This window comes from Amblyomma americanum, chromosome 1, assembly GCF_052857255.1.
Source record: "Amblyomma americanum isolate KBUSLIRL-KWMA chromosome 1, ASM5285725v1, whole genome shotgun sequence".
Classification (NCBI taxonomy): domain Eukaryota; kingdom Metazoa; phylum Arthropoda; class Arachnida; order Ixodida; family Ixodidae; genus Amblyomma; species Amblyomma americanum.
In genome coordinates, this window is record NC_135497.1 from 332,575,397 (window position 1) to 332,712,233 (window position 136,837).

The window sequence follows — 136,837 nt, forward strand, 5'->3', positions numbered from 1 at the left end:
AAATCAACCTCGCACAGATCACTCTGTGACGCAGTGGTTAAGCGTTCAGCTGCTGAGCTCGAGGTTGCCGGATCGAACGCTGGCCACAGAACATGTGTTTCGATGACGGTTATCCATGCAGAAACTTGTATGCAGTCACGCAAAATAACGTCGGGGAACAAAAATTAATCCAGAGACCCCCGCTACGGGGTCTCGTATGGGTGATGGCGCCGTCTCGGCACGTCAATAGCCACTGCCAATACGAATGCCCAAAAATGACAATGTCGGGCTTCATCGAAAGCAGAGTTGTCACGTATAATGCCACTAGCCGATAGCCTTCGCGAAAAATAAACGCATTTAAAATGTGCCGAAAGTGCGGTATCACACTTTTATTCTTGTCCCCTTGTGCAGCAAGCACATACTAACGTCCCTAGATAATTAGATGTACGAAAAGCTTGGCAAGTTGGTTACTACTATCCATGGTAAAACAGCACGTAAAAACACGAGGACGGAACAAACACGACGACACGAGCGCTGACTTTCAACTGGTGATTTATTACGCACGTGTGTACATATACTATTCCCGCCAAACACTAAACAGAACAAAAAATATTCAAGAAACACTGCGTCATCACTGAACGTCTTAAATCTACCTTGCTGCAAATGCATGCTCCAAACAGGTGATTTCGCGGTTAGCCAGTGGTAATGAGGGCTTGATAATGCATGCTGCATCCCCCTTGTCAATGTGATACGCCTCTACTAGTTCCCTTACTATGTGATCTTTATGTTTGAAGATGACGGAGGTCTGATGAAGCAATGGTGCGCACGTGTGCTTAGGCTGCCTGCAGTCCAGCGCCAAATTCGAACCGGCTGCCCTGTCCAAAGAATTGTGATGATTGCCTGCAGGTAACCTAAGCACACATGCGCCCCATTGCTTCATCAGACATTCGTCATCTTCAAGCATAAGAATCAGATAGTAAGGGAACTAGTAGAGGCATATCACATTGACAAGGGGAGTGCAGCATGCATTAGCAAGCCCCCATTATCACTGGCTAACCGCAAAATCACCCATTTGCAGCATGCATTTGCAGCAAGGTAGATTTAAGATGTTCAGTGATGACGCAGTGTTTCTTGAATATTTTTTGTTCTGTTTAGTGTTTGGCGGGAATAGTATATGTACACACGTGCGTAATAAATCACCAGTTGAAAGTCAGCGCTCGTGTCGTCGGGTTTGTTCCGTCCTCGTGTTTTTCCGTGCTGTTTTACCATGGTCCCTAGATAAGCTTGTCGATGTTTTTATAAAAGCCCGGCTATAGGATCTTCAGCCCCTACCAGCGAGAGCCGGAAAGCTGCATACCAATCGGTTCTCTCGTCATACTATCGGGTCGAAGCCAGATTCCCTCCTCGCCATGCATCTAGCAATAGATGGAGGCACCGTCATTCCATTAGAGCCAATCACTGTGGCGCCAATCATGGAGGAAAAAAATCCTCGAGTTTTTTTTCCTCCAAGGCGCCAATAGGTAGCTGGAGACGCGCTAGCGGCGAGATAGTCTGGCGGCGAAGGTGAGCTTCCAATGTTACTGCAAACTCCAGTATCAATAGCGTGCTCGATGCGATGAATGAATTATATACCGTTTATCTGTTGTATTTTTTTTTATTGGACGTCGTTCCACTTTTGGACGGAAAGCGCGGAGTGCTCATAGATCCGGATTGCACTGTGTTCGCGGGCTTGTTAATTTTCTCGTGTCATACTTACCTGCTGTCCCCTCGAGCACTGGGGGAAAGAGGAGCGTCTTCAAAATTACGGGGAAATTGTTGACCATCACAAATTGGGACGTAGGCTGGTGCCCCCACCAGACCCAAATATAGATAAGAGAGAAGCTTTCGCATGGAGGCGGCTACAAACCAATACATTTATGAACCTGGTATGGGCGTACCACGTGTACCCAGAGCTGATGTCGCATGACAGATGCACACACTATGGGTCGAGAGGGACCCTCGACCATAAAATTTAGGAGTGCCCAAATTCTCCCGGGGCGGGCAAAAATGTTGACAGTAGAGAAGCCTTGGAGACCCTAATAAGAAGCCCGGACCCTGAGCTCCAGCGCATCACCATCTAACCGGCGGAAGAGGCCGCTACCAGTGAAGGACTGCCAGCCGCCCTCTATCCGCGAACGTGCAGCTCCCCGCCTACCAGGCCTGCGTGCCGGGGGCGGGGACAAACGTCTTTTCTGATGAAAATAGAAGTTCTTAAATAAAAAAGGCACTTTCGTTTAAGGGCGACAGCTGTTTCCATTACCCTCGAAGCCTTGCCGTGGCACGGTGTCACCCTAATTAATTCATTGCATTGCTCGAGGCACGAGTGTCTTCGCTCTGACCATAGTCCTTCAATGTTTTTTCTATGCTCGGACGAAGGCACAAATTGTTCGCGCGAACGTAGAGGTTATAAGCAGTTATAATGAAAGGTAAAATGCTTTAGCAGTCTCACAGTGGGTGGACATTGGACCGTGATGTGAAGGAAAGTGTTAAATGATGGGTGGAAAGGGCAGAGGCTTGAAAAAACTTGGGGTCCTTCTGTGGTGTCTAGAATGATAGTATAATGTTCATCTTCTGATTTTCCCGCCAAAACTCTGGTTGGAACCACTTCCATCCCTTTTATATGGTATGGATGAGTCACAAGATTTTAGAATGTTCTAGTAGCTTCCACTGGAGTATAATATGAAGTTATACGAATAGGACTCACCAATTCACCTTAATCCACCCACTAATCCACTGTCACGCTCGATGCCTGCCGCAAGGTCGCCTGAGGACCGGAAATGAGCGGTTTCCTCGAGCCAGCCTTGGCACAATGTAAGAACGCCCGTAGTGAACGTTTCCCGTCGGGTACGGCCTGTCAGCAGAGGACGTGGTGGCGAGACGCGCTCGTGCGAGAGAAGCAGTAGCAGCGTTCGGAGGCAGTGACGAGAACGTGGTGGTGGCAAGTGCACAGTGGCGACCCGGCGAGTCGTCGCAGGAGTCTAAAGGAATTCGAGCTGGTGTCGCAGTTTGGTATCCCCCCAATGTGCCGGTCAGGGGTGCGGATCGAGTAGGGTGCCTCGATGGCCATGGAGGTGAGCGGGCATCAAGGCACCCTAGTCATGCGTGAAGACCGCTGGCTTGGCGGTCGCGCTATTCCCGGGTTGTGCCATGTGGCGGAAATTGGTGGACTTCAGCACTGACGTCCGTGCGCGGGAGCGATACGCGAAGGTTCGCGCCAGACCTTGGTGGAGACGGCAGCGGGGCCAGCGGCGGGGATGACAGCCGCGACGACAAGACAAACACTACCCAAAATTGCAGAACGCGCAGGTGAGGACCAGCTCTGCGACGGTGTCACCTGAGTGGCGAGGGTGTGTATCCGATGTTGATTTTTGGCCATCTCTGATGGAAAGAAGGAACATTGCCGGAGGGCGGGCGTATTTAGTTAAGGATATTTAACGACATAGCATGTAAATATGGGGAGAAACTGATTCGGATGATGATGTGCACGAATATCTTTCAACCCGTAACCCGACGCTTGCCTTCCACGTGACGACAGACAGAAAGAAAGTATGGAGCATTATACCTTCCACCTTAATACATTTTCGCGGGTGGGCCTGCTTCAAAATTCTGAGGGCCATCAGATTTTCAAACCTGGCGGTGCCAACGAGGCGTTGGCGGCGCCCTATCATTCTTCACTGGTGGTCACGTGGTGTTGATGACGTAATGACCCGCTCAATCGTATTCATAGATTGCTGTGGTGGTGGCGGTAAAAACTTATACTGACGCCAAAAGGGGAGCCAGGTGAGGAGGAGCGGTGGGTACATGGGAGAAGAAGTTAGGTGGGGGTCCCGGCGGCCTCGGTGGCCCAGCGCACCAGGCTGAGTGAGTTGAGCCTCCGGCTGTGCTCTGAGCAGAGCGATCTGCCACCGCTCCGCATGTTCGAGCCCTGCGTATGGTGGCGCGGGTTTGTTTGCGCTGGTTCGGTAGGTGTAAGTAAATGCGCCAGTTTGGCCGCATTTCACTGGAGTGAATAAGTTGAGGTAGTACGTAGGAAGGTTTTGGTTTGCAACTGATGGCAAGCGACGTGATGCTCTGCCTGATTTAGAGTGCGACGAGGGTATTGACGAGGGTAGTCCTGTCTTGTGTGTGCGTTGTCTCCGTCTTTTAGCGCCTGTACGCTTTTTGCGTAAACCATGTCACAAAAAGTTCTATTTAACCATGTAATTATCAGGCATAAACTTCAATGCTTGTCGGCCTCGTTTTGTTTACATTAATCGATGTTATTAGTTTAGATTAAGAGTGTAAATATTTAATCGCTTATATATAATTGATTAGAAAGCAGATAAAAGACAACGGCATGCCGCCGGTGTGGTTCGAACCCAATTTCGCGTCCGGTGCTCTACCAACTGAGATACTGCCACGGTTGTCCAATTTTTGCTTTCAGGAGTATTTATGTCGCATGTAACCTAACCTTGGGAGAGTCCACCAGCGCAACGCTCGTCCACAGCGGCGGACGTAGCACATCCTGGATTACCGCCAGTGTCACGTGAAACATGATAGAATGATGAGGGCAGAAGCTGTGCTTCTGCTTTCTAATCTGTTATCTTAAGCGAGCTTGTATTCTCACTTAATCTTCCATTGATAAACACCACAAATTGAAAAAATTACCATTCCCTATGCTTTTTGGTTTCAGCGACTGTTCGCTTCTTTCATGTATCTCCTAACAACCCCCTCTTTTCCTTTCCCCTGTCTCGTCAACAGCGTGGAAATATGAGGGGCGGGGGGACCAGCCTTCCGCCCCCCCCCCCCCCCCCGCACTCCAACTCTGCGGATGCAGCGTTCTGGCTCGCTAACCGCGGAGGGACTCAAGGGAACAAAGGGGAGGGACGACAAGGCGTGAACACTCATATGCTGGGCCCCCAACGCACTCCTACAATACCCGCAGCAAGCGAAAGCGCTGCTAAGGGGACACACTGGGCCCGGGCCGCGCCGAAGGCTAATTAGCGGACGAAAGGACGGAGGGAGCCCGGGAGATTGCACCCACCGGCGCAAAGGGGCGGCCGAAGTCGCAAGGAAGTCAATGGACTTCAGAAGTTTTAGGAGGGGACCACGCGATTACGTCGCCAACCCCTGCTCCTCGGACGAACCGTGACTTGACCAAATGAAATGACAAGTTACGACAGATTAGAATCAAAGGGAAGAGCCAATGGGGAGCGTGAATGCGTTCCCCAGAGGACACTGCGGGAGGACGGCCGTCAGCCCACAGTGACCGCGGCGCTCACTTCCCACGAAACCACCATGCAGGCACCGTCGCAGTTATCGCTGGAACGAGCACGGGGACCCGTTCACGAGTGTCCGGCTGACCACCGGCGGCAACGGGCTCGCGGGCAATGGTCAGGGAGAATACGCGGCCAGCCGGCGCCGCGGCCCCACGCAGGACCCCAGACGCGACAGCGGCAGCACGAAGGCCGCGGTACAACGAGACAGCAGCCGGCACCGCGGCCACACGCAGGACCACGGCCGCGACCGCAGCAGCACGAAGGCCGCGGTGCAACGAGACAGGAGCCGGCGCCGCGGCCACACGCAGGACCACGGCCGCGACCGCGGCAGCACTAAGGCCGCGGTGTAGCGAAGGCTGGCCGCAAGCACTTGGCTCCTGCCACCAACTTTCGGGGGCCGCGGCCGCACCACCTCCAGAGGACGACGAGATCGGGGACATGGGAGGGACTTCGATCTTGGGGGATTTATAAGCGGCAAATAATAAAGGTAAATAATTTAATGTGATCATTGCAGTCTACCGTCCGCTGAACTCAGGGGACGTTCGGTCTTTACGAATGAGGAGCGTGGAAATTTCGGAAAGCCGCATCCTTCCCTGGCCGGCGAGGCATGCCGCGGAGACGCAGGAAAGCGGACGCTTTCCTCCTCAAATCGGTCGCAAGCGCACACCGCCAGGCGTCGCAGGAGCGGTCGCTGATTGGTCGAAAGTGACAACTGGCAAGTGCGCCGAGAACGGCGGGTACCGGCGGTGGCCGGAGGGAGATGACAGCGAGCCGAACCATGGCATCGAGTGGACGTCAGGTAATTACCTCCCTTCTTCCCTCTTGGTTGTCGCCATCTTGCCCTGTCAGCCGCACGACCAAGCCAGGCGGCAAGGGTCGCAGATGAAGCATCCAGCAGCGAGCGATTTTGGAGAGCCTAATAAACTTTTAGCCCCGGGCAAAGCGTCCTGTTCCGTGTTGTGTTCTTATTTCGCATTACCGCGAGCTCGAGTTCACGGCCTAGACCTCAAAGGAGGGTCGACAGCCTAGTAAGAACACCCACAACAGCTTAACTAAGGCCTCGTATCTGGAAGTCTTGACGCCGTAGGTAGCATAAGAGGGTTCTCGCACAACATCCGCCTTCCCGTTCGATCACGTTTCACGTGATACTGGCACTAATACAGGACGTACTACGTCCGCCGCTATGGACGACGGTGGCACTTGTGAACACTCCCAAGGTTAAGCTACATGCAACATAAATAGCCCTGAAACCAGAAAACTGGACAGCTGTCACCGTCAGAGCTCTGTGAGATTAAAGAGCTCTGGTCGCCGTAGCTCATTTGGTAGAGCACCAGACGCGAAAATCGGTGGTCGGTGGTACGGATCCCACCGGAGGCATGTGGTTCTTTTTATTTCTCCTTTCTAATTAGCCATTCTTTATTTCGCCCAACAAAAGGCATAGGAAACAGAAGAAAGAGCTCCGATGAGCTTGACTGCCTTCTGGGCCCAATGCAAAAACGGTACAATAGCAGCGGCTCAAATAATACAAGGAGCAAAACCAAGGGACTTACACTCAAAGAGGGGAAATCATGGAGATGCACACAACCAATCGATGGTAACAGACTTGATAAAAAATAAAAACAACGGGGGCTACCTTGAAATACGCGACTTCACTGCTTTCTCTTCCTTTTTTTTTCGGTCGATGCTGTCGATGGCCTGCCTACAACTTATCTCAGATCACGCCGCGCGCTTTCCATGTTCAGGAAGAGTGCGCTTACGTACTTTCGAGACTATATTGAGAGCAGCGCAGGCCGCTCACTTCGGGACGATGACCGTTCACGCTTAGTTCACTCAGGATGCGCTTGGCGGCGCTACAATACAGCAGCACAAGACTGCAATATTGTGTGCGTGTTTTTTTTTTCATATTTCACGGGCTTTCATTATATTCTGGAAGAAAGGACCACGCAGAAGTTACTTCGCTACGAAAAATTGGATTGGCTCTTTCGTAACCCCTTCTACAACTCAACGAAGCGCACGTGACCCTGAAGTTCACATTAAAATTTTTGCACAATTATTTTAGCTAATTAACTAATTAAGCGGAGTTCTAAAAAAATTCTCTGAGGAGCGCCACAGGACAGGAAACAATATTTTGTTGGTTTCGTCTAGCTCCGATGCGCCAATTTTTTTTTAATCCTTGGTTCAAGTGACGTGAAACACCATGTAGATATAGTATGGGTGTGTGCAGATAAGGTCAGTAATCGAAGCCCCATCACCACTTTTTTGTTTTCGGTGAGTTTTTTTTTATATTTAATGGGCAAATGTGTCGACACACGGAACTTATACTTTGTTTTGCAAAAAAAACGCTGTGATTTTTTTTTTTGAAAAATATTGATATCACATAAGGTGGAAAACGTCGCTTTTGCGATTTCGCAAAATTGCTAGTTAGCATCCCGCAGAAAGTAAAGTAAAATTTTGTGGGACCTGCTTAATTATCAATAATTTTATGCAAACTCTTCTTTTGGAAGCAATAAAAAATTATTTTTTTGGCTCCTATAATTTCGCAGCAAAAATCACGAACATTGTTGAAAAGGTAAGTCATTTCAATAACGACAGTTTTCAGGACAATAATTGGACAAGATGCAATTAGAACCTGAGGCTGCAATCGTTTCTCAGAATTAAACTCTCCTTTTCAATATCGTCTAATAAAATTGGTACTGCTAGAACATAAAGATGATCTCTAATTAGGCGTTGAAATCGTGTCGAATTCGAAAAATTCGAAAAGGGCGAACTTCGACGAAGATTTAAAGGGAACAACCTCTCCGTTTTCGTTTAAAATTTGCCTTGCAGACTTTTACTACCTGGTAATTATAGACCAAGAAAAAAGTGTTGCATTGCATTGCTTTAAAGTATAAAATTGAAGGCCCAACATAGACCATATTTCGTTCAGTTACCATTACTGGATATTGTCTTTTAAAGAGAACAACGGTCACTAATTCGACTTAGAACTGAGTGCATGTTGCATTTAGTTAGCGTACTGGCATGATCTCAGGAAATACCTCATAAGCATTCTTTTGGTTGTCAGCGCAGTTTTATTTATGTTCAACGTTAATATAAGTCCTCTATTTCGCGTAATCTCTCCAGGTCTCGCTAATTCAAGCAAAGACAACGGTTCCTTCCTATGCTAATGCTAAGTTGAATCTAATGTCATTTTATTGTTCAGTTATCGTGAGCATTGTTCACTTATTATATTCCTTCATTTATTGTGTTTTAATAATTTTTATACGACCGCTAATTCCCCATAAAATTGTTATTTGTGCTTTTTAAGACGGGTGCTTTTTCAAACCTAAATATCAGTACCACGATGTCAAAAGGGCTTTTTAACTGGCCGGTTAATTTAGGCTGAGGTACTAGCCGTAGCGGGTTCAACTCCTCCATGTACTTTCTTTACACAAGACATTGGCAACGCGTATTAGCCAAATAACGCTCTCGTCTCCGTAGTATATAGTGTTCTAGTGTACTATATGCCAAAGTCTGTTGATAAAAGGTATCCTGCACTCAAGAAATCGTTTTTATTTGTGTCATAGACGAAGCGCGACTTTCTCCAAATAAAAAGTTTTTCCGGCCCATAACTTCGTTTCGCAAACCAAATGAAGTTCACCGCTCATGTCGCGATCTCCACAAGGAATGGTTCCGCACAAGACGGTGAATTAGCACAGAACTAATTCCACTCCGAAAGAGCGATGCAGGCCACCTAAGCACTGCCTAAATTGGATTCAACATCTTTACATTCGATATATGTGGTTATCGTGTACTTACCCAGCTCTCTTCCATACTGCCATAAAGGTCAATAAGCTTACTACGCCGAAGGTACTGAATGCTAATATCATTTAGCTTTCCTTGAAGTACGCCTACGGAGCCACTGGCTCTTTCTTTGCCCTCATTTTTAATCAAGGTCAAGATGCGTAGCGTTTGTTAACCCACCATCGCCGTTGCCCGTTTTGGTGCTCTCTGCGATCGTAAATATCAGCTTTGCTTTTTTATATTCATTGTGTGTGAGTTTATGGAACTAAACTTTGCTCTCACAGTAACTGAGAGTCCTCTCACTGGCAAAAATTGCCTTGGCATATAGATGGCCACGTTGTTTTGACGCATGTTGTGTCTTGGTTTCGATGAAGCCAGCCACGCGTGTGCGTGCTCGTCGGACATTTCGTCGGAAATAATGGCGAACCTCCGCATCCAGTTTTCAGAAGTGGAAACGTATGTGAAAAATTATTAATAATTTGTTTTTCCCAATCCTACGCCTTGACTGCATTTCGTAACCCAACTGTTTAGTACTAGGCATGTAGAATATGCAAAACTACAGGGATTCTAACTAGCGATTTTGCGAAATCGCAAAACGGACGTTTTTCACCTGGTGTGCCATGTTTTTTTTTTCAAACTAAATAAATCGTTTCTTGCAAAACTAAGCACTATTTGCTTGTGTTGACTCATTTACACATCACAAATAAAAATTTAACACCAAACAAAAAATGGTTACGGGACTTGGGTTACCGTTCTTATCTGGGCCCAGGCATACATATACAGGGTGTTTCGCCCAATATTTTACGCGATTTTTAAAAATAATTTTCTGAGTTAGAAAAGCGCTTTTTTCATCATAGTATTGTCAGCAGTGTAGTACATGAGAATAGGGCTGACACAATAACTAATAGGCTGGTTAAGTAATACTGAATAGTTAACTTTTAACTATTACTGTTAGGCTCCTTAATTCTTGAGAAAAGTAGCCCACCGCAAGCAATATTCATATGAGTCTTTAGAATTTTGAAAACGCCGCTACCCTCGGCGCTGTGGCCCAAAAAAGTTTGGCTAGTTCGACGAGTTATGTACTGTTAAGATCTTGCCGCGTTCTGGCCGCGTGGGCCGGAGCAAGCGACTACCGAGAATTGTCCACAAAGCTGACAACCTAGCGACAGCTACATACAGGATATGCCCTCTGTCTGGGGAAAAAAAAGGGGGTTCCCACTATCGCACCTGCTGGCCACTACGACGGGGCGCTGGAAGACTGAGGCCTGCGCGACTGCAGCAGACTCTCCCAAGGGCTACCAATGAGTACCTGGAAGCGATGGGTGGTCAAGCTCCGGCTTACCCTCAACAACAGCGCCGGTTGGCCTTCCCTGAAAGACGCCGGCGCAGCTCTGCCAGCGTAATTGACCGTCCCGAGAAGATCCAGGGGTCACCGGAGTCTAGTCATCATGTTTTGTCATCCGTATTCATCTCTAAAGGGCAAGCGTACACCGCGTAACTTTCCGCGTAGCCTTGCCCGTGCATCGATGAGAAACACGAGCGACTGCCTACAAACCGTGGGGACGTGAGTCGTGGAGATTCCTGTGTCCGCCCGACGTAGACGGCACCCTCCTCTTAAGCTCAACACGTGACGGGGGCGTGTTCCCTGGGGAGAGAGTGCGTTATCTGCCACAGTGAACTTTGACACGCCTTCCTCGGCGCACCCGGCCTCCATCTAGGAATTTCAGGGAAGAAAAACCCTATAAAACTCGACGCAGAGTGTGGCCAAGCTCCCTCACATCAAGGAGGCCCCTCACATCAGGAGCTTCCTGACATCGAGAGTCTCACTGAGAAGCACTCTCAGTTGGTGTACGTGTACATAGTGTAAATAGTTGTATAAAGTTTTCCTTACCTTCCTTGTAACCCTCTCTCCGATCATCCTCGTCCCATCTCCGGTCCGGCCATGCTACCCGAGTCGCAACAGTGCACTGGTGAGCTTGCTTTGCCTGAATAGGACAACTTGTCGGGCTAGTTGGTGGTGATCCATTCTTTTGTTGACAGCGCTTAAAAAACACGGACAGAAGACATAGAAGACGACGTCACAGGCGATTAACTTCAACTTTATTCAGGAACACCGAAACACTGCATATATACGAGTGCATAAAATTTTCGCCGCTCGTCGGCGCCTGTGTTCTTGGGTATATATGCAGTGTTACGGTGTTCCTGAATAAAGTTGGAAGTTCAGCGCCTGTGACGTCGTCTTCTACGTCTTCTGTCCGTGTTTCTTAAGCGCTGTCAACAAAAGAATAGCTTTGCCTGCAAGCTTCCCGAAAGTGCATGCATTTTGGCGTGCTGTAGCCAGAATTTGTTGCGCCACAACGCCGAGGGCAACCACGTTTTCGAAATTCTAAAAACTGATATCGGTATTACTTACGCTGGGCTACGCTTCTCTCAATAATTAAGGAAGGCAACAGTAATAGATAGAAAGTTAACTATTAAATATCAGCTAACTAGCCTACTAGTTAGAACGCTTGAGCTGTATTCTGATATACTACACCGCTGAGAAATCTATTGCGAAAAAAGTGCTCTTCTAAGTATATATATCTGAGATATCAAATTCTTCAAGGCAACTGATTAAAAATATAGTAAGTTGGGGCAGTTACATTGAAAAACTTAACGGATTTGTAGGACGTTTCGACCAGGGAGTGGCCTTGGTCAAGAATGATCAAACAGTGCTTGGGCGCGTCACTGAGGGCTGGAAAAAGAAAAAAAAAGAAAAAAGGGGAGAGAGGAAAACAGCAGAGACACCGACGCCAAGTTGGGGGAGAATACACAGACGCACAAACACACACACACACGTACACGCACACACACACACACGCACACACACACACACACACACACACACACACACACACACACACACACACACACACACACACACACACACACACACACACACACACACACACACACGCACACACACACGTACACGCACACACACACACGTACACGCACACACGCGCGCACACACACACACACACGTACACGCACACACACACACACACACGCACACACACACACACACACACACACACACACACACACACACACACACACACACACACACACACACACACACACACACACACACACACACACACACACACACACACACACACACACACACACACACAATCACACACACACGCACGCACACGCACACACACGCACGCGCACACACACACACACACGTGCACGCACACACACACCGAGGAGAAAGAGGGTGGCCGGGCTGGGCGGGCACGCGACTACCCGCAGCAGAAAAAATAAAGTGGGTCCACACGGTGACCCGTGAGCCGCTAAAACAAGAGGTTCCTGCACGAGGACCACGTGGAAAGGCTCGTTTACAGGAATGGAAAAAAAAGGAATAATAAATTGAGAAAATTTCACTACAATGGCCGAAAGAAAAACAGGAGTCACGAATACACAGGATACACACACAAATATGTCACTGTTGTAGCATCTTTGAGCAGAAGATATGCGGGAAAGGCATAGCAGCCCAGAAATCAAGCTAAAGACTGCGCCAACAACAATAATAGGATAAATACAGATGACAAGCGAAACCATAGAATGACACAAATGAATCCAGATGTAGCACAAGAGTGTGAAAAAAGTGTAATAAAAAAGGTTTACCCAAAAACACAGTGATAAACAACAACACAATTATAATAGGATGAATACACATTAGAGGCGCGCGCCACACGATGACACAGTGCTTAACCACAAGAAGAATTTCAATACCTCGACTAGAGATGAAAGTGTTAAGCATGGAAGAATACGTTACAAAACAGTCACTATAGTAGATTTAAGGAACAACCATTTGGGTGCAAAATAGTTCTAACAAAACATTGCAGGAAGATTTAGTCCGAAAGGCAGGAGAGTTTGCCAGCGCTCTCATTAATGCCAGCATAGAAATTGTTAAAAGTAAATATTAGGTATGATTCACAGCCTTCCCTCTCGTAATGTGTCTGGAAGCCAGACTGCAGTATGGTGGCCTTGAAGCTTCCAAATGGATGGCCTTTTGTGGTTACGTGTCTTGAAAGACGCAGACCTGGCAGTGATCGTATGTGAGCTCTGTGGTTATTTATTTTCAATCCGGAAAGAGATTCAGTTTGCTCAATTGCGCACGGCACACAACGCACTCGAGAAGGTAGACAACGTTGCTGGTGTCAGTTGAAGTCTCCTCGAATTTTGAATGAGAAAGACGACGCTGTGCTACGAACTTCTGTGGTCGTGTTAATCATTGGACTGAGCTTACGCCCTCTCCATTAGATGACGTTCCACGTCACGCTCGCGGTAATGCAGGATGTACTACGTCCGCCGCTATGGACGAAGGTGGCGCTGGTGAGCAGCAGATTGGACAATCGTCGCCGTAGCTCAGGTGGTAGAGCCCCGGAGGCGAAATTCGGAGGTTACGGGTTCGGATCCTACCGGCGGCATGGTTGTTTTTTCTTCTGCTTTATAATTAATTGTCTTTAAGCGACGAAATAACGCAACATTCTCCCATTGATCAGTGCTACAAATTAAAAAAAAACTGAAACATTGCCCTATGTTTCGGTGGCAGTTGGCTTCCTTAATATATTTCTCAAACGAGCCTCTAATTTCCGTTCCCTTGTCTGCTATACTGCCTATATATATATATATATATATATATATATATCCTGCTATGTTTCCTGTTATGTTTCTTCAATTTTTGTGTATGTATGTATATATATATATATATATATATATATATATATATATATATATATATATATATATATATATATATATATATATATATATATATATATATATTAAGGAAGCCAACAGTCACGGAAACCAAGGGGCATAGGGGAATGTTTTTAATCTTTTTTTTTATTTTTTTATTTGTAGTGCCAATCAATCGGTTTAAAGAAAATTACTTATAAAGCAGCAGAAAAAACAACCATGCCGCCGGTGGGATCCGAACCCACGACCTCCGAATATCGCGTCCGGTGCTCTTACCAACTGAGCTACGGCGACGGCTGTCCAATCTGCTGCTTTCGTGGGTATTTATGTTTACTGCGTGTAAGCGAACCTTGAGAGTGTTCACCAGCGCCACCCTCGACCATAGCGGTGGACGTAGCACGACCTGTTATACCGCGAGTGTGACGTAGAACGTCATCTAACGGCGAGGGCGGAAACTGTGCGAGAGCCCTGTTATACTACCTATGGCAACAAGACTGCCAGAACCGAGACCCCCGTTAAGCTATTAGCAGACAAGGTAAAGGAAATGAGGGGCTCGTTTGACAAACATATTAAGGAAGCCAACAGTCACGGAAACCAAGGGGCATAGGGGAATGTTTTTAATCTTTTTTTTTATTTGTAGTGCCAATCAATCGGTTTAAAGAAAATTACTTATAAAGCAGCAGAAAAAACAACCATGCCGCCGGTGGGATCCGAACCCACGACCTCCGAATATCGCGTCCGGTGCTCTTACCAACTGAGCTACGGCGACGGCTGTCCAATCTGCTGCTTTCGTGGGTATTTATGTTTACTGCGTGTAAGCGAACCTTGAGAGTGTTCACCAGCGCCACCCTCGACCATAGCGGTGGACGTAGCACGACCTGTTATACCGCGAGTGTGACGTAGAACGTCATCTAACGGCGAGGGCGGAAACTGTGCGAGAGCCCTGTTATACTACCTATGGCAACAAGACTGCCAGAACCGAGACCCCCGTTAAGCTATTAGCAGACAAGGTAAAGGAAATGAGGGGCTCGTTTGACAAACATATTAAGGAAGCCAACAGTCACGGAAACCAAGGGGCATAGGGGAATGTTTTTAATCCTTTTTTTATTTTTTTTTTATTTGTAGTGCCAATCAATCGGTTTAAAGAAAATTACTTATAAAGCAGCAGAAAAAACAACCATATATATATATATATATATATATATATATATATATATATATATAGTAAGGACACTCCTCTTGGCACAAGCTCTTCGTTAGGGAATATAACGCAGGAACTACTTTACTATAAACCGGACAGTTTTTCTTGTTATCACAGCGGCTAATCAGATGTTTTTGATATTCGTGTTAATTTTCAGCGCCGTCACAATCTATTGAACGGAGACAAAAACTAATAATGAAACACAGGAGACTCCTTATTCTCATCGAAACTACAAGACTGTTGATGGGAGTCAGATTAAAGCGACAGTTTCTATAGTCGGATAAAACTCAGTGCAGGGATGTTTCGAACACAATAAATACCGTCGAACATAATTCCTCCTTCATCAAAAGTAGACCACAATCAAGGCTCTTCTTATTACAGAAACCAGTAGCTTGTCCCGAGGACGAAACTATAAGCTCCCGAATTTTATTGACTCTACTCTGGCTTGTTTTATGCAGTCAAACATTAAAAAGCTGATTCTGTTCACTGCAGCGATTGGTCAGCAGAGTAATACGCCGCGGTACGTGCCGCGTTGTTACCAATTGCTGTTTATTTTTTTAAATTGTATCCTACTAAAGGGGCGAGATGCTATATACCGCGACGGCAGCGGAAAACTCCTCCAGACAGGTATCGCTGGCCAAAATGGGAATAGTGAGGATGGAAACAATGAACTGCATTTGCGAGAAGCATCGTAGCAGCCTCTCGCGCAAGCACAATGCCCTCAGGAAGCGGAGAACAACATGGTCTGCCTTGAAGGCTAACTGTCCCAGGAACTGCAATACAAAGATGTTGTCGAGTTGAGTTGAGTTGAGGTGTTGAATGCTACAGTTGGGGTTAGCCTTGCGTTATCTGACGGCAATCGCTCCACCGCAGCGTCCCTTCTATATTAACAATGCCGCATCTACCCCGCTATGCGCACAGTCTCTTATAATAGCACACATTCTCTCCCGCAGTAACCATCTATGCACAGAATCAATCCACACAGTCCACATCACAGTCCACTCCAAAAGTCACCATCTATGCACATATTCAGTCACAGTAGAACATAGGCCATTGTAGTGCCACAATACATACACACATTCACTCACAGTATAAAGTAGTCCACTCCGGAAGACACCATCTACGCACACATTCAATCACAGTAGGTCATAGCCCGTTCCTGCTGTCACCATTTAGAAACAAGATCCGTGTCCTGCAGAAATGTTAAAAGAAGGCGTGCAGCCTCCCTTCTGCATGTCTAGTTTCCACTCGGGTAGACAATGTCCTGCACTGTGCTGTGAACGGGTTCCTGTCTTCGTGAACGAAGCGAACATCACATACCTTTCCGCGTTGTACTTTGGGGCAGTACATAATATAATGTTCGATATCCCCGCACACACCACATAAAGAGCAGAGCGGAGACGATGCTATGCGGTCTTATGCATCCATGCAGGAGTGCGAGCAGAGGCCGTGCGAATTCGATGTAGAAGGGTCGCCTGAGATCTTCTCAGTCCCTTGGTCACACATGGCTTGTGGGACGCACTCCACAGGGTGCTGAAGTGATCGAGCATCGTTTTCCTGCAGAGACTTTTGCCATCTTGAGGTACTTTTTTTTATGGAATCCTTCAGAGAGCTTTATGGGCGAGACTGTCTGCTACCTCATTGTTGCCACCTCATGTTGTCCTCCGTAAGTGCGCGAGTACCAAGGCGGCTGAATGCACAGCACAGCGCTTGCCTTTCCGCTCTGAACACAAGACGCGCACGGACAGTGTGTGTGTGCTCGAATGTTCCGTCGCAGCCACAGGCTGCCACATGTAGTACTTTGTCATACGGCTGAGGAAGAAAAAAAATTGCTGGCTGTTTAGCATTGCTAAGCAGGAAATATTGTGCGATAGCACAGTTTGTTTGCAGGCGGACACCGCCTCCACGTACCTGAAAGCGCGATTGAGGTGTCCACTGACCCACGGAGCCAGTTATGCACGTCTTCAGATTTTTCATCGCCAGTGCTAATTTAACCAATGTACGCCGGACGGCTATTCTCCAGTGCCGCGTTTGTGCAGCAGTGTTGTCAACGCCAACGCGTGTTGCTCTAGTGCCGTGTTTCTGTCACAATGTTGTCCACGCCAGCGCATGCAGCGCACATCACTACAGCGACATAGCTCAAAACGCCAATATTAGTTTGATAGTATTATTAGGTGGTGAAGAAGACGACGTGCAGTGCACAGCGCCAGTGTGTGTTGCAGTTTAACACGAGGCGTGTTCTGCTGCGGCGATAGCACAGTGCTGTCATGCAGTGGCCAGCGAAGGTGATCTGTTCGCGCCCGCCACGGGTTCGAATCCCAGTCACGGATATTTAATTTTAATTTATTTAGCTTAGCACAAACGCACAAACACCGCAAGCATACAAGCACCTCAAGATCTTGCTCGGGGTTCACGTATCGGAACAGTGCTTCCGCACCAATATTGCCCCTTGCAACTCCCAGCCACGGACGACACAGCAAGGCCGCATTACATCACGGTAGGCTGCAGCCGGAATGGGCAGCGTTAGACCAGGGCCTACGGAGTGTAGACGCTAATTGTCGAACTCAAGAATCCAGCATCCGCAGCGGTGGCTCAGTAGCTTTGGCGTTCGGCTGCTTAGCGTGTTCGATCCCAGCCGCCGCGACCGTATTTCGATCGAGGTTAAATAAAAAAACGTCCGTGCACTTTGAGCGAGTATTAACACCAGGTGGTCTACGTTAAACTGGAAGCCTCCACTATTGTGTCCTTCACAGCCTGAGTCGCTTCAGGACATTAAAACACCACAGTCCACAATCAAGAACCCAGAATGAGATTACTGCCTGTCGTGTGAAGCCTGCTCGCTGCGTTCGTTCTCGAAATCGCGATGGATGCGTACAGACTGTCCTTGCAAGCAGGCGAATCCCCCCCCCCCCCCCCCCCCCGCCTTCCCGTGAAGACTTCGTTTCGGCTGACGAAGAGCAGAATAGAGCCGCATAACATGTTTTGTGAGCAGTTTTTGCGTGCTAACGTGGTGTCTCTAGTTCAAAAAGAGGGCGTAAAATCTTGGTAGCTCTTTCCGAGGGACAGGGCAAAACGCACAGCATGGAAAGTGGATAGACTGCTTAAACGATTCAAATACCTCTTTTTTTTTCCTGCAGCTTGGTCATGAAACATAAAACCTCACTACCATCAGCGATAACTCACCAACCGCTATACTACTCATTCGAATCGTCATATTGCCGAGCCTGCGCGTGATTGCTGCTCTTTGGTTGAGTATGGTGCGGAATGTGAGCTTTAACGCTCGCACGTGGGCTATGACACTGTAGTGGACGGCTGGCGATTAATTTTGGTCGCCTTGGCGCCTTTAGCGCCTCGCCTCCCTTATAGAAATGGTCTATCGACAGTCTATAGACTTCTTATAGACTCTATTGCCTTCCTACAGATATTTTTGGATATTCATGATCTATAGACAAAAGTCTACTAAAAGTATATGCCCATAAATCTATAGATTGCCTATAGACTGTCTATAGCATTTGTATTGCCTATAAACTGTTCTCTAGGGTTTGTCTAGAGAGAGTCCATAGAATTTATTTACAGAAGTCTATGGACAGTCTATAGACTGTCTAAATAACTTTTGTTAGGGGCTCCGTCGTAAATATACGGTTTATGGGTGTTAAACGTCGTAAAGAGACTCAGCGTTGTAAAGATTCGATCCCGCGACCTTCGGCCGCACCCCATAGCCATTAAGCCACCGCGGTGGGTGCTAGCTGCCACTGAGCCTAGCTGCATCCAATCGGCCCAGAAAGGATACGTTTTGATAAACGCTGTTCGCTAAATTAGCCCTATGTACCAGCAAGAAAAGTGGCCGCTGATAATCTATGACTGATTACAACTTTCTGCGCCTAAACAGAGAAGTTAGAAAGGAGTCTTGTACCGTCTGCTGTCATTCACTTGTGTTGTACAAAATCTACGACAGCCAACACACCAGGGTGCTTACTAAGGATAATGCTTTGGTGACTCTTTGCTGCCATAACATCCATTCATCTTAAATGGGCGAATTGGTTGATTGTTGGCGTCATTTTGAATAGCGATTTCAGAAGAAGGCAACTGAGAATGCAGACAGGGCAGTCGCTAGACTTGCAACTGATGGTTTACTACGAGGACAAAGTATTTATACACTTTTTTTTTCCTGCGCTGCTGATGCCACGTGATGATTATGGAAAAAAATTGAAAAAGTACAAAATCGGAGGAATAAGATTAGAGCGGATAAGCCGCTAAATGCGGAGACGTCTCGATATAGACGATCGCGCTAAGATAGAAATTATGGAGAGAAAACGGCGACAGCAGCTTGAACCTGATCTTTCATTGCGATTATAAGATCTGTGCCAAAAAACCGCGCATAAAAACTAAACTCTGCAAAAGCCCCCCCCCCCCCCCCCCTTTCCAAAAAAAAAAACGAAGGATGATACAGCGAACCCTGCACATGAAAACGGCAGAGTAAAACAAATCAACTACAAACAAAACAGCAATTAGGAAGTTGTCACATGGGCGAAATATGCACAATACGTGATTACGTGGAGCTACAAGCAAGGGAAAGGGCCTTCAGAAAACACATGCGCGCGTCTGAAAGAGCACGGCAAGCAAAGACGTATATAAACAAAAAATATAACGAGGAAAAAAGCCAGGAAACACGTCTAAAACCTGGCCAACAGACATACCCAAAAATAGACTGCAAAGAGAAAAAATAACTAAATCTAAAAAAGGAAGCTGTAATACCCGAAACCTGTGCAGTCTGCCGTGAAAAACCAGCCGTCAAACGCTGGTGCAAGCTGTGCGAGGCTTTGGACGCTTGCTGTATTTGTGAGTGTGACCGAAGTATTCCTCATGCACTTTTCTCCTCTATCCTTAAGGCTTCCGAAAGGGCCACGAAGATTTCCCTGCCATCTCTTGTAGGTCCCTTACCTAGTGCTGCCTCTGCCACCTTGACATCGTTATGGCGCAAAAAATTAAGCATCGGAGAGCTCTCGCATGACCATTGTGCTATTGTCGGCACTTTGAAAATTGCTCACTTCAGTGTCTGCTTCGCAGCAACAACAAATTATTGTCGCCCAAATCTTCGTAAGTTATCGCCGTTCAATGCGGTGTTTATATATTTCAGAAAGAAGAAACCGCAGCGCAAAAAGAATGTAAAGAAAAAAACGGCCGTCCAGATGGTTTGGGTGGAACCCAAATTATCGATACACGGCCGAATGTCTTTCTCTTTTCGTTCTTCATGATAAAATCTATTTCGTACGGTTATAGCGCACTTCCGATCGTCCGATATTTATGAAAAAAAATTGCATTAAGTCCGAGTTCATACCTGGCTGGCTTTGTTCAGTTTTGCAATTATCGTGCTGCGCGTCACGAACAGATCCAAGCAATATAAGGGAAACATCAAGGATCTAACATATTTATACTTCTATGGCTAACATGAATACGCATTAAAAGCTTCCGGGGGAACATTACTCAGCGCAGCCTAAAAAATGTAGCAGCTGTCGCAGCCTTCCAAAAATATGGCCAAGAACACTGCAGCAAGTGTCGGGGGAGATGGCGGGCCAGACTTCGTCCAGAATATGGGGTGAACACGCGAATATTCACGAAAATCGCACGCCCACATGGCTCAAGCCTGACAGAATCTTTTGATCACAAAAGGCACGTAATGATCAATTCCCACTGGTCAAAAAAGTTCAATTGATACCATGACGGCTCCTTGAACCTTGGAGAGCAGTATTTGTAATGCATAGCAGTATAAAAATACGGGCTACTACGTACTGATTGATGACATTCATAACAAAACAAATACAAAGGGACATAGATGAGAAGTGCAGCGTTTATGTGCGGCCCCCGCCGCGGTGGCTCAGTCGTTAGGGCGCTCGACTACTGATCCGGAGTTCCCGGGTTCGATCCCGACCGCGGCGGCTGCGTTTTTATGGAGGAAAAATGCTAAGGCGCCCGTGTGCTGTGCGATGTCAGTGCACGTTAAAGATCCCCAGGTGGTCGAAATTATTCCGGGGCCCTCCACTACGGCACCTCTTATTCTTTTCTTCTTTCACTCCCTCCTTTATCCCTTCGCTTACGGCGCGGTTCAGGTGTCCAACGATATATGAGACAGATACTGCGCCATTTCCTTTCCCCCAAAAAAACAATTATTATTATGTGCTGCTGATCTCTCCCATCTCCACGTGTGTCTGTTGCGCTATGAATGTTAACAATTGTAATACAGCTGATACAGCCATCCTCGTAAAAAGGTACTGCGCCTGAAATTTTGAGTGTGCTCCACTTAAATTGTTTTAAACAAGATGGAGCTACAGGCATCGTATAGTTGCCTATGTGTCCTTCAAATCCCAGCGGAATAATTAAATCTTTACTGTCCTATGAAAAGCATTGTATTTAGGGAAAGCTTGGATGCTCGTCACTGTGCGTGTACTGTCTATGCAGTATGTATACCGTCGTTTTCAAAAGTAACCAGACAACGGGGTTAGCTTTTCAGCCGTATAATGGAGAGTTTACGGCAGCCCTAAACACCAAATGCTCTCGAGAGGTTCGTACAAGGGTGCCCCTTACATTACACAGATTTAGAGCTTAAGGGATTTCCGAAGTGCTACACTACGCGGTCAAGAAACAAACCCCGTTGCCTGGTTAGTTTTGGCAAATAGGACATGCGTACGCCCGCATGCGGCACGTGTTTGTGTACGTGTGTTCGTGAGTATGCACGCAGCATGCACTTGGAGGTGCGTGTGCTACGCGTGACGGGTTGCGTCCCCTTTAGTGCGACCGCAGTGTCAAGCTTCAGTATTCTAGACGAATGCGATGAGCTGTACAGATATATTGGCTAACACAGGCCATAAAGGGGCACGATAGCATGAGCCAGCCTCTCCTTCCGCGTCTTTTTTTTTTTTGCTTCGCGCTGAGTGCCAAAAAACAAAAACTGTCCCTTCCAATTTATCATGCATATTCTTTATTTTTTCCTCAAATGCTTGATAGCTAGCCGTTAGCGCACAAGATGTCCTTTCTCAGTTACTGGGACACCGCGGCTGTGTAGTTAGCAGCATACAACTTCGTCACCATGAATTGGAGCCCACGGTAATAGCACCGGCCGTTGCTGTAATTCTCACGCAACAATGAGCCCATTTTCCAGCCTCGGTGGCATGCATTTGTTGTATGTGCACTGGGTCTCTTGATGTTTTTAACATTTAAGATTAGAGCCATTTTGAGAGAGCGCAGGGCAGGCGTAAGTGCTAATAGATGCCGATGAACGCAGCTGAAATCTTCCCATATTTTACGGGGAATTCAGTATTAGGATTCTTCACGGGTAGAAAAACGCAAGGGGGCAGGGACAAAAACGTGATTTCGCACGCGCCTGCCCTTCGAGCGCCTCGTGCGCAGCGCTCAGTGCCGGCACGGTTCACTGACTGCCCTTCGCACGCGTATTTCGCCAACGAGGAAAATTACCGGCTCGAAGATTGAGTTCTGCCCGATCAAGCTCGCCATGATGTGAGACGCCGATGCTAGACACGATGGCGATCTGAAAGAGTGGCGGGGACTCCTGCACGCAGGCGCGCACACGTGGGCCGCGGTCCTGACTTGCGACAGCAAGGTGAAATAATGCTGCGTACACTGCACAACTCGATCTCTATACCGTTCAAGAGCTCTTACAGAATTTCTCGAGACGTGCTTGTTCCTGGTGGTTCATTAACAATCTTGGGATCCCTTTTTGTTGACATGCACGAACTTTTTTCCCTCACATTCCTTTAAGCGACGGCTTATGATGTACAGAGGTTTAACGTCCCAAAGCAACTCAGCCTATGAGGGACGCCGTAGTGGACGCCTCCAGCTAAGTTCGACCACCTGGGGTTCTTTAACGTGCACTGACAGCACTGTACGCGGGTCTCTAGCATTTCGCCCCCATCGAAATGCGTCCACCGCGTCCGGTATCGAACACGCGTCTTTTGGGACAGCAGCCGAGCGCCATAACCACTGAGCCACCGTGGCGGCTCCCTTTAAGCTACATTAAGCTTAGTTAGGGCATTGTAGGAGTACAGAGGAGTGTGTAGTAAAGTAAGATACTCTACACTGAGAAATGGTAAGAAACAAATAGCAGTACGACACTGATCTAAACAATCAGGGAATGGTACTGTCTATCGGGTGCAAGCGGACCACAGAGTGCTGTCAAGTGTACTTCAAGCTGGAGCAAGTGAGGGAGTAAGTGCTCTAAGCTTTCAATCCTTGACACATCTGTCCTGTCATCGACTGGAGTGAGAAGTTCCCCGTTTAAGTTGTACACAGAACCAATTTTTACCAGATATTTAGATGTCTTGTCAGCTAGCTTACGAGATGTTAATGTTTATGGGGTGGGGGGGGGGGGGGGGGGGTAAAGTGGCTCACATTACAGGTACGCTGTAGTGGACGCCTCCAGAAAATTTTGACCCACCTGCGGTTCTTTAACGTGCACCGATATCACATAGTACACGGGTCTTCAGCATTTCCCAGTCACCGAATGAGACCGCCACAGCCGCGATCGAACCCACGTCCTTGGGGTCAGCAGCCGAGCACCATATAACCACTGAGCCACCGCGGTGGCTGTGGCTTGAGAGTTTTGGGGAAAGCATTAGGAACTGACACCCTTATAACTCTTCACATATTACCTTTATAACCCTTTACATATATAGACACCTTAGTATCATTTACACACTTTAGTAGTTTTAAACACTTATACATACCTTAGTAGCTTCTTCTATTCGAACAGATAACGCACACGTCGTTGCGTTTTGCTCGCATAACCTTCTGAGAGTCTATGGAGAACCGATTGCAGTCTCCCAAGCTGCTTGTCACAAGGTTGCAAAAATTATAACCGGTACTATAAGGCTGAAAAGAGCCTGGAGGGAATTATTTTAACCAAGTTTGTCAACGTGATACATCCAAGGCATTGTCCTTTCTTTTGTACTAAAGAAAAAAAGCTAAGCAGCCAGAACCGAAAGCAAGAGAATTTCACATCACTACTGTGTTTATTAAGCACTTTTTTTTTTCAGAAATTGGTACTAACAAAAACATTGGTTTTACTAAAGCGCGCTTAACTCCGCTTTTTTTTTTCAGGATCTGAAGCGGGCCCGGTCTACATGGCGGAGCGGCCAGGTCGGATAGGCCAGTATGCTTCCTCGGACCGTGCACAGCCTCAAAATGCAAAAACAGGGCCTGTATGGGTAGGTATAGGAAGAGTCAGCCGGACCTAGACCAGTAATATCGGCCAGTGCGGTGCTCAAGCTCAAACCGTCTGGTCACCGCTGTTAAATTCATGCGGGAGGAGATGCATGGGGCATACCGTATATTTTTGAAAGATAATTATGGCCCCTTTAACGGTCAAAACACAGCTAAGAAGCAAAACGACTATTGACTGCCTAATAATTTTTTTTAATGAGATGGCCTGAGTGGAATGTTTCCGTTCCACACACAAGAAAAAACGAAAGCTACCGAAACGTCTCCGTGGAGACTAAGTCCGCGGAGGCAGGAGTGCACGCCCAGCGGCCGTCAGTCATTGATATCGGCAGCTACGCTGCTGGGCTCGCCAACGCTGTCGTCGGACATGAAGGTCTCATGGAGGCGCGTGGACGAGGGCCGCTTGCGGCGCAGCGGCGACAGCGGCGCGATGGTGATCTGGATCTCGGGGCGCGCCTTGGCCAGGTTCTGGCGTAGCATCGAGTGGCTCATCTTGTCCGCGGGCTGGTCGTCCACGTGTGTGAGCACGTCCCCAGGGAACAGGTTCTGGCCCACTGTCTGCACACGCACGTCCTTGGCGCGCTGCGAAGGCCACACCCGAAAGTGAGCAACAGTGAGGGGCAGTCTACGTGACAGCATTCCTGCCTAATCGCAGCAAAATGAGGCAGCAGCACATGTGGTCGTATCACGTGAGTCTGCATCACGCGCAGTACCGAACAGACGACTAAGCTCTAGCACTCAAATATCAGTGTGGGCTAGATGCGGACGACATCTGGATGGTCACATGGTCGCCTCACTTGGTCGGTGATAATCTGGCCGCTATCATTGCGGAGTGCGCAGCAGAGGTAGCGGTAGGATGGTTCCACAGCATAACGGAAAGCTATCTCAGGGGACGAAAGATCTGATTAAGAAACGCCAAAAGCGTGAAAGCATCTAACTCTACAAACAAAATAAATCTGGCAGAGCAATGAAAAGTTAATAAATAAGCGCAAGGTAGCCGATACAAGAAAGTTAAATGTGGCAAGAATGGAGCATGCTCTAAAGAGCGGAGGTAGCCTAGAAGAGGTGAAGAGGATGCTAGGCGTAGGTAAAAACAAGATGTATGTGTTCAGAGACAAAGAGGGCAACGTCATTAGCAACACGGATAAGGTAGTTAAGGTAGCTGAAGAGTTGAACACAAATCTATACAGTTGCCAGTGTGAACAGAACGTTAATTAGAGCCAGCAGCGCACATAAACGGGACATCATCCCGCCGGTAACGAAAGAGGAAGTAAAGAAAGCCTTAGCAGCAACGCAAAGAGGGAAAGCAGCTTGTGAGGATAAGATAACAGTAGATCTTTTGAAGTACGTAGGAGAGATTGTGCTAGAAAAAATAGACAGAAAGGAGACGTCAAGGACTTGAAAAATTAGACCGATCAGCTTATTGTCCGTTGCCTACAAGGTATTTACCAAGGTAATCGCTAATAGAGTTAGGACGACCTTAGACTTCAATCAACCATATGATCAGGGAGACTTTCGTAAAGGATTCTCAACAATAGACCATATTCACACTATAAATATAAGCGCAGAATATAACCAATCCCTATATATAGCCTCCAATGACGACGAGAAAACAGTTGACTCAGTGGAAGCCTTGGCAGTCATGCAGGCATTGCGGAAATAAGCTGCAGAAGAGTCTTACATGAAAATACTGGAAGATATCTACATCTGATTGCACAGCTACCATAGTCCTCCGTAAAGTCAGAATAAAACTTCAATAAGGAAGGTTGTGAGGCAGGGAGACGCGATCTTGCCCAAAACCGGCTGTTTACAAGAGGTATTCCGAAGCCTGGCGGGAACAGTTGAGGCCAGGAATTATTGAAGAATACTTAATTGATCTGCGATTTGCTGTTGACATTGTCTTGTTAAGTCACTCAGGAGATTAACTGCAAGGCATGATTAATGAGCTAGACAGGGAGAGCACATGTGGGTCTAAAAATTACCATGCAGAAAAGCAAAGTAATGTTCAACAGGCTCGTAAGGAAACAGCAGTTCACGGTTGGTAGCGAGGTGCTGGAAGTGGTAAGGATATGTATCTACCTAGGGCTGGTAGTGACAGCTGATCCTGATCATGAGAGGGAAATACCTAGAAAAATAAGAATGGGGCGGAGCGCGTATGGCAGGTTCTCTCAGATCATGAATGGCAGTTTGCCAATATCCCTCAATAGAAAAGTGTAGAACAGCTGTATCTTACCGGTACTAACCTATTGGGCAGAAACGTGGAGGCTAACGAAAAGGATTAAACTTAAGTTAAGGACAACGCAGAGAGCTATGGAAAGAAAAGTGATAGGTGTAACATCAAGAGACCGAAAGCGGGCAGGGTGGGTGAGGAAACAAACGCGGGTAAACTACATCTCAGCCGAAATCAAGGGAAAGAAATTGGCTTGGGAAGGGCACGTAATGCGAAGTCAAGATAGCTGCTGGTGCTTAAGGGTTACGGAGTGTATTCCAAGAGAGAAGGCAAGCGTAGCAGGAGGCGGCAAAAGTTAGGTGGGCGGATGAGATTAAGAAGTTTGCGGGGATACGGTGGCCGCAGCTGGCAAAGGACAGGGTTAATTTTCCATGCAATGGGGGTAGTCAGGCTGATGATAATGATGATAGTCTGCTCACTGGCAGCCTAAGAAAGCGAAGTCGTCACGCCTTCGACGACGACCGCGATAACGACGATAGTCTGCCAATATCATGCGCTTGAGATAGCCAGCTACTAAGAGACATTCTACATTTTAACTTCGCTACAACGAAGTCGAATGGGACCCATGATTTCTTCGCGGTAGCCGGTGCTTCGTTATATCCATAGGTGATCTTGGCCGCGCCTGTCGCATGTCAACAAGCCTCTCGTCCCCGTGTAGACCATGGACAACATAGTTAACGTTTAGTCTGCAGCCGACCTGTGTTGAGAGTCGGCAACTCGCTCGCAAGTGCCCCCCATAAGGTCGAATATACCGGCAGATTTTTTTTACCGCTTATAGATTTTAACTATAAAACACATAGTGCAGCAAGGTGGCAATTACGTGCGTGATAGATGCGAACTAAAAGGCGAATAACTGACTAGTTAAGTTTCCAATTTTTGGTTTAGGGTTTTTGGTTTTAGGGCTTTTTGTCTTGGTTTTTTTGTTTTTGTTTTAACAGACTTTTTAACCTTTCGGCCACCTTTAAACTACAGAATTGTTGAATGTAATTTTCTTTTTACGTGTTTGGGCCTCTACACCGCAACGTTTTTATCGTTCTTTTACTATCGCTTCCATCAGTTTTAAACACTCATAACCCCCTTTTGCGCCATACTTTCCAATCCTGTTTAATCCTTCATCTGTTTCTTCTTAGATTGCGTGACCGTGCAGCTTTTATCGGTTTTATCGCCTTCACCCTTCGGTCCTTCTCAGCTTCAGGTTTTTATAAATTCATTATTTGGCGTGACTATCCACTGTTTCCATGTGACCGCGCATGCCTGAATGTACCGCCCCCCTTGCTGCCACCTGATATATGTTTGTACTCCGAAATAAAGATTCAGTTGATAGTCAGCGCCCGTCCTTGTGCTTCCATGTTTGTCTCCTGTCCCGTACTTAGCGCTGTTCCTTCACCATGCAATACCAACTAGCCCGTCAACTCGCTCTCGATATACATAGACACAGCGCGAGAAGGCCAGTCAAGTTCTCTTGCGGTTCGTTACATGCCATCCTCGGAAAATTTTACTTCGCCAAAATGGGATATGGAATGCATGGTCTTCTATGGGAGCGTCAAGAGGAACAGCTTTTCTTTTGTTATAAATTATATTTAATTATGTAATTACTAATCATTGCGTTATAACAAGGTACTAACATATTTGAAGCCTGCTACCTCTTGACGCGTACCACGGAGGCTCTGGTTTTGGGAGCCCTGCAGCCTAAACTACAAGAGTTTCATGGGAAGATGTGCAAATAATCTCCAAAATAACTGCTTCAAAGCAGGTTGGCTGACACAGGCTGGCTGCGTGACGTCATGGCCTTCTGTTGTTTTTTTTCTTGTCCACAATGTTTTACAATCGTTGAACAGTTTTCAGCTTACTAACATTGAAAAGTTTTCCGTGTTTTGCGTATTGGTTTTCCTGGAGATCTAACGGTGCTATCGAAATCTGCACCAGCAAAGCATCTTTATTATCAGACCTCGTGTTTTGGATAAGTGAAAGCACTTGGAAAATATCATTTTGCTCTATAACTAGAAGCAACAAGTACCAAGAATCAAATGCGAGCGATGCGAGCGGCGCCCCGGCGCGGGTTTGGTGACGTTTGTTTTCGCGATTAATTTTGCTTTTTTAAAGTCCCGCATACTATATGCCGAGGCCCGCGGCTGACACTGATCGTTCAGCACTCAGTCATGATGACGCAAGTAGCTACTACCAATGGCAGAAAAGCGTAAGAATACATCGAGAAAACGGTAGCAACAAACAGAGCCCTAGGGCACCCGAGCACGACAGTGCACTGAGGCCCGCTTATTCTTGTAAGGACTGGAAAGGAAGATAAAAACAAATATACCTCTGCGGAGCCCAACGCAAAAGCTGATTACACAACCCGGCTAGCGAGGAATGACAGATAAGGGCATTAAAGGAGGCGTCTTGTTTGAGAGCTTTTCTTTTGTGAATACTGCGGGAAAATGTAAGCTCAAATCAAACCAAAAAACGGGGAAATGATACAAAATGAAGTTTCCAGCAGTGTGGCAGATTGGCGCACGTGGTTTCCCTTTTGGCTGTAGTAACGTGATTGTGGTAACGTGATCTCAGGGCCCACGTCTCCTATATCTGAGCAACAAAGGCACTCCTGAAGCGCGAAAATTGGGAATAACTTAGAATTTCAGCATTAGCGCATACCATAACGTGCCGCAAATGGCTACGAAGTATAAAAGAAGGAAGATAACATAAAGTAAAGATAAAAAACACCGCGTCTGCTCTAGGCTTCAGCCCGTGTCGTTAGTCGTTCCCCTCAGGAAATACGGTTTTTTTTTTTAGTTTCCCTCTTGCTTGCAGCATCAAGCTTCGAAGTTGCTACTAGCCGACGCGAAATAGCTCTGGAAAGTTCCTCCGCCAAGTGCATGTAAATCGGTCACACATACGAAAAACGAACGAACTCCGTCGTTCTTTCTTCAGAAATTAGCAAGTACGTGGAAGCGCTGAGGTGCCACTTGAAATTCCATACATGCACCATTTCTTGTCTCCCCATCTAGGCAGCATAGCGGTGCCGACACCTATGTTTACTCATATTAATTTACACTCCGTCAGGCATCCTTCAAAGAATCCCTCAACAAGAGGCACTGACGCTGATGACACCGGCACTGACGTCGTTCTCAGGAAAGACCTCATAACCTACTACTGGATCTAGACGAGCTCGAGAAGGAATTTCGCGTTTTGCACGACTCGAAATGCAAACATGCAATCGATCTGCGCTGACGGAAGTCACGCAGTGTTGCTGGGAGGACGGAGAAAGAGAGAGAGAGAAGAACTTTAATGAAACAGGAGAGGTCTCTTGGAGGAAGGATCCGGACAGGTATTTACAGATACTTGAAAATGTAACGCTTTAAGGGCAACTTCTAAACATAGGAAGCTCTGCTGGAGAGTCTCCTTTCGATTCACGTTCTTAGGAGCATCGCCAAAACGCAACGGCGATTATCAGTGTACATAATTTACTAGGCAAGGAATAATTGCTGTCCTTTGCTAGCCTCGTGCGTTTCATCTGTCGGCTGTATTATGCTTTGAAGCCGCATCTAGGCAACATCGACTTGGCACATCGCACCCGCACGAAAGTCGCTCGAAAGTGCGCAACGGCTCTTCTACCTTCTCACATTTTTCCTTTTAATTGCTTCCCTACCACTCACTGTGCCGTGATCCTGGAATACTTGGACCGCTCTATCCGCCGACCTACAAGGGCGTAATTTTTCTCCTTGTTACTTTTGAACGTTTAGAAAATTCCAGAGCACATACGGTTTAGCCCAGCCACACTGGTCGTGGTAGAGGTCACGAATTTTTTACCTCTGGAGGCGAAAAATAAATCGACTTGGAATTTGGTCGCTTCAGAAAAGCCTCTCCACATGCCTCGAGGCAATCTCACTGGAGAATTCTGTGCTTAACAGTAGCTACCAGAAAATTTTGGGTTGCTCCTTAATTGCCTATTTCAATACCCCAGCTTGGGCCGGCTGTCCGAAACGACTGAATTATGCTTCTACTCACAGCTGGTATTTCTCAACCAAAAATGGAAGAATTTAATGCATGCTCAAACTTGTGGTTACGCAGAAGTTGAACTGGTGGATCATTTTTGCATCGAGCAATTTTTTTTCCAGACCTCATCGGTCTGACTAGGACAACAGTTTTTGTTTCTTCTTGTTATTTGCCAGCGGCTGCCGCGACTCATAGCGGTTCCTTCTGGCTTTTCGCTTCAGTAGTCCAATCACGAGGCGCAGTCATAGCACAATCAAGGCCGCAAGAGGCATTCACACGAAACTCAATCTTACAAATAGAAATTTTCCACAAAGACTATTTTTACGTATTTTGTGCCAAACGAAAGCGATGCCATTAAAGGAAGAATCGTTCATGATTTTAGTTCATATGGACCTTTTGTAAATGCGCCACGTTCCACCCTAAGGTACCCTACAAGCCGACAAACTTCCTTCACGATCGATTGCTTAGGTCTTGCTGGCCATGCAACTATTGCGCGTGGTGCAAGGATAACAGACTTTAAACTCTTTGAAAGGCATGTAACAAGTCGACGCAAGCTTCTGTCTCTTCTGGTGTAAAAGATACTGAGGAGGAGGTAGAGGCCTGCCACTTCATTTTTTTTAAATATATATAGAGGTATAAGAGCCAACTCCTACAGGTATGACAGTCACGTGGGGGTGCTTAGCCTCGCTCAGCGTTCGGCACATTCACACGCAGCGCAACCGGTGATTCATACGTCAGTGTTACAGCAGGCACAAGGCACAAGAGTAGTTACTTTACGGGGCACAATGTAGTACTAGCGGTCTTATTCAAAACTAAATGTGAAAACGAAAGAAAAATATGAGTGCCGGCCGCGGCAGCTGCTATCTGTTACCTTAGTATTAAGTCACAATGCATCAAACGCATTAAATCACCAATGCATTAAAATAATATCCTACCATTTTCAGCCCACATTGCAATGCAATATTTTTTTCCGCATGAGTCAGATTTTTTTTTTTCACATGCTTTATGAGTACCACGACGCTCTCTAGCTGCGCTTCCTCGAATGAAAGAAGCGAGGATAACTCCGGCGCCGTATTCTGCAAGTATTCTTTTGAAATAAGGCGCTTTTGGGTCTGCGTCATTGGCTAGCCCGCATTTAATGCCAGAGCTGACGAACGATATTGCTTAATAATTTTCAGCCCTAACATCGCAAACGGCAGCATGCAATGACAACGGGGCAAAATGATGAATCGAGGAATAAATCGCTAGAGAATATGGCCCCCGTGTTGGTTTCCGCTGCCGGCGGCGTTCTACGTTAAGGAAGGTTGGCACGCGCCCACACTGGGCAGGCAGTGCCCCTGTAAACAACGAGAGCTCCAGAGCAGGTTGCGATTGTCTGGATATCGGTGCTTACCTGTATGATGTGCACGCGGCTGAAAGCCTTCTGGCTCTGGTCCCAGGTTTTTGCCTCGAAGGTGGTAAAGCCATACCAGGCCCCTTTGCGGCAACCGGCTCGCACCAGAGACAATGTCAGCGTCTGGCGACCACAGGACTGAAGGATGTTGTTCATGTCCTGCCTGCAAAGGGAATTTCATCGCCTGCGGAGTTCTGTCTTTCGCGAATGGAGGTTTAAGGCCCGTTACTAATGTTTACTGTCGGCGCCTGCTGTAGAAGTTCGAGAGCCCCACGTTACGTCACTTCACGAGGTAAACCTGCAACAAATTTTCTGAAGCCTCCGCGACGCTGAGCGATCCGGTGGGACGCCATGCGACCAGCCCAAGCCGGGAGCAGGCAGGCTAGCGAGCGGAAAAAGAGAGGGACAAGAGAAGGCTTGATTCGACGTTTTATGGCTGATCGTAGAGGGCTTTGAAAAATTCAGGAAACGTAGCGCCAACATACGCTTGCGCTCTCGCTCCGACCACTAAAGCCGTGGCTTCGGATCTTTTAGATAGCTGTTACATTGACCTCTAAAATGAAAATAATTTTGCACTTAAAGAAAAAACATTATTGCTACAATATTCCAGCCAAAAATACTCAGTTCATAAAGTAGCTAAGACTGCTGAAGTTCGAGACATCGGTATGAAGATAATTCGCAACACTGGGCATTCAGTTCACCTTGCGCAAATATATCGAGTTATACATAAAAAGATACATAGAAAGTCAACTAGTAGGGCTGTCTTCCTAATTAAAACTGCACATAAAGCTATTATTTTCTGGACACAAGAGCAGATTCCATTTATAGCAATGACAGTCTATACGGACTTTGTGGTGCTGTTACTTGCTCCCTATAAGTTGGCACTGCGAGGTTTTCAAGTTGTTTTGGTCTCATTCATTTCACGCATTCTTTGAGTATAACAAACACAACTCAATATCTGCATGACATTTTTCATTGCCCTCCTTGTTGTCACTGCTGTGGCTCCTTACAAGAAATGACTATACTCGGCGACAGAGTTTCTTAGCAAAGAAGGCAAGCCTACAAGGGCGGAGCATCCCTAACTCTCATTCCGCCAAATAGCTCGGCCGCGTGACGGTGTGCGCCTCGCCGCCTGGCGCGTTGATCTCTTCGCTGTTGCTTCAGTACGCCGCTGGTGTATCTGTCGCCATCTATGGACGCTTCTTGTAACCAGACATGTCTAGCGAATCCGCTGTAATCAAGAAAATGGTGTTTTCCTTCAAACATTGAAAGCTGGTAAATACGCTTTAAGTACAGAATACTAACCAAACACTGTGTTTTAAGAGAGAACTGATTACTGTAAGCGGTGACAATATACGTATGTACATTCAGCTGCGTAGGAACACAGGGCTTGTTTCGGCTCCCTTACTTCTGCTCTACTGCCAGAAAAAGTTGTCGTCGCATATAACTCCGTTCTAAAACGCACGTGTAGTACTGTCCACCGTAATTGCTAGTACTCGTTCAGCCGCTCACGGTAGAACAAAGGGGGGAAAATTGTTCTCGGGAGGGCGGGTAGCCGCGACCGTCCGCTGACCGCCGTTTCGACAAGATGACTTTCCTTCGATCATCCCGCAGAGGTTGTTCCTGCCCTTGGCTCCAAAGGAAGAGACGGTGGGGTGAAGATGATGGCAAGAGAATAGAGCTTTGTGGGAGAGAACCTGGGAAACTATAGTGCATTTGACATGAAAAAGTTCCTGCCGCCGATGAGAGGCATTCGTTGGTCAGCGCACTGAGGCTTCCCATCCTCTGACATTGCTCAAGTCTGTCTGGTGAGTGCAGTTGTCAGCCTTTTTTTTTATGAAATACGCGTCTTTAGCGGACTGAACTCTTTACACTCTGTGGCACGCATTACGAAAATTTTCCGGTGCGGTGAGTTTCGTTATATTTTCTTAAACAGAGAGTAAAAGGTGCAGATTACCATTGCCGCGAATTCACAAGCCAGAAATCAACAAGTGTATTCACTAAAAACGGGCCTCTTAGTTGCATTGTATAACGACATTAGCAACCTTGAAATCCCCATGGAAGGCAAACGACCTTCAATGTCCTTTCATTCCGGAAACCACTCTCACGTAATGAGACACGCGGAGACCTGAAACAGCGGCTTTAGGATCCGTACATGCACACCACCTTTCCCTTTCGCATGCTTCCTTACATGAACTCCGCACATTTTCATCAGCAATTGTTAGCCATTGTACTGCAGAATATGTGTCTGCGTCCTACGTTAAAATGAGTACATCGCTTGCGTTTGGTACATCGCAAATTCACGACACTTGACGGCCAAGGGTTAATAGGAAAATAGTATTGTATGCAATCAAACATTGGCCGAAATAAAGTTTCTTATCGTTGAATTTTGCAGCGCACATGGCAGGTAGGCAAGTTTTAATTTAGCCTGTAGAGAGACAGCAGTGATATCAGCGCATTTGTAGATATCCGAAGCACCTTTGCACCTACAGCCACGAGAGTGAACGCGAAACACACTGATTTGCGTGTTGTTAAAAAAAACAAGTGTTGGCCACACGTGGACAACATTCGGCTGAGTTTATACAAGTTTGCGCGTGTAGTCACTTGGCGAGCTGCTTTCGCGCATGCGCACGCTCTTACTTGCAAGCTGCGTTAATCGCAGGTAAGCTGCGACCCGTGCAGTGGCTCACCTTGTGTTCATGATCCTGTACGGACTCGATGACAGCACAGTGAGCACGAGCTGGTCCCCTGAGGAGTTCATGATCTTCCGAACGATGTTGAGAGGGAGTCCAGCGAGTTTGGTTCCGTTGACGGCGACCACTACGTCCCCAATGAGAATCTGGGACCTTTGGGCAGGACTGCCTCGCTTCACACTCTGTAAAATCAGCGATGGCTGCGTTTCGGTGAGGGAGAAATGCAAAGCCAATCGTGCACTGGGGTGGTTGCAGTGCACGTTGAAAGTCCCCTACGAGATCGAGATCATTAAAGTCTCTACATTATACGGCCACGATCACCGTTTCGTCAGCTTGCAAAAGTCTTTCCCCCGTTATCACCCTCACACGATACGCAAGATGCTGCTCCTAACTTTAACCAAAGCTTTAAGCCAAAATGGTACATATAGAAAGAATAAGATTCAAAACGTGTATTGCAACCCGTCGCCTGCCTCATTTGGGAGTATTACTTTTTTACTTCATTACGAGCGCAGTTTGTAAAGATTTATGTAATTTTACCCTTTCAGGATAGGTAAAACCTTCCAGTTCGCAGAGAGAAACCCCCAGTGACGTCATTTTTATAAAGTCGGCTTTATTAAGGGCGTCAAAAAACGATCAGGACATAGAGTGCGGGAATGAAAATATGAGTTGCATGAGCGTCTGATTTGAAATTTCTCCATGTGGCAGCGCGCACATACACTGGCCGCTTCCATGCCGCGCCCAGGTGGGGACAGCCGGACACTCTACCAGCAGTTTAGGCAACCTCCGCAGTTTCGCGAATGTGATTCACTGCTTAAAAAGAAAAATATTCATATAAACGTGACTTTTTCTTCACTAACAGTGCTATTTTTCAGTTTCTATTACAATAAGAAAATTTCGGCGCAGACGACGCCTGCTAAACGTACTCCTGCCAAAATTTTCGCAGAATGCGCTGGCACATTCTTAAACTTTGATTCGTGATACATGATGCGAGTTCCCTGGCTTTGTGTTTGTACCAACGCTACGTTCTGTCCAAATTACTGAGCCAGCCACGCGACGCCATGTTTGACAGCTTCTTGTGAAACACATCACCATGGACAGTGCATTGCGTTGTGGCACACTGGCGGCGGCGGTGCTTGAAAAGCAGCCTCGACGCCCTGCTCTAAGACCATCATCCGCGGTAGTTTTCATCGAGGTGGTTTTTCTCGCTTGGGGTACAAATTACTGCCTGAAAACTGAGCTGGAAGTAGAAATCCGGAAATGAAGCGCTGTATTAGTAATTCGAGAGGCAATGCCCTTCTATTGAGGTTAGTACAGGTTGCCTTAGGACTAGGCAATACAGAAGTATGAGCAGGGAGACGATATTTGTTCACATGCGGCTGCAGTGCAGAAGGCATTGATCCTGTTCTGGTAGACAGCAAAGCTATACACCCGGATATCAAAGAGAAAATGGTGAGCCTTCCAGATGCTTTGGCTTTCAGGAATAGTGAAAGAAAAATTAACACATCAACAGAAGAGACGAGGAAGAGATGATCGGAGTACTCGCGGCATAAAATAAGAGTGGAAAAACTGCACGAACCGTCACGTAAGTATAAGTAACATAGCTCAGAACTTATAAAATAGCTTCAAATGGGGAAGAAAAACACAACAGGATTCAAAGTAAAAAAATGGGGGGGGGGGGGGTCGACAAACAATAAACAGAAACTTTAATGAGGAAAGGTGGCACTCGCACCACCATCCCGATTAAACGATGCTGCCAATATCATACGTATGTATATATGTATACACAGCTTGGTCCGGCATACTGTACCATTTAAGGTCAACCAAATTTCGTTTTGTGCATATACTCTGACTGCGTCAGCCTCTTTAGAGCTCGCTTGTGGACGGCATCAAGTTCACACACGCTGAAACTGTCAGTATAACGGCGGATGCACGAGCTTTGTTGCGTCAGATCCGCATTTCGGGTTTCGCTCTCACCTCGACAATGTAGAAATTGGCCCCTCCTTCACCCGTCACGGCTTCCAAGTTGACTCCGAAGCTCCAGAATCTCCCGAAACTTTTCTTCCGGAATAAGATCAGGTCGAGCTTCTCGGTCGCTCTGCGGTTTCGGCTGAACGTGTCCGCTGCGAGATAATTTTTTTACGCTTTCTCAGAGCTAAAGGTGTCGTCGTAGCTGAACACTCTTGCGCTCATCTGCTGCTAAAACAAAATGTTGCGCAGTTGGGTTAGAGTCAGAAGAGATGCACATAGGAAAACAGCGAATATTTTGCGCACCACCGTGAAGTGTAAGCTTCCGCTTAGTCTCACTAGTTAATTGCGAGGTTCACGTGATGACTGCCTTCTGGTGTAAACCAGGACACGAGGCCGGCACGGAAGACTCGCCATAGAAAGCGTTATATTGCAAGGACTCTCTGACAGCAAAACAGCACTACCTCCCCTCCCCCTCGGTATCCTGTATACTAAAGCGAGCACCGACATATTCCCTTGAGCCCCCCTCGCAGTCTACCGCTTCACCAGGCCCCCAGATCGCCCTACCTGGTCCCCACTGCGGGGACTTCCCATCTTTCACGCGCATTCTGTGTGAATGCCCCACAGCCCAAGAATCTCGCGCAAATGCACTCAGCGCAGCACATACAGCCCTTCATCCTACCATGCTACACCTTCATCAATGACTGGCTCGATCCCGAAACCAAACAATGCGTCACCATTATTCAGGCTCGTGTCCAGCACTTCCGTAGCGCGCTGGGCGAGAACTGGTAGACGGCAACTGTACTGAAAAGCTCCGGACTGAGGGATAATGTTCAATAAAATTTATTCCCTCTCTTTACAGCAAACAGGCTTTGAAAACTCCACACGAAAGCACGAAGCGCACGGCTGATTAGAGATTAGCTTTCACACCTTGGCTTTCGTATTGTTTGCTACACTGTCATTGGTCGGTGATAGTGCCGACATATCAGGAACCGGTCACGCACTTAGGGCTGTAGTCTTACAGTCTGAATCGTGGCTGCTCAAATGTACCCGCCTACCTTTATTATAGCCTTGCAGTGTAGCCATCGCGACTGAGGACACAGCGCACGGAGCAGTTAGGATAGTAGCCTCGGCTATCCTCTCGATCGCTATTGTAGTTTAACAGCGCACTAGGATTAGATATTGGGTCAAAAGATGAACGAACAGTTGTGCGATTTGCCCCTCTGTTGGCTCAGACGTAGGGCACTAAGCCAAAATGACGCATGCAGGCTACTCTACGGTGAGCATGCGCCCCGAGAATTGTTTGAAGGCAATACGCAACATTGCTACTCGAAAACGAGGTTTTCCATGATGGTTATTAGATGATGGCGATTAGCTGTGAGCGTACGCCTGCTGTCTTTTTGGTTATATTACTTTAAATCGTCCCACATTCAATGTTAACAACGTACTTACAGTATAATAATGTTAATGACATACATTATTCTTTATCTCAAAATGAAAGCGTCATCGAGTAGCATATGCTCACTTTTCGAAAAGCCGGTAAATCCGTAGTTTGACTCTGCGTCGGTCGTCTTCTGGTAGTCTATTTCCGACGATGACATGTTGGATTCTCCCATGAAGGACTCGTTCACAGACACAGGATCATCGCTCTCTTTCACCTGAAATTTGGCAGAGCGTTTTCTATAACGTAAAGGTTCTTACCGTCCATTCAAATACATTGCATAGCCTTGACCGCAAGTACGTAATTTCGAGCGCTTGTAAGGATGCATGCAGCATGCATCGGTTCCGTGTGTATGTGCACTAGAAATGAGATTTTAGTGACCAGTTTCAACTAGCCCAAATTTAAAGCATTCATTATTCAACTCAAGCGGCCCCGTCTCGCTCCTACGGCAAAATGGGCAGTTAATCTGGAAAGCACACATTACTTCTTTGTCATCACAAACGAGCCTCTTGAAAGCACAGACTCCTTAATGGCATGAAGGCGATATGTCGTACGCATTGCGTTAAAAAACTGGGCCCATTCGGGTATGTCGTCTGACTAGCGCTACCGTACGGTACGGCTTCATAACAATGTGCGCGCGCACAGGACTCTGGGGCTGCCGCGTGCATTAGGAGGTGGTCCAGAGGCTGTGACGGCCATTGTGCCAGGTGGAGACTTCTTAGCAGTGAAATTCTGCCAATTGACCGTCGTGGCGTTCTACGCTCACCATAGAGGAAAGTTTCCTGTATCCCGACGAAGCGTATGTGAAAAGCGGCCGATGTAGCGCGCTGTCCATGTCGGTGAGCTCCTCGATTTTGATCAACTTCCGCTTCTTGGTCGAAGTCGTCGCTCCGGGAGCTGCGATTGGGCGAGCAGTAATCAGTAGGCTTTTATTTCTCGTACTTGCATCGTAGCAATCCACAAAGAATATCGCTTCATCGTTTTCTCTCGCTCGATGTCAACTCTGCTGCAACGCCTTGAGCTAAAGCCATCGAATGGGGCCGAGTCTCACTTGTGCGACTTAATTTACGCTCTTGCCACTCCTTTTATGCGTGAGCAGTTTGAACAAAACTAAAACTATTCACGATTGATCTCAAGCAAGGTATTTCGGTTTCTCGCTCCTATTAATACAGCGGTGTTTTCAGAGGCTCTAAATGCGTGGCACACTTCGGCGTCATGTTAAAAGAAAAACATGTTGAACTGTACTTCTTACAGAGGTTCAGCGTGCTGCGTTCAACCGCGTTGGTGCTGGGGTCTGAGGGCGGCGATATTTGCATCAGCTCGTAAATGGCAGGAACGCTGCAAAGGCTGTTGGTTGTACGGAGCCGGTTCCAGTCGAAGTCGTCGAAGAAGGAATGCGACTGCATTCGAAGAGCGGGTTGCATTAACAGTAGCCAATTATTATGTCGGCAGCTTGCAGAAACGCTGCGCGGAGCGTGCGCTAATGTTCGACGTACTACAGCATATCTGAAAGAGTGACGGTGCCAGAGTCCGGGAGCGGTCGGCACCAGTCGCAACGTACCTTGATGTCGCGGTACTGCTTGGAGCCCAGCCGTTCGACTGGGTTCTTCTTGAGCAAGAGGTAGACCATGTCCTTGGCGGTGGTGGTCGCCGAATGCGGGTGTTCGCTCACCTTCGGCCATTTGAGCGGCGACGCGATGATGCGGTCACGAAGCAGCTTTTTGGTCTTGCCTCGGAACGGAACACGGCCAGTCATGAGCTTGTAGAACACCACACCCGTGGACCACCAGTCGCAAGCGCGGCCTGCGCTTAGAGCCGTGTTCCCTGAGGCACTGCCGGTGTTCAGCACGCAACTGTCGAGCACATATGCGAGTGAGACACAACCTTTTGACGTCTCCTGAGAGAGATAGCCTCATTCGTGTTTTGGCGCCGTACATTCAGGGTTATCTTTTTAACGTTTGAAGATTTTTATTTTAAAAACAGTGAGAGGTGTGTCGGTGTGGTCCGTGCCGGTTGATTATAGAGAAAGGCGGACATTATGTACGTGAGAGAGCTCAATATTTAGACGATTAACTCAAATTAACCGATCAACTTCTTTATTTAGCGTCACGAATAACGTTTGAAAGCTCGTTAAGTTCGATTCCTTGCAATGTATATTTATAAAATAGCGTCGCTCGAATTTATTATGCATTAAATACGGATGCCGTTTATGTATTGGATGAGGCCGAAGTACCTAGTTGCCTTTTCCGAGACGACCCTATGTGCAGTGGCGCCATGTTATAAACATGAAATATGGAAAAGCCTACTAAATGAGCTTTCAAATGCGTATTTATAACGCTTGTCGATTCAGAAAATTTTGAAACTGGGCTAACCTTCGATGTTGATGGCTTTCAATATCACAATATAACCTCGTGCCCTAAAATCTAAAATAGAAAGTTGTTTAATTAATTTTAGTTAATTATTGTGTAACATTGGGCTCTATCACGTACACAATGTCCGCCTTGATTTCACCTGCACAGACCGCATCAATGCATCTCAAGCAGTTCTTAAAATAAAAATCTGTAAACATAAAAAAAATCACCCGGTATGTTTTGGGGTTACAGCTTTTGCATGGTTTTGAGATTGTATATCATTTAGATAATTCAACATAGCTTTGTTAAAGCATTCCTATCCTAAGATCATTCTCCCTCCGTCCACAACAATTGTTTACTGTGAATCTAGGGCAGCATCAAATCAGCAACGGCTAGGAGAACGGAAGTTTTGAGATGCGTGCTCCGGCTAATAATTATTGCACTTCCCAATAGTGTATGTCATTCCATTGCTTCTCGTTAAAGCTCTGACAATGCATGATTTGATTTAAGCGCATAAACTGCACACGTTATTAGGCAGCGTGGTTCAGAGTTAAACCAAAAATATCAGCTTCGTCTCACCATAGGGTCTTCGCTTGAGTATTTCGGGAGCCATATAAGGAATGGTCCCGGCGGATTCTCCATCCCTGAATTCGAACGGGGTCCGCCGGAAGTAGCCCCGCATGACACGTTTCGTAACTGCAGAGGTAGAAATGAACGTGTCAGAGCTACAAAAGTAAACAAAGAAGATAAATACCTCTCGTCTCTGTTTCTGTACTCACAGTGTCCAAGGCAAACTTTATTGGTGTCGAAATCTATGAGTTTTACTCTTCCTCCAGGAATCATAAGCATGCTGGAAGAGATGCGAGGAATGAGCCGATTAAGAACGCAGTGAGCTGAGCGCGGAACTCACTTGGACACTTTGATGTCCCGGTGCAGGAAGCCCTTGAGATGCAGGTGCTCCACGGCTAGGACTAGCTGGGCCATGATGACGCGCACCTGGTCTATGGGCAGGAACACGGCGCGCTCCACCACGCGCATCAGGTCCACGCCACACACGTACTCCATCACTGTCACGTACGCGTCCTGCGTTCCAGTAACCACTCAGTGATACCGCCTGCGTGGCCTCAAGAACGTGGTGGAAGTGCTGCGGCGGGAATCTCTGCGCTAAAGTCGCCCGACGGGTACTCCCAGAATAGGCAATGAAAGATTACATGTAGGCAAGCCTGTTATGCTTAGCGGCACTGGCAAGGACAGATTTAATTTTTTTTGTCTTCCCACCTTTGTATTTGTCAGTACAACTCTATTGTGCCATTAGGCGGCATTATTTTCCTTTTTTTTGACCAACCCTTTGAATTCTATGAGCACTGAAAGGAGAGTGGCAATATGGAAAGTTTCGTTCCAAGAATATGTGCACTTGAACTGGGACTTGATTTATCGATAGCTTGAGAAACAAAGATCGGAAGACTTCTTCCGACAGCACGAATTCAATTCGCAGGAAAACCTAAGACAAAAGAAAGTGTTTTTTTTTTCTTTGACCTCAAGGCCACTTACAATTAGAAGGTTTCCGAACCTCAGCCGCTGTATCTACGCAGAGCTGCCCTCCCAATGCCTACTCAGTAAGTGAAATTGCGCGAATTAGCTCCACTGGCCGCTGTACGTCGGCCATGCACGTCGTCTAAAAACCACCAGCAAGTGAAGCCTGCGCTTGCAGTAGTTTGCATACCTTTGTGGCGAAGCAGACGTAATACTTGACAAGAAAAGGGCTTCGCACGACAGAAGCAACCACTTTGTCAATGCATGCTTGCTTGGGTCGGTTGAATCTGTCCGATGCAATCAGCTTCACAGTGCAGATCAAGTTGGCCGGCTTGTATCGTGCCTTGTAGACGGCCCTGGTTTACGAAAACCCCGAGTTCCCGAAGTCAGAAGTGACGGTCAACACCACATGTCCAAATCGGACATTTTGAGCCGTTAAACTGCCATCACTGCTTACAACCTCAGCGTAAGCTTCGCAGGCTTTGTGAAAACCAAGCTTATCAAATGCAGCACTCAATTTTACGACCTCTATCTTCCAATCTCGGGGGGGGGGGGGGGGGGGGGGTTCGTGAAATCAACAACCTATGGCTGAAGTGGATGACTGTATTACTTCAGTTCCCCTGTTTATTTCTGCTTGACTTCTCTTTACTCACCCAAAACCGCCTGCTCCGAGAAGCTTCACTGGCTCGATGTCTCGAGTCTTCGGTATATAGTCGGTGAACGGCGGCTGGTCATCAATTCTCATCTGTCGTAAAGTGAAAAGAGGGCACAGGTGAAATGTCATTGAAACAGGCCGTCTAAAATCAAATGCTGCATGACGTGGCTCAATGGTTAGGGCGCTCGACTACTGAGCCGGAGTTCCCGGGTTCGAACCCGACCGCGGCGGCTGCGTTTTTATAGAGGAAAAACGCTAAGGCGCCCGTGTGCTGTGCGATGTCAGTGCACGTTAAAGATCCCCAGGTGGTCGAAATTAATCCGGAGCCCTCCACTACGGCGCCTATTTCTTCCTTTCTTCTTTCACTCCCTCCCTTATCCCTTCCCATACGGCGCGGTTCAGGTGTCCAAAGATATATGAGACAGATACTGCGCCATTTCCTTTCCCCCAAAAAAACCAATTATAAAAAAAACCAATTATATGACGTCGGCCAATCAACTAAGCGCGCAGCCATCGAGAAATTGCTATGTGCACATGCTTTGGGCGAGACTCAATAGCGAGCAGGCTGCATTAGCAGTGCCGCAGATTCAATTTCGAAACTGTCAGGTGGCATCCCAAAACAACAGACACGCTATCGCGTTTCGATTGTTGACGGCAGCAAACATGCCTCCCGTGAATACTGCCGCGCTATGAAAGATTAAAGTCCCTAAACGACTGGCACCACAAAACGAAATGTAGACACCCTCGAGGCCTAGAAGCGGCGACAGACACTGAAACGCGCAGTCTAAACTAGGATGTTCGAATATCTCTGTGAGCAAGTGTTTAGGCAACACGCTAGAGGCAGCGATCAGCTATAAGTTCGTCTTCTTGGTGTCACCCACGATCCATAAACCGTCACCTGGCGAGCAGCATAATTTTAGCATGAGGCCACCACAGTTATCCACAATGTGTTCTACAGCAGAGATGCTCTACTTCTATAATGCAGCAGTGAATGTCCATTGACCGAGACATGTTCTAAACGGAACTGTCAATATGTCTAACCAACTATATCTAGAGGTTGGGCTATTTTCATGCTACCCTGCTAGTAAACTGCTGTCTTGCGCAGTGCACGTGGGAATTTACAGTTACGAGCCACCTTCGATGAACGAACTGTTTACGAGCTGCACCAGCTCACAGTTTCTACAGCTTGACAGAGCTCAGTCTGCAGAAGCAGCTAAACATATTCTGTTTTGCGTATCCAGAGTTCTTATTCATTCCAACAAGGCTTGATGCTGGCTGCAGCTAAATATATGCAGTTAACAGGATCCACCCTGCCCTAAGAGCATTGTTGCAGTTGTTTCCTATCTGTGCTTCAAATACGGCATTCTGCACTATAAATTCTAAATGCCATGCGTACAGTGCTCCTTTATCTTTTCTAATTGGTGTTTAGTTTCAAATTACCTTCTTTGGATTTTTTGCTCTTCATTTATTTAGATTGGTTTAAGCTAGTGACAGCTACTGTAGGACAGGCATTCGTTAAAATTTAATGTTTGTTTTTCTTTTGGCTCCTGCATAAGAGACACAGATTGAGGAAACAAGGTCATTGTGACATTGCTGAATAAGGCGGTCTATGCTTTGACAGCCTAAAAGCGCTGTGCGGTACCTTCAGTTCCTTGAGTGCCGCATTTCATACAGACGGCGCTGAGCCCATAAGAATAATCTCTCAAAAGACTGGGAGAATTTGCCGTTAAATTAACGTAAGGTACGCGCGCGACAGGAATTGAAAAAGTTTCGATGTTGCTTAAACCCAAAATTCGAGCAATACCACGCAGCCGGCGCTAGGAGCACCCCTACAAGGTAATGATGATGATGATGATGACTTTTTTACGGCACAAGGGCACCCGCGGCTAAATAGTGCCATGGTACGAGGTAATTCCGTCCACAGTAAATCTTAATGATGGTTCTTTCCCTTTCTTCGGAGGTGCTCGGCTCTCTCCACTGTTTGTGGCGATTCGGCGGTAATGAAGCGAGAGGCAAAGACGCAGATGAAAAAGAAATTATTTACAAAAAAAAATGACAGGACGGTTGCCACTGGTTAACGTGAGGTGCAGCGACACCTGTTAAGATATTTATACTTTGCGATATGTTGCGGTAGAGAATGCGATAGCGACCTCGCATCTTTATAGTTCTAGGGCGCTCTTTTTAGTTTTCCACACGTAGTCGTTTTTCGTCTAGGTCTCCTTTCCAGTCTGCCGCTCTAGGAGCGCAGCGCCGCCGATGATCCTTTCCTCGGGCGGCGTGTTTCGCAGCAGCTGCCGCAGAAGAACCATGCTATATTCTTCTGCTCTCGCCATACCCTCCCTCCCCCTTCGACGGTAGCCGCGTTCTGGATGGTTACCGTGGCACAGCATTCCTACACTCTCACCACACCCTTATCCTCTCGCCACAGCCTGCTCCTTCCACGGCAAACACCTTCCGGATGGTTGCCGTTGCACGTAGCCAGCCACTGGTTGCACCTTCCCACGCTCTCGCCATAGCCTCCTCCTCCTTCCAGGGCAACTACTCTCCGGGCGGTTTCCGTGGCAACGACCGACCGGTTGCGCCTTCTTATGCTCCCGGCATACCCTCCTTCTATAGTAACCATCTTCCGGTTGGGGATTCCTCCACTCTCCCGATCATCTCCTGCTTCCACGGTAACCATTCTCCGGATGGTTCCTGTGGTAACCCCCCACCGGTTACGCATTTCTCTCCCACGTCATACCTTCCTCCTTGCACGGTAGCCAGCCCTCGAGTGCTTCCCATTGCAACGCACCCACCGGTTACGCCGACGACAGACAACATTCTACGACATATACCACTGCTACTACTACTACTACGACACGAAACCCAGGAACGGGCGCTTCACACCTATCGCTGTAAAATATACAAAGCCAAACTAAGCTGCAGCATAAAAGTCACACAGAGAATTACAAAAGCTCTAACTTACGCGAAATTGTGTCACACAGAGAAAAAACTCTACAGGCCTTACTTTTCGACTAAAAGTTTTAGCTATAGCCTAGGTGCTGTAAAATTACGTGCTAAGCACGGAGCCTCTAGCTAGAATGCTGTTTGATGCCTTTTCTTGCGTTTCTAAAGCCTTCGGAAATGAAGATGTTTGGGCGGTCATTCCCTGAGACCCGCCCCAGGCTTCAATCAAGCAATGAAATTCTCATACAGCACCTGAAGGTTGGGCAAAACCTCGAACCCAGGCTCCTCATGAAAAAACAACATACTACAACGAAATATATGAAACGCCTCTCCACACGTGGGTTTCTCCCTTTCTATTTTGCTGCCTGCAGTGCTTGTCTGTGACATCTAGTCACTGCTCGCCCACCACGCTCACGCGCTTGATATTGACGGCGTGCATTTCCTTTCCCCAAGTCCTCCAATGTCGTCAGCGTGAGACTCACGGGAGCCAGACACTTTGGCTAATCAGTTACTTCGGCGCCGATGGCTGCGGCGCGATGGGGGAAGCCGCCGTGAGACGTTGGGGTCGTGGCGCGTCGGACGCGAGAGACGTCGCGAGAATGCCACAAAAGATAAGTAGAAGTATTGCATATCCCACTGCTTTCCTAGTTCCGACGACGAAGCCACCTGAAAAGCTGTTTGGAAGGGGGCAGCGGGTTCATTCGGACACAAACGATTGTCAACATCCATTTTTCGTTGCGCATCGCGCGGGCTCCTTCCTTGGTGCCCACGCTTAGGCCGGACCCGCTTTCATTGTGTAAGAAGGGCACGCCCGTCATCGCGACGCCGTTAAGCCAATAATGACTTCGGTATGCAGCGCTCTTTTGTGCACGCCTACATAGGAGGCAGGGAGCTTCCAGAAAGTTCTGCGATGTCCGGAGCAGTACAGCGACCTCAAGCGAATGTAATGAAAACAAAGATAACGAGGCCGTGGATGAGACGGGGTCTTAAGACATATTTTTCAAGCATTTCATCCTAAATAAGCCGAGCACCAGGCCAGGGGAAAGCTTGTAGCCATTGCAACATCTGGGGGTACCCGGTGGCACTGGGGATCGAACCTCGTGCCTCCGGCATGCGACGCGAAAGCTCAAGCCACTGTACTAAGTTGCATACATCAGGTGCAACGCTGTCAAAGCTAGCGCCCTTGTTTGCGCTGTCTGCACCCGCGATCAAAAAGTAGTGCGTTTCTTGCGGTGAGCGAACAGCATTAAGTGTTTTGCCTGCAGGCGTATTATACATGATACGCTTACCACGAGCTTGAATAAAGGTGCTTTTATCGCTGACGACAAGCTGTCGCCTTAATAAGTCGTGCCATGGATCACTCGGCCGCAGAGTAGGCGCGGAGTAACACCTCTGCATTTATTAACGCGACAGCGTTAAAAGCCCCATTACACAGAAAATCCGGCGTCGGCGTTGTCGGCGTTGTGAGCGAAAAATCACGAGCGTGACTCTGGCAGGTGGTGCCCAGAGAGCAACGTAGAAGGCAGGTAGGCCACCTAGGCCACGCGACCTTGCGGCATCATCACAACCGCCCCCCGGATAGTGAGCAAACTGCCTACCGGGGCAGGTGGCAGTTAAATTAATGATTGGTCGCTCTGAAAGAGCAATTAGGACCGCATAAGGTCCACCGCTGAGAACACCTGTCATCGCAGAGCAGTGGCGAATCGCTTAACCGCTTCGCCAGGAGAGGCATGAGGACTCCCAAGGATCTATGAATGTAAAGTAGAGAATGACCTTCTATCGCGTCTTACTGATATGGCGGGGCTTAAGTGTGCCCGCCAATTTTTTTTTTCTCACGGACTACTTACGTGCCTTTCACAACGTTGCACCTGATGTATGAAACGGAGTATAGGCCACCGCTGCGGCAGTATCACTACACGAGCTGCATTTCGCATTCAAGGGCCTCAGCCATAAACATTTAAGCCTCGTAGTATCTAAGTTCTTCGTAGTGGAGAACTAAAGTCTATGTACAAAACTCGTGTAGAAAACTGCAAGAATTAAAAAAAGAAAGAAAGCTACCTTAAGCCATAGGAAATAGCTGCTTCGTGTGCAATACACGCCACGACACAGCGTTCGCGTGCGTAATTGGTGCACAGACCTTGTCGGTGCGCGTCACTACGGCGTCACCCACGGCCATCCAGTCAGTGACGGGCACCTCGGAGATCTTTTCGAGGGAAGTGGCCAGCTCGCCGACGATAATGGTGAGCTTGCGAATGACCAGGCCGAGGCTGCGTGCCGTGATGGGCGCCCGCTTCAAGCACAGGCTGTGCAGCCCCATCAGGTTCTCGACCATGTCGCGGATGTCCTGGTACGTGATGAACTGCCGGTGCAGCTTCTGCAAGCAGTCCTGCGCGGCCAGCACCGACTGTTCCTGGCAGAAGTGCGACAGCGGGTCGCGCAGCAGCGACACCTTGTTCTCGCGCTTGATGAAGAACTCCAGCAGCACCGTGGTCACTTTGGGGATCTGCGCCAGTGCAGAACAACGCTTGCACTGTTCGCCGCACAGGACAATACAACCTCCGAGCTGCCCACAGCATCGCTGTCTAGCAATACTGCTGAACAATGGACAAGTGAGGTGGAGGACATTGATGCCAATTGTCGGCCCGATTGCCCCAGTCAAGACGAGGAGAAAGGTGTTCCAGAACTTATAGCTTTAAGCTTTGCAGAAAGGTATGGTTGACACCTGGGTCAAGTCAAGACATCTAAGGGGCAAGCCGTTGTTACCTGAGCGAAGTGAAATGCGTCTCACCCGAGGAAACAAGGTAACCAAAACCTTCACCGCCGAGCACTTCTTCTGCCGCATCATCTCTGCAAAAGAAAATGCAACACACTACCGTTAATTACCGCGAGCGTAAAGCGCGTGTGCCCCCTTTATCCCCTTGCCGGCGGGGTAACGATAAAATGAAAACGTTCTGCCACGTACCACCTGCTGGAAGAGTTCCCAGGCCAGCATACTAACGGCCGGAGTGTAGTCGTCGCACGCGTGTTTGGGCCAGGCTGCTCCGTGAACCAGCGCGCGTGGGAGCAGAAATGCTCCTCGACATCTTAATACAGCAGCAGCAATCATTGCACCGCTGCGCGGCCGCACGCTCACTGGGTTCACGGGAGCCTTGGCTTGGGAACTTGAGCGGGTGGTACATAGAGCTGAGAGGCGACGCGACCATCTGTCAAACTCTAAAAAACTGCCCGCAGGTTGCGCCGGTGCTTTGATTCAGAGGTTCGTAACACATAGGATTAATGAACTCTGGATGAGGTAACGTGCGTATCGTTTTCCCCTGTTCCCCGCCAAGCGCGGAGAGCGATCGCGTACCTTTGCGCTTCTGAGGAGACAACGCCGTCCCCTCGGAGCTCGCGCTGCTAGCCTCGTCCTCTTCTGAGCTGCTCGAGGTCGACGTCTGCGGCGAGGACCTGCTCACCGAGCTCGCGCTGCCCGTGTTGGTGGTCGCGATCGTCGACGTGCCTCCCCGATGCCGCGCAGACGTCGTCATGTGCATCGTCGTCGCACCGTCTGCATCACAAGGGCGGTGCACGGCGTCGCTCTCATGTCGGATGCCGTGTCCCACCTGAATGCTCGAGCCGGTCGCGTGGAACTGAACCGGCGCCTATATAAACGCTTTCCATGGCAAGTAAATACTTACCGCCACGGTTTGAAAGCCTTTCGGAGGTTCCTGCGAGAAAAAAAATTGTCGTTGCTCAGCGTTATACTTTCAAAAATCCCGCCACTTCGTTTCACACTATGGTGAGGGCTAAACTTCATCGCTAAACCGAAACAGTGACCGCTATCGCACTTCAAGTCTCCTAGGAGGAGTAACCAGCTTTCGATATCTTATAGCGACCGTTGGAGCTGTGCAGCAAGCGCATCGCGCTGAGCTGACGTCAGCGAAAAAAACGTGGCACCTCCAGTGCCTCAGCACCTACCTCCGAATTTGTCCGAGCCCGGCATCGTAGCGTCAAGACCGGTGCGGCGTGGCTCAGAGGCTGGGGTTAGCCAAACGTCCTGCCAGCAGTCGAGATGAGCGACGTCCACAGCACAGGTCTCGGGGGAAGCTTCGGCAGAACATCAGCTGGTGCGCTGACAGCGCGCGCCTCGAGTGCCACGCTCTCCGTGCAGCACGGCTGATGATGACATCTGGTGCCCCAAACGGAGTAACTGCCGCTCTTATGTCGTCTGGTTTAAATTGTGCATTAAAACGAGTGTTACTGTTTTTAATGCTAATAGTGCCGACTTGTTTGAATACTGAATGTTAACCTAAAAGCACGCGCAGCAATTACAAACAGAAAAAAGTTGCAAAGGAATTCACGCGCGGCAATCCACTTGCACGCGACGTTTTCAGAAGTAAAGAAAGTGCGTAGTGCTTGCTGCCGCTAGCGGGAAGGCGTTCTTGCCTCACTGTCGCTCTCTCCGCCTTAGTACTTCCTCGTCTACAAATGGCCGAAGAAATCGACCACACAAAATCACTTCTTCGCCTAGCTAGCGCTTTTATATGGCTCGTGTCTAGAACCCGGATAGAATTGACGCAAGGTCGTCGCATCTTACGAGTTTTTTGGAGCTTATGAATTTGTGACCGGGCGATATTTTTAACGTTTACAGATTTTTATTTTGAACGCAGTGAGACGTACATCGGCGCGGTTGGTGCATATGGACTGTAGTCATGTGGAAATTGTGTACGTTATGTAGCTCAACTAAAAGTCTTTCAATTAACCAAAATCAAACAATTCTTTATTGTTTTATTTTAGGCCCCAAGTGTATTGTGATAAAGTGAAGGCCGTCAAAATCGAAAGCAGGCACAGTTTTTCAATTTTCTGACTCCGCATTATGATTCGAAATATGAAAATGCGCCTTTGCAAGCTCGTTAACTCTGCTATCCCATGTTGAAATTTAGGAAATTGCACCCCTCTAATTTCTAATAGAGTGAATAAAGACGAAGTTTAGGTATTCTATAGTGTATAAGAAGTTAACGTGATTTAGGCGAAAATACCACGCACAGCGAAGCCAATCGATCAATGTACAGTCAGGCCGCAATGAAACGCGAACCGTGTCTGTGAACTAAAAAAGAAATGTGTTTTACCCGCACACTTTCAGCTGCAGTATAAAACTTAAGGGATTCATGTTTCTGGGTGGAGGGTTTAAAGAAGTACACATTCATAAACTGGTTGTAAAGTAACACCTCGCTGCAAAGTACAAAAAGTACTGCATACGCGTGTTCGCTTTTCATTCTGGCCTGACTTACAAAGCGGGAAAGCAAACTCAACAAGTTCTGAAAAGTTGTTGAAAAGTTCTCGGCTCTCGATATATTCAGCCACAACAGCGATTCAGAAACATTAAACATAGGGCTCGCTTTCGATGTTAATTGACTTCAATTTCGCAATACAATCTTGTGCCTTAAACTCAAAAATTAAAAACTTTATTAACTTTTGTCACTTAATCGTCCTTTAGTTGAGCTCTACCGCGTACACCTTGCTGTACAGTACACGGGCACAAACTGCAGTGACGTATCTCTCTATGTTTTTGAAATGAAAAATTTTTAAGGTAAAAAAAATAAAAAAGCCGAAAGAAGAAAGAAAAGGGTCATGGTAAAAAAAAAATAAACGCTTATGTTTCGAGATAGAAAGACTATCTACAAACAAGCAAGCAAAGAAAAACCTTTCAGAGCCACCAAAATGCTCGCTTACTGCACGCGTTAAAAAGTTCACTAATTGATTTTAGTTAATTAGGTGCCTGGTGCTGACAATTATCATCTGACTCTTTCCTCCTGTCCGCATAACTTATGTTCAGAGATGCATTTTTCGAACCTCTAAGTGCCTGAGATTAAGAAATCTGTAAAGCTTAATTTTGATCACTCTATAGTAAACAACGCCAACATTTTGAAAGGGGCGATGGTAAACGTTACATCGTGGTCCGACTTGACAAACTACGGAGCTGAATCTAGGACATTTTGCTTCTAGTGAAGTTTGAGAAGTGACAACAAAAAAAATATGACAACAGAGAACATTTTCTTGCCCCAAGCACCCATCCCCCGTTCCGAAGTGCCCTCTACACTCCTAGTCAAAAAAAAAAAGTGTAATAACCAGACCTTCATCAGGCCGATAGTAACGGGACTGAAGTTTTAACCGCTGCTTCTTCAAGAAAAATTACCTGTGTAATCCGTGGTGCGCCTAGAGTACCCCAATGCAGGAATGCATGCGTGCTGACCCGTGTTTCGTTGCCGTAAAGAAAGAACGGTTTTGAGAATATGAGCTTTTATTTATGCGTGTTTTTTTGTTGCTGCCCAGGACGACGAGCAACGGCTTGCGGTAGCTGAAATAAGACATTCATGCTTGTCTTCTGCTGTCATAGATCTCTCCTGGCGCTTCCTTAGGAGATCGCGCGGTTGGTCCCCTTCCATGCTTAAAGGTCTTGCCTGCCGCTTCCGAAGTCGATCGGCAGTGGCCCTTCTTGAAGGTTGCACGATGTCGACGCCATTCTGTCGGGCCATCGGAGCACACTTGGCGAGAGAAATGTTCAGAAGCAAGTCAATATGATCAGTCCATGAGACTGTTTTAGCAATATTTAGCAAAAACAGTTGATAAAGTACAGAAAGCATCTTTGAATGAGCCGCTCATTCCTCCCCAACCCTCGTGGCAGCTTCAATGTAAAACAATCGTTCTTTGGATAGGCACTACATGGCGCCACCAGTATCACGTATGCGAAAGCTGCTGGCGAAAGCTGACTGAACCACCATGTAGTACCCTTTGGTAGTACCAACCACGGCCCAGTAAACTGGAGCAGCATAACTGCTGGCTTCTGCTTACAGGCAAGTGTCAGGACATGACATCATGGAGATGCGTAGGCGATGACGTCAGCAGTGACATTCGCTGTGTAGGCAAAAGGCGGGACCGTGCACATTCGTTGTGCAGCGCTTGCGTGTTTTTTTAACAAAATTCTCGGCAAGCAGGCAAATTGTGGTGCAGTTTGATGAATCATAAGGCATAAGAAAGGAAGCGGCATAAGTTCCTACAGGTTTATTACGGTCAGGTAGGGGCAAAAGCGATGGGCAGCAGCCGTGGAGTGGGGCAAGTTGGACGACGGATCCGCTTCACGCCTACCATTGCATTCTGAATCGAAATCTAATCAGGTATTTCGTGTCTCTTAATACGCATTGTTGCTCTTCGGTCGCGCGGTTAACAACGCAATAATCAACGCTACAACTCGGTCGCGTTCTGTCGGGCTCTCAGCGTGAGAAGTTTAGACGCGATATTTTGTGTGCGTGTGATCGTAAATAGAAAGCACGGGGGCCGTTTTCAGATGCCAATCACCCGGACTACGTGCCGAGAATCTCTTCGCACAAGGAAGACAACACAGCTGCTGCCATTTACCTTCAGCGTTCACATCGAACCGCTAAGCACGTCGTTTGAACCATTACCGGACTCGGGTAGTAGTACGTACTTCTTTAGTGCGTAGTTTTTTAGTAGTGCGTACTTTTTTTTTCCTATATCCACTTTCACGAGCTTCATCAAGTGAGTCTCTTCAACACCTGACATAGAAAGCGATTAAAACGTCGCTTTGATCGCAAGAACGCCACGCAGAATTATTTTCCAGATTATTTGAATTTTCCCACTGTAGGTCTATCAGAACCTGGCGAACACAACGAATGCCACACCATGCAATAGTCCCTCTCATCAAATACAAAGCGCGAATTCGAATGCAAATTTTAAAATAAGCAGCAGAATGGCTTGAAATATTCAGCTGAGCAAAGTGGACGTAATTTTTCGTTGAAGCTCGAGGAAAACGTCTATGCGTACGCTTGTGTAGTTCTCCCAAAATGATAGTATTCCTGTGGACATTACTGCATGAGCGAGACCTCGACTCCTTCCACAATTATCTGTTTCATCAAGCAGAATAAACCATTAAAGCTGACTGCACGCTCCACAAACTTCTAAAGAACAGAGAGAGCGCATTTGCCTTATTCAAAGTAATTAGTTATATGACTTGAGTGTCCAGTAATTTTCCGCGTCCTCAGAGTGCAGTGCCTCGGTAAAAACAGAAAACACATTGCAAGGTTCGTCATGTGAAACATTAGTGAGTCGCACAATCCATATCATGAGGATGACGGTGCGTTAGGAATACGGCCCCTTTGATTCTGTACGCTTTCTCTTGCTGTCGTTTTGCATAGTATGCACAGTGGATGCTCATCCACGCTCATCCATCCCTCCACAAAGTACTTAAACTGGCACACCACATAATCTAGATCAATAGTGCAACAACTAGCACCCCGCTCCGGACACCTTCCAGACGCAAACTAGCGCGTACGCCACCCATGGACTTGTAGCACCCTCTGTTGGGCAAGCGCAGTTGGGCAAGCTAGCGCTTGCGGTGCAAGCAAAGCGTGAGCTCCTGGCACTCTAGCACCTGTGAAGGTCTCCGGCGATGGTCGAGTAATCTTAGGCAGCAACCAGCAAAGCTTAACTGTTCGCGACTCCATTCGCAACTACAGTTATGGAAGGTTATTTATTTATATAAACGAGATCACAATACTGCAACCCCCCCCCCCCCCCCAACACACACACACGCACATACCCAAATACGATGGATACCGCCTTTACTTCACGATTGGCCGTCAATCCTACCGCATTAAAAGCTGCTTCGTGTCGCTCAACTTGTACAACTGATATATTTTACCTATTGCTACTCCTAGAATGTCACAGAAGACAGAACCACAAAACGGAAAATATGTGAGGCAAAGAAGGATGCAAATGTAAATGCAATTGGAAATCCGACTGTATGTTGCGCGGGGACGAGTGCTCTCGCTTTTATTTAGTGACGTTAGGTATCAAGAGAGGGCGCCAGTACAGCAGCTTGCGCTTGAGCAGCGCGGTGGCGCAGTTATGGAACCTAAAGGCACGGCTCATGGGCACGGCTGCTATGGACGTGCCGCCGTACTTAGCCCAGGCGTGGTACAAGACACTCAGAGAAAAAACTTCTAAAGCACGGCTATAAAAGCTGTTATACCTCCAGCTGGCCACGTACTACAGCCGCTAGCGCCAATTCCTCCTTGAGTTACGTTCATAGTGGGCGGGAACAGAAAAATGGCGTATGAATCTCCATGACTGTCGTGATGACAATTAACGCCCGAAATATGCGGGCGCAGGGCTGTTCGCATGGCATCTGCTTCACGCGCGGACTGGTCTAAAATCGGGCCCGCTAGGGGAGGTGGGCGGATGTATCGTTACCCGCCTGTTCTGAGGGCGGCCGCGCGCCGCGCTTTACTTCGGTTTTCGTACACCCTTTCTTTGCTCTTGTGGCATATTAAAATTGGCCGCGCTGTTGGCCATCAATGGCACCGCAGCACTGGGTCAATGCAGGAAAAACAGAGAACATATTCTGCATTTTTTTACAGGTTCTTCCCATTAGTTTTTGTCTAAAAGAGATATTCTCAGTAAACATTACATGTCTATGCTAGAGCATTGCGTACAATAAAGATAAGGTTAAATTTATCTCAAACGGCGCGGCTGACAATTTCAGTACATTATTTCGTGCATAATTCACGCGGTATAAGTACGATCATTCAGTGCATGCTGAGTTGACGCAATAAAGAAGGATTATTCCGCGAACAGTGAGGGCACGAAATTTAATGCATGCACGATGTATATTACAATCGTAGATATTTGCAGAAATATTGTTCAGTGTTTCCGTAAACCCTAGAAAGGGGCGCCGCGGTGGCTCAGTGGTTATGGCGCTCGCTGCCGGCCTGAAAGACGCGGGTTCGATCCCGGCCGCGGAGGTCGAATGTCGACGGAGGCGAAATTCTAGAGGCCCGCGTGCTGTGCGATATCAGTGCAAGTTAAAGAACCCCAGGTGGTCGAAATTTCCGGAGTCCATCACTACGGCGTCCCTCATAAGCTGAGTCGCTTTGGGACGTTAAACCCCCCTACACCATAAACCAGACCGTAAACACTTCAAGACAAACCACATCAGGCAATGTCCTTCACTATGGCCTTCATCATATGCGACACCACTAGAATCCAGTAAACGTACAGCAGCATAACCGGTTCCCACGATGTGCGGACTCTTCTGCTAACCTAACCCGATGACTGCTTCGTCAACAGCAGTGACTAAATCATTGTTTATGATCCACAGCGCGAAATGGCGGTGGCTCCCGAGAAAGCGGGCGCAGGTAGCGGTTCCCGTCGTATACGGGTGCGGGTCTCGCTGCACTATTCGCAATTTCGAAGGTCACGAGCACGAAGTCACACCCCACCTTAGCTGCCACTGCACCGACACCACTAACGCATGAAGGAACACGACGCCGAAGTGACCAGCGCCGCCAAGCATGTGATAGCACCTGATGTAAGGCGACTGACGGAGTTCACGAAACATGCAAAGGTAGCGTGGCAGTTACAAAGGGATAAAGAAAGAGAGGTAAATAGAGATATTTTCTCCTTTCAGAACCATCTAGTGCTTAGGCATTGTCCTTTATTAAAGATGCTCGCGCCAATTCCTCGTTCAGTTACGTTCGTAGCGGGTGGGGTCGCAATAACGGCTTCAGCCAAGATTGATCCAGTTAGCCTGGACGGAAGTGGCTCGCGTATTCCTCCCCTTATCTAATGCGCGGGCGCCGCAAGCACCAGCGCAAGAGGGAGAGCTTGTTGGAGCATTGGGCACAGGTGAAAACGTTCTGAGCGCGCGGACACCCAACACACACAGCTAGAGCATTAAAGCACACCTAAATGCAGATAACAGCCAGTGCCGTAAAATGTCTCCTAACGAAATTCGCGAATTAAGACATGCCGAACAGCGCTAACAGTTCAACGCATTGTTAGATGGTGCTTGACAAACGTTTCACTAGTCTGAATAAAAGCTTTATTCATGCGTGAACAGGCGTCGAAGCACTTCTCTCGCATGTCTGCACAATTCCCGACACCGTGAGTTCCTGTTTTGTGCGGGTCACCGCGAATACCATACATTACCGCGTTAAGAGCCGACGCATTTGCGTCTACACGAGCGTGGGTAAAAGTCTGGCTTACAAGACGCGCACAAAACAAGGAGGCAAATCGTTACATCTGAAACATGGGACCAGCGCGAACGTGGAAGCCCCTGGCCACAGTTCTTCGCGGCCCGCATTTCCCCGTGACTTCCTTCCTCGGTGCATTCACCGAAGGTTAAGCGTCCGCCTCTCTATCCATGCTGAGCCAAAAGACTATAGACAAGGGTACATTGTGTGAAACGCCATGGCACATTGATACAATTAGGCAAACAAATGTGATTCACTTCATGCGCGTTAAGTACAAGCACTGCTATTGATTTCTTTAGCTTGCATGCCGAACCTGCATTGTATTGTAGTAACCGAGTGGTTTGTAACTTTTAAACCTCGCACCCATACCGCAATGTGCGCCCTATGCAGAAGCCTCGATATGTTCATTTTTCGCTTTGTTGAAAAGTTAGAAAGCATAACTGAAGATTGAAGACATAGGGGCGTCTTTTCACAAAGTGCGGGGTTATAGCGGTGCCCGATTCGGAAACGTATAGTGGGTGCACAAGGGCACGGCGGCAAGAAGCAGCGCTGCCTCTGCGGTCAGCAGCGACTGTACACGCTGCATGCACACGTGTGATAACGCTGCCATGGCGGATGTCTTGACTCCGGAAACAAGCACCACTGTGACCGCTATGATGGCAAGGTGAAAAATAAAAATAAAACAGGTGATGCGCTCAATTTTGTCGTTCCTCACTGCGTGCCGCTCCGCCAGGAGCCCTTAACATCCGTGGCCGTAGAGCAACGCGTGAACTCTACTTAAGAAGCGGCTCCTGGGGCACTGTACAACGTTTTTCTTTTTTTTTTCATTTAAGAAGGAATAACGGAACGCTGAAAGAACGTAGTTGCGGAACTCTAAAGGCTGTCTCCTTGTGGAGGTGGCAGTTAAGCGATGGCAACAAAAAGTGCAATGGGTGAGCAGAATGTACAGATGACGCGCGGGTGCAAGTTAGTCACTCTGTCTTGCCGTCGTTGACGAAGGCGTCCGAAGAGGGCGTCTCGATGTTGGTGTCCGTCATGACAGTCTCGTGGAGCCGTGTGTACGAAGGCCGCCGCTTGCGCAGAGGGGAGATGGCCGCAATGGTCACCTTCACCTCGGCCTTGGTTTTCGCCAGCGTCGTCTTCATCATCGTCTGCGTGAGCGACTCCACGGGGATGTCGTCCAGATGCGTCACGATGTCCCCCGGGTAGATGGTCTTGCCCGTCGTGCTCACGTTCAGGTTGGCAACTTTCTGCGCCGCGCAAAGAGCGTCAGAAAAGGGAGGACCAAATATCTCGCTGATGGTCCCATCAGGTGCACGCGTTATAAAATGACAGCATTGCGGGGGAGAATGTAATGCTTGTGCATACTCTAAACGCGAATAAGATTAAATGGGAGTCAAAAGAGAGTAAGCTGTCCTGCAGCGCACTCCCCTGTACTAAAGAGAGTGAGCTGGAGGAGAGTTTACTCCGGTTTTACTCCCTTCTGTTTAGAGTGATGCATTGGGCGTGTTCAGGGTTGGGTGCAAGGTCCAGCGGTCTATGACAAGGCTTGACGTCGGGCTGGTTGGTTCATCGTACGGGAGCAAAATAGCCCTTCGGACGGGCAGTAACAAAGAAACACGACAAAGTTGCGGTGCAGTGTTGCCTCCTATCTCTTTCTTTGTCCCGTCTCAGTGCTGTTTTGCCTTTATTCAGAGGTCTGCCAACCCAGGGCTCAGCTTTCTGAGAATTAATAAGCGGTAAAACGAAATACCTAGAAAAATGCTATTCTCTTTATCCAAAACCAAGTTCTTTTGCGATCAGCCACTCGGTGAACCATGGCCTGAGTTGTCGAGTGTTGCCCTTTTTCTCCATTATCTGCGCGTCCTTTAGCACACAGCCTGTTCCCAACTTTACAAATAATGATGTAGGTACTTCCGACAGCTCATAGACGGCGTACTGAGCAGTATCCGCTGCCCTAAGCACTGCGTAGTTTCGTTAACACTTCATATTCATTTTTGACCATCGTCAAATAGCGGAAGTATATGTAAATACTCGAAGCAGCTTGTTCTTTTGAAAGCCCTGAAAGACTTGCTAGTGTGGCCTGTGCAGGCAGTTTGAATAGCAAGGTGGAAATTGGTTAAGTGATAAATAGCAAAAATTATGCGATCAGGTACTACAAATTAACTAACCCAATTTCTGTTTTTTGCTTTTAGCGAAAGGATTATGTTTAGAATTTGAAGCACGTCATCATTTTAAGTGAGTCTACTTTTTTAAATTTTCATTTTGCCAACTAAGTTCGAGATATTTAACGTCAAAAAGATGTCGAATGCTCTTTAATCTGGCTTTCCCACGTTACACATTCAACAAACAGCGTAAGCTGTAAGTGGTGCCGTCACGGAAGCAGTGCCAACATGTCCTACGCCATAAAACACATGAACTTTTTAAGTATTTTCTGTATTACCTATTCCGGTGACGCCATTCTATTTTAAGAAAAAAAAAACAGCGTGAACCAGACTACAGCACGGAAGAAACCGTACCCAAAAAAACCGCTTCATGCTGCGTTTTATTTCTTAATTATGAACCTGTACCAACCCGTTAAACTCTCGGCCCATCTTCAGGCTATTCGATCACTGGAAAAGCCATTCTAGCGAGTTTTTAACCGTGTGCTTTTCACGTCCGATATCTCGAACCACAATGCCCATTCCGACCTTTTAACAACTGAGGTCGCTTTCGATGTTGACGGCCTTCAATTTCTCAATGTAATTATGTAACCTAAAGACATAAATTAAGAAGTTGAATAGTTAATTTCAGTTTCTTAATCATCTTTTATTTGCACTGTCTTATAAACAACGTGTGCCTTCCGTACTGTCCAGACCGCACTGGTGTACCTTTCACGGCTTTTAAAAAAAAGATCCATATCGAAAAATTTCAAACACCCGGTATACTTAATACCCCATTGGACGAGAAATCATAGCCAATCTCGCATTTGTCATTAGCGGCCACGCTCCGGTACTACGCGTGCTGTTCTGGCATGCTTTCTTTAGGGGAGAGAGGCGGGCTGCATTTTTCTTCTCTGCCGTTTTTTATTTTGGTATGTGTACAGACAATTTTTCTCTAACGCAGGCAAGCCGAAACAAGATGGCTGGACGATCATGGCGAGATGTCGAAGCGGAACACTGATTTCTTCAATTCAATTTAATTTATTTCGCATTTTTTACAAGAGTACAAAAATGCGAGGGCAAGCAACAAAAAGCTGCTGATTAGCAGCTTGACGAAGGTTGCTGCCCTAGAATCCGGGTGCTAACTCTTTAAAATCGCCCTGAACAGTGAAAACTTCGCCAAGCACATTTCTAACAGTCTTTCTTTCAGACAGCGCACACAGAAAGCGATGGAAGTAAGCGAAAATTATTCTGCGAGCCGACTTCTAGCTGACAGAAGCTTCTTGCTATGGTCGCCCGATTGGCTCTTCGTACCAGTGGAAAGGATGGGACAAACACCGCAAGCGCAAAAGTTGTCACCAATCTGCTGCTTCTGGTACCCTACAGAACCCATTTTCCATTAGGGGCCGCTTTGATTCTTAACACAGTGAATAAAACTGCAGGTGAATCTAACACACATTACGCAGCAAGAAACTTACTCAACATTCCAAGTGCCTGCAGAAGTAATCAAAAATTCGCACGGAAGAAATAAATAACAAAAGTGCTTGGAGAATGCCTACAGTGATCAGGTTTCCGGCAAACTTTGGGTGAAAAATATCGGCGCTTACATCTTCGCTGGGGTATGGCAGCGAAGATATAAAAGCCCTTAGTACCTAAGCGCAGAAATGAACAAAAAAAAACGTCACAAAGGAGGCGTGTACCACAAAAAAAAGTTTGCAGAGAAATAAGCTACCAAAATGAATTTTACGCCGTAAAGTAATTAAGATGCTTGAGTTACATTACTGAACACAATAAAAAAAAGAATCTACGGAGCAGGTAGAGAAAAAAAAATTAGACATGTTTACCCAAACAGGGCCCCAGCTATGACGATCGTTTTTATTGAATTTTTGAAATTAAAAATTGTGGTTGTAGTGGTGGTAGAAAATACGTTTCTCACAAACAGTGCTTCAATTGACGAAAGCCGGCTATGCATATAGATCAGCTGCTGGCGCTTGCCACCGTTCAATAAAGCCTTTCCTTCGCACCAAAAACATTTGCGCACGTTACATGATTACATAGCGAGACGCACGTGTTACCTGGACAATGTGGTACCTGGTGTGGCTCTTCTGCTGCTCGTTGTATGTCTTCACCTCCATCGTCTTGAAGCCGTACCCGTTGCCGCCTCCCGTGCACCCCCCGCGTACCGACCGAAGCACGATTGTGTCACGGCGACACGAACTGAGGATGGCCTGTATGTCTCTCCTGCGGAAAGCGCGAAGCGCCAGGGCAGCAACGATTAGCTAAACGTGCTTTCGACATTGTCTTTCGGCATTCTTATTCTGCAGATTTAATGCCCTCCCGAGGTCTAAGTGACCATTCATGGCATGGAGGATTTTTTTTTCATAGGAACTTTCTTTATCTAATGTAGCTGAAACATCCACCCGAAAGTGGTTCATGCGGGCAAGGTGGCCAAAAGAAGGTTTATTCCAGGTAGCTGAGCCAAAACTGGAACCTCAGAAATCAGTTTTCAGACGAGCGCTTGGCCGATCGTGTCGTAAACGGCCCAACCTACTCTCCTCATACTCGCTAAACAGGACAGAGCTATCTGGAGTTGCATCTTATAGGTATCTCGGCATCGAAAAAAACAAGCAATCTTAACTGGTTTAGCCACATAACGTCACTTGCTACAAACATTTCTAAATCACTAGGCTTCATTAGACGATCACTCACATTTTCTCCGCCCACAGTTAGACTAATCACATATGAAACATTCGTCCGCACTAAACTTGAATATGCATCGACTATATGGAACTCCTATCAAGGGTACCTAATCCAGGCGTTAGAGGCTGTACAAAATCGAGCAGCTCGTTTTATAACATCCCAATTTGATTCCCTGCTTAGTGTTACTAACATCAAAACTTCCATTGTTCTAACTCCGCTGGCAGCTCGTCGTAAAATAGCAAGACTTCGCCTATTTCATAAACTATACCATACTTTTTCGCACTTACGTGAAATCCTAATTCTGCCTCCCTCGAGATCTTCACGACGCTTGTTTAATTGCCTAAGTGTTCAGCGCATTCATGGTTCTTCTAACCCTTTCAATAAAACATTTGTGCCTACTGTCATAGCGGAGTGGAACGCACTTCCCGACAATGAGGTCAATGAAAGAAACCCTGTAAAATTTAAACAGTTATTGTTAGACTACTTCTCTTCAGACTTTCTATTCTAAGCCCTCTTATTACTTGTTCATTGCCTTGTTTCATTTCATATCTCATGGTGTCAGCAACTGTGTAAGCTTGGGCTCGCCATTTATTTTTATTTTTATGCAACTTCTTTTTTCGCATTTTTGTGACCACTTATTACCACGCATTCTCTCCCCCCCCCCACTCGTCCCCTACTTATGTAATCCAATTACGGGCCGTTAAGGTAAAATAAATTATGATAATGATGTTGACGATCTGTTCGGTAGCCGCAATGGCTCACAGAGACTTTGAGTGGGTCCAGCGCATGGTGAATGTCTCTCGACGATGACGATGATGAAGGCCACGAAGACGACGGCATAGAGGCAGGCATGTTGCAAATGTTGGACAGCTATGAGCGCCGTCACAGTTTGTCCATGCATGCCGAGGCACCGCAGGCACATGAAGGCAGCCAACTAACGCAGAGCCTGAAGACGTGGGGTTGAGAAAGTTATCTTCACAGGGCTGGTATAATTGTCTTTGAAGAGGTGGATGCTGACGGGGACAGAACACATTTCCAAAACACAGTGTGGGGCCGGGCATCATGTACAGGATGAGGAGGCTGACCATTCATCACCGAATATACAGGCCATGAAAACGATTGAAAGTTTCGCCGACCATGGAACGCTAAGTGTCGGGTAACACCAGGACGAAAAAATGTCCAGTAAGATCCGGTTGGCAAACTCTAGTGCAACACGTAGGCTCCCTTGCAAACTCGGCCAGCATGCTCCCCCTCCCCCCTTTTTTTTTTCCTGTTGATGGTCTTTGATACGAAATCACACTCAATGGTTGCACAAGAGATGACGCCACGTACCACACATGTTCATGACACCACGTTCATTCTACATCTCTCAAAGAATTGCGCGCAAAAAATGTCGCATATCAATTTCGTACGACAATCGTATCAAACGTTCCAATGCGAAACACCGCACCTCCTACCCCTTCCCCATCACCTGCCGCAGTAGCGAGAGCAGCAGAAAAACGGGTGCCCAAAATTGCGATGCTTGGCAACGGTTTATTGTGAATGATTTCGGTTGATCGTATAGTAGACTGACGAAGCACAGCTTAGTTTTAATATTCTCCCGAGACCAATCCATGGGAAATTTGTCCGATATATTGGACAAAGGAATCTCAGGCGTGGCAGCCATACAAGATAGTTTTATCATCAGCGTGACTACGCCCACTGCAGGGCAAAGGCCTCTCCCATTTCTCTCAAATTAACCCAGCCCTGTGCCGGAGCGGCCATCTTGTCCTCGCAAACCACTTAATCTCAACCGCCCACCTAACCTTCTGCCGCCACCTGCTACGCTTGCCTTCTCTTCGAATCTACTCCATTGCCCTCAAGGACCAGCGGTTATCTTGCCTTCGCATTACATGCCCTGCCCATGCCCATTTCTTCCTTTGCTTTCGACTAGGATGTTATTAGCCCGCGTTTGTTCCCTCACCCACTCTGCCCGCTTCCGGTCTCTTAACGTTACACCTATCAGTTTTCTTTCCATGGCTGGCTGCGTTGTCTTTAACTTGAGCTGGACCCTTTTCGTTAGCCTCCACGTTTCTGCCCCGTAGGTGAGTACCGGGAAGATAAGCCGTTATAGTATACTTTTCTATTGAGGGCTACTGGTAAACTGCCATTCATGATCTGAGAGAACCTGCCATATGCACTCCACCCCATTCTTATTCTTCTAGTTATTTCCCTCTCACAGTACGGATCTGTCGTCACTACCCGCCCCAAGTAGATGTATTCCTTTTCCACTTCCAGCGCCTCTCTAACATCTGTAAACTGCTGCTCAATTCAGAGACTGTTACACATTGCTTTAGTTTTCTGCATGTTAATTTTAGACCTACCGTTTTGCTTTTCCTATCTAGGTAATAGACCATGCTTTGCGATTCGTCTCCGAGTTGCTTAGCAACGGCAATGTCATAAGCTAATCATAGATTACTAAGTTAATCTTCATTAACTCTCATGCCCAGCTGTTTCCCAATCCAGTTCTCTAAATACCTCCTGTAAACAAGCGGTGAATAGCACAGGAGAAATCGTGTGTCCCTGCTAACGCCTGTAGAAACTCCAGAGCCCTAATAAAGCTCTTTGTCGGCTTCTGTTAGGTCCTGCGGTCCTGCCTACAGAGTATGGTCAAATTCGTGCAATTTCCCGCCTTTTCAGGAGCTTGAAAATGTGGGAGTTAGTACGAGCAGGTTTTTTGGTGGCGGCCAAAACAAAAAAAGCGAGAGAATTCATCTGCATATGAACAGGTTGTAAAGCAATTATTAACGTTCGCAACCGTACAAGCAACAAACATAAGCCCACATTTGAGTCAAAACAAGACTAATATTCCCAAGTGCCTCGGAGATTTCATCACTTTCTTCATATTGGGCACTTTCCAGCACACAGCCAAACATTCCAAACGCAGCGCGGGTGTTTGAGCCATGTTGTGGAGCACAGATCATCGTATCCTGAGTGGTGCAATAAAAAAAAACGGTCGCACAATTATCATTCAACGCTTAAGGAAAGAAAATGTACCTATATCCAAAGCGTTCCCGCTATGCGATTTGATTGCAGAGCTTGCCAACAAACGCGCTAGAGTTTCCGGTTTGTTCGAAATTCCCAACACATGCCTTACATCTAACCGAACGTTCCCAGGCAATACTCAAGAAAAAAAAATGCCAGCCACAAAAATCTAAGAAAAAAAAACAATTCTTCTCACGCGTGAGCGGCTTTTTACGCAGGAGAAAATTGCCGCAGCTTAGATGGGTAACATGTCTGGAAAGTTAAAGGCAAGCGTTAAACCCGCTCCTAGTTTCCTTTTTCTTGGTCTCATTTAGAATGAAGTAAGGTTAGTATTACTGAAGGAGCGCAAACGTGACACGCTTAGTTAAAACAAAACGCACAGCTAGGCAAGAGCTAAAACCAAGTCGAATAGCTATATTTGACGCCTCGTGTATCTAGATGAAAAATATAAGTAGAGCGCATGCATAATAAGCACGCGACCTTTATGGGTTCGTGGATTCGCGACCAGATCAGAAGGATGCTTCCGGCACGTCGAAGAACTTGCCATTCGAAGCGTATCTTACCCGACCAGAATTATTTTTTCTCCAGTGCTACATCCTCTCCTTAAAAAAACTAAAAAAAAAACAGGAAACTTTCTTCATAGAAAGAAGTTAGGCACACCTTTAAAGGCACCAAGAGGTCAAATAGAGAATTTGCTGAGGCCGACCATGAATGAAAGGGCAGATGCGTGCTGTTCTATTTCCGTCGCCTATCAGTCAGGAAAAAATGAAAAGAAAAATCAAGAATTGCCTTTTTAAAAGGACATTACTAACTGTTAGCGTTGGTTAGTAACGGTTTTACTTTTCTTTTTTTTTTTTTTTTGCTGAGTGCGAGTCAGCGGACTCAATACCTGCCCGCAGCGTCTCCATTTCGACGAACACGATATGGAAAAATACCCGAGCCCCGATATTCGGGTGCGCGTTTCAGAAAGTTGGGATGCTGAAACTGGTCCGTTGAGCCCTGTACTACCGCATGCGTCATACCCGACAATATCTGCCACATATTAACCACAACGGTGACCTTTGGTTTTGGTTTAAGTTCAGTTTTGTTGTATTTTTTTACATATCGCGTGTGCAGAGCGCGAATGATTGTGAATTCCAAAAAAAGGTCACTGTGTTATATCTCACTTAAGGAACAGATGGTGGATGTGAGAAATATAACACATATCAAAGAGAAGCCTAAAAGTCTTTGTTCGAAGAATGACTGACTTTCCCAAGTTCGTTACGGTGGTAGAGGCCCAGACAAGAAAGGCAATAGCAGAGGTGGGCGCAAAAAATATACAAATCAGCTTTTTTAACGCTAAATGGTAACGTCGTTCTACATCTTGAAAGAGCGCCAGCAACGCTTGAGAATTCAGCGGAAAGGGAATCAATACGAAACGGAAGCATATTTTTCGAAAAAGAAACGGCAATACTTTTTGTGCTGCTTACTATTTCTGTTTTTCTTTTCCCTCCACAAGGCCTGCGTCTGAATTTATACGTTTTGATTTCAGTCTAAAGAGTATGGGCTTAGTTTTGTTATTGTTGATTCCGAATTGGTTTGATTTGCCGTAAACCTTGCCGAATTTTTTTCGAGAGCGCTGTTTCTTATGGTGCTAATGTTATGGAAGTCTGAGGCAGAAAAAATGGCCGAGCATCATCGGCCTATAATATGCATTTGGCTTTAGTTTACGGTATTAATGAGCTCGATAATGATCCCAACGAAAAGAAAAGACCTGAGAATGCTGCTTTGAGGTGCGCCTTTTGGGATGGGTTTCGGGTCGGAGCAGTGCGCAGTGCAAGTAGCACAATGCTAATGCTTGCACACGCAATTCAGTCGGCAAGCAACGAGCAATGGTGTTGCAATCTGAGCTGATCGCGTTGCAACCTCCCACCGCAACCTGCATAGCTTCCGCCTGCTAGACAGCCCTCTCCTTCTCACTGCTATTACCACAAATATGAAGAGCCACTCTGAAACACCGCAAATGCAAGCTTTCGGCGGCAGTTGAGCGGAAACTATTACTGATTCACATGGGGAGCTTCCAGCAGCTATACTCATTTAGTCTAGGTGTAGTATAAGCAATGTTTATGCGTGGTTCGTTTACAATGCAGAGTTAAAAACAAATGGGCCTGAGTTCTTGGTTAATCCGACTTTCGGGACGGTCATTACATTTCATCGAAGTTTCAAAGCCAATACTTGAGAGAAAAATATTGCCAGCCACAGTGTTCTGCAAGAACGAATCTTATCCCCATCATATTTGTGCCGGTGACTCTTATAGCGCTGACGCAAATTTGTGCTTCGCAACCTGCCCGCTGTACAGGCCACCATTGAAAACTGAACGCAGCAGAATTTAAAGGAGCGCTAAAGGGAAATACTAAGTAAGGCTAGACTAATAGGTTAGCTTCACGTGACAGCAAATATGTCATTCTCGCCGAAAACAAAGATTCGCTTTTATAAGCGAGAAAACTGCGCGAAAGCGAAGTGCACGTGGAGCCATCACTTGAGGATTCGCACAAATATGGCCGGTTACGTATTTAGGAACGCTACTTCGCTGTCAGTCGGCAATTACCGCCGAAATACGACGAATTCAGCGTGCCGAGTGTAGCCAAGCAAGCGCGGAAGAGAGGACGGATAGAAAGGGCAGCCGCAAACACCAGCGCCGAATCTTTCACCTCGCATTCTGTGCCCTCAGGCTGCGTGTGGCCGTTGTACGTAGCAGGTTCAGAACCGCAGGGCCTCAGTGGAATTCACGCTCTGTTGTGCTAGCGAGGCATCCGGTGAAGCGGTTCCGATTCATCTTGAAACCAGCCAAAAGACGCAACACAGGAGAAAAGAAAAACACGAGACAAGACTGGGCTAACAACTGAAATTTTAATGAAGGAAAGAGGCAAGAGAAACTCGCTCAAAGATGCGCGCGCACATGACCGAAAGCAGGGAAATGACGGATAACAAATGACAGTCACCGCTGTGCAAGTCAACCATCTAAAAAGGCAAATTCCATCCGGTGAAGCAGTTTGCCTTGTGGAGGGAACTACTACGGGCAGACAGGCAGGTGTCTGATTGTGCGCTTGAACGAGCAATTTAACTCACACCCAGCAATTTTGGACTGAGGTATTTTTGAGCGGAAACCGTTTATTAACCGAATTTTTTTTTCATATGTAAAATTTCACTATAACAATCAATATATCCGGAGATCACCGGACGGTAATCTTGTATTTTTCTTTCTATTCAGTTTTTTGCTATCATGAAAAACGTTCCCTATAGGCTTTCTATGGCAGTCTTAACTGTTCGATGCGGTCGATGGGAACACTGTAAAAGAAAGATGTTACTACATATCGGAAGCATGGACCATTATACCTTCAATATTTCCATAACAGTGTCTTACAATTTTCCAATTTTCAAAATTTTTGCCCGAGAAAGCTGCGCATGGGCGGGGAAGGCCCCCTCTAATCTGGCAATGGGCTGCCAATCTTGGGAATGTAGATCGGATGACGACCGACAGCTTACACGCCGAATTTCTTTGACACTTCAGTGGTTTATAGCAGTGACAAACAGATATGCAGAGAGACAGTTGAGGCATGTTATATATCGCTAAGGCTAAGAACGCGTATGTGGCACAGCAATCGGTCAACCTTCTCCGGAAAAGAATTAGCTTTTTTAGATGATGTACTTGCACAGCGGTGATTGTAGTTTGTTATCCGTCCTTTCACTGCTTTGGGCTATCTGCGCGCGCATCTTTGCGCGAGTTTTCGTTTTATTTTGCCTCTTTCCGCTATCAAAATTTCAGTTGTTAGTCCAGCCTCGTCTTTATCCAGCCTCGCCTGTGCGGCGTCTTTTGCCTGGTTTTTAGATGATTCAGTACCAACTCGCACAGTCGTAAGCATTGTAGAAACGGTTTCGTTATCACTTCAGCCGTCGAATCGGCTCCTTTGTGCAGGTTACAGGCGGTCTGAAATAGGCAAATTGTTATTTCTCAGTACGCGCTCATGCCGAAGCGCGCATGCATGCTCGCGGCCAACGTGTTAAGTGCGATGCGAGCGCGTGGTCTTTCGTGTTTTCTGCGCAGTTTGGTTTGGTTTATAGGGGTTTAACGTCCCAAAGCGACTCAGGCTATGAGAGACACCGTAGTGAAGGGCTCCGGGAATTTCGACCACCTGGGGTTCTTTAACGTGCACTGACATCGCACACTACACGGACCTCTAGAATTTCACCTCCATCGAAATTCGACCGCCGCGGCCGGGATCGAACCCGCGTCTTTCGGGCCAGCAGCCGAGTGCCATAACCACTCAGCCACAACGGCGGCTTTTTCTGCGCAGTGAATAAGCGAACACGCTTTAAGGTATGCTAAAAGATGCCTGAGAAGTACTATATGCGTCATCACTTCTCATTTGGCTCTTCAAAGAAAAAAGTTTCCCAGCGCGGGGTCACCATGAGTGGAGTACGTGTGGCGCCGGCAAGCAAGGCTGGATATTAGCGCCTTTCATACAAGTCGCTCTCAGCGGCAAAGATGCATAGCACACAGATGCGATATCCAGCCAAACTGGTATTAACTGTAGACGCACTTCCGCGAGAGTAATGTTCAGCCAGCTGATGTGCGGTCGTCAAGATTGTGCGTGTATTCCTTGTCGACAGCTATAACTGGCAGGCGGTAAACTATATAATTAGGCGGAACGCACCCTGATTCTTTATCGCAACGAACACTGCGGATGCAATCACAGGGGTCGTCTAGGATCATACTAGCTATGTAGTTAATCAACAAACACGCGATAATCGACAGCACAGCGCGCTGTTTGATGAGCAATGCGCGTGCAGTTTTTCACTCAAATGGTGTGAATGCAATACGTCAGAGCGCGACTACTGCTCCCATACTTTTGAGGATCCGTCGAAGCTTACAAGCACATTTCACAGAAACACAAGAAGCACCGAAGGCCACACGCTCGCGTTGTCGTCACCGGTGTTAACCGCGCGTGAGGGCGACCAGCAGTTTGTCCTGCAGTCTGTGGCTGTCCTCGAAGCCTTCACGCCGTTTCGTTCGCACCCACGCAACATATATTTCTACCGTACGCGTGCGTTGCAACGAGAAGCAGACTCGCGCGATGAAGCGGAACAGCCTCCATCGAAATAGTGGTAGGCGGAGGTGGCCTGCGCTTGCACCCTGCCGCCATGGCGGCAAGGTGCCGGATTGGTCGGAGGGCTTTATGGCAAATGCTTCATAGAAATAACGCCACGGTGCTCATTTCTCGCGGGCGGCTTTGAATTTGTAAGAATTTCCTGACTTTCACTTGCAATTTTCGCCGCAACGCCTCCACTTTCCGCGCAGAAAAAATACGGCGGTAATGTTCCCAAGGATTATTATAACCGTCTTACTTAGCCCATCTTTTCCGTTTAGTGTTCCGGTAATGCTGACACTTGATCGAACGAGTGTAGCCTATCTTCGACGCTCGAAGCATTCACCATCATCGTCGCCCGGTTGCTTCCACTGCGGGACGAAGGCATATCCTACCGCAGAGGTGGTCTAGTGTTCCGAGCATCCACCTCGCATGCGGGAGGTGCGGGGTTCGATTCCCCAGTGCCGCCGGATACCCACGGGCGATACAATGGGTACAAGCTTATCCGTGGCGCTGCACTTCTCAAGAGTGAAATGCTTGGAAAAGGGTACTTGTCTGGGCTAGTCGGTACATTTCGCAGGAAAAGGTACAGCGTAAAAATAGACAGGACTAAAGTAGCGGACGGACACTGTAGTAAGTCAGCACCTGCGTCTGTCCGCTCCTTCAGTCCTGTCTATTTTTGCGCTGTACCTTTTCCTGCGAAATGCTTGGAAAATGGATCTTTGGTGCCACCTTGGGTAACGGAAATACCTTGTGCCATGCACACCCTTTGGCCAAAGCTGCCCTTGCGCCATTAAAAACACATCATCATAATCCCCTATTGACTTCCAATTAGCCCTGTGCTGCGCCAGCTGCGGGCACCCCATACTCGCATATTTTCGAATCTTACCTCCCCACCTGGCTCTATTTTACCATAATGGAGACAAGTTTCGCAGCATGAATAAAACGCACACAGAAGACAAGGAACAAACAAGACAGGACTGTGCTGAATGCAGCACAGTCCTGTCTTGTTTGTTCCTTGTCTTCTGTGTGCGTTTTATTCATGCTGCGAAACTTGTCTCTATTATGAATAGCAATCAACTAGCCCAAACCACCATGTTACTTCAATCTATTTTACCCCTTGCGATGTTTTCGTTTCCTTGAAATCCAGTCTCTTCCGTGATGAACCAGCCGTTATTTGTTCTTCGTACTACATGTCATAGAATCCCGCCTTTTGATTTCAGGTAGGATATTATCGACTGGCTCGACTTTGTTCTCTAATGCATACTGCGATTCATATTTATTTGCTTTGGAAATATCGTTTACAGCGACAGCTATATCTTCATTTCAGGAAAAGCCCCCGGTCACGTGACCGCTCGTTTCACATAGTGTTTGATTAATGATGTAAATACAGAAGACATGGTAAGATAGTGTTTACGGCGGGAAGGCCTTGAAGAATCTTTTTTAAGAAAAATAAGAATTTGTACGTGTCTGTTCGTGCAATACAGGGGTTATGGTAAGGTAGTGTTTACGGCAGTAAGGCATTCATTGAGGATTCTTTGTTAAGGTTGTTTTTGGGGTTAATACCAAGTTCGGAAAAAATACAAGGATTGAAGGAAGGCTAGCCGGGCTTGCCTTCTCCTTTCGTCCAGTCGATCTAGGCCAGCAATACGAGGCATGGATGAGGGTGAGTCGCGACGCCTATGTTTATTGTAAATGAAGCTCACTGCTTAGCGTTGAATTTTCTAGAGTTTCTCAATGTCACTTCATATGTGCGGGTCCCATGCCACACAAGCATATTCAAGTGTGGGTCTGAAATATGCCTTATATAACAAATTTTAATGAGCGATGCTTTAGAGAACCCACTTTTAACGTGCTGTGGAGCATATATACTCGCAACGTGCTTTGTTCATTTTAATCTGAATGTTATTGTTACGACTATTTATATTCATTTACCTGTGTCTCTCCTGATCTGTGACCCTGCGAAGAGCTGTTCTGGTAAATCACAGGGGCGTACTTTGTTAGGCCTAGTATTCGCATTTTCGCCATTGGTCAGCCCGGACCCGGTACGGGAGACAGGGAATTACGTTGGTCGTTTAGGTCACTCGTGATGTCACAACTTACAACTACCAGCAATGAGGCAAACATAAAAGAATCAATCGCGTTAATAATGGTTACAAAATATAGCCCCAGTATTCAATTCCACATCGCCACAGAAAAGCAATTTGCACACGAAGTGCATATCAGAGGCAATTCGCAATCACTTACGTCGGCACAACAGAACCACAAGATGCTAGTAGTCACTGTTGATAGAACTAGTAATTATCAAAAACCTGCTCAAAGGAAAAGAAGGGCCTGTTAGGCAAAGTGCCCATGTTCGCTACGCCATGCCCGCTTGTGTATGCAATGCAGATGCACTGAACATGAACCGAGCCCAAATATTCAGAGCAAACCTACCGCGGTGATCCTCATTAATTTCAGGAGAAGCATTGACTAAGGCGTCTAGCTGCTGATCACCAAGTAGCGGAATCAAATCCCCGCCGCTGTGGCCGTAATCAGATGTAGGCAGAACGTAAAAGACGCCAGTGTGGTGTACGATATTATTGCACGTTAAGGAAACCCAAGTGGTCGAAGTTAATAAGCAGTCATTCAATACACCGTCTCACATAGCCCAAGTGCAGCTCCAGGAAGTTAAACCGCATGTATGGTATGACTGATAGCAGTAAGACGTCAAGCCGCCGCGGTGGCTGAGTGGTTATGGCGCTCGGCTGCTGTCCCGAAAGACGCGGGTTCGATCCCGGCCGCGGTGGCGGAATTTCGATGGAGGCGAAATTCTAGAGGCCCGTGTACTGTGCAATGTCAGCGCACGTTAAAGAACCCCAGGTGGTCGAAATTTCCGGAGCCCTTCACTACGGCGTCTCTCATGTCCTGAGTCACTTTGGGATGTTAAACACCCATAAATCCTAAATCTTAAAAGTAAGACGTCAGGTAACCATTCAAAATACAGTGAAATACCACATGAATGAACTTCAGGACACTTTAGAAAATGTTAGCTTCAGTGACAGTTCACTTAATTCAAATGAGCGCACGAGACATTCATTTAATGAACCAATTCACATTACTGTAATTGAAATGGCTCCTAAAGCCATTTAATATTGAATATTCTATTCATGTACTGTGTACTTGCCAATTTTGATAGTGTTTTTTTTTCTGCTCAACTATAATATTCCTTACTGTCAACTTCGTAACCTGGACGAGTTCATCCGTGCTTTTCTACACCCTTCTGTGGTGCAAATGCTTTCTGGGCGGTAAAGGCTTCTAACTTCGATGAACACGTTCGTGCCTCTCTTGGTGAAATTCTCGTTTCATTTTCCTTGAAACAGGGCTTCCACGACTCTGCCCGAAGTCTGGAGGGCAAGTCACTGCACCAGAAAACACGTTCGGCTGCGGCTCAAGCTAAAAACCGGCTCCATGGTCCCACCAAACTAAAGCAGATATAAAAGTCCGAAGTTTTGCAGGTTAAATCTCGGCGCCGCGAAGTTCGAAGTGTTAAACAGCTTCACAATTTCGACGTCCGAAGTTTCGCCGATGTAACTTGCTGCATATCTGCAAGAATGGCGCATTCTGGCCGAAAAGCTTTACGATAATTCTTCACAAAATGACCCGCCGCGGTAGCTTGAGAGCTACGGCACTCGGCTGTGATGCCCAAGGAAGCGGGATCGAATCCCGGCCGCGGTAGACGCATTTCGATGGAGGTGAAAATGCAAAAACGCCCGTGTGCTGTGCGAGATCAGCGCACGTTAAAGAATCCGAGATGGTGGTAATTAAATCCAGAGCCGTCTACTACGTGGTCTCTCGTAGTCCGTATTGCGTTTTGGGGCGTTAAGCCAGAAAGCGCGTACCCCCACCGCTTGCCAAAATGTTCGCAAAACTGAAAGGTACAATGTGGTGAAATCTGTTCATCGGAAACACATCTACATTCAGCGCAATGCATTGCCGGCGGAGAAATTAGGAAAAGTTGTTTAACTTAAAAGTTCGTTCAAGTGATGTTCGCTCGCTGCACTGGAAAACTGCAGCAGGAAAAGCATCTGATTAACAGCACCAAAACCTGGATATCCCGAGCTGGTAAGAAAAATGGAGAAAGCGTAATGATCAATATTGATCTATAGTAAGCGACTTCAAGAAGTTTAACATAGAGATGATTCAAGAATAAATCAAGCATGTAGGAAGTCACAAGATAGCAAGGAGAAAGCATACCCTGGCCGAAGCAAGGTGAACACAGTGAAAGACAGAATTGGCTGTACAGTCATCAATAAGCAGCAATAAGAAAAGCTTGGCTGGCAGACTTATTTTGCTGAATTGTACGGTATTCAGACAGTAATACTCCAAGAAATATTAACACCGTAGAAACTGCGTTTGTAACCGAAGAGCCAAACAAAGCCTCGCGAACAAAGAAGAGAAGGAAGCCACGGGTGAGGACGAAATGCGTTCATCTCTGGAAAGAGGGCGGGGATATAGTGCTCAAAAGGCTTGCTTCGCTGCGTGGTCATTGTCTCAAAAGCCCTAAGGTCTCAAACACATTCAGGGACGATAACATTATGCTAATTTATTAAGAAATTAATATGGAAGGTCTGAAAAGCTACACACAAATTAGTTCATTACTCGTGGTTCATTACTCTACATTATTGCTGATAAAATCAGAGCAACACTGAAGCCAACCCAGGGCGCAGGCAGGTTTTCGGAAGTTCTTGTCGACAAAAGATCACATTTATGTCAATAGTCGAATTGAAAAGGTATCCGCGCCATAGATTTATGGCCATACACTTTTAGTAGACTTTTGTTTATGCAGTCTATAGACTATGAATAGACAAAAAGAAATATCTAAAGGAAGGCAATAGAGGGAATAAGAAGTCTATAGACTGTCTATAGGCTATTTCTGTAAGGGAGGTAGCAATGTGTACGGATTAGTTGACGAGTACTATACCTATTACACGAGATAATTGCACGGGGCAAAGTTGAAAGAAATGTTAGAAGACGAATAAAAGGGGGGGGGGGGGGGACATTTGGCTGTCAGTCCCGAATAAACTGATTTCACAAGCAGATGCGTTATGTCACAGCCTCCTCGACACAGCCTAGTACTGCGGCCGGCGGCCGCGTCGGCACGCACCTTGGTTTAATCTTGACTTAGCAGTTCTGATTGCGTCTGTGTTTCGCTGCATGTCTCCCGAATTAGCGGGACAGGGGGCGATTATTGGCACCGCGTGTTGTGAGGACGACATCAAGCTGAGTTCTCCAGACCTAGCGTAGTCAGGGAAAGAAGTAAGCTTCATAAACTAGCGCATATAAGTTGTTCAAAGAGGCAGCTTGCGAAGCTACATTCACCGCGTTTAGCCATTTTGTACCAGTATAGTAATTTACGTTGAAAAAGCTTTCAGCCGCCGCGGTGGCTGAGTGGTTACGGCGCTCGGCTGCTGGCCTGAAAGACGCGGGTTCGATCCCGGCCGCGGCGGTCGAATTTCAATGGAGGTGAAATTTTAGAGGCCCGTGTACTGTGCGATGTCAGTGCATGTTAAAGAACCCCAGGTGGTCGACATTTCCGGAGCCCTTCACTACGGCGTCCCTCATAGCCTCAGTCGCCTTGGAACGTTAAGCCACCCTAAAGCAAAAACCAAACCAAATCAAAGCTTTCATTGGGGCATTGAAGAACGCACCGACAGGCACTACGCGGTTTCACTCCGAAATAAAACAATCCTTTCATTAATGGTGTGTTCAGAACTACTAACATGCATTTAGAATACACCTACATAGACGAGGCTTATTTTCAAAAACAAGAGATTTGCATTAAACAATGCATAGCGACAGTACTTAAGAAGCTGTTATTAGCACAAGAATACAGCATACCTGGGACGACTAGATTTACTTTCAAGAGCAAGAGGTTTACATTGGATAGTGTATAACTCTCGTACTTAGAGGCACCTTATTGGCGCAAAAAAAAATAGCACTCTCTAAAGTCACTTACAATGTGCCAAGGTGGTGCAATGCTTTAGATTTATTGACTGTTTCATTGTCCGGTTACACAGAAATGCTTCAGGCTTTCAGGCAACCATGCCCAGCAGATGCAACAGGCTTCTAATTGGTGCCATCCTCTCATATTCACTAGTGAGGGGTCTCAGAATGATGCGACCAGATTTCTAATCCTCAACCTCCGAATAATGCCAAATAACAAGTGTAGGGCTTAGGAGCCGCGAGGTAAAAACCCATTGAACATTCAATGGCTACGTCGTGCTACAACAACGCGCTAAAAAAACTCGTGTGTTCATTCTAAGCAAGAAAGTTTCAGCAATCAAACCAAGCGCCTTAAGATAACAACTGCTTGTGGCTGCAATTTAATCAACTCTCACACATTTAAAGTTGCTAACGAGAAACGTAGAAATATAAAGATCGAATCGAACGCACATGAGAAGACAAAATGAAAAATAACTGTTATTTCTTGTGTTCACCACCTCCCGGTAAGACTTATAACGATAGGCAATCGAGTTGACGTTAAATCTGTTTTTTTTTCACCTACCGAATAACTAAGCAAGATCTGCAGAAACGTAAACAGCGTCGATGTGGTCGCGCTTGAATACAAGAAAAAGGCAGGGACACCGATACGCGACATGTGAACGAGGCGTTCTATCCGCCATTCCACTATCTTGTGGTTAAGCAGTACGTTGGGCAGGCCTCCAGGAAGATGACCGTCTAAAAAAAAATTACTACAATGCGAACAAGGTATTGAAGTGACATATTGGTCTACTCTGTAGTTATTTAGATTGCAAGGTGGACATCACTGAGAGTAAGGTGATATAAAAGAATAAGAATAAGAAAACGCGCGAAATCGTATGAGCTGCTGAAATTGCGCGGTTAAAAGACACGAGTCAGCTGTCCTCCTTTGGCACAGTCTGCAGAACAGCTAGTATTTAGAGACATGACTGTGGCGCCTTAGTTGCTGCTGCCGTCAGATTTTTTTTATTCCTCTTGTGATTTGTTGTCTCCTTTTCTCCTCGTTGTTTGGAGCCAGGTGCATATATTCCATCTTGAAAAAACGTAGCAGTACGAAAAAACGCGGACGAAATAGACACAAATACGACAGGACGAATGCTACATTCGTCCTGTCGTATGTGTGTCTTTTTCGTCCCCGTGTTATCGTGCTGCTACGTTTTTTCAAGATGGATCAATACAAACTGGCCCAAACTTCGGTGCTTTTGAATATATTCCCGCGGTTTAAGTACTATTTAGTGGCAAGTCAGCGCTCGTCAGTGTGCCTCTCTCTTGCGTCCCGTTCCCGTTCGCGCTGCTCATCAAGAAGTAGACTATCATGGCCATGATTAATGCAGCTGTCACGTTTAAGGAAAATGCGTCATTTTATCCCAGACACCAAGCCCTTTCGGTGCTTTTTCCTTGCTGCCAATTCCGCGTGTAGAGAAGAAATCAATTTCCCATTAATAATGATAGCAGCGTGCCACGTTTAATTAAAGAAACATGTACAACTTTTGTCAAAAGTATAAAGCCCACGAGGTTTGCTCCTAGGGCTATGTAGTGTGGCTCCCTTTGCATAGCCAGAATTGAGAATCCTTAGAATGCCAGAGAAACTCCCGGCTTCACCCCTCCAGCTAAAGACCCTAATCCCGTGGGCTACACACCTTTCACAAAGACTATATTCGTAGCACCCGGCCAGGGCTCGAAACAAATAATTTTTTTTTTGTCTTGAGAGTCCAAGAGCTGTATTATATACTCTCGATATCTAGAAGGAAAACGTACTCACAATGTATGCGTAACGAGCATACGAACGTGACTGGTTAGTAATGGCTGGCTCAAAAGAATGCGTGTGGTATGTCGATGTACTCACCATTCCAGATCTTGTCCTACTCGGGTAATGTTGGCTAAACTACTGCGTCCTACTTCTAAGAAAATATTTTCTTCACGAGGCAGTAAAGCACACCTCCAGTGAAATGAAAACCTTGAGTAGAAATTTTGTCAAAGCGGACCACGAAAAAAAACCCGAGATGCGTGCATTACCATGCTAAAAAAAGAGCAAATTGTTTTATTAGAGGCTTGCATTTGTGTGGCAGGTAAAAGATTAATTTACGCTGCTCTTGGCAACAATATGTATATTTGTTCCTCGAGTAAACTTCAGATAAGAGTGTGCGTGTGTCCTCTCGTGTGAACTTCGCCTTGCACAACCCATCTTTCTATTGTTCAAGTTGGTGTGCCCCGGCCGCCCGCTGGATAGAACGTTTCTATTATAAATTCTTTTTTTTTCTGCTATCCTGCTAGCGTGTAGATTCAATTCGCGGCTGCAGGGACACAGCTTTGGATGAGAGCGATACGCAAAAACACCCGATCACCGATATTCGGTAGAATGCCGCGTAGTCAAAATTGGTCAGAAGCCATCTAGTACAGCTTCGCTTACATTCCCCACTGCTTTAGTACGTGAAGTTAGCTTAACATGTATTCAGAATGAAGTTCTCGCCGCCGCGCCTCTGCCGAGCTACACGTAGCTCAAATGTTTCTTTTGTTTTCTATCTCTCTGTTCCATAGTCATGCGTGAACATGTTCTTAAAGAGTTCTATAATAGCAGCTCGTTCCATACAACAACACGGTTGCAACAAGACAACGTTCCATGCAACAATACACCAGTTTTCCTTCAACTTCCTGCCGTCACGAAACGCCCAACCGCTAGGAGACTACTTAGAAGCCAACCATTCGGCGGGATGGGACCCGACGCGATCGCGCATTCATCTTACGCAGGATAAGCCAAATCAACGAAACATACGATACATGAAACTGGCGTGTATTGTCTCGCGTGTTGGAGGCTACCTGTCTAATAGCTTCTGGCAGTAGAAAATGTATTTTTTTTGCTTTATGGCATGAGTGCTGGTTTTCGTATTAGTTTCAAAGTGGAATAGCATTCAGCTCAGCCAAAGCTAAGGTTTCTGCGATTTCGATTTGATGTGCATTAATGCTGGAAGCACAGTTTCATGCGGGAAAGCTGTTGCGAATAATAGCGGGGACTTGCGCCACCACTCGAACACACCGGATCCATTTCAATGCATTTGTCCTCGTTTATCGCGAAAAGACCACCAAGAAGTACTTGCTACAAACGCGCCTTGCAGGAAAGCGCCATCTTGGTGCACTCTTTGAAAGGCAGGAGGTCCACGCTCAACATTCTTTCATTTCTGAGTGCATGGAGTTAAAGATACGGCAAAAAAGGGCAAAATGAAATGCCTTTTCCTTTCGCTCGACTTTTCGACATCAGTGGTCACCAGATACCCCTTCTAAAGAGAAACTAAAATCAGCGAGGAATTCATAGGACGCCCTCAAGCAACCCCACGGATTCGCAGATACAGCAAGCTGCTCCATGTCTCACAAAGTATCAGGACATGGTCACGGGCGGCATGCAGCGATCTCAATTCAGCCATCGCCGAAAGAGGGCGAACTAGTCTGCGAAGCGAGCTCTCCCTGAACTGCTCTTATTCCTTCCCTTTTAGATGTTTCCAATACATATTTAGTCTACATGTCTTATTGGCTGTTTCGAAGCTTCTTTAAACTCTGCCAGCGGCTACACGGAAAAGACCTATTGCAAGCACGCAGCTATTTGTGGCTGTATCAGACATGAAAGTTAAGTAGCTTTTCACATCAAAGGACTCATCATCTCTCCAGTCTGACATAATTTAGCTTCATGACCTGCGCTCTAATACCTGCCACCTCTCTAATCCTAGAGATGAACGCGGAACCACCGGCGATGTCTCGAAGACCGCGCAGTCAGGGAACCACTATACGCCTTATCATCATCAACAACGTGTGCGTCCGAGGCGGTGCGCTCACCGCGTGTTGAGGATGCGGAAGGCGCTCGAAGAGAGCACCGTGATGATGACCTGGTCGCCGGAGGTGTTGAGGAGCTTCTTGACCTGCGGCAGGGGCATCTTGCTGATTGACGTCCCGTTCACGGCCACCACCACGTCACCCTGCAGCAGCTGCGACCGCTGGGCGGGGCTGCCGCGCTTCACACTCTGCGCTTGCACGGAGAAGAATGCGCCCGGAGTCTCAATCTCGGTGCCGCGTACCCGCTTACCGAATCTACGAGTCCTGTGGTAAATTTCGCGTAGCGTAAAAAAAAAAGCGCGAACAGAATTCTTGCCTCCACGGCACATCCTGACCCAAAATAACGAGAGCACTACATGTGCAGCCTTTGCATACAAAATACATAAATGTCCCGTAGCTGTTTCTAGCGCTTTATCGACGATTGACGAGGTTGCCGAGGGAAACTTGACGCTCGTGTGGATGCGCTTTAAAGTTGCCGCTGGTGGCCGGCTTCACAGAAGAGTTTAACTTGCGCGAAAACGTCGTTCGTTTTTGGAAAACTTTCTCATACCAATATGATTGTTGATGACCTAGTTCGTTCGTATGGGTGCACCCACCGACAATTTTTTCGCGCCTTTTGGCTACAGCTGCCAACATCAGTATGCAGTGTCCGTGAGGTTAACGTTTTGTATTAGACCACGCTCCCTCATGTCAAAAGTGTTGCTATTTTTGTGCTATTTTGCCGCCTTTTATCAGCTACCCGACAAGCCTGTGCTTTCGAGGCCAGTTTTTCTGAAATTTACAAAAAAAAAACCGCTGGATCGAGCTTGACAAGTCTGGTATAGTTTACACTTGATCCTAAAGCGCTTGAAGGCAAACAACGATGGCAGCAGCACTGTGCGATTTGTGAACAGCCTTTTTTTAGCTGGACCGGTTGCGCCAAGTAGCAGCCAAATGTACCACGGCGATAACTTTGGCAGCGCCGTTCTCCTTAGCTCGATGACTTCTTCGGATGGGGCAGATGTCATAGTGGCAAACATTTCCCGTCTATCCCAATGCCATCAACGGGGCGCTGTCACTTTCCGTTGCCTTTAGATGACGTCAAAGAAAGCTTTGCGTTCTTTGCCGCAAAAATCCCGCTTACCACTAAGCAGTTCTTACCTCGACCATATAGTAGAACTTGTCCCCTTCGCCTTTTACTCTCTCCAGGTTAACACCAAAGCTCCAGAACTTTCCAAGGCTCCTTCTCCGAAACAAAATGACGTCGAGCTTCTCGGATGACCGCGCTGTTTGTGTTTCACTCATTCCTGGCCAGTGATAAGAAATAGGGCCAAATGTAAGTACTTGGGAAAGGATACGGTCACAAATACATGTTTTTAAAGGCACTTAAATGGGATGATGAAGAGCACTGCGGCCCAGGCGACCTTCAGGCGCCCACCAGTTATTTCCAAGGCACCAGGATGCAATCAGAGACCCCGCAAGTCTTTAGCGGCCGCCGACACCAAGCATCCGAAGCGGGACGACTGCATGATGCGTCACACTGGACATCAGCGTGCAAGGGGCGGGCAGCAACTTCCCCTCATGGCCTTCTTTTGACGCGATCGACACAAAGAACGCAAATTTCCCAGTTTCACTAAACAAATCGACGGCCAAGTGAGACGGTAAGATGACGGGATTAATTTAGCATGGTCTTCACTCCGAACTGCTTTGGCGGGCAAATTTCGAAAGTCTCGACAGCCGCATTTTGAAAATCCCACCACGAACCTTTGGTAGGCGTTCCTTCTTATTTCGACATGAACTTACTACCCAGCCGCTACGGTGGCTCAGTGGTTACGGCGCTCAGCTACTGACTCGAAAGACGCGTGTTCGATACCGACCGCGGCGGTCGAATTTCGATGGAAGTGAAATTCTAGAGGCCCGTGCACTGTGCGATGTCAGTGCACCTTAAAGAACCCCTGAAGGTCGAAATTTCTGGAGCCTTTCACTACGGCGTCACTCATAGCCTGAGTGGCTTTGGGACGTCAAACCACCCTAAACCCTAAACCTACTACCCGGCCAGACAAGATGTCGTTAAACCTTAATTTCGAAAGCAAAGAACTAGTGGACGCTGACTGACACTCCGCTTGGAGCTCACTGTGGGCAATTATGCGATGATCATAAGGAGAGACCTTGAAAGAGGGGTACCAGAGGAAACGCAAAGACGTGTGCAAAAAATGGAGGCTTGATTAATTCGGAGTAGCGTGATGATTAGTCAAAAAGCCTGTTTTCTCACTTCGGATTTAACCTCAGCGAACACATCCCGGCTGAAACCGGAGTTCTAGATCTAAAACTGCAGCTTAATGTCCTTAGATAATTCAAAAGTGGAGTTCACTTCTTGCCACGCTCCTTAAACATCATCATAATGTCGACTACACCCGTGGAAAAGGCAGCCTCTTTGAAGAACACCAAATAATCATCGACATAACCAAACAAGGCAGTTCTATTTCACATGGGGGTGAACAGTAGCTAGGAAAATATTGCTCAGCATCCGAGCTACCCGAGAGACAATGCAGACAATAGATCTCTTTAAATGAAGATCTTCAGGTCATCCTGCCAAGTTCGAAGACGGCTAAAAAGTAAGGAATTCTAAAACTTAAGAGGACACTTAAGCCCCGCCTTAAAGGGAATGAAGTGATAGCGTTAATGGTTTCCTTCAGCGGTCTCTCTTCACAAACAGTCAGTGTTCTTTGTTCACATTCACAGATTTACCACAACACAACACAAGACAGTTTCCACATTGCCTTTGAGCTCTTCCACATTGCAGTTTAAGCACTTAATGATCCCCCCCCCACACACACACACACACGCACGCGCACACGCACACGCACGCACGCACGCACACGCACGCACGCACATGCACACGCACACACACGCACACGCACGCACACACACGCATTGATTAGTACTCACTGCACTACGCACGCAATCGCATGGCCACGAATGAGCGCTCCTTACGGACGCAGGTACCCCACTAAGAAAACGTGATGCTGCTCGAGCCATCTTTTAGGGCAGCGGCGTTCGTCAGATCGCTGGGCTTTTCGCGTAGCCGCCGCGTGCCCGCGCCACTATGCCACTTCGAGCAAAGGGGATATAAAACGCCAACATACATTTTGCTACTCGCTTAATTATTATTTCCGTAATTACAACCTCTCCAATTACACAAAAACTCATTATCCTACACTCGTAAGATATCACTTTACATGAAAGGCCACCTCGCATACATATAAAACCTCGCTTGTACTTAAGCAATGTAAGAGTGCCTGAGCCACCTACTGAGTAATGTGTCTATCTGAGGACTCAAGAATCGTGGGTTCGAATCTTGACTCTACTTTCAAGAAATTTCTATTTTCTAAAACCAATTAATATCTAAAGTTGAATCGTTTGAGACATGCGCCACTCTTTATTTCGCTTCACAAATCCTCTTTCAATTACTTTAATTCCAGCCACTCACGTGTGACTTGGGTTAATTAAACATACGCCGATGCCTCTGAACGGGAACCTTAAAGCTGTCGCTTAAAAAAGAGCACCTACATTCATACCTAGGCACACCATGAGGACGAGCTCCGTTTTGTCTTCAGTAATGCAGTAGAGGTTAAAACAAATTTTCAACATCTGCACTAAACGCCATGCAGACTACCTATTGGAAAGGCAACAATACGGGCTGAGATCTCTGGTTGCCTTCATGGGTCTGTGACGGTAAGGCATCAATTAGTTGCTGCTACAGGAATCTAGAAGCAGTGGCATGTAAGGTGTAGCTTTCTAAAATGATCCCTCTAAACGGCAGACCTCGTTTATGAGTTTTTACTGAAAAGAAAACATCAATGTCGTCACCCTACACAAGTTTTAGCAGCACTAGAAACCAGTTTGAAGCAGTAGCTTTTGGAAGAACTTCCTGTCTTGCTCATTTATCCTTATACTGTTGACTGAGTTTTATACGAAGCCTTTATTCACAGCAGCAAAAGCCTTCATGGAGGGCACGCCTTTTCAGTATTCTTTAAGCAAAGACCAAGCGACACGTCTTGCCAGACTATAACTTTTCCACAAGTGTTCCTCATAAACATCAATATTGTCAGAAAAATATCAATATGTGCTGCTGTTTTTTTTCTCTGACCACCACAGTAAACAAAAAAATTTTGTAACTCACCAGACATTGCCCCTGCGCCAATCATACTGTCGCCGACCGAAACTTTTCTGTAATCGATTTCTGAAGATTCTACGCCTGACGTGTTCATAAAGTTGTCATCCACTTCGACGCTCTTTTTCGCCCTTAACTGCAAGATAAAGAAAAACCACCTACTGAGTGCTACAAGCGCTTATATATGTCCATGAATCTGTTATAAAGCAGACCGTGTCACAGTAAGCACGTCTTATAAAAAAACTTCATAGCGCGTGGCAACAGGCCGGTGTAAAATAAATCGTACCTTTAAAATCCAAATCGAGTGAAACACTGACGCTTTCACCCTTTATCCCCGCTTCGTGAATGGGAGAACCGCACCGTTGTAGATGACGAAAAAATTAATGACACAACTCACTTCAATACCGCCGACTAAAATAGGCTATTCGTGACAGAGCAAAGGCTTCCTAGTACGCTCTGTTTGTAGACCATGGCTGCAGTGTTATCGCAGCAGAAAACGCACCGTTCACTATGGGGAACCTGCGCTGCCAAGGTGGCACTGCAATTTTTCCATTCGGTGACTCAAAAGTGCTTTTGTCAGCCACTTGGGCCGCTGCAAACGCGAGAACACATTCTGCGCGATTAGATACCCGCGGTTGGCTGACAGCATTCATTGCCTAGCTTCTCTCGGCGTAGCCCAGATAGCTGACGCACGGTACGTGCGCCTTCGACAGAGCGCGGAGGCTCGCGCCAATAAGCGCCTGAAGGTGGCGCGGAAAAGTATTATGAGTACTACTCAAAACTGCTTGCTCTTCTCGCTAGGCAGTGTGTTATGGCGCAGCAATCGGCACCACGAACTTCAGCGCAAGTTCCCCATAGTGCGTTACTATATGCACCCGTAGACCATAGTTCTGAAGACCTCCGAGGAAACTAACAGCGGCGCTGCCAGCTCCCTTCTAGACTCCGTTGGCGTAAAAGCTGCTCTCCAATAGTTTCACGAAACGGTGCCTCTACTTTTTTTCTCTTTCCAAAACTGAAGCGCCCAAAAGGACGACGCAGAAAGACGGCGCTAGTCCTTGTAATCATGCAAGTTACAATATGAACGTTTACCAACTGGCTCGATTTTCTACCTAGATTTCCAATATTTCTTCTCGCCAGCGTATGCGTAAAATGTTGCGTCATGTGCTCTTCTTGCAAAGATGAGCACGCGCTCTCCATTACGCGTCGTTTTTTTTTTCTCATTTCGTATCAGTGTCACAAGCTTTACTTAAGAAAAATTGGAGGTGGGGGCGCTTAAACTTTGTTCCAGAAGAGGGCAAATACGGGCTTGTTGGTAAATGTCTGAAGAATTAAATAAAACAGCGCTACGGAAGACGAGACAAGAGAAAGACAAACACCAGCGCTGTAGATCACTAAGGGCAGGAGCGACGCTCGAGCCAATGCAGACTCCTTGTTTTTGGATAAAATATTTGTTATCGGGTCCCATTAGCATCGCCTGGTCAGTTACCTAATTTCTAGTTAACATACTCATAATTACTCGTGTACGCCTCAATACATGTTTCTAAGACACTTTACTACGTCAAAAACCATACCGCGTTCGCTAGGTTCACCTTTATTCAGATTGAACCAACAAGCCTTCGTGGCCAATTGTTAGCGTACCCATCTCGCAGTCCTAAGGTCCTAGGTTCTATTCCCTCTCGAACCAAAATTAGCCGAATTTTCTCTTCAGCCCAGCCGCCGCGGTGGCAGAGTGGTTACGGCGCTCGGCTGCTGGCCCGAAAGACGCGGGTTCGATCCCGACCGCGGCGGTAGAATTTCGATGAAGGCGAAATTCTACAGGCCCGTGTACTGTGCGATGTCAGTGCACGTTAAGGAACCCCAGGTGATCGAAATTTCCGGAGCCCTTCACTACGGCGTCTCTCATAGCCTGAGTCGCTTTGGGACGTTAAACTCCCATAAACCATAAACTTCTCTTCAGCCCACTTTAATTTATTTGCTTCCGTCGGGATTTTTCGCCCACGGCCAACGACCGCGACGACGATGACGACACCGGCTTTTCTGCGACACGTGACCCTTAACGCTGTCGCGTTATAAACATTCATTGATGTTCAATTTCAATAGCAGTATGCTGTGATCCAACTATGCAGAGCAGAGGGATGGCACACCACAACTGCTGTCTGCCTTAATAAGCCGCGCACGTCATGAAGTGCCAACAAGGCCGCTCTGACTTGACCGTGACAGCAGTGCCGTGCGTACGCGAACATAGGTGAAAGCAACTACAAGGCACGACTAATGAATTCGGCCAACTGAAACTGACCGTGATGACGAGCTTTTTGAAGCTGGATGTGGCGTATGTGTAGAGCGGCTTTTGTAGGTCGGGTTCCATGTCGATCATGTCTTCGATCTTTTGTAGCTTCCGCTTCTTTGTGTTTGTCGTAGCACCGGCAGCTGCACATGCGCCCATAATGCAGAGGTTACTTTGCTGCCACCAGTACGTGAGCCGTGAAGCCGCGCAGGCCAAATAGAAACAAGTTATGAATGTTAAGTCAAGTTTTGTAGCAGATCTGAAGTCGAATATTTCCACGATTTTTTTTAAACTTTAAAGACTTCTATTTTAAAAACACAGAGATACGTCGGTGCGGTTTGTTGAGCTGGATTGTACAGCAAGGTGTACATTACCTTATATGGATCAATAATTATGCGAATAACTAACCTATATCACCGATTAAGCTTTTTATTTTTTTTATTTTAGGAGGCAGTGTTATATTACGAAACTCACTGGCCGTCAAAATCTAAGGTGAGCCCTGTTTCTAAATTTTTTAAATCGGCAATGTGGTTCGAAATATCGAACGTCAAAAACATGCACTTGAAATCTTGCTGACTTGGCTTTCCAGCATTACCTAGCTTTAAAATGGCGCGGCTGCGCGTGGTATCGCCGCAGAAATCAAGTTAACTCCTTCTATATCATCAAGTGCCCGAACTGCGCCTGTATTTGATGCATTAAAAAGTGCGAGATACGCCTTTTATAAATATGCAGTGGGGGAAAGCAACTCAGGGAGCTCAGAAATGTATTTTTTGACGTTCGATATTTAGGAACTTATTGTCGATTAAGAAAATTTAAATATAGGGCTCACATTCAATGTTGACGGCCATGAATTTTGCTATGTAACCCTGCCCACTGAAAGTAAAAAAGTTTATTCGTTAAATTTAGTTATTACATCGTTAATTATTGATCAAAATATGAGGTATACGAGCGAACTGAGAGCACAAGCTGTAGTAGAACATTCTTGCAGGATAGTTGGTTCATTTCAAAAATGGCCCGTGATGACGTTTTAGTTTGTCTCCTGTCCAGTGGGATTCACGCAGTCCTACCTCTTTTATTGAGAGCACAGGGCGAGGTTAATTGATCCCAGTAGCGGTGCACGAAAAAGACGACCTCGGTGGTGCACATGATTATAAATTCATGCACATGTTCATAGTAGTACACGGTTCATACAAATCATGACCATAAAAAATGCAAAACGGCAGACCTTTGTTAGTTCGAACTCAACGGACAGCTTTCGGAAAACTTTCGAAGCTTTTTTTCTGCGAAGCAGCATCACAAATCGGCCATCGCTGAGTCTTGCTTACCTTTAGTGCTTGCTAAATGCAAAGAAAAAAGATGCGCTTCTAATTTTATCATTCATCCGTTGTACAAAAGTGTTCATCTTCTATGACATTGATTTTAAATTCTCTGCAAAGTGGGCGTCCATCGTCAACCACTCCACTCTCACAACTGCCCTTTTGAAACGCCAAACAGCAACTACTTTGTTTAACGTTTGTTCCTTTACACGCTCGAGAGAAGACTGGATCACACGAGGTTGTCACCATCGACAGACAAAGGAAGCCACCAGCCACCGAAACCAAGGAAATCACAGGACAATGTGTGTGTGTGTGTGTGTGTGTGTGTGTGTGTGTGTGTGTGTGTGTGTGTGTGTGTGTGTGTGTGTGTGTGTGTGTGTGTGTGTGTGTGTGTGTGTGTGTGTGCGTGTGCGTGTGTGCGTGTGCGTGTGCGTGTGTGTGTGTGTGTGTGTGTGTGTGTGTGTGTGTGTGTGTGTGTGTGTGTGTGTGTGTGTGTGTGTGTGTGTGTGTGTGTGTGTGTGTGTGTGTGCGTGTGCGTGTGTGCGTGTGTGCGTGTGCGCGCGTGTGTGTGTGTTAGAGAGAAAGTGCTACTTCACGACCAAAGCTGCAAAAATCGATTCACCGCTGAAGCATTGACCCCGACCTTGAATTAATTAAAAATATTGCTTATATATAATGATTATATATTATTATTATATTATTATTATTAAATATTATTGCTTAAAATATAGCTTAGTCCTGTCGGGCGTGGGTTGAAATCGCAGTCGCGATTTCAACCCACGCCCGACAGGACTAAGCTATCGCCGCAGCCGATTGCTCCTCGTGTTAAACAGCAAAACACTCTAGCGCTGTGCATTGCACATCGCCGTCTTCATCAGCTTCCATCTGCGGCGCGTACAGATCAGATCTGCTGAACCTCGATCAGAGCTTAACCTGAGTTTAATATCGTCGCCATACGTGCCGACGACCCAGCAAAGCAAAGCCATGAGCCAGCAAGGGTAAGCTAATGATTTTGCACGTCTACTCGATTTAACTACGTTAGAACTTACCATATTTTTTAAATTGTGTTGTTCAATGAGAAATCAGTACTGTAGTACTTTTTTTACCTGAAAGATAATTGATTAGAAAGTGGAAGGTAAAACCACATGCCACCAGTAGAAACCGAACTCACGACATCCGAATGTCGCGTATGGTGCTATGGCGGCTGTCCAACCTTCTACTTTCGAGTATATTGCTGCTGCGGGTAGCTCAAGCTTGAGAGCGTTCGCCAGCTGCATTTTCATCCATAGCGGAACACCGCAAGAGCTACATGTGCAACATTCTTGGGAAAAATTTTGAGCATTGGAAAATTGTAAGGTTCTCTTATGGAAATGTTGAAGGTAAGGTTTCATTCTTCCGATGTGTAGCGAGATTTTTCTTTGAAAGTTCTTCTATCGCTCGCATGGAATAGTTAAGGCTGCTATAAAAAAGAAACAGCGGCGAGTGCTTTTGACGATCGCAAAAACATTAATAGCAAACAAATGCAAGCCTGTTGACGGATGATTGACTGTTATGGTGTAGTGTTACAATACATGGAAGACAAAATACGTTCATAAACGGTTTCCAGTAGCACAAATACTTTCGTCCAGATTTGTTGGGTATGGGAACATGACCTAACGGTGAGACCGGCAGCTCTCTGAGAATTCCCTATGGCATCAAGACTGCCAAAACCGAGGCCCTCGTTGAGCTTCGCTCTCGCTGTTCGACCACGTTCCGTGTGGCACTTGCGGTATTACAGCACGTTCTACGATCGCCGCTGTGGACGAGACTGGTGCTCGTGAACACTTCTCAAGGTTAGGTTACACAACAGGAATATACTCAAAAGTAGAAGGTTGGACAGCCGCCACCATAGCTCAGCTGTCGGAGCACGTACGCGACATTCGGATGTCGTGGGTTCAGATCCCACTGGTAGCATGTGGTTTTCCCTTCAGCTTTTTAATAAATAACCTCTCAGGAAAACAATTACCACTCTACTGATTAGTCAATGATCAACACCAGAAATTAACAAATAAACACACATTCCCCTGTGTTTTCCTTCCTTTCGGTGAATGTTGGCTTCCTTCAAATGTGTGCCATAAGGAACCTCTTGTCTGCGAGTTTAATGTTAAAGCCTGGACTCCATGTACGCGAAAACTCACGCGAACGCGAGGGCGACGGCGGCAAGCGACGAGCGACGCCGTCGCGCGAAGCAAAATGCATGCGTCGCTTGCCGTGTCGCTCGGATCTGCACCCACAGAAAATTTCGCTCGTCGCCCGGAATTCCCCCACGCGACTGGCCAATAAGAGCCCCCCAAAGCCGTTTCCGGTTTGTCTACGGTTTCTCACGGGTACATCTCACGAAACCCGCCCGTCGTCTTGGTCATCGCCACCATCGAGAAAATATTTGGTGTTGTAGCTGAGAGGCAGACCCGCATGATTTAAATAATTAAAACAATCTACTTGTTGGGTGCGGAGGGCTAACAGCATTTGGAGCGGGCGTACTGCAGGGAGAGATGCGTGTCGAGCCGCGGGTACCGGCGCTCGATCCACTGTGCCGCTGCGCTCCAACTGTGCAGAAACACTCGGGGCGCGCATTCTCACTGGTGTAATTATAGTTTGGTCACATACCATCAGATTGGGGTGACAGTTTATGGGAGTGTTTTTACTAAACCGGAGTGCACAGGCGCCGAACGAAAGCACACCTCCCCCGTGAACCCGTGATGTGACTTCGTCTCCGCAAGCACGCCTTTGGCTATCTCCACTGCCGCTACACCGCTGCCGCAGAGGAAATATTCATTTGGCCCTGACTGAGGCACCCTCACAAAATTTTAAGAGAGAGAACAGGTTACGGGCGTGTTTCTAAGCTTGAGTCTGCTGCGCACGTCGCGGGTTCGCGTCGCCTGCCGCCTTCGCTTGCATGGAGGCTGCCCACAAGCGACGGAGCGAACGCCAGCCGTCGCCGTCGCCTTCGCGTGAGTTTTCGCGTACATGGAGTCCAGGTGTGAATTTTACAACAATCACGATTCTTCCCAGGCTGAGCACTGAAGCAGTCCGCCGTAACGCCGTAATACTGGATTAACTGAGGCACCCTCAAGGCCGTGAAAATCGTCAATGCGGCTGGGTGAATCTTCTGACACAGTCATTCTAATTTGTGTCATGCCGAGAAAAATCGTATTTGCTTATCTTTGAGGCCTATACAACCCGGCGTCGTGTTCGTAGTTGTTAAGCGGAAAAACATAGCGGTCTGACGTCTAGAGACTGCACTCTGGAGCTGCTTAGATTGAGGCAGCAATTAAAGCAAACGTAGTGGCCCTACGCTGCATACGCTGCATTGTGTGATAAATATGGCTGTATAAAATCCTAATGCACTCAATAATTTTGCAGAGGTAATGGAATAGTTTTCGGAGGAAACACGAATAATTCAGTGCATTGTTAGATACGCGGTCAAATCATTACCAGGAAGCTAAAGAAACCTAGCCCAATGGCAGCGTTACACATGTTTTCATCGCGAACGAATGCAGACTCATGGCGGCGACACAAAGCGCCTTGTTGTCGTGGAACAGTATCTGACTGCACTCGGCAAGAAAACATTGTGTGTTTGGCATCGTTATGCTTCAAGAGTAAGCTATAAAACGCTGTCAATTTTGGGCTATGGGTGTCATGTTGCGCCACTAAAATCTTAGTGCGCTTGGTCGTTTGACATCGTTCTCAGCGACTCACACAACTGCTCCTCCTTCTTTAACTCGAGCGGCGACTCCCCCCTCGAAGGCGGCTTGGACGACCTCGGCTTTTTGGAGCCCTCGCGAACGGGCGCCTCGTCGATGGTAGACACCGCCAAGCCTCCGCCCATGGCTTCCGCGATGGCAGTGATGTCGCACAGGAACTTGTTCGCGCTCAGCGCCTTCCAGTTGAAGCCACTGAAGAAGGGGTGGTTCTTCAGGTCCTGGTAGTGCCGAGACGCGAGTCGTTCGATAGGGTTTTTTTCGCAGAAGCTTGAATACCATGTCTTTTGCTTCTGGCGTCGCCGAGTGAGGGTGCTCTTCAGTTTTCGGCCACTTCAACGGGGCTGCAACAGAGAAATTGCCGAAGTCAGATTGAAGGAATGACTTCTATTTATTTCTTTTTTTGCCTTACTTCGAGGTTTTCTGTATTATTACTTCGGGGTACAGTGTAGGCCCATGTAGTTTCTGTTGTACGCGTGGGGGATTTCTATCACTATGACTGCGCTTAAGAGTTTTCAATTCTATATAAGGTCCAGATGACTGAGTTTGCTAATTAAAGGTTGTGCAAAGCTTGCATGATAGTCGCATCTTGCGGTTCCTGTCGGGAATGCAGGCTCTGGGCTCCGTCACCTCCGATGATGCGGTCCCGTAGTAGCTGCTTCGTCCTTCCTCTGAAGGGCACTCTGCCGGTCATCAGCTTGTAAAAGACGATGCCTGAAGACCACCAGTCGCACGCCCTACCTGCACGCGTAGGAAGCGAAGCGTGAGCACATTTACTTCAACGGTAGCCAGGCAGCGTTCTTACCATATGGCCGTCGTTTAAGGATCTCGGGAGCCATGTACGGGATCGTTCCCGCGGACTCGCCGTCGTGGAATTCAAACGCTGTCCTGGCGAAGTATCCCTTCACCAGCCGTTTTGAAACTGTGAAAGGGAGCATTTTATTGCCCAGGTGCCGAGAGTAATTTTTAACATAATTTCTAACTCACGGAAGTGCGCATTGTGAGCAGGCGCACGCTAGGACAGCCGGTATGATTTTGCTCGTCAGTCCTTACCGTCAACAGCTTAAGGGAGGGCCTACGTTTGGTTCTCCTAAGGGACAAACTTCTGCGCGCAGTAAGCTTGAACATGTCGCCCTTCAAAAAGCAGATTTATTGCGGAGCCAAGATCCCAAAAGAGGGATTTCAGTAAATTAATGGGTTTTAATGCGCGAAATTTAAACTGTAGCTACGAAGTACGCTGTAGTGAATTGAGGACCTCGTACTGGTTGCGATTACCTGGGGTTCCTAGATCCGCCCTAAAAGCCCATGCACTCAAGTGTTTTACATTTCGCGTCCACATTAATGCGCCGATAGGCTACAAACAAAGCCGCGAACTAGATCTTGGAAGCAGAGAACCGTAGCCGCTGAGCCACCACGGCGACCCTAAATGCGGACAAAACCTTTCGGACTCACTCCTACAAATTCCATGTTTTTCTGTCATCAAAAAGATCTTTCCGCCACCTGAGTCTTCAAGAAGAGTAAGCACAAGCATAAATCACTATCCGTTCAATACAACTCTTCGGAGAGGGCCCTTGAAAACTTTCTGGGAGACTTAGAATGTGATCGGATTGGTCTTCGAGCCAACCGGTCCCGTTGCTCACATGGCGCACTTGGACACTTGCTAAACAATCCGGACACATGTGACGGCAATCCCGCGCGAGAGTTTGCTTGAACCCCTCTCTAGACTTTTCCAACCCGCGCGTCGTCATATTGCTTTCTATAGACTGCTCTGTAGACCTGGCGCTACAACTTTCACCGTCCTTGCGCCAGGTGCACACAGCAATCTATAGCGAGCAGTACGCTCACGCACAGGTTGGAAAAGTCTATAGACCAATACCGTGTTTGCAAACATAGGGGCGCTGGTGGACGCTAGAGGTGGCCAGGTACATGGGCTGCGCTCTTGTCAGCTACGGTGCGTGGTTCGCTTATCATGTTGTTTGGGACCTGTCTTCCGTGTACGGCTCTCTAGTCTGTCTAGTTTCGACGACTGCATTCGCGAGGAAATTTAGCGCACATGAAGCATGTGGGACAAACGAGAAGGCTGTCAAATTCGGAAACACCGACCTGCTTTGGCGTCTAGACGTTGTGGCGGTATGCCAGTCTTCCCCACACATAATTGTCTTGACGTTTCAAAATGACATTGAATACTTTTTCACACTTTTCTTGAAAATAAATGCCAGCTGTTCTATGCCAGCTGTAAAGAACGAACGGCCTCACATGTGCACTGTGAAAGAAGATAATTATTTTCGAAAATTTTTCTTACATCCGTTTCTACGGGCTGCTCTCCTGACCAGTACCAACAGCCGGGGGTAACTTCGGCACACGCCTATTATAGTGTTTTAAAAATACATGTGCGTTGATACGACATTTAAATTTTCACATTCTTTTTTAGGGTGCATTACGCTTTTCTTAACAAAGGGTAGACCTCACTGTAGCACTGTGGAATAAGAAAACTGTTGCCAGAACTTACGTTTACATGAATTTTTAAGGGCCATACCTCCAGCTGTTACCCTCACAAGGCGGCAGGTGCGCCACCGTATCTTGCTTACGCCATATTGCTCGCTGGGCTGTTGTGTGCACCTGATGACAGCGCGGTGGAAGCGGCAGCGGAAATGACTTGCAGCCGCCCATAAAGGAGGAGTTTCTCTCCATCTTTCTATCGAGCGAAGGAGGCGTCGAAACACCTCCTCTTTGGGCTGTTGCAAACGCTGCTGCTTCCACCGCGCTGTCAGGTGCACACAACAGCCCAACAAGCAATATGGCGACGCCTAAGGAGCCCCTACTGGAAAGGTCTGTGAGGGCCCTGAGCTTCCTGCTTATGTGGTCGTCCTGCGTCTTGAGAGCGTCTTATGCTTTCGCGCATGGCCATTTCGGCGCTTGGGTTCTGCACTATTATGAGGCTCAAGCACACTCACAGTGGCCGAGGCAGACCTTGTTGGTGTCAAAGTCGATCAGCTTGACCCGGCCGCCAGGAACGATGAGCATGCTGCAATGCTTTTCATTAAGACGTGCCTCGACAGCTCCCGGTGCTGCGGTGAGTGGACTTACTTGGAGACCTTCACGTCGCGGTGCAGGAAGCCTCGCAAGTGGAGGTGCTCCAACGCCAGGATCAGCTGCGCCATTACGACCTGTACGTGCTCAATATTTAGGTACGTCGCCTTGGTCACCACGCGCATCAGGTCCACGCCTGAGATGTACTCCATCATGGTCACGTACGAGTCCTGCATGAGAGAAGGGGGCGCTGTGTGAGGAGAACACCACACGTTATCCGCATCACCAGTAAGAAAAAAAACGATTCTTTTCACGTTTCTTTCAGAACCGGTCACGAGATTCTCAAAAAACCTTGTGCACCCTTTTAAAAGCAAGCGACTTTCTGAACATGTTGTTGACGAGTTCCGCAACGAAGCTGAAGGCAGCAAAGAGCAAGCAAACGAAAAAGTCACGAGACAGGCATGTACTTAGAAATAAATCTTAAAAGTGTACCTAAATGTAATCCGCGGAAACAAACCAACCAGAACGAGGTATTTTGCACGCTCTGCCAGTAGCGCTCAGCATGAAACAAAGAATAACGTAGGTATACTGAGGCATGACGCGAAGTTTTGCAACTGTTGTTTGGTCATTGATACAGTGCTCATCCATTTGCGAACACAAGTGGTGGGCAGCAAAACTAGTGCCGCGCATCTGGAGATAAGATGCAGATAAGACACGTAGGACGGACTTGCCTTGGCGCAGAAGCAGCAGTAGTACTTCACAAGGAATGGGCTGCGTATGACCGAAGCGACCACTTTGTCTATACAGGCCTGCTTGTGGCGCGTAAAGCGGTCCATGGCCACGAGCTTCACGGTACAGATGTAGCTTGCCGGCACGTACATGGCTTTGTACACAGCCCTGCAGTAAAATAACAGCTTAAATTAGAACTACCACCCAAACGTTACTGCCCATTGGTACGCCAGCAGAAGTGTTTTCTGGCAGTGCAAGTGGATTGCCTATTGGGGTAGAAGCCGGGAAAACCGAACTGGCGAATGAAATATGCAGAACGAAACCTCGGCATTGAAATAAATTCTATACGCAATGCTCGAACAGCCGTGGGGACTCGCCGCGTTGTTTGTGTTAGTCAGAGTGTCGTTCCATGCCCAACAATTCTGAACAAGAGCATTTTGAAACGGTAACCAGATTATGAACGCAATTTTTTCATATAATGTAAGATTTCACTATAACAATCAATATATCTCCGGATGTCCCGCCCGCAGGCTTGAAATATTTTCCTATTACCGTTTTTTCTGTGGTCAAAAGCGTTCGCCATTGGTTTTTTATCGGAGTCGTAACTGCTCGATGCGAGCGATGGAACCTTTCTAAAAGAAAGATTTTCCTACACATCGGAACAATGAACTATTACCTTCAAAATTTCCATAACAATTCCTTACAATATTCTAATATTCATAATTTTTGTCCAAGAATGTTTGAAATGTTTGTTTCCATCACAACAAGGCCCGCCGTGGTCGGTTTGTGCTCGGTAACGCTCACGACCACGGGTAGGGGTCGGCGATTTTGAATTCTGTCAGCCGCGGTTAAACGGGTAGAACGTAATTGCCCCCACCACGAATTCATCATCAACATCATCATCAGCCGGGCTACACCCACTGCAGGGCAAAGGTCTCTCTCATGTCTCTAATTAACCCTGTCCTTCGCCAGCCGCATCCACCCTATTCCTCAAACATCTTAATCTCATCCGCCCACCAAACCTTCTGCCGCCCTCTGATACGCTTACTTTCTCTTGGAATCCACTCCGTTACCCTTAAGGCCCAGCGGTTATTTGCGTTCGCATTACATGCCCCGCCCTAGTCCATTTCTTCCTCTTGATTTCGAATAGGATGTCAGTAACCCGCATTTGTTCCCTCACCCATTCTGCTGGCTTCCGGTCTCTTAACGTTACGCATATCATTTTTCTTTCCATGGCTCGCTGCGTTGTCCTTAATTTAAGCTGAACCCTTTTCGTTAGCCTCCACGTTTCTGCCCCGTAGGTGAGTACCGGTAAGATACAGCTGTTGTATACTTTTCTCTTGGGGGATATTGGTAAGTTGCCATTCAAAATCTGACAGAACCTGCCATATGCGATTCTTCTAGTTATTTCCCTCTCATGATCCGGATCAGCGGTCACTGCCTACCCTAAGTAGACATATTCATTTACCACTTCCAGCACCTAATGTGCCTAATACGATGGTGACCTCCAAATTTGACCCGGGCTACACACAAAATTTGGCCTGCCCAACCCTCGAAATTTGAGCTCTAGTTTGGACCAAATTCCATGTTCAGGCTAATTTTCATGGGCTTGATACGATGGTGACCTCCAATTTTGGCCTTGTTAGTGATCCCTGCAAAGATTACCATAGTCGAACTGTAACCCATAGTCAACTACGCCACGAGCCACAAGACGGTGTTTGCCAGGATCGGTGCTAACCGAGAAGCGTAACTTATCAGAATGGTTAAAACTTACAAACTTATTACTTAATTCGAGTACACACAGCAGCCGCAAGCAACAAGTTAAGCCAAGAGATAAGAAACAGCAAAATTATAGAAGTAAGAGTAGCTATCGCTCGACCATTCGGTGTAACAGAGTAAGAGCACTGTCATTTTTTTCTTACTTTTTGTTCGTTTTACCTGGAGTTTCTCCAGCCGCAGAACCACGTGCTCCGCATCGATCCTCATCGAAGGTGTGCATGGCTTAGCGCCCGTGAATTTGCCAACCCCGAAGAGACTCAATATGGAAGCCGCGTGTGTGGTCCGAGTTTTCTGCATATATTTTCTCTGCTGTCTCTGCTTCGACTCTGGGAGTCGCGGCTCCAGCAGCCGGGTGGCCTTGAGCCACGGGTTTCGCTACGAGCTTACTGGTTTTGAAGCTCGGAACCAGGCGCCCCAACACCGTTCGATACGGTGGGCTCCGACCGCTCAGAAGCTGCTTCATGTCGTGAGCGGGGTATTAGCACCCCACAGAGCTGACGTCTCCTCGCGGCTGCGCGCACGTAACTCTTTGCAGGTCTTCCTTTGTTTTGCTGGAGGTCGGTGCCAGAGTAGTAGTCAAAACTAAGGCTTTTCACAGCTGCCTTAACCAGGAAACAAAATAAAATCGGAGGGGACACTCAAGTTCCGCCTTGAGGGTATGACGCGATAGCGTAATGGGTTAATTCCCATATGTGCAGAGGGTCATTCTCTACATTCACAGATCCCTGGGAGTCCTCATACCACTGAAACGCGCGAGAAACAAGTTGCAGTCGTAGCTCGTTTCCAGCATAGCTTCCGGGCCGAACGAACGGGCAGCAAGCCGCAAGCTTCGTGGTGAACGCGCCTTGGATGTGCGCTCTGATGTTCGCCGCTCACCGCGTGATTCCTGCGTCCCCGTACGGCCCCACTGCGCCCGAACGAGACGAGCGGGAGGTGCTGCAGTCGCGCGCCATCTGTTGGGACAGTGGCGTACATTGTGAGGAGGAAGAGGGCATGGTTTTAGTGGGCGCCGCGTGATTGCGCTAGTTGTGCGCCAAGCGAAGAGGAAAAGTAGCGGAAATGTATTTTTCTACTCGCTTAACTCGACTTCTGTAATTTCCATGCTTATAATTACTTATATACACCACAGTACATCTCTCTAAAGCTCCCTTCTAAGACAGCAGCGTATTCACTAGATGCGTCTTTGTTCATTCCAAAACATCGAGCGGCCGTGGCGGACTGGTTAGCGTGCTTGTCTCGCACTCCGGAGACCCCCGGTTCGATCACCCAACTCAACCAGTTTCTACTCAGTTTTATTTATTAATGCTTCTGGGATTTTTCGCTCACGGCCGACTCCGACGACGACACCGGTTTTCTGCGACACGGGGCCCTTAACGCTATCGTGTTAATACACGACCACCGGACCGTGGTGCTAAGAGAGGTCGCAGATTGCTGCTCACATGTTTTGTAGCCTCATACGAACTGAGCAGTCTCATCGGATTAAAAAAAAATGGCTTTGTTCACACAAAGTTTGCATTTTAAAAGCCGCCCAACACGTATTGCTAGCGAATAAATCATTGAGCCACGAGGCCATTGCTGACGCCGTTTCCCCTCCCGTGACCTAAGTTAAAGGCAAGCGGAGAGCGTTTCGGCTATCATGCAGATCCAATGGAGCCGCCCAGGCTGGCGGTCCTGTGCACATTGTCTCGCTGCCGCCTGCTGCGACGGAGCTGCTTGCATCTTGTTCGGCACGTCCGGCCGGGGCAGCCATAGCGAGACCATTCAGCAGTCACCTCCGGCTGTTGTTACCTTGGCGACTACTGCAGAATCCTGGACTGCAGTTTTCAACCGGCCTTCTCTTCGCGGGTCTGCAGACACGTAGTCGACGGGCCATGAGAGTCGTCGTCCCAGCGGAGACCATCACGCCTCCTTCGGAACACCGCGGAAGTCTGCGTGGACGCCATCGGCGCGACCTCCACTGCAAGACCTGCCTCAAGTTCACGAAGACCAGGAGACTTCCAAGGCATGTACTTGCAGGCGCGTGGGTTTATTTAAGGTTAGGGGGATTGTGGGGGACTCGACCCGCTCCTTCCCCTTTGGTTTGCTTCTCCGCGGTGTCCTTTCTAGTTACCTTACCTAACAAGGGAGGGCGCCAGCGTAGCAGCAACACGAGCTCAGCGGACGGCGTGATTGCTGCGCGCGCGGGAGTCAGCTCTCTGTTGGGCTCGGGAACTCGACGCGCGTTCACGTTCCGGCGCGGCGATTCGCTCATTTTCCCGCGAGCTTGTCCCGCCCGGCCTCGGTACTCCTCCCCTGCCCTAGTATGGGCGAACATTCGCTCATAACCTTGCTGGTGAGTCGAACGACTTCGGTTCCTTAGCGTATTTTGTTGCTAGCAGACGCTATTGCTGTAGTAGCAATAAATGCCTTGTTTGTGTCAGCCAGTGTCGTTCCTTTGTTTCCATCAAAGCAAAGCCCACCGTGGTTGGCGTGCGTGCGCTTGTTAGCGCGCGCGATAACGGGGCGGGGTTCGGCAGTTTTGAACTGTGAGGCGCGGTTAAGCATGGAAAACGTATTTGCCCCCCCCCCCCCCCCCCGCTCTTATTCAAACCACACACAGTGTAGACCCCAAATCGCCCAAGCCGTCTTGATTTCGCGAGAGAAAAAAGGTCAGAAAAAGTCGAGTGCTGCAATACGCAGTCGCTAAAGCATGTTGTTTGCGTTGCGAGCTTTTAATTCCTTTTTTCTTCACCCAAGAAGCGCGACAAGATTCGCAAAATTTCTCTCATGGGTGTACAGCTCGCGGTAGGTCGGTGTGCTTTGTGCGTTGGCTATTCCTGCTAAGCTGTCTCTCGTTCTGCTCGATGGTGTTAAAAAAAGCATGGCTATGGGGTAAAAAATGGTCATTTGTGAATAGCGTAAAGGAAAAAAACATGCACTTTTTCCAACCTAAAGGAGCATTTACGTTCACAAGTGACATGATGTTTATATATGTGCAATCATTTACTTAATCCAACAGGCTGTCCCATATAGCTCTAACCTCTGACACCAAAGTTTGTTAATTTACGGCTGAAGCTCCCTCACTTCTCAGACATATCTGTTGACACCGCTTCTTTAGCTATCGAAGAAGTAACAATATTGATATCTGAGTGCGCATTCTTCACAACAACAAAAAGCGCGCCACCATTCAGTGCCTATCACGAAGCGGAATTCACCAAAAAGGAAGGGTAATTCACAAAAGTCTTTCCCGCATAATTCTTTTATTTCTACAACCTGGTAAAATACTGCAACCAGCATCAGTATGAGGTCAATATTAGATGCACGAGTGCAAGAAGGCTTTCACACGTGCGGAGATCCGCAGACGGTCATCCAGCATTCGCTATCTGCCGTGAGCGCTGTTTCTGAGGCCGGCAAGCGTTCCGGTTAGGTAAAATTTCACCTTCTGGAACGCCTTCAACGTTCTGCACCAGATGCAACAATGCTCGCAGCACGGCTTGGTGACGTGATGACAGTGTGCAACACGTCACCTTTTGTGACCACGAGACCGGCACACGTGTTTTTAAGTACGTAATGCCTTCAGCTGCCATCCTCGGCAATCTCAGCCGAATATTGTACAGAAATTGCAGTGAAACTGACGTCGAAACTGCCATGATTTTCGTTCCAAAGATAGTCATTAACCAGAAAAAAAAGAAGAAATGTAATCGCCCGAGTTGCATCCTAACTCCATGCCAGCAAGAACCCGGTAGATTATTCTGTTGACTGGGGTCGTTCTTAAAATTTGACTGGTTATCCCAAGGCCCCGGGATCTAATCTCGACCGCGAGGGCTGCATTTCGATGTGGGCTGAATGCTGAAACGCCAGTGTGATAGCTGCGTGATGTAAGCGCGTGTTACGTAACCCCGGCCTCCCGCAGCCCACGTGCAGCTTCGGGACGTTGAACCCCATACACCTACCCAGGAATCTCGTCAGGTTCTAACTTCTTAATCCTAACTTTTAGTTTCTTCCAAATGAAGCTTTGGTCTTGTCAGCAGCAAACGTATTAGGGCATCCTTAATTAGAACATTTTTTTTTCGCCTGTGTTTTCTCGACATGAGAGTCGACTGCTTCAACTCCTTGTGTTCTCTGAGTACTAAATGCTATTCCGTTCTATTTACCAGAGTAGACAACGTCCGAAATATGGATGCGTATACTTTTTAAACCTACGACAAATACAGTTTAGTACACTGCTTTTAGGTACTGGAGGCTGGAGCCTGCACAGGGTACTCATTGCTTTCCTATACTCATTCGAATTCAATTCCTTCGCAGGAACTGTATCTAACGTATCTGACAGAAAACTAAACTTTGATTTGATTTCAAAGTAAATGCAGCTACCGTTGTCACTTCAGAGCCTGGAGTAGTTGTTCATAGGGCATCACACCAAGAATAAATTGGCAAACAAATACTACCAAAGGAGCTCCCTAGAGGAATAGCTTCATGCCTGATTGCACACGATTTATCTCGGCAGCGGAAAATTATTCATCTAGTTATCTGGCTTGTCGAGAAAAATGAACAGGTGTCCAACAAAGCTTAGTAAAGCGTTTTTGAGGAAGCGGTCGGGAAAGCCGAATCGGAGCAGGAGTATCCTAATGAGCTGTGCTCTCCACACGCGAATGGTGATAACGTTTTCAAAGTTGCCTAGACGATGTCTAGAGTTTGTGGTAGTTGTCGAGAGATTAGCAGTGTGAGGCACTCACCTGTCGTATAGTAAGCAGCGTTATGATTCGCGAACACTTTTCTTGTACAAAAAACTTTCAACATGAAATTGACAGCCAGTTGCGCCATTCGAAAGGGTAGTTATGCAGCCAAATCTATACATGAATACTCATGACGATAGGAGTCCTTTCAGGAGCTGTTCCTTCACTTTCGTGGAGAGCAACAAACCATGGCATGCGGAGGGAAGTATTTTGCAAGTAAGCTTTACATTTATTCGAAGGAATTGACATATGGCCCTACTTATCACAACGAAGAGAATATATAGCTTGCACGGCAAACCACGTTAGTATGCTTAGCGCAACAGAGTTGCAGAGGATAGCGACATACGTAAACAAGAACGCACAGTGATTTTGATGCAATCTTTACCCAAATCCGCCGGCACCAAGAAGCTTCAGAGGTTTAAACTCCTTCATCTTCGGTATAAAGGCAGTGTAGGGTGGAATGGTAATCCAGATTAAGCTGCAAAAGAAGAACAAAAAGTGTGCACGGAATGGTCATCCCAAACATTGAATCTATAGGGCTCAACTCTGCTTAATAGACGTCAAATAACATCATTGCTTCTTTCAACTGCACTTTACTTCGAGAGGCGAACCATCTACAGTCGCCAGCAGAAGTTTATGAGATGGGTGTATTGGGGAAGAAATTTATTGCAGCGCCTTCCTCGCGGTCCAGTCATGCTTGCTTGCATTTGAACCGACTGGCTTGCATGACTGTGCTGAAATATTTCTTTACACATTCTCACCTCGTAAACTTTAGCTGCGGACTGTATGTCAGCGCGTTCTTCATTTTTCATTTCAAGGGACCGATACCCTCGTGATACACATTGTGATTCCCGTAAAAGAAAGATGCACAGACCCGCGCCTCTGTAACCGGAGGTGACATCTTTCTCCTTTTTATGCGCGTGAAAGTGCAGATACTCAATTGCGCGTACAAGATACGGGCAGATACCACGCAATCATTGAACACCAAAATCGTCGTAACGGCGTTGTTTTTTGCTTTTGTTTTTTTCTGCGAGGGCGCTGTCACACTGTGCACTCGTGTGAACCTCGCCGCGAGGCCTAGCGCCTACCTCCTTACTTGTTGGCACTGCATGGGCTAAAAAAACACCGCTATGTTCTGCGCGCTACTACGAGTAACGGCGGGACAACTGGTCCGCGCGCACCTTATCCGTTTTGCTGACAACGCTGTCGCCGATGGCCATCCAGTCCGTGACGCTCACTTCGCAGATCTTTTCGAGCGAAGTGGCCAGCTCCCCGATGATGATGGTCAGCTTACGTATCGTGGTGCCCAGTTCTTTTGCCGTCTCCGGTGCCCGTTTCATGCACTGCGAACGAGCGGCCGAAGTGTACACTCACGTCGCGGCTGCAACATTCACGGCACTCGGCATCACGAGACGCGGAGCAAAAGAGAACGCGAGAAATTAAATTCGAATGTAGGCACGCGTTGGCGGGCGCGTCCGACTGCACTCCACTCGTTTGTTCTCTTTGCTCTGCCCGTCGGAGTGTGCAGGGCATAAACAAGGGAGCAAGTTGTGAGGCAGCAAACAGCACCGAATACACAACAGAGAAGCAGTAGAAAATATTTTAACAAGGCTAGCCATCTTATTACACTTCTCGATATCATAACTGTACCTGGTACCACTGCACACTTCCCAGTATTTTAGCACATGCGTACAGATCGTCTGGCCGTTCAGTTTATTTAAAGATTTAATTCAATGTTAACTCTTCCCTATGTCCAGCGTCCGTATTTTCGGGTTGCTTTAACGACACTGGCTCGTTCCACAAGAAGCGGCACTTTTTTGAAAATGGCATCACTGAGCCCTTTGCGACTCCCGAAAAACTTCTCTGTGCAGCCAGGCTCACCTTGTACCTTCTGAAGACTCGTATGGAAAATTGCAGCACTCCTTAGACAAAGGCGCTCTTGGAGGATATTGTTACCGTGTGCACCAGCAGAGTTTGTTATTCTCGCCTGATGACACCGAAGTACGGTCCCGGCCATAATATTACGGAGCACGCGTCTGCGATCAAACTCTTCTTCCGCCCTTACCTAGCAAAAGTTAGGATACACTTTTTACATGTGCTAGCACAGGCCGCTGATGAGCTTGCACGTAAACCCAAGAAAGCATCATATATTCTCTTTGGAGCGCGTCAGGAATTTCGGGACTCCGAAGCGTGCTCCGTAATATTCTAGCCACACCTGTACATCAGAATATCTGCAATGGCGCTTTCGCTACAGCAACCCTCCTCATTACCTTCCACGCAAAAAGAATGCAAGGAATCTAAGGCTGCACGCGCACCATGCCGATCCAGGATATTGCAGCTAGCTGTTTCTCCAGGTAGCAGTAATCAAAGTCCCATCCTAGGGGTGCGCGAATAATACTTTTTCGAAACCGAATCGAATACGAATTGTCTAGCTTCGGTACCGAATTGAATACTAATAGTGTAGTAATAGTGCAGTTAAAAACAGAATCGAATAATCATACGATTTTTCGCTACTTGTGCGCATATAAGTACGATATGAACATTCATGCGAAACAACGAAGCGATTGCTGCGGTGCTATAACTCGTGGAGTTGAAAATTAAGCTAAAGAAAGATGCAGCCGTGATCTCCACACGTAGCACGAAGTCAGTATATTAGCTCTGTGGCCACCATGCCCTGTGAATCGAAAAATTACGTTTGGCTACTGACGACGAGTAACTAGGCGCCACATCTCAGTTGATGAGAGGGACGAAAGTTATGACTCATGGGCGATGGCCCCCATTATCTAGCATGAAGTTCATGTTTGCTGAGCTGAACCCTATAACGTCCTCTAGTCTTGTAAGTCATTTGTTTGAGCCTCATGAACACCGCCACACGGATGGACCGCGTGGCGGCGCTGAATGCGCAGGTAAATCGCGGTAGCGTAGTGTGGGGTGGCAGAGTGGAAGCTGTTTTTTGGAATAGCCGTCGAAGAAAACTGCGGTGTGGCTGATGCGAACTTCGTGTCAGTTATTCGAAAACAATTCGCAAACTTCCGACCGTGTTTGACTCGCGTTGAAAAGGAGAATCGAAAAGGAGAATGTTAGATTCAGGATTCGAAAATTTCGAACATTCGCTCTCCGCTACATATCTTAGCTCCTTACCCCTTCTCAATAAAGTCACTGCCTGAGCGGACCATGCACAGCAATGGTGTTTTCTTCTGTACCGTTTCCCTAGAAGGCTTCCAACCTCACTCTAAACGAAACTATTAGTGCAAAAGACTAGAGCTCTAGGATGTTGTCCAATATCCTTGGTCAGTGCATCTTCAGATAGCCCCTGACTTAGCTAACACCCGGTGCATTCTTTGTGATCTTCAAAAGGATATTCTATGAATATTTTCTAGTAGATCTACTTATTTGCACTTCTGTATGTCACCCTTATTATGTCCTTGCATTCCGTAGCACCCAAGAAAGAAGTTGACTTGCAATATGTTGCTGTACCCTTTGGCGGAGAGTAATTGCTGCTGCTTTTTCTGACATCCAGATATGAGCGCTAAAATCTGGTGTGAAGGAACAGGAGGCGATCGCTAAGCGCCTGGCAAATTTCTCTCAATTTCAGGCGAGCATTAATACTCCATCTTAACACTTTCCTGAAGAACTATGGGAGCTACAGACGTCCTCAACCATGGGAAGTGTGGTTATTTGGGTAAGTTGGTGCATGGTGCGCGCGTTTTGTCTTCCTTCCGCCGCCCAGTTTTCGCGCCATTTCTTGCTCCTGAGCCACACAGATACGTTCCGTACTATTGTTTATATTTTGCGCGCGGCTTTTGCAGAAAGGCTGCAAGCAGACACGTCTCTCCAAACGACACGTGTGCACAAACGGCGCCATTGCAGAACGAGATAAAACAACGTTCCTATGAGCCATATGAAAACGCCTAAATAAAATTACAGCAACAGTTACAGTTTTCTATCAAGGGCATGTATACCAACACTGGGCAACCATACGCAGCGGCAATTAGAAGTCCGTGTTGATACGAAAGCAGCAGTGCGGAAGCCGGAACGCTATGGTCGTGTTTGTCGATAAACATTGAAGTTTCGTGCCTTGATACAGCCCAAAGAACCTAAGTGGATAACTCACGCGTTAAAACTGCCCTACTATAGACGAGTCTGATGAGGTTCTACGCTAAAGTAAAAGCGGAAACATTTTTTTTGCAAGCCGGGGAATTGCCCTCCCTCGGTTACCTACTGTTCTGCGCGTATTTGCTATCATTCTCACTGAAATTTGCAAATATAGTTATGTTCTGACCTTTAAACATTAGGATAAATTTATGTATCAAACGACACATTTTTATACCGTTGTTTGGTATGGAGACACGAAAGATAGAGAACTATTTTTTATGTCACTGTTCGTCAACGAAAAATCATCTTGAAAATTTAATGACATGTATTGCACAGCGCTTAGTATACTTCGGGCACACAGATGATCTACCAACGCCACTATATTATGTCACTCGCACATTTCTTGAATCTGCATTCCAGCAGGAGACTCTTATACTAGCCCTACTTGTCCAAGCGAATAACTTCGACTCTGCGCACTTCCCAGCTTTGACAGCGGTGCAAGGCAGCGCTGAGAGTGAACACAGCCTCGCCACAGCGCCGCTCCATCCGAAGCGTCTCGTAACAATCCTTTTCACCTCACGCCATTCTACGCACCAGGCTGTGGAGTCCGATGAGGTTCTCGATCATGTCGCGGATGTCCTGGAAGGTTATGACCTGCCGGTTAAGCTCTTTTGCAGGCAGTCTTGAGCGGCCAAAACCACCTGCTCCTGGCAGAAGTGTGACAGGGGATCGCGGAACAAGGACACCTTGCTTTCTCGCTTGATGAAGAACTCCAGCAGCACCGTGGTCACCTTCGGGATCTGCGCAGCGGCGCAGGTACGATAGTTGCGGACCTTTCCCCACAGCAGATGGGCATCAAGGTAGCGGACAGACAGAATGGCACGGCACCAGTGTCCAGCCAATTGAAAATGAACATGAAGTACGTAGCAAAGAAAGAGCAGGAAGGCAGCGCTTTGTCTCTATGTCCTGTTCCTACTTTTCGAGCTTTTTTTCCTATTGCAACTATGTTCTAGCCGCCTCATCAGTCGGAACTCCACCAGTTCTGTCCTAGGTTCCAGCGGCAAGGTGACATAGCGAAAGAATAGCAAATTATCGATCAGTGCAAAAGCCAGTACGTATACGCGCGGAAGTAGCCAAGAAGGACTGTTTTTCGCGCCCCGGACAGCCACAATATGTGGGAAAGTTGAAAAAGAAACCGGCTCCAAAAACATGTCTGAAAGGTTCTGCATACCTAATATGCGCTAGGAATGTTATTTCCGGATCAGAAAAGAAGTGAGAACTAGAAAAGCAGTCATTTTAAGGCAGTGTGACGAAAGTGTGTCATACTTGCCGTACCGCGAAGCGAACGAAACATTCTCAACCTCTCGGGAATTTCTCTCAAGTGTCCGATTGTTTTCGATTTGCCTTGTTGCAAACAATTTACGAGATCTCATATACGACAAAGAACAGAAAATTATTTTCATAGCAGAATTTTGAGTCGGATCCTTCAGTTTTGATTTGCAAGAGCAGGCATATGCGCATTGCGTCCTCATGGCATTGCGACCCTGCAGACAGGACACGTCAAATAAGAAAGCTGCGGCAAGACGCAATCTTCGCACGTTCCAATTCAACAAGGGTAACATCCTTCTATTTTGGCGTTTAAATTACAGTCATTTCGACATGTTCAGCAGTGCAATCACCTCAGGTTCACGAACTCATGAAAGAATGCTTTTCTTTAAATGCATGCTAAAATGCATGCAATTCTCCTTGGTAATCCTTTAAAACATCGTTTAGACTCCACCAGCCTGTCAGCCGTTTCCCTGGAGTTTTGTTGGCGCTCCCAACATCTTTGAATTTCAATGTTTATCGATTGATTGATTGATTGATTGATTGATTGATTGATTGATTCGTTCTTTCATTCAGTCTTTCATTGGAAAGAAAGTATGCGACACAACACATGCCAAGACATGCTAGTTTGAGTCCCAAATTGTTTAACGTTTTTGGTGCTGATATGGGTGAGTACCTGCAAAATACTCATCGCAGCGCCTCAGTGCAACGAAAACGAACTGCAGCGAATAACTACGAGTATATGCACCATGCTTCGGGAATCTTTAAGACACAAATGTCATTTAACCCTTTTCAAGAAATTAGCTGCATTTCTAGATTGTGGCAAATGCACTTTAGAATCTAGTTTCTGAGCTCTCAGGATTCAACCCTGATCAGTGTCTTAAGGCAGTAGCGTTTTAGATTCAGATGATCAAAATTATTCGAAGTTTTTCATCTAACATTTTCAGCGAATGATGAGCGTCGGCAAGGCAAATATGAAAAACAACTTGACAGGGGGCTATATCTCCTAGACAGCATAGTACCAGTGGCGCAGCAGCAAGATGCACAAAACATTTCTTCAGAGCAAGACGAAGTCAAAAATACAGCCGGCAAACGTTTAATTTTGCTATACCCCTTTAGCAGAATAACAATAAAAATCCAGAAATTAAAAAAAGATGTCAGAAGTCACGCACAATATTAAGAACAATCCAGACAAAAATAAAACGCTCTATACGGCTCACCGCAGTGGGTATTGGAGATAATTCAGAGCATGGTTTTGCCCTCAAGGTAACGCGCAGGCCAGTGCATTCTAACGACGTGACCGATATACCTTACGTGCGGTCGCAGCGCCCAGCTGCTCTCGCCAAAAGCAGCGCCAACCAACGTCAAGTCGGAATACGGCCGTAATTAAAGGCTGGAACAAGAATCTTCCATGGAGAAAAAAGCAGGGGTAGTGAACAGGTCTGCAAAGCGCTGGATAAAGGGGGGGGGGTGGGGGGGGGGGGGGGGGGGGGGGGGGGGCTAAGAGTTCTGCAGTTCAGGGCCTCACCTCGGACAGTAGGAGAAGTGGGCCCATTTATTCTAACCTGCTAAGTATATGAAACAACGGAACTTCAAGCGACATGTATGAAGCGAGAAAGCCAGAACGAGCAGACGCCCCCCCCCCCCCCCCCCCGCCTCATGTAACAGGATGCGTTTAGCCTGATCATTTGGTGAGAGCTTGTCGAGCTGCAAAAACAGAAATCCCACGCCACCCTGGCGGAGCCCTCTTTCTTACGAAGCGAGGTGCGTTTGCTTGGAAGAGTTTTCGTGGTTTCCTGTCAGTCCTTCTGTCCAGTGCTGTCTGGAGAGGAGGGGAAAGGGGGAAACACCTAAAACATGTAATGTGGGATGAGGACCTAAATCTCCCTTGCCCTCTCGTCATCACCACGCCGCCCTCCACCTCTCAAATAGTTCCGCCGCTGTCCTTTTCATAGAAAGGATGTGCTGCAGTACCCAACAGTGCCTCCCATTCGACTTCTCTTTGCCGTGATGGTAATATGGTCGGGGGAGGTTGAGCCCGATAGCAGATGATGATGAGTCTGATGGCAGAGTCTAGGCAGGAAAGGAAGTAAGACGTCACACGTGCTTTTGCCCGCGTGCCGTGGGGCATGGAATGTTCACTGTTCGGGCTAGGGTTGTGGAAGAGTGAAGGGGGAAGTTGGAGAGCTGGACACAAAGGCCTGTCTCCAGGGCCCATTCCTGCCTAGTGGCTGCGCACCCTCGCGCGCGCTCGACGGAAAAAGTAGGTCAGACTGGCCGCCGAACTTTCCAGAAAGAAGTAGAAAAATATGACTCAGAGGCGACGGAGGGCGCGTAACTTCGCCCGCGCTAGGAGCCGCCCTCTACCCTTCGTTCTCGCGCTCGGCGTCGACGGGGCGGAAGAAAAATCGAGAACCTCCCAGAACAGACGATTGCTCCTAACCAATAGGAAGACGAGACCGGAACGGGAGAAGGAGTGCGTTTGTACGGAGAAGGAGGGAATTTGTGCAAGGAACACTATGCGTATGTGAACGCCTGCTTTGGCGCTAGTAACAGACAGACGTCGGCGCACGTCTATGAAAGGAAGTTAAGGAGAGCGAGTTGACGGGCTAGTTGGTATTGCATGGTGTAGGAACAGCGCTAAGAACAGGACAAAAGTCAAACATGGAAGCACAGGGACGTCACTGTGCTTCCATGTTTGACTTCTGTCCTGTTCTTAGCGCTGTTCCTACACCACACCACACTATGAAAGGAAGTTGATCGCGGGTTGCCATTCAGGCCCGAGCCGGTGGTTAAGCTTGCATAAGCCTGCCCGCTGAGGAGCTCCCGGGGGACGCACCACTCTTGGCCAGCCACGGACCATACAGGCAGCGTGCGCCAGTCATCTGGACGGCCACCGTTGGACACCTGCGGTCGCGTCGGACTGACGAAGGGCCCGGTGCGGTGAACAATTAGCATAATTCATGCGGAAACGCTCGGCCGGAACAATCAAAGTGGTGCATCTAAACGAAAGGTGAGGTCAGAAAGAGAAGAGCGTGAAAAGAAGCTACCAAAGATGACAGAGTACCTACTGAATGCAGCTTCCGCGGAGCAGTATGATCGCTCTACCCAGAGTCCGTGTCAAACTCCCAATAGTACCGACTGTGCTTCTGTGGAGGACTTGCCAACTCCATCACCACGGTTTCCTGGCAAGAAGCAAGGTTTGACTCATCTTGGTTGTCTGGATCCTGTGAAAACGGTGCCAACCTCGGTCGTCTACATTTCTGAGCAATCGACGCTAACCGAGCCCTGTCATGTTCCTGAGTCAGCAACGTCTATGCTACTCGGCCGGACCCCTGCCACAGAGCTCCAGGTGTCCGGTCCGCCACGCCCGATTTCTACTACTGCTGATCAACTGGTGCCAAACCTCCCCTATGAGCCTCCTCCTACTGAAGAGCGCCAGGAAACAACACTCCAAAAACCGACTCACTTGTTTCCTGTTAGTTTGGCTTCAAATAATCATGTTCCCACCCACAAAGTGTTCCTCGAGAGGACGAATGAGACGGCTTCTCGTTGCGGCAACAGAGTACAGACACCCCCGCAGCAAGAGGTACGTTGCGAGTTTCTCCGAAGTGACCCTGCTAAGTGGCCGGACGTTATTACTGACAGCTTTCGGAGTGTATGCCTTGAGAAAGGGCCATTGTATTTGCAAAGTCGGGCAGAAAATTTTCCGTCTTCCGAAAGGCAATACAAAACTCAGAAACGCTATATGTCACCTCATCTTTTCGTGCGAAAGGCTGTAAATGGGGAGGCGTACGAGCGACACTGGTTAATGTACTCGGGTCCAAAAGGTTCCGTTTGCTGTTTCATGTGCAAACTATTTTCGATTTCAAGCAACCCCAGTGCTTTCACCACTCCTGGCTTTTCTGATTGGAAAAGAGCAGAAAAAAATATTTGCGCACATGAAAATAGCGTCGAGCACCGGAACTGCGTGGCCTCGCCCGCTCTAACTTGAGCAGCACAATTGACAAGGACTGGTTAAGCAACTTGTCACTGAGCCCGCCTACTGGACCGAGGTGTTGAAGCGCGTAGTCGTTGTATTTAAGCTTCTAGCTGAGCGCAACCTAGCGTTTAGGGGCAGTGAGGAGATTTTTGGTTCACAGAGAAATGGCAATTATATGGGAGTGCTTGAGGCCATTGCCAAGTTTGATCCCTTTCTAGAGGAGCACATCAAACGCTACGGGAACAAAGGAAAAGGTCACCCATAGTATCTGTCAAAAACCATTTCTGATGAATTTATCGATCTTATGGCAAAGGCTATCAAGGAACGTCTCGTTGACGAAATGAAACGAGCAAAATATTTCTCTAATTGTTGATTCGACTCCAGACCTTACTCACGTTGATCAGCTGTAAGGTGTTTTACGATACTATTTAAATGAGAAAGTTAGTTTAGTTTCTGGAGGTTTAACGTCCCAAAGCGACTCAGGCTGTGAGAGACGCCGTAGTGAAGGGCTCCGGAAATTTCGACCACCTGGGGTTCTTTAACGTGCACTGAAATCGCCCAGCACACGGGCCTCTAGAATTTTAAATGGGAAAGTGTACGAACGCTTTCTTGGATTTGTTCCAATCGAATCGCATACTGGCTTGTATCTTTTCGGTACCGTGATGTCCCTCCTGACGACCAATGGCATCTCAATTGATGATTGTAGGGGCCAAGCTTACGATAATGCGAGTAATATGTCAGGAAAATACAAAGGACTGCAAGCTCAAATCAAACACCTGAACGAATTGGCAGTCTACGTCCCGTGTGCTGGTCATTCACTAAACTTAGTTGGCGCGTGTAGCGCTGACGGTTGCCTTGAGGCAGTCAAATTTTTCTCTGTAAATCTGAGACTGTATGTGTTCTCTGCTGCCTCACCTAAGCGATGGAGGTATCTTTTGGACAGCATGTGAGGAACAGGCCAGCAGCTTGTTTTGAAAAGTCTCTCTGAGACCAGGTGGTCAAGACACGCTGAATCATGTAAGGGCATTCTGAAAAATTTCAATGCAGTCTTGTGTTGCCTTGAAGCTATATCAAATAACGAGGAAGAAAACGGTGACACTAGGAACGAAGCGCACTCTTTCTTGAAGAAAATGGAAAAACTAGAGACTGCATTCATGGCGATTTTCTGGAGTGAAATCTTGGAGCGCTTTGAGAAAACGAGCGTAGCACTTCAGAAACCAGGCCTAGACATTTCAACTGCTGTAGACCTGCTGAGCTCTCTAGAAGGCTTTGTTAATTATTTGCGACCTCTCTTTGATACCTTCGAAGAGAGAGCACGCACGCTAAGTACCAATAAATGTTATAAGGATGAGGGCAAACTCATCGTTTTGAGTAAGCACCCGGACGGAAAAAGCGATAGTGCGCTACAAGGTAGAAAAAAGCTTATCGTAGAGACCTACAATGTTGTACATGACAGACTAGGCTCTGCTTCGCGAGTGCGAAAGGCTGCCTACACTGAACTCTGCGAAAGGTTCAGATTCTTAAAATTGCTGACAGAAGTTGGGAGCGAGGCCTCTCTGGCACAGCAGGCTGTGAAGTTGGTGAAAACCTACAAAAATGATTTGGAGCCAGCATTTTCCGCTGAAATCGTTCAGTTTGCGAAGTTTCTGCACAAGTCTGCGTGCCAGGACACGATTCCCTTGGGAATAATGAAGTTGCTCCACGAAATAAAGCTTATTGATGTGTTTCCGAACTTTTATATTGCTTTGCGAATGTACTTAAGCATACCCGTGGCAAATTTTGAGATTGAACGATCGTTTTCCAAGTTGTCCCTGATAAAAAATATCTTTCGTTCGAGCCTCCATGACGACAATTAGGGGAACTCGCTTGCTATCATGTCCATTGAAAGTGACCTCCTCCGCGATCTATCCTTCGAACAGACTATATCTGATTTCGCCAGAGCGAAGGCGCGAAAGATGCCATTTTAAAAGAGGACTGTTTGCATTATACATGAATAGTTCCAATAAGTTCGTTGTGTCACCACCCAGCCTGCACGTTTTCAATCAAACGCTGAGCACTGCTAATTCAATGTATGCAAATCTTCGTTGTTCGTCTCTTGTTTGTTCTCCTTGAGATATTTAGCGTGCTTATAAAGAACTGTATTTTTGTTGTTTTTGACAGTGCCACGTTTATTTGGCGTCGTCCTTGCTTGTCTTACTTTTAAGGAAAATATTTTCAAATAATATTTTGTAACTACAGTTGTTAATTTTCATCGGTACCTAGTGCATTTTTAGGGTGTTTGCATTGCCTTAAGTATTGTTTATATCTATTGCATATCTATAAAGTAACGCTTATAACGATTACTGCATTATGATGCTTGAATTTTAATAAATAATGTTTTGGATACAACTCTGCATCTCCTCACGGGATTAAACTTAGTGACGCAAACAAAGCCTAGCTTCAGGAGGATCGACATCTGAGCTGTGTTGTCTTTTCTTCGTTCTTGTTCGTCTTGAGTGCCCTAAACTTTTTCTTAAAGCCTAGCTTTTGCTGAAAACAGAATGCAGATTAATCACAAAGTGAATATATGTGTGGTGTTTACAACAGCACGCGTTTCAAGCAAGTTTTGTTGTTTTCCTTAGAATAATAACAATAATAATAATCCTGTTGATCGCACTTCGTTCTTTTTAATTTGGTAGAAAATGAAACTTAGCATATTTCCAGTCGCGTAGCAGGCGACAGGGGAGGGGGGGGGGGGGGGGGTTCAGTATAGTATAGGGAAAGGGGGCCTGCATGCGCATTAGCCCAGGGCCCCTATTTTTCCTAATCCGGCCCTGGTTCTGCATTCGGTAGAGCAAACGGAATAGTGTGACGGCATATGTGACATCGCTGCAGTAAGCACACCAGCTTTATGCGAGCTTTGAAATTGATTGAACTTGGACGAGGCATCCGTAATCACACAGAACGGAGCCTGGGATAGGAGTTGTGGCTGGCAGCTGTGGTAGTGAAAACTATGCGCCCTCAAAAGCGACCAGCAAGTTGAGTTCAGTGGTGACATGTAGCCCTTTCTTGCATTTCAGAGGGAGGAGAAAAAGCATGCAAGAATAAGGAAGTATGTCGGGTAAGACGCGGATCTAGTACCAGCAGCTTTGTAGGCAGTGATGCTCCAACTGAAGCAAAGACTTGTTCGTTTAACAACTTGTGCAGCGTGCGGGGTCAAAATTTACCTTCCCCACGGGAATCATCATGTCGAGAATGACTGAAGTGGAACGTTAAATATCGATGTCTTGACAACAATGGTCTGAGTTCATTGTCTGTCTGTCTGTCTGTCTGTCTGTCTGTCTGTCTGTCTGTCTGTCTGTCTGTCTGTCTGTCCGTCCGTCCGTCCGTCCGTCCGTCCGTCCGTCCGTCCGTCCGTCCGTCCGTCCGTCCGTCCGTCCGTCCGTCCGTCCGTCTGTCTGTCTGTCTGTCTGTCTGTCTGTCTGTCTGTCTGTCTGTCTAACGATACGACTCTAACATACTTCCCCAGCCCACCTCAGAACCGTAACAACTATTATGTGCAACTATTCTGGGCAAAAACTTAACGAACAAAAGTGCATTATGAATATGTGGGCACAAAGCCTAGGCCCCAGATAATATAACAGTTCTGTTCCAGTTACGACTTCTATTTTTTTTTTCGCTCACTGTCAGAGCAGCGCCTCTTCTCTATTTTTACAATGTCTGCCGAGTACGGCCGATCCGACCGTCCAACGCCCTCTCCTATCCTCCTTCCTGCTCTTCCCCGTCGGCTAGCCTTCGCGCCTGCACTACGCCTGTGAGGGAGAGTGCCATCTTAATGGCGCCTGAGGACGAAAAACGGAAGAAGACAATTTTTTAAACGTTCTCTCTTTCTTCGTGAGGCGGCGCTCTGCATTCTAATAGTAATCAGACTGCCTGTCAGGTATTGACGCGTCATAGAGAGCGTCGTCGCTGCAGGCGCTGATTTTAAAAGGAGCCACAGAGAGTGCGGGGCAGCGGCGTTGGCATTGTAACGAAAGGCTGTGGCGACTTGTTCGAATCATGTTTGTCTTTTAGCTACAACGCTGAAACACTCCGGGAGAGGTACTGAAACTGCTTGGCAAAAATATGAAATCAGAGGGTAAAGACAGCTAGTAATACGTTTTACTCTATCATCTGCAATTCAGTCATGTTGAGTAAGGAAAATGGCAGAATTAAATAAAGAAGGAATGATATATCTTCCCGAGAAAGCATTTTTCGAAACTGCCAAGTAGCAGTATCTTTCAAGTCGTAGCTCTACTTTTTGCCGGCTAAGCTGTCATCGTTACGACAACTAGATAAAGATTTTTCTCTGTGCGTGGCAGACTGCAGGTACGATTGTTTTAAGAAGCGAAAAGAACTCCAGTCGCAAATGCACTGCTCAGCGGCTGATGCCGAAGCAGCTCGCATGTTCTGCCTGGTCTTGACTATAACCAGGCGCTAATAAAACGATGCAAAGCTAACAAAAGCGCTTGAAGCAAAGGAGGCAGATAAAATTGAAATCAAGTCCGCTTGAGCACGTCTTCAGGCGCAGTCACCGTAAAGGCCGAAACACAAGGCAGCGTTTCTTCGGCGCAGCATCAGCGTTTATTTTACCGTCGTTATCGCTTCAGGCCGCGGGAGAGGGCGATCAAACACACGAGAGCGTATGAACTGGTTGTCCAGACGGGCTTTAGGTGTGTTTTGTTTCGTTCACAGTTATGTTCCGCTCGCGCACGAGATGCTTTGTCCTCTTCGAGCGTACAAATGTGGTTGCGCTACAATACATATTTCTTACGTCTCTAAATACGGGTCAATACAAACAAATACACAAATTCTAGAGATGTAAATGGCTATAAACACAGAGTTGTAATGTGTATAGCAGCAGACACATACAAAGTATTATATATGCTATTGCTGTAAAGAGTTGTAAATATATGTAAATAAATGCACGTGAACGTGCCCTTCTTTGCTACAAACGAGCTTAAAATTTCCCCCACTTCGCACAAAACTGAAAGCAGCAGCCGTGCTTGCCATAATTAACTGGTGCCATTTTAGTGCTGCTGCGAGGGCACCTCGTCAGCGTCACTGACCACACCATTTATCCGCTCAAAATAATTTTCGCAAAGCATGGTGCCACGAAACGAACAAACGTAACAATTTACAACGCTCTATTCGTCTGGAAAGGAACAGCATCCTCAAGTGATAGGCAGAGCGAACGCCTGAGCCCACCTCTGCAAACGGCGAGCAAAGCTGCTGCTCCAGCCGATTGTCGTTGGACAAAGCGCTGCGCCGCGAATGCATCGAGAGCTACGCAAGAAGGGCTAGGAAGCAGGAATCTGACAGACGCGTGGTGTAGGTCTGTAGTATAGGAGTAGGGCAGAGAACGCCAGCACCGCACGACCGTTGGCAAGCATGACTCAAGCAGTCCAACCATATGCTCAGCGCCGCAGCGCGGCAACTAACTGAAGTGAGGCGCACCGGCGGCTCCCTTTGCGCAGCGGGCGATGCGGCTGGCATTGTGCAAACAGAGAAGGCGCTCGTCAGAGGCTAAACCGATGCAACGCATGGCGTTCGTTTTTGTGACTGGGTCACGTATCGCTACGCCCAGCAGTAACGGGGCATCATGTTGCTTGAGCGAGTGGCGAATCAGAAAAGATATAATGAAATTGAATGTGATTCCAAGAGAAGTCAAGCGTAGCAGTGGGCGGCTGAAAGTTACGTGGGCGGATGAGATTAAGAAGTTTCCGGGATACGGTGGCCGCAGCTGGCAAAATGGCAGGCTTAACTGGAGAGACTTGGGAGAGGCCTTTGCCGTGCAGTGCGCGTAGTCAGGCTGATGATGATGATGATGATGATGATGAAGTTGAATGAACTGTTATACCACCCCGGCCCAATTACATTCATGCGCTTTCGTTTAATGTAACCGTACTATAACTGCCACCGCCAGTGCCGCAGCTACCGGCTGAGCTTTAGTCTGATGGTAGCAGGCAGCACTAGTACAGCCGCCAGCACGCCTGTCTAGAGCGCTGGAACGGTGTGCAGCGGAACAAACTGCAATCTTCATTGAGCTCATCTATAGCTGATACAGTGAAATTGCCAGGACATAATTATGTGTTTATGCTGCTTCACTCCAGCGCAAGCATTGTCTCAAGAACCGTATACCTGCTTAAAATCCCCCTTCCTTGCGCGACGGGCGGCGTACGAGAGCTCTAGATAGGCGGGCTGACGACTGTGCGTGTAGTACGTCGAGCTAGGACTTTCTACAGCGCTCCCCTGAAGGGGCCAAACGAACCGTGGTCGACACGGGGTGAAGTGTGATCGCGTATTAGCTCCAGAACGTGGGCACAGGCTCATGAAGCCCAGACACAGGCAGCTTTCCGAGCACCTTTCACTTAGTTTGCAAGCACATCTCTGAAACACGATGCTCGTACAAAATTGTAGTAGAAAAAAAACTACATAAAATTCCAGGCGCGAAGAGGATGTGGATTACACACACACAGTGGTATAGCTTCCGACAGCGCAAGAAGAAGGCACACGCACGCACTGTCGCCGGCACTCCAACACAACTGTGCGTATGTTCATCCCATCCACGTCCTCTTGGCGCTGCGTATCTTGTGTTCACTATGCACCAACACGTCCAAGTATCTACTCTTGTAATTAATTGTACTGTTACGGACATGCTCACTCAAAGAGCGGAAATTTGTTACTCTGGTCCTTCAGGCTCGGTCGGACTATCATTCCTAGCAAGCTCCTCCTGACACCGCATTTTCTCACATCACTCACCCCGTCTTTTCGCCATTACTCAGCCCAGCCCATGATAAAGGAGCCGGCGAACTGCACTGATTGCTAGCCTATCAACCGCGGGGTCACGGGGGGCAGCTGTCAGACGTTAAGAGGGAAAAGGAATAAACCCGAAAATGAGCAGCCACAAAATACTGCCCCCGGTTTCTTTCCGGGCTTATCATGCACTGGGTGTACCGCACTCACAATGCGCATTGGACTCCTCCATCCTCCATTCTGCGGTAGCTTACCCTTGGGAACAGACTAGTGAGAACCTTTGCTGAGGACTTCTTTTTCTGTTCTGAAACGAGAGGTGCGCGTGCTTGTCAGTTCTTTCCATCCACTGGAAAACGAGTCGAACTTACTGTCTTGGCTCCCTGCATGTGTTGTTGGCCCAAGGCGATGACGGAAGAGTGCACAAGAAGAAAGAAACGAGAAAATGTCTTTAACGCACTTTATCCGCGCTTTCTTTTTTTACGATTAGTGTGAGAAAATGTTTTTAATGCGGAAGCCTTTAATGGCCCATACTCGCGGTCATGGATCTGTCCGGCGTCCGTTACATCCAACAACTCGATAAGAAAAAAATCTTCGTGCACGATTGAATTCGAACCACCACCCTTCCGTTCCGCAGCCGAGCGTGCCAACGACTACGCTACTTCCTGCCAACGCATATGTAGTTGTCCTTGTCTAGGACGCTGGAGAGTGTCTGCGGAAAGGCGTCGAATCAGACGGATGCCTCCCAAGCGCCATCCAGTGTCTCCAGCATTTAAGATTCACAAACAATTATGTACTTAATCAACAGCTTAACCACACATCAGTGACACAAGCAAGAACACCGCGCTGAAGGCTTTCGCCTCATCGCACTTCAGGTCAACAAAGTGCCCTCCTGAATTTTTTTTTTGCAGTTCAATGCTTGATAAATCCCCCAGAAATCAGTATCGCAGCTTTCTTTGCTAGAATGTCCAGCAAAATACGTAAGCCCGAGACGGTATAAATAGCAGCCATTTCGAACGTAACATTGCTGCCGCTCCGCCGTTAGGAACACTGTAAGAGCAGACCCCGGTAAAGTTTCGAACTTCTCAGTTGATTCAATGTGCACTGAAATCGTAGTTCACGGCAGCGTCAGCGCTCCGCATTTGCCGGAATACAAACGCCACTGCAGTAAAACGGATCCGCGCCTTCGTGTTCAGCGGTTGGACGTTGTAGCCTGAGCCCCCGCGGCAGCTCCCAGATGATGAGCGCAGTGGGAAAATGCAAGGCAACCGCAATCTAGCATTCTCTTAGGAACATGCTTACGGACTGTCATGCAAATTGTGAATCTACTGCAAGTTTGAAATCGGGTAAATCGTCCTTGGCCAGAAGCAGGACACGAATACAGTGCTTACATGCGCGTTAAATTAAAGACGTGGTGATGATTCTCCACACAAATCAGTAAATGTAATAGTGGTAGCAGCAGTAATAAAAGTTTTTTAAGAACACTGAAACATATTTTGCACTAAATGCGCCAAGCGGTCAGCAACCGTTTCATGAAGTTATAATCAAGTTAGCGACAGCTGAAATAGAGGCACTACAGTGAACATCACTGAATTGTCACAGCCCCATATGCAGAAAAAAAAATTAAAAAGAAACGCTTCAACACGAGGACTGACGTACATAAGGTAATTTCAGTCCCTGTCGTAGAAAAGGCGCTCTTATGCTGTCCTAACCATTCAGATCTCTAGACCAGATTCCTGCAAGTCGTTGACCACCTTTGCTACTTTCAGTAGCACAGTTGCTTCGCACACGTGGTCATGTGTTGATGTCAGTTCAACCGCATGTATACATGGTTTATATATACATCAATGCAGCCGTTATTAGTCAGTTGCCAGAAGCACATTCTGAGGTACGAACCTTCTTGGTTTCCTATCCCAAAGCATTGCGACTAAACCTGGGAGCTCGAGCCAGCAACGGTCATGATTGCAACGTTTCAACGTTGTAGTCATGCAGCTTTCAGATCTCGCGCCACACTGACAAGCTAGACCGGCTGCTTGGCTCCGTGTATTTTCCTCGGAAATCGCGTAATTGTGTTTTTACAGCGAGGCTACATCGCGAAAACGCTGCAAGGTAGAAAACAGACCTCGCTAAGCACTTCTTGCCATGAAGTAAACAGCACTGCCAAAAAGAAGCAGAAAAAAAGAACGAGCGCTTACCGGGTGAGACGTCTCCCATGCTTGAAAATTAAGCTACACAAAACCAAATTAGCGCCGAAACACTGAAGCCGCTTCAGTGTGAGCGACCGGTAAACGTTCTTCTTCGTCCATTGATTGCAATCCAGCGCGCTTTATTCTCGTGATTTCTCCACGCGCTTCACTTTAGTGTTTCTTCTTTCTCTTTGTCGCCGTACAAGTGAACTTGGTGCTGGAGTTTCGCAGCGAAATTTCCGGATGTGCAGTGGCGCCTTCATTGGTTACGCTACAGGAATGCTAAAGACGCTTGCGTGGCGTCACGTCATAATCTCTAACCGGGTGCTCTCTGTCTCTTTAGTTGGTTGGTTGGTTGGCCTCACATATAGCTGGCACATACCTACTACGGGGAGTGGCCAAGACTCTGGCGGTTAATCACGGGAGGTGGAAGCTTCGTCTCTGTCAGCGGTTTCCATATTGGTCTGCATCGCTGCCTCGGGCATCCTCTAGGGGAATCCTTCTAATCGGATCCTTGTAAGGGTTGCTTCAAAAGCTATACTATCCGCTGTTCGTCTCTACCAGCCTTTTCAAGCCTGGAATTCCCAAAATATGAGCACCATTTTTAAAATCGGCATCGTTTTCAGAGGCACCGAGGCAAGGAAGAAAGAAAGCGAAGACATTTAACACACTATGCAAACCAGACAACGTAGTAGCATTGTTTGAGGCCAACCGACGTAGCAGCACATAATGTTCAACCCAAACAAACGCAAGAAATAAGCGAGGAGACGCACATTCGCAGGGCAGGACAGCGTCATAACGACGCCAGAGCATAGTGCTATTCCATGACTACCGTCCTGTGGTCCTAAATGTTTTTGTTGCTATACCGCCATGAAATTATCATCCCAGCAGCTAGATAGAGGACCTCGGCTAAAGCTACATTCTTAGAGGTCGTCCTTCACAAGTGGAAACGTGTTTTTGGCGACCTTTGATTTTATTGCTTGCTCAAAATTTTAGCGATAAAATTAGGCGAAAAACTTTTTTGTTATAGAGTTGGACAACGTCACTGAAGTGCGGTTAGGTGCCACTTTTGGATGTTCTAACCATGACCGCAGAAGTATTTTCGGAGCTCTAACAAAACAAGAAAAAAACGAAGCTCTCTTCCGGAGACACCAAGCAATACTGTCACGTAGTGGTGACGGCAGTCAGGGGGAATAAATACGGAAAAAAAAAACTGTTTATTGCGCTGACTTGCGCCCACAATGGACTGAATCACTAGGCGGCGCTGTAGCAACAAGTGTGCTCGGCGGTCGTCGAATAGAATGCCCGCCGCTGTCGGCCGTGCTCAATTTAAAGCTTATAGCGAACTTTCGAGATAAAGCGTGCAAAGTAACTAGAAAATTCCGAAACAACGTAGAATGAGCTCTGCTTGGCTGCGATCAATCGAGATAAATCTAGTCGTGTCTTGTGTCGCAAACAAAGTGATAAAGTTGTGTGGTGGCAGATTCGAAGAATGAACAAACACTGCAAATATTCGCGGCATTATTCCCCTGTCAAAGAAGCATCGACCCGATGCATTAAAACAAATAATGCGACTAGAAAGAGATAAAACGGATCTTGCGAAAATAGAATATGGAAATGCAGCGTCCTTTAGCGCGCATAATACAGCTTCAGACGGACTACATGGACAACTTCTGGTCGTACGCGGCGTCGCTGTGATGCAGTCATTGCGTCAGGTATGACTTCATAATCCAGTTCACCTAGCCGATGAAGAACCTTGTAAGGGCCGAAAAAGCGGCGCAAAAGCTTTTCACTCAATCCACGGCAGTGAATGGGCGTCCAAACCCAGACTTGGTCTCCTGGCTTGTATTCCGCGTTGCGTCTCCGTAGGTTGTAGCGTCTGGCGTCGGTCCGCTGCTGGTCTTTGATCCGTAATCGGGCAAGCCTTTGACTTTCTTGTTGTTGTTCTTGTTTTTGTTAGCCTATCAAAAGATGGCACATACCCACACTGGGGGATCGGCCAAGAATCGGGTGACTATTCACGTGTACTCAGGTAACTAAAATGAAAAGCACGCGGGAAAGCAACGGCGGAGGATTCTTCCTCATGAAAAGAAAAGGGATGAAAGTTTTGATTTCAAAATTAGTAATAATAATAATAATAATAATAATAATAATAATAATAATAATAATAAAGAGAGGGACTGGAACAGAATTATTAAGTCAAAATGTAATAATTGAAAGGAAAGAAAATTTTGTAGCCCTTAGCATGGCAGTCGGTGAGATTCTAGCAACCTTCTTCTCAAAGAGGTGTATCGGCGACAATAGAGCAAAAAATACTCAATAGATTCAGGCTCACGGCAAAATGCACAAAGGAGAGAGAGCGCCAAACCCGACCTGTGTAAATAGAAATTTAGAGGAGGGATACGGCACCGCAGCCTCATCAGAGATACTTCAAGCTGCCGAGATCAACAAACTTGCCTGTTCCAAGAATATCTGAGGTGCTGATAATCCGCCGATGTTACAAGTGTTTTGTCTTGCGTGCTTAAAAACGCACGTCGCCGAAACCTACAGGCTGTTATATAGGCTGTAGCCGGAATGTTAGGCAACACGGGGCCGCTTAGGGAAGCCTTTGCGAGCGTATCAGCGATTTCATTAACTGTCACACTGCTGTGGCCGGGAACCCATACTAAATGAACAAGACTCAAATGCGTAGGAATCAGGGACAAGAATGTGTTGAAAATGAGACCGTCAACATGCGCGGCGAGGGACGAATACAGAAATAAAGAATTGGTAATTACTGCCACTGCGGTAATGGAGGGGTGTAGCTTGCGCAGGGCAAGTACTACTGCTAGAAACTCTGCTTGAAAAATAGGGGCGAAATCTGGAAGGCGCAGTGAAAAGGACCAGTCTAAATGCGAACAGAACATTCCCACACCTGCCTTTTCATTGCACTGCGATGCGTCGGTTGCTATTGCAATTTTTGTAGCTGGGGTCCTTAGGTGATCGTCTAGTAGACCGTTTAGAATACAGGGTGACAAAAGCTTTGCATTTTCGGGGGGAAATCTCGTACAATATGGACACCGGGCCCTCTGCATAGCGCAGGAAGGATGTCATAAATTTTCACATCTAAAGGCTCAAGTAATCTTTGCACAAACACTACCTGTGGGGTATGAAAACGAGACCGGAGGGCACTAAAAAAAGAGGTCGGCTGGCAACAGAGAATGCTTTGTGAACGGTGGAAATGAGATTCGTAGATTCATAGGTAAGTCTGCACAGCTAAAAATTGAAGACGAGATAAGAGAGGGGGAATGCGGGCTTCAAGGTACAGCCCATTGGTAGCCACAAATTTCGGGAGGCCGAGCCATATAGTAAGTGCTTCCCTCTCCAAAAGGACAAGAGGACGAAGTGTGTATGCAGCCGAGCCTGAAAACAACAGAGGTCCGAATTCTAAGATTGGCCTGACATACATTTTGTAACTCATTAATAGCGCATCTCTTCGCATGCCGTACCGGTGACTACATAGTCTACGTAACATGCCCACGGCACGAGCCCCTTTCACCACGACATGATCACTGTGGGGTCACCAGGTGAGTTTCTCGTCATAACTGACCCCTAGGTATTTTAGGGATTGAACCTGCGGTATTCTTCTTCTGCGCGTTGAAGGTAGTCGGCGACGTCGACGTTCTCTTCTTCGGTAACGTTGGGCAACATGGCGTCTAGCGGGGTCGTTGCCTCCCTGCCATGGACGCGCCTAAAAGGCGTCATCTGGGTGGTCTCGTGCACTGCGGTGTTGTAAGCGAAGACGACGTAAGGGAGGAGGGCGTCCCAGGTCTTGTGTTCGGCATCGACATACATGGCGAGCATATCGGCGATGGTTTTGTTCAGGCGCTCGGTCAGCCCGTTGGTCTGCGGATGGTATGTAGTTGTCCTCCGGTGGCTGGTTTGGCTGTAACGCAGGATGACTTGCTTTAGTTCCGCCGTGAATGCTCTCCCTCTGTCCGTGATGAGCACATCAGGGTGCCGTGTCGCAGAAGAATGAACTCCACGAAAAATTTGGCGACTTCTGCTGCTGTTCCGTTCGGTAGGGCTTTTGCCTTTGCGTAACAGGTCAGGTAGTCGGTCGCTATGGTGATCCACTTATTTACATACGTTGACTTTGGTAAAAGACCAAGCAAGTCCATGCCGACCTGCTGAAATGGCCTGAAGGGGGGTTCAATGGGGGTTCAGAAATCCTGCTGGTCGGTTGGGTGGGGTCTTTCGTCGCTGACAATGTCGGTAGGTTTTCACATAATGTGCGAGATCGGCAGACAGTCGGAGCCAGTAATACTTGTCTTGAATGCGGCGGAGGGTAGGAGTAAACACGAGAAGTCCAGCTGTCGGCTCGTCGTGTGAAGCCTGTAGGACTTCTTCGCGGAGACAAGCAGGTACAAGGAGGTAGGCTTTTTTGTTCGCTGCGAAGCTCTTCTTCATGAGGACATATTTCCGTACACGGAAAAAAGTCCTCGCTTGAATGAAGCGGGGGGTGAAGAAACTTTGCCTTCCAAGTACTCGATTAGGTGTTTTAGGTCGGGGTCCGAGCGTTGCTGCTGGGCAAAAGAGCTGGAGCTGATGGGTCCCATGAAGGAGTCCTCATCGTAGTACGGCGGCGGCGCATCAACAGGGGCTCGTGAGAGGAAATCGGCGTCGGAGTATTTGCGTCCGGACTTGTAAACGACGGTGACGTCCAACTCCTGCAGCCTGAAGGCGCAGACTCCATCGAGCGAGGCGGCCAGAGGGGTCCTTCAAATTGGCAAGCCAACACAGCGCGTGGTGATCGCCGACTACCTTGAACGGTCGTCCGTACAGGTAGGGGCGGAATCTTGACGTAGCCCAGATGATGGCAAGGCACTCCTTCTCAATCGTCGAATAGTTGGCCTCGGTCTTGGAAAGGGAACGACTAGCGTATGCGATGACTTTCTCCAGCCTGTAGCTTCTTTGAACGAGGACCGTGCCTAGGCCCACGCTGCTTGCGTCGGTACGAACTTCAGTATCGGCGTTTTCATCAAAATGCGCGAGGATCGTTTTGAAATGTAAACGACGCTGAAGTTCTTTGAAGGCTTCTGCTTGCGCCGCTTCCCATTTAAATGGCACGTCTGCCTTCGTCAGCTCGGCGATGCGCGAAAAGTTTTTCACGAATCGTCGGTAATATGCGCACAGTCCTAGGAATCTGCGCACTGCTTTCTTATCGGCCGGCGCTGGAAACTGTTCAATAGCAGCTGTTTTCTGCGGGTCTAGGCGTACTCCTTCCTTGCTAAAGATGTGGCCTAGAAACAGCAGCTCTCCATAGACAAAGTGGCACTTCTCTGCTTTCAAGGTTAGGCCACACGACTTGATGGCGTTTAGTACTGTTCGAAGTCTTTTGAAGTGCTCTTCGAAGTTCTTGGCGAAGACAATGAATCATCTAAATATACCAGACAAATTTGGCACTTCAGGCCTGTCAGTACTGTATCCATTACTCGCTGAAAGGTCACTGGTGCGGAGCAGAGACCAAATGGCATCACCTTGAACTCGAAGAGACCATCCGAGGTGATGAATGCCGTCTTCTCGCGATCTCTTTCATTGACCTCAATTTGCCAGTAGCCGCTCTTGAGGTCCATGGATGAGAAATACTTGGCGTTGCATAGCCGGTCCAGTGTGTCGTCGATGCGGGGGAGGGGGTAGACGTCTTTCTTTGTTTTGTTGTTCAGGCTACGGTAATCCACGCAGAATCGAAGTGCGCTGTCTTTCTTTCTCACTAGAACAACTGGTGCCGCCCATGGGCTGTTTGATGGCTGGATGACGTCGTCGCGAAGCATTTCTTCCACTTGGTCCCGGATGGCTTGTCGTTCTCGAAGTGACACACGGTAGGGGCTTTGACGGAGAGGACGGGCGTGTTGGTCGGTTATAATGTGATGCTTGGCAATCGGCGTTTGTCGAACCTTCGGCGATGATGAAAAACACTCGCTGTAGCTTCGAAGCAGATTGTGTACCTGGTCTTGTCTGTTCCGGGGCAGGGCTGGGTTGATGTCGAAAATGGACGAGTCCTCTTGGTGAAGCGAAACTTCTACGGATGGGTCGGAGAGGGCGAAGGAGTCTCGAACGTCGGATATTTCGTCGAAAAAAGAAATCGTCGTTCCTCTGTTAATCAGCCGGTATTCTTCGCTGAAGTTAGTCAGCAGTACTTCGGCCTGGTCATTGCGGAAATGTGCGATGCCTCTTGCGATGCTGATTCCTCAGTCTAGAAGCAACTGCATGTTCCCCTCGATGATTGCTTCAGCGTTAATGGCTTTCGATGCGCCAACGGTCACGATAACGCTTGATCGGGGTGGGACGCTCACTTCTTCCTCCAGTACACTCAGTGCAACGTGATTCTCCAGAGTTTTCATCGAAGGGATGGCCTCGTTCGTCGAAAGCGTGATCAGCTTGGATCGCAGGTCGATGACCGCCTGATGCTCATTAAGGAAATCTATGCCAAAGATCACTTCGCGGGAGCATTGCGGTAGCACAACAAAGGACGCAGGATAGGTATGTCCTTTGACAGTCACTCGCGCTGTGCATTGCCCTGATGGCGTAATGAGGTGGCCCCCTGCGGTGCGAATTTGTGGGCCATCCCAAGGGGTCATGACTTTCCTCAGCAGCGCAGCGAATGTTCCATTCATCACCGAATAATCGGCTTCTGTGTCTACAAGAGAGGTAACTTGTGGGCCGTCGATAGTTACTTCTAAGTCGGATGTTCTGGGTCTTGCATTGCAATTCGGCCTCGGCGTCGGGTCACGGCTTCGTCGCGTATGCGAATCGCGGGTGGGGCGTATTGTCGAAGCTTTTCTGTGTGGCGGCGTCGTTTTGAATGCAGGTCGCGTCGTGGTCGGGGTTGTAATTTTGTGCGGCGTCGGTGCAGGGATTGTAGCATCTTCATACGGCGTAGCGGGTGCAGCGTCTTCGTGGGGCGTGGTCGGTGGAGTATCTTCGGCATTTCGCTCGTGAGCAACCTCACCTCCAGAGGTTGCTGTTTATAGTTTCCCCTCCGGGGGCTGGGAGACCTTCCTCGTACCGTGGCTGTGTAGCTGCGCGCGGTGACGCAAAGCTCGAAGCTGACGGCGATGGTGAGCGCAAAAAGCAGCTCGGTGTGTACTCCTCTCGACGCGGGTACTCGTTGATTTCCTGCGAACGTTGGCCGAAGCTTGGTCGTGGGACGTCAACGGCAAATCCTCAAAGACTGAGACGTTGGTACAGGCAGTGACGAAGAATATGGCCGGCCTCACCGCAATGGAAGCACAACGGCCGGTTGTCGGAAGTTCTCCAGGCGTCGCATTTCCTGGGGCTTGAGCGTCGCTCATAGGCTGGGCGGGCGGGGGCAGGGAGGCGGCGTTCGGGAACAAGTGGTTCATGTCGGAGAAGACGTAGGGGTTGTCGTTGGGGCTGAGGAGTGTGTACTACAGCAGCATAGGTCATGGCCTGGGTTCTGTGGCCGTCGGGGTGCCAAGGGCCTGTTGCATTTTTTCCCGTACCACGTCCGTAAGAGTCGCTGCTTGCGGCTGTACGGAGGATGGCAGTAATCGGCGTAGCTCCTCGCAGACGATTTCGCGGAACACTTGCCGCAAGTTGTTGCTGTTGGTGGTCGTCGTGTCCGGACACGTTGCACAGACAAAGGAAGGGCGGTTGTACTGCCGCGCCCGGACGCCGAGGGTCTGTTCGATCGTGCAAGCGTCTTGCATGAATTCGTCGACTGATTTTGACGGTTGGGGGACGAGGCTGCCAAAGAGCTGTTCTTTTACGCCGCGCATTAAAAACTGAACTTTATTTTCCTCGGTCATCGCGGGATTGGCGCGGCGAAAGAGGCGCTTCATATCTTCCACGTAACCGCGGACGGGCTCATTAGGAAGCTGGATCCTGGACTCGAGGAGTTGTTCGGCTCTTTCTTTTCCACGACACTGGTGAAAAACTTTCAAGAGTTCCTTCTTGAATAGCTCCCATATCGTTAGGGAAGACTCGTGGTTTTCATATCACTTGCGTGCTTAACCCTCCAGTGCGAAAAAGACGTGCTGGAGTTTCGCCGCATCATTCCAATTGTTGAATGATGCCACGCGTTCATATTGGTCGAACCATTCTTCGAGGTCTTCACCTAGTGATCCATTGAAAGTTGGCGGTACGCGCGGCTGATGAAAAATGATCGGGGTCGGCATCTTTGGTGAAGTAGGGGTACTTGTAGCGGCGTCCTTTCGCTGTCTGGTGCGGTCCGGCAGTGTCCCGAACAAAAGCTCCTCTCCATGGAGACTTCGGCTGGCTCGCTGAGCTGCTGGCTCGTCCTCAGGTGCGAAGCGCAGAGGGCTGGCGTCACGACTTGAAGGGGGCGTCCGGAACATATAAGGCTACCTTGCACCTTCACCAGATGTCACGTAGTAGTGACGGCAGTCAGGAGGAATGAATACGGACTAATGTTCTTTTAAAAGAAAACTGTTTATTGGGGCTGAGTTGCGCCCACAATGGACTGAATCAGTGGCAAGTGTGCTCGGCGGTCGTCGAACAAAATGTCCGCCGCTGTCCGCCGTCCTCAATTTAAAGCTGATAGCGAACTTTCGAGATAAAGCGTGCAAAGTTACTAGAATATTCCGGAACAACGTAGAATGAGCTCTGCTTGGCTGCGATCAACCGAGATAAATCTAGTCGCGTCTTTCGTCGCAAACAAAGCGATAAATTGACGTGGCAGCAAATTTGAAGGAGGAACAAGCACTGCAAGATTCGCGGCAATACTACCAATTGCACTGCTCAGGAAACGCTCAAATGCTCTTCTTTTAATGCTGCTAGCCACCTTACCTGTGGTGCCTCGGGCGCTCATTCAGAGGTCACAAAAAAATATGCACTGTCTCTCATGGCTGAGAGTACACGTAAGCTTGCAATGCCAGCGTAACACATTCTATAGACTAAACTGTGTTGAAAGGCAAGGTCGCGTCTCGGTCATGCGCAACCATCCGTCCGCAGCGTCGGTAAGCGGGAGAGTGCACCGGCTCGTGCAGAGATATACCGGCACCCTTCGGCACGGTGTAGAACCAGTTGTAAACAGTGAGGGCGGTGTAAGGTATTGCCGGCTGGCGCGCGGAATTACGCAGCACGTGCGGCTCACACGTCGCGCCTACAGCGGGTGGGCTGCTCGGGCTGCAGGACAGAGCGTAGGCTCCTCCCCACGAAACGAGGACAAAAGCATGTCTCTCTCCTTTTCCTGCCTAGCCTCTGCTCCATTGTCAGAAAAAGTTGTTGACGCATGCGCTGCTCCGGCGGAGGCAGCACGTATACCCCATATCACAACTCGTTCGCAGAGCCGATCAGAAAGGCGGGCGCTGCAAAACGTATACCTCCGTGGCCCTCACTCCGCGACTGGTGGCTCCATCACTGGCAAGGAAAGAGCACCTGTGGGCAGCGGCTGCGAGTAATTAACTCTGCCGACTCGCGGACGTTGTGTTTAGGAATGATGACACACCACTAAGCAGCAGGCCTCCGCAGTGCTGTGTTCGTGAGGACTTTCTCTCCTAATTTAACCAGTGAATGAAACGCTTTCTCTTATTTGGAAAAAAAACACCATCCCGAACTGCCTTTTCCACTTACCGCAATAATAATTACAGCAATAAAGTAGCCTCTGCACTGCCCAGATATATGAGGGTCTATTTGTTCTCTTCCTCGGCCCTGGCTGGATCTTTTACAGTGCTGAAAACAACTTGTGAAATGAAGTAAATGCACCAGGGGCTAGATGAAAGGTTTCGCCAAAATTCGTTTAGTTCGCATCCGTGTTCTCCCTTCGGTGAATCATGTTCCGCCTTCGTTTGGGTGTCAAGGTCGCCAACGGCGTGCCGACAACGGGAACTGATAGGATTTCATGCTTAAAAAATCGAACTGAAGGGCGTACTGCCGGCGTCAGTGGCACTTCCGCGGCTGAGATCGAACCTCCGTGTAGTCCGGTTAGCAGCCGAGCACCATAACCATTAAGCAACCGCGGCGACTCAAGGGATCAGTTTCCAATCCACCTGCTCCTTATATGTACATGCCATCACTGTCAACAAAATCGCTGCACATTCTTTTTAATACTATCAGTTAGTCCATGTGACCTTGTCTCGTGTACCCATACAGTATTCAGCAAGCTGTTTAGGAGACTTCTTCGCACGCCTGCGACATCATTCAAGATCTCGTTATAAGTGACTTTTTAAAAGAACAGCATCAGTTTGGCTTTTTTCTATTACTATCCCGGAGGTAAAGGCCCGGAGAGTCCTAATAACCCTCTCAACATCCGCCTGATAAGGAAACTACCCTCTGTGCTGCTGCCAGCGAGCGGGCTCATGCCTTGTTAAGGAAGCGCCAGCGTTATCTGTCCGCGTCGGCGCAAACGGCCTTAACGCCCAGCCATCCCTCGATCCGGTACCTAGTACAGTATGCCTGAAGCGCCGTGTACTCCAAACAGACTGTGAACGAAGTTTAACGTTTATTGAGGAAGTGAATAATTTGGCGCCTCTTTTGACGCATTTTTATAGTTCCGCCATGACGGTGCAACAGGGGATTAGCACAGTCATCTCTCCGAGCTTTAATACCCCTTGGTTTCTTTCATTCCCGCACTTAAAGCCCTTACCAGTGAGTATTCATCACAAAGCAAGATTCTGCGACCAGAAGGTACCTCACAAGAAACAGGCACTCATGGAGGTGCAGCCTTTGTCAAAGGTAAAGGGCCCAAGGGGTTTTCGTCATGCAATGAACACCCAGAGGGGCTGACAGCGAGAGTTCCCGTTCCTCTCGCCTTCAAGGGACTTGAAGCGATGGCGATGCGTAACGAGCCACATAGCATGGTCCAAAATGAAACACCCTGGACTGTATAGCTTTGACAAAGGCTCTACTTGCAGAGGCGGCGACTGATCGAAGGCGCTGAAGCTAAGCTTTCCGCGATTTTCGTTATGGGAGCGACCGCGAAATTGACTTTTGGCCGAACCTTAATACGTCTGTGCAGATACGAGAGAGCCAGTTCATTGCGACATGAAATTTGGTGCCATAAGCTAAATTACTAATGCTATGTCTCCAGCATGCTGGCGACAATAACGCACAGCCGTCAAGCTGTGACAAGCAATGAGAGCAAGGCGCAAAGCTTTGTTCGCTAAACAAACAATAGCATTCTGGGAGAAGACCACAGTGATAGAATAAATATATGGGAGCATCTAAATTTCGAAAGAAAACATTCAATGGAGCTAGGTCTCAGCAGGATGAATATGCTAACCAGGCGAAAAAATTCCTTTTATTCGTCTCATTTCTTCATTTCGGAGCACTAACAGCAGCCTACTTTCGGAATACGCGCTTCGAATAGAATCTACGCTTCGGGTCGGTATTCGATGAACATCAGGCGTCACTGCTTCTCGATGACGATTTCTTTATCGTGCGAAAACGTAGCAATCTAATGAAATTAGTTGCAAACAATAAAGACGCTGCTTGTGGATATGTACGGAAATAGTGAATTCGTAACCGCATCAATCGTATTTACAAAACAAGTTGCAATAAACCTTCACTGAATAAGGAAACCACACTAATCCGCATTAACAAATAGCTGAGGCACGCCGGTGGTACCGAATAGATCAGCAAACGCGCTACGGCAGATAGCGTGCCTCATATCAGTTTTTCGTAAGCGCAAATCGTGAAGACCGACGGTACAGGCATCTTCGAATCGGCTTGCAAAAAGAACCACGAGCTCTATAGAGAAACGTCTATACACTGTCCGGAGTCTTCGCACCACAGCACCGGCAATCAACAAACAACTCAGTCGATATCGGCGGCCGTAGACTTTGTGGGCAAGTTGGTGTCGGTCAACCCTGTCTCTTGTATCTTGGAGATGAGGAAGCGCTTCTTGCGCATGGGCGACAGGGGCACAACACAGAGCGTGATTTCAGGCTTTCCGACGTGCAGAAGCTGTTCGACTTGAGGCCGCGACATGCCGTCCAGCGAGTTGCCGTCGATCTCTGTCACTACGTCTCCGGGAAAGACCATCTTGTTATTGGCGCTCACCACTTCTGCAATCTGAAAGCGGTAAACAACGCTTTATGTCCAAAGCATTCGAAACATCGGAATGCCGTGTTTCCAACGGCGTGCTCACAAAAACCAAAATGTGAACAGTGATCGATCCCAACGCCAAATTTTGAGTAACATTCGCTCTACATTTAAGTTGTGCTCCAAGCTTTTAAGTCACTGTGATTCTAGCTGTCAGTGTGAATGCACGTTTTCAGCAGCACGGGGCTCTGATGTTATGCCAATTACACGCTCGCCAAAAACACAGGCCCCTCACGACGTATTGACCCTCAGCACTCTGAGCTACGGTACGCGCATATTACGCCGATAGCTACTATAGTCCGATACAACTCAAGAACGAAGCGGCTTTTCCCCCACAAAGGACCCCTTCCCGCCATTGGCGTCAGCCGATTCTCATGACCCTGCTAGTGTGACAAAACAGGTAGTGGCAGAAGAACGGGGATAGACCCCTTTCTGCATTGCCGCGCCACTCCCGACATTAGTCGCGTTTACATCAATACGACAGATGTCGACTCGGGTCGCCTTTTTGAGGGAAAGTGCAAAAACATCGAGGAAGAGAGTAGGGAAAAGGGTCGCGCCTTTCAAAGAATTCGCTCTTTCTTTCGAAATGTCGACTCAAGACCCATCCGGTCGTATTCATGTAAACATGGCTATTGTCTCCCTAGCAGGGTCATAAGAATCGGCCGACGCCATTGGCTGAAAGAGGGTCATTTGACGGGGAAAAGGCGCTTCGTTCTTGAGTTGTAGCCGGCTATAGTATAGTACGTTCGACGGGAATCGCTTGGTTCGGTGCACACAAAGCTGTGCGCCGGAAGCGCCGAGTTGCGCGCCACCGCGCAAGTTTGCCATAAGTTGAACGACGTTGAAGGCAGCCTGTTCGTTAGGGAAAGGCGCAACTTACATTACGTTTATGCGTCCGCTACCTGACACCAAGCTGCAGTCGACTGCGCAGTGTTAGATGCTTGGAAGTTAGAAACTGTGTTTTAAGGATAGCCTGAGTTAAAAATAATTGTTGCTGCTAGGAGTATTCTACGTTGGCAGCCATAATCAATGCCTCTGATGATTTCGCCCTCCTTCGTATGGAAGAAAATGGCGTCTGGACTTTACGGTTCTTCTTCAGGAGCGAAAACACAATGAAGACGGCGGAACGCTGGTAAATGCAAAAATTTTTGCGGTTGCTTCATAAGATGGTGATAAATAGCAGTGATCATTGCAGGCTTAGTAGTAGTAAATTACGAGCTCGTTTTTGAGTTTACAAATCGTCATGTGCGTGTTGCCGTTAGCAGCGTAATCACCTGCGCACACATGTCGGAAGAAATGAAACTAAGCTTTGAATTGTAAATACTAGGTACTTCTTTACCTGAATCGCGTCTATCTATCTCGCGAAGTTTCTTCTTCTGAGAAATGCGGAGTAATTCTCGTTTAAACACCACGAAGTTATGGCCGGTGCAGAGAGTGACGACAGTGTTGTCAGGTGTATATTACGTATACAAACGCTTTTGCTACCAGAAGTTCGAAAAACTAATAGCATGAGCAATCACCACAAAAAAGAAACTAACCTCTCAAACGAGAATTTCGAAGGCCCTCGAACAGGTGGCCTATTGACTCAAAGGCCACTGAGCGCTGCTACACGAGTGGTTTTAATGGCCGTCGAGTCAACAGTCTGCCGAGTCAACGGAGCAGCGCGGAACTCTATGGATATTTCGAGGGCCTTCGAGCGGCGGCTGCGTGCAATCTCGGTCACGCAGCGCGCGCAGCAACGTGCAGGGGAATAAAATCAGAGCACTATAATTTTTCAATAATATGAAACTTCAAAATATTCAACTTAGTTTTCAGAGAAAAAGGAGGCCCGGGCGACAAAACACAGTCAACACTGCAGCACGCAACCACCACTAGCTTCCTCAAAAGTGCATGAATGCTACTATAGCTTGTCCAAGACAACGAAGTTCATTAATACTGGCGTAAGGAATGAAGGTTTTGTTTTTAGCCTTTTCAGGATAAACTTGTAAGCTGATTGCTAGCCATTGCTATCCTGCTTGCGAAATTATCGTCTGCGACGGTGGCGCCACATCATCTTGGTGTGTGATGATGGAAACTCTCAAATGGCGACCGAGTTTGCCGCTTAGCAGCGCCATAATTACCAGTTTCGACAGCGATTGAGAATCTCGAAGGCTCACGACTCGATACCCTTGGAAAGTGTCCGTGTGACAGGGGTATAAGAATTACATGCTACCCCCACCATAAATAGCCCAAAGAAGGGACTATCCATTCAAAGTTAGGGAATTTTCTTTTAGAGGGGACGTTCTGCGATACTCCTTTTTTTTGTTCACATTACCCGAGAGTGGAATGTCCTGTCTTCGGACATTGTTAAACCAAACTCTGTTGATGCGCTTAATATACGTTAAGTTCGGCGAAAATAATGAATCAAAGCTGTTGCCCGAATGTACGTCGAACTCAAGCCATATTACGGTTGTCACAACAGCGCCACCAGGCATGCACAGTTCATGCTATCCGTGTCTAAGTTAGTGGCCATGAAACGAAGGTCTCAATTATGTAAGCCACTCTACTATAAATACTGTCGCAAAGCCGGATGTGCAAGCTACAGTTCACGGGCGCCGATCTAGTTTACGGCCCGTAAACGCGCCCCGAAACTCAGTAGCTTAGTCCTCTGTGCTGTTTTGCCGTGCTGCGCTGTTCCTGTGCTGTTATATCGCCGTGCTATTTTGTCGCTGTGCTGTTTCTTTCCGGCGTGCTGTTTTCTTCGTGCGCTTTTATGCCGCCGTACTGTTTTTTCCTGTGCTGTTTTGTCGCTGTGACTTTGGTGTGTGTGTGTGTGTGTGTGTGTGTGTGTGTGTGTGTGTGTGTGTGTGTGTGTGTGTGTGTGTGTGTGTGTGTGTGTGTGTGTGTGTGTGTGTGTGTGTGTGTGTGTGTGTGTGTGTGTGTGTGTGTGTGTGTGTGTGTGTGTGTGTGTGTGTGTGTGTGTGTGTGTGTGTGTGTGTGTGTGTGTGTGTGTGTGTGTGTGTGTGTGTGTGTGTGTGTGTGTGTGTGTGTGTGTGTGTGTGTGTGTGTGTGTGTGTGTGTGTGTGTGTGTGTGTGTGTGTGTGTGTGTGTGTGTGTGTGTGTGTGTGTGTGTGTGTGTGTGTGTGTGTGTGTGTGTGTGTGTGTGTGTGTGTGTGTGTGTGTGTGTGTGTGTGTGTGTGTGTGTGTGTGTGTGTGTGTGTGTGTGTGTGTGTGTGTGTGTGTGTGTGTGTGTGTGTGTGTGTGTGTGTGTGTGTGTGTGTGTGTGTGTGTGTGTGTGTGTGTGTGTGTGTGTGTGTGTGTGTGTGTGTGTGTGTGTGTGTGTGTGTGTGTGTGTGTGTGTGTGTGTGTGTGTGTGTGTGTGTGTGTGTGTGTGTGTGTGTGTGTGTGTGTGTGTGTGTGTGTGTGTGTGTGTGTGTGTGTGTGTGTGTGTGTGTGTGTGTGTGTGTGTGTGTGTGTGTGTGTGTGTGTGTGTGTGTGTGTGTGTGTGTGTGTGTGTGTGTGTGTGTGTGTGTGTGTGTGTGTGTGTGTGTGTGTGTGTGTGTGTGTGTGTGTGTGTGTGTGTGTGTGTGTGTGTGTGTGTGTGTGTGTGTGTGTGTGTGTGTGTGTGTGTGTGTGTGTGTGTGTGTGTGTGTGTGTGTGTGTGTGTGTGTGTGTGTGTGTGTGTGTGTGTGTGTGTGTGTGTGTGTGTGTGTGTGTGTGTGTGTGTGTGTGTGTGTGTGTGTGTGTGTGTGTGTGTGTGTGTGTGTGTGTGTGTGTGTGTGTGTGTGTGTGTGTGTGTGTGTGTGTGTGTGTGTGTGTGTGTGTGAGAGAGAGAGAGAGAGAGAGAGAGAGAGAGACCATTGTTCGAACGAAGACCAAGGCGCCGACTGGACTTAATGTGTGACCAATCTATTGCGTGCTAGTGAGAACAGATTCGAATTCCGGTCTTCACTTCCTGATGCCAAGGGTAGCTTCTGCTTCAGTGCCAGCGAATTGGAAAAAAAAGTACGATTGGCCATTTCGCCTCCACACTTGCTTCTGCCTCTTTGGAGCCTCACCAGGAGCACGAAGCACTTGGCCGATTGCCTGATTTTGTCGTCGGCCACGTCGATGTCGAGGATGCCAAGGCCGTACGGCTTGCCGCCCATGCAGCTGATCGCGGCGGCTTTGATCACTGCGGTCTCGCGGGGTATGGTGCGCATAACGCCCAGCATATCCCGGCGGCTGGTCAGCAACCGGAACGGACTAGAAGCCATCACCGACAGCACCATCTGGTCGCCGGCACTGCTGATGATCTTCTTGATGCGGGGCAGCGGGGCGTCCGCCACAGCGATGCCGTTGACGTGCAGAATGAAGTCCAGCGGCAGCACTTTGGACAAGTCGGCGGGCGTTCCTTTGGTCACTGCCTAAACCCGCCGAGCACGGAGAGAGCGGCGTCCGTCAGCCTTCGCGCGGTTTTGGCGAGACTGCGCAAATTGCCGTGAGCCAGAACCTGGACCCGCTTGTACGAAGCAAATTAGTCTAGTTACCTGTCTTGACTTATTCGCAGTCCAAACTCTCCGCTGGTTTTGAAGAAAGGAAAGGCGCATGACTGCCTCACCTTGTAGGCAGGAACCTCATCTTTGATGTGAGGAAACAAAAGTACATGAGCGCAGACTTAGATCAGTGCTTTCCTCATTCGCGTTTCTGAGCCACAGCACTGCTGAAGCCCGAACGAGTAGAAGGACAAAGACGAACGTTGGCTATTAACGCGAGTGGGCATTCGAGTTTTCTTTTTCCCGACAGCGTGGCGATGGTGTCACACTTACAAAGTTAGGCTGTCATGAACCTTTCCTTTCCTCAGAACCAACGGAGGGCTTATACATCGAATAAAACAACACTGGGAACTGGACTGCCTAATTTGCTTCGTGCAAGCGGGCCCTGGTTTTGACTTGCCATGGTCGATTATTTTTTTAATGAGCAATACGCCAATCAAGCTTAGACGGCTGTGGACAGTATGATAAATAAGCATGCATACCTGCTCGATGCAGCGAGATACTTCTCAACAAAGCTCGACGGAACAAAGCTCGACTCCACAGTAAATCAACGTTACGAAAATTATCCGCGGCGCCGCCGAACTATGTGTAGGCGCTTTCGGTACAATGGGATGCTGCTGTCCGCTGCAGAAAAACGGAAGCAAAGGGTCGCTGTGCTAGCCGAGCTGGAAAACGCGTGTGGAATCGAACTTGCAAGTCGTTCTGGACACTATTAAAAAAAAGAAAACGCCGATATATTCGTTGCATGCAGCTTTCTCATCTTCGTCTGTCTCCCCATATGCCTTCGCACCCTAACGCACCCTAATCCTAAGCCTTGCCTGTATGAAAAACGCCACTGCTGGTGGCACCGCCC

General features: G+C 47.5%; 1 protein-coding gene and 1 pseudogene across 2 annotated transcripts; both read right to left on the bottom strand.

The window, feature by feature from the left end:
- Positions 1 to 24,456: 24,456 nt before the first annotated feature.
- LOC144099375 (uncharacterized) lies at positions 24,457 to 49,568 on the bottom strand. The gene is made up of 18 exons (XM_077632615.1): positions 49,395 to 49,568; positions 49,115 to 49,144; positions 48,787 to 48,984; positions 48,226 to 48,284; positions 47,575 to 47,940; positions 42,490 to 42,581; positions 42,027 to 42,192; positions 41,214 to 41,386; positions 41,083 to 41,153; positions 40,883 to 40,999; positions 39,514 to 39,755; positions 39,205 to 39,352; positions 38,719 to 38,849; positions 38,037 to 38,169; positions 36,521 to 36,666; positions 34,544 to 34,728; positions 31,854 to 32,016; positions 24,457 to 24,822 (listed from the first exon to the last, which is right to left on the bottom strand). Exons 1-18 carry the CDS (start codon positions 49,417 to 49,419, stop codon positions 24,553 to 24,555), a joined length of 2,715 nt encoding a protein of 904 aa, XP_077488741.1. The 5' UTR covers positions 49,420 to 49,568; the 3' UTR covers positions 24,457 to 24,552.
- A 6,762-nt stretch (positions 49,569 to 56,330) lies between these two features.
- LOC144120968 (uncharacterized) lies at positions 56,331 to 119,432 on the bottom strand (annotated as a pseudogene). The gene is made up of 18 exons (XR_013312505.1): positions 119,414 to 119,432; positions 117,476 to 117,525; positions 105,734 to 105,939; positions 102,209 to 102,387; positions 101,430 to 101,522; positions 94,556 to 94,721; positions 93,882 to 94,054; positions 93,749 to 93,819; positions 91,600 to 91,716; positions 91,370 to 91,535; positions 91,240 to 91,259; positions 90,793 to 91,138; positions 85,751 to 85,881; positions 83,464 to 83,590; positions 80,442 to 80,587; positions 79,305 to 79,489; positions 60,684 to 60,849; positions 56,331 to 57,717 (listed from the first exon to the last, which is right to left on the bottom strand). The product of XR_013312505.1 is annotated as an uncharacterized LOC144120968 (transcript).
- Positions 119,433 to 136,837: the final 17,405 nt, after the last annotated feature.

Excerpts from the sequence above, each read along its gene's own strand:
- LOC144099375 (XM_077632615.1), bottom strand. The coding sequence starts at position 49,419 with ATGCCGGGCTCGGACAAATTCGGAG. Across the intron at positions 42,193-42,489 it reads CTCGGAGCAGGCGGTTTTGG|GGCCGTCTACAAGGCACGAT; the intron begins GTGAGTAAAGAG and ends TTCGTAAACCAG. Across the intron at positions 41,000-41,082 it reads TAAAGTTTGCCTTGGACACT|TTACGAAACGTGTCATGCGG; the intron begins GTGAGTACAGAA and ends CTACCTCTGCAG.